This window comes from Benincasa hispida, chromosome 11, assembly GCF_027475165.1.
Source record: "Benincasa hispida cultivar pf3 chromosome 11, pf3_genome.v1.1, whole genome shotgun sequence".
Lineage (NCBI taxonomy): Eukaryota > Viridiplantae > Streptophyta > Magnoliopsida > Cucurbitales > Cucurbitaceae > Benincasa > Benincasa hispida.
In genome coordinates this window covers 79738397-79882575 of record NC_143488.1, presented here as the reverse complement: position 1 = coordinate 79882575, position 144179 = coordinate 79738397, and the positions used below count along the sequence as shown (strand labels likewise).

The window sequence follows — 144179 nt, the reverse complement described above, 5'->3', positions numbered from 1 at the left end:
TCAGTAAAACTGATAAAATACTCATAGTCACCTCGGGCTCGCACATTCATAAGACCATAAAGGTCAGAATATTCTAACTCAAGAGGCTCTTTGGCTCGATAACCTTTTCCAGTAAAAGGTCTTTTAGTCATCTTACCCTCAAGGCAAGATTCGCACATCAGTAAAGATTTTTCTTCTAACTCACCTAGAAGTCCATTCTTCACCAATCTCTCAATCCTATTGAGGTTGATGTGCCTTAAATCAAAGTTGCCAAAGTTGGGCATTTTCTTTTGGAGAAATTCGTTGACTTTTAGATTGAGTTACGACAGTTTTAAATAACTTTGTGTTATGGAGGGAACTTATGGCTAACGGTCTTAGCACATGCAAGTTACTTTCCATATACGCTGTACAAATATTAACACCATCTTTATGAATAAACACTTTATCCACATTAAAAGAAATAGTGTATTTACATTACAATAAGCACTTTAAGAAAATAAGGTTCATCTTAAGTTCATGAACAATATATACATTATTTAAAACAAGAAACCTATTCTGTAAAGATAATTGGATTCTTCCCACTGCCACAGCTGAGATGACGTGCCTGGTGCCTACTCGCATCGTCATCTCACCAGCCTCCAACTGTCGCCAGGATCTAATCCTCTGAAAATAAGAACAAATGTGATTAGTGGCGCCCGAATCAATTATCCAGGCAGAATCATCATTCTCCACTAAACAAGTTTCAAGTACAAGTAAATCATATTTACCTTTATCTAGCTTAGCCTTAGCCTTGGTGGCCTTCCTTTCCTTCAGCCAGCGAGGACAGTTCCTCTTCTAGTGACCATCCTAGTTGCAATGAAAATATTTTCACTTGTCAACCGGCGGCGGACGCCTTCTTAGGACAACAGGTGGCGGGTTAGCAGGTGCCTTCCCTTTCCCTTTATCTCCCTTCTTCTTCTTCCCCTTTGCAGAGTTAGAAGTAGGAGCAGACTTCGTTCCTGAAGTCGAATCTCTATGGAACGTCCTGGAAGATGAATTAACATTTGCCTCAACCTTCTTCCTCTCTTTACTTTTCAGTAAAGATTGGTAGGTCTACAACTCGTTGAGGAAAGTTGTAAGGGTGTATTTCACTTTGTTAAGAATCATATTACTAACAAAGTGCAGGAAGCTCTCCGGCAAAGAATGCAGGATTATGCAAACCTGGTTGCCCTCATCGATAGTAGACCTATTCAACTCCGCCACATTGACATCATGTTAAGCACATGTTCACGAACAGAGGTTCCTTCTTCCGTTTTGGAGTTGAATATATACTTAAGAACCTCATGTTTGAGTTCTTCAAATAGTTGTCCAAACATCCCCCGTAGGGACTCCATGATCTCACATGCTAAGACCATGGGCTCATGCTTTTTGGACAAGACGTCATTAAGACTTACCAAGATTTAGGCTTAGGCCTTCTCATTTGCCCGTGTCCATCGCTCGTATGCCTCCCGAACATTTCGAGCGGAATTTGGAGCTAGAATAGGAGGGAGGGCCTCCATAAGAGCAAACATGAGATCCTCAAGGATTAGTATCGTCGTGATCATGTGTTTCCATGTTGAAAAATTATTGCCAGTTAATTTCTCGGTGCTAAGCAAAGAAAAAGTGGTTGTGGCCATTTTCAAAATATATTGCTGAAAAACGAACAAATTTTTTATTAGATTTTGCTAAACCACATGTTAACCAATTAATTTTGCAAAACAGTTTCAAGTACCCTAACTGAACGACTTTTATTTTGCAATTATGCCCCAATGAGGCAAGACAAACGTCACCGATGGGGTGATTAGATGCCCTTTCACTGGGATGAGACCTTCTCAACCATTAGGAAAAATCAACTCTTGGAACTGAACCTGACAACCACAATTTATTTTGTCAAGAACTGTTAACCTTAAACAATTCTGCGTATGTGTGACCCCTCGCTTTCGGTGCCAGAGTCTTGCCCTAATGAGCCCACCGTAAGGAAGAAACAAATTAGGACAAGAGACTAAGAAATCTTATCCTCTTATAGGAGATCAAATAAAGAAACGCGCAAAACTGTCATATTATAGGGGGGACACTCCTAAGGTGCCTCGAGGTGATGCACAGTAACTTTATTCGATCCAACGAGGGAGACCGTGGGATATGTTGTTGCACTTCCCCCTCTCACTTACTATGAACTCTCTCTCCATCCACCTTGATATTGACCTACCCAAACACTATCCTTTAGGGGGCACTCCTAGGGTGCCACGAGGCTGAGGGTAGATCTCACGATCTGGACTATATAGGAGAAACATGATAAGTTTAAATGAAACATCATATGCCCTAAGTACCTCCTATTGAATGTTCTACCTAGGGGTTCATTAAGCTAGACAATCTGACTACTGATTTTAGTCTAAGTCATCTTTTAAGTTCGCTCATAACAAATTTTGTCTATGAAATATGAACAAGTTCAAGTAGTCACATTTAAACATTTTAATGGACTGTTTTTAACTTGCATGCATACATCAAATCTATCTAATTCACCTTTCCACGTAGGTTCCCAATAGGGGTGTTACGTTTCTGTCAACTTAAATACCCCAGCCTAGACAGAACCTGCCTTGGACAAAAGATCCCTTATAGATAGAATTGCTACACTTTAACCTTTTATTAGTCAATTTAATTCTATTAAACTGATTAAAAGATTAAAGCCTAAGGATTGCTAATCATATTAGAATCATGATCTTAGGTTTATGTCATCCAAGTTTTAAACATTTTAAAACCATGAATTAAACCTAAGTGAGCATGCATGTATTTCTTATTGCATTTAGTTCTAATTTCTCTTTAATCTTTAAAAAGAAACAACTAAAACACATTGTGTATAACTAGGTGTTTATAACGCTTATAAAGAAACCTATGTGTCATGCTTCGTGCAATGTCCAGTCATTACTATACATAACTTTTATATACATGTAATAACCAAGAAAACATAATATAAAGATGATGCATACATAAATATAACTCTTATATTATATGATGCTTGAGCATGCTCTTACATACATAAATCATGCTTCTCTAAATTATAACATTTACAATAAAGAGATGATGCATGACCAATGCATAACCTAAGGTGGGATTTACTATATGTGTATACCATATGACACATAAATAACCATACATCTCATGTATAAACCGAAGATTAATAGACGGGGATGAACCTTTACAAAATCGGAATGAAATAATTCTCTCTCTTACATTTTCCATCGAGTAAACCGATTCACAGGCCAATCGGGTATTGAACCGTCCGATGAAGCTCCATTGTTTAGTAAACGGCGTAGGTAAATGATCGCTTAGCGTACACTAGACGATAGCGTGAAAAAGCTAAACAATCGCTTAGACGACAACGAGGCTACGAAGCTTGATCGTCTAGGCGATCGCTTAACGCTGCAAAAGGTAAACGATTTACCGTGCGATTTGCTTCACAATCATTTAGTTAGTTACTAAGCAATGAAGCTTGCTGAGCTAAACGATTGTCTAGTGAGCGTGCACGTTCAACGACACCTGAGCATCTGAAACTCAGCGATCGCTTACCCCATCGTCTACATGACCCGATCAACTCTTGATCGTCATATTCCTCGAAGAACAATATTCTTTGCTCCAAACTTCTTCACAAACGATTCAAGACTCAAACTAACATTGAATTACAGACTTGATAATAATTAATTATGCCAAAAAACGCAGGGGCCTTACAATTAACCGAAAATGCAATAGAATTAATCAAACCGAGGTTTCATCCCAGAAAACACCATTAATCCACACATCCACAAACAATTTAACAATTAAACAGAGAGTAGATATGCTGCACCTACCACGAATGTATATGTAATTCTTTGCATCAATGAAATTGGAATATCAGCAACCTGGCTCTGATACCAATTAAAGAAACTCTTAAACAAGAGTATCCATGAGCGGATACGGATCTTTCCGATTTCATTGTGACAGAATTACCACGCATACATTTTAACAAACAGATATGTATTGTAACACTTATTATAGACATGCTTTAACAATTAAAATACCAAAGACTGAGTAGACGTACCAGTTAAAGAAAATCTTCACTCGAACTCAGTCCAGCAGAAGTGAACTCCTCTACGCTTCTTATCGCCCAGCAAACAGTCGCCTAACAGTACCATGGTCGTCTACACGAACGACAATAAACGAACTATTGGGATTGGTGTCCTAATTCTCCCGGAGTCTCGTTGTTTTGTAAAGATAACATTGTTCAATGAATAAAATAAGTGTTATTTAATTATGGCATTTACTCATATCCAATAAACAAAGCTCCCATGTTATCTTGTGTGAACTTAAGCATATATATGTGATATACAAGTGGATCATGTCTTAAGTGATAACCTGAATTGGTCTGTAGTATAAGGATTAAGGTGAGATACCTGATCTTGGTGACACTATGGATACGACCCGCTTTGTAGAGGTTTGCAAGTGTTGTAAACTACTACAGATGGTAGATCCTGACCATTCGTGTGGAGATGTGGAGTGGGGATGTTCTATACAAAGAGTTTGTATAAGACTTAGACCATGAGATGATTAGACTCTGTATATAACACCATTGATTCTAGAGAATTACATCTCACCTATAGGACCATAGGTGACATGACCTCAATCCTGAATGTTTTGGGAACTCCTGCCTTTGAGGGCGGTCCTTTGATTAGTATGGGTGAGAGTGACCAGATTGCCAACTCAATATGCCTACCTTTTTGAGGACTTGTCTGATCTGGGAGCTGGGAATTCAATCCACAAGATGGAATTTACTTTTTTCCCGAAGCAGGGATAAGTAGAGAGATTTCTCCTGTAAAGGCTGATTTCGAGGCTTGAACATAGTGGTCACAACTTCTCTTTGGAAGAAAAGACTCAGTCATAGTAGGACTATGACTTATGTTCATTAGAGGGATCAGTGGTACTTAAGGAGACAGATATAACTACAGGGGCATAACGGTTATTGGCCCAACTGTACTTACGAGCGATCTGTAAAGGGTTGTCGCCCTGCTGATTGGTTAAGATGGACACATAATATATTTGTAGTAAGGAGAGTTCAGTTGTTGATTTTTAGTGGAGTGTCTGGTAGTTAACGGATGGTGGATCTCGTGGCTAAAAAGTTTAGTCAGTTATTCACGTACCGTTGGAGCTTCAAGGCTACAGGTCCATGAGGTCCCCTTAGTAGTTTGGATTCTATTGAGAATCAGTTCTTGGTGTTGATTTGAAATGTTCAAATTGACAAGAGGTATTTGATTATATATGATATAATCGGTATGATGTATGAGATACATCTAGTGGAGGATTGATGTAAATGAGATTTACATGAAGTACCATGGAATAGAAAAAGAACTATGGTTTATATGTTTTTTGAGATGAAATATTAAAACTATAGGTTATAAATATAGTTTTAATAAGTTGGTTATCATTTATGTTTATAATAATATTAATTATTAGATAATTAATTCTTTTTCTTTTAAATAACCAAAGTAGTGGGTGGTTATTGGATCATGTAACCATGAGTTTAAAAGGAAAGTGGTTTCCTATTTTGAAAAGAAGTTTTTTACAAACATTTAAAAAAAAAATTTGAGTTTTCTCTCGCGAAAAAGTAACTCACGAAGTCGTCAAGTAAATTCAGATTTACTAAATGACGGCTGGGCGAGTTAAATGATCGTGCAGGTGCGAGTGAAACGATCGATCAGTATTTACTAAACGATAGTATAGCTTTGCTAGACGATCGCATAGCTTTATCTAAATAATTGGGCATCGACCTATACGATAGGTCACTGCCATCTCCCACTTGCCCAGTCGTGTACGCGACCATTGTTTCCTCCGTTCGTATGCCTCATACCAAGTCCAAATAGAGCCCACCCTCTGGATTCTCACACCAAGAATACCAAGGTAGCCTTGTTGGTGGTGTTAGACTCAACTCGACACCGTCGAGGTATTTTGGAGGCCGTCCGTGGTGCTATGGAGGTCGTTCATGTTGCAGAGGAGTTCGTGGCCGAGGAGATCGTTGAGGACGAGTGCAAAGTATTCTTGCTGTGTTCTAGCGGTGTTGCAGTCGTGTAGATCGGGCGTTCGAGGTTGCTGTTGTTCGAGCAGCCGTGCGCATCGGAGCGTGGAGACGCTTCTACTGTTGTGCGTAGAGTTTGATCTCTTTATGCATTTGTATTGTTCATGCTGTAATTTCTGCATTTGAATTGTATAACCACTTGTTTGAAGTTAACTGTAAATGTATTGTTGATTCATGATTGTAATTTGGAATAATCTTGTTTCCGCTGCTCATGGGAATCACGAATCTGATTTCCTTCATGAACCAACAGCAACCGAGGATGACACCATCACTCAAAGCCCTTGACATTCTCGGATTGAGAATCCAAAGGGTGGACTTTGATGGAATTGGTAGAGGGAGGAAGAAAAGACGATCGTGTAGTACGAACAAGCAAGTGGGAGATAGTAGATGACTATCGTATAGTCGGGTGCTTGTCGTTTAGAGAAAGGTACACGATAATGTAGGTTTTACTAAGCGATTATCCAGCAAATAGTAAGTGATTGTTTAGGCTGCTCGGTGCGCTAAGCGATCGTTTAGAAAAGGTAAGTGATCATTTAGAAATCGTGTGCGATCGTTTAGTGTACGGGTGTACGATCGTTTAGAAAAGGTAAGCGATCATTTAGAAATCGCGTGCGATCATTTAGTGTGTGGGTGTACGATCGTTTAGGACGATGGCTATCGCATAGGCTCTCAACGCTAAGCGATCGTAAAGTTTTCACATCGTGAGCGAATTTTCGAATCTCTTACAAAAATGAAAACAATTTTCATTTCATTCTTCAGTTACAAGAACCGAATTCGATCTTCCCATTTTCGCATGATTCCAGAGAAATTCTCGGCCAATTATCTCATAGCCGCCTAACTAATTAAATAATGAATATAATCATATTATATTCTTAACCTATAGTTTGATATCATATATCTACTATAGTAATTTCTCCTCTACTTGATATAAATCATATTTATATCCAATTTCCTCCAAAATAATGTATCTTATACATTTAGTCAATTACATCATATATAATTAACCAGTTCAAATATGTCATATATAATCGAACTCCCTCTTGTCAATTTGAACATTTCAAACTGACCCAAAAACTGATTCTCAACTTTATCCAAGCTACCAAGTGGACCTTATAGACCTGTGGCTTGAAGCTCCAATAGTACATGAATAGCTGACTAAACTCTCTAGCCACGAGATCCACCATCCGTTAACTGCCAGGCATTCCACTAAAGACCAACAGCTGAATTCTTCTTACCACAGATAAATTTATGTGTCCATCGTATATAAGCAATCATGAGTATGATGACCCTTCACAGATGCTCGTAAGTATAACTAGGCCAATTTACCGTTTTCCCCCTGTAGCTCAATCTCACTTCTTAAGTACCACTGATCTCTCTAATGAACAATTCAACATAGTCTAACTATGTATGAACACCTCTCGGGCCGAGAGAAGGTGTGGGGCGCCACATCATTCAAGTCCTGAAATCAGTCTTTAAGCGAGCTATCTATCTACTTGCCCCTGCTTTAGGGAAGGAGTGAATTCCATCTTGTATAGTTGAGTTCCTAGCTCCCAAATCAGACGAATCCCAAAGTGGTAGGTTTAGGTCGGCGACCTGGCCACTGCACCCATGCAAATCAAAGGACCGCCCTCAATGGCAGGAGTTCCCAACTCACTCAGAATTTAGGTCATGTTACCTATGGTCATTTAGTAAAGTGAAGTATCTGTCATGAACGGTGTTATATAACGAGACGTTAACACTTCATGGTCAGGTCTTATACAAACTATTTGTATAGGATGCCCCCCCTCGTATGTCCTCTACATGAATGATCAAGATCAAACCATCTGTGACAAGCCACAACACTTATGACCATTCCACAAAGCGGGCCGCATCCGTAGTGTTACCAGGATAAGGTTTCCCTCCTATATCTATATACTACAGACCATTTTGGTTATAACTTAAGACATGATCCACTTGTATGTCACCACATACATGCTTAAGTTATATCTAGATAACCAGGGATTTTAGGTTTATTGGTTTGTGGTAAAGCAATAAAACAATCAAAAATCAATAAGTGAAGTAAAATATCATATATTATACATCACAAGCAATCGTACAAACTGTTTATAAACTATAGGACATGAGAATTTAGGGCATCAACCCCAACAAAAGAAGAATCGATCGGTTTCGCTTTACTCATGTTGAAACGCTTAAGCACCTTCTCCAAGTATTGCTCCTGTGACATATACAATTTCTTGGAAGCTCTGTCTCGAACTATTTGAATTCTAAGAATTTTCTTTGTTGTCCCTAAATCCTTCATGGTAAAGGATATACTCGATTGTTTCTTCAACCTATCAATTTTTGAAACATTCCTGCTAACAATCAAAATGTCATTAACATAAAGTAATAATACAATAAAATCATTATCAGAAAATTTCTGGACAAAAACAATATGATCAAAAGTACTTTTTTTTGTAGCCTTGCTCCCCCATAACTGATTCAAATTTCTTATCCTACTACCTCGATGTTTGTTTCAACCCATAAGGCTTTTTTTCAATTTACACATCAGATGCTCTTTGCCTTTCTACTCAAAACCCTATGGTTTTTCTATGTAGATTTCTTTATCTAAATCCCCATGAAGAAATGCAGTCTTAACATCCATCTGCCCAACCTCTAGGTCAAGACTGGCTGCCAAACCCAGCACTACACGTATAGAAGACATCTTGACAACTGGTGCAAAAATTTCATCAAAGTTGACACCTTTCTTCTAACTAAACCATTTAACAACCAATCTCACTTTGTAACATGGATTTGAGGTATGTTCTTCCTGTTTCACTCTATAAACCACGTATTTTTCAGTGCAGTTTTTTCTTTAGGCAATTTCACAAGCTCAAAAGTGTGGTTTTCGTGTAAAGACTTCATCTCATCTTTCATGGCATCAATTCACTCTCTTTTATGCTCATCTTCTATGACCTCTTCATAACTCTCAAGCCCTCCCCCATCAGTCAATAATAAATATTCATTAGTTGAATATCTTGTTGATGGACGTCAATCTCTGACAAATCTCTGAGTGAAACATTTGTAGGAACTTCTGTTTCTGACAACTGTTCCTAAACGCTGTCATCTGCTTCAACCTGTTCATAACCCCCATCTGTATCAACAAACTAATCATTTGAACCTCATTTTCTATCTGTATAAAAGGCGGTGTCAAAGAAACTGAACTCAAATCAATCAGATCATCACTATGCTTATAATTTATTTTATCTATCTTCTCAATGTCTAGTATCGTTTGGTCTTCAAAAAACACAACATCTCAACTTCTTATGAGATTCTTCTGTACTAGATCATACAATCTATAATCAAACTCATCTTGTCCATAGCCAAGAAATACACATGGTCTAGTATTTGCATCAAGCTTTGATCCTCATCTTTAGGAATATGAACAAAAGCTTTACAACTAAAGACACGTATGTGATCATAAGATATATCCTTATTTGACTATATTCTATTCGGAATTTTTGATCCCAAAGGAACATGGTGTGAGATTCAAAATATATACAACTGTATTCAATGCTTCACCCGAGAATGATTGTGATAACTGTGACTCTAATAGCAAGCATCTCATTCTCTCAACTAATGTTTTGTTCATTCTCTCAGCCACCCCATTTAGTTTAGGAGTTTTTTGATGTCGAATACCATGATTTGTGTAGTACTCATTAAAAGGTCTACAATACTCACCTTCATTATCAGTCCTAATACTCTTCTACTTTTTACCAGTTTCTCTCTGAACAAGGGCATGAAACCGTTTAAACATCTATAACACCTGATCTTTAGTCTTTAAGGTATAGACCCACGTTTTCCTTGAATGATCATCAATAAACGTCACAAAATATGATGCACCTCCAAGTGTTTTTATTTTCATAGGACCACATACATCAGAATATACCAAGTCTAGTACATTTGGTTTCCTTGAATGCTGAGATGACTTAAAAGTAACTCTAGTCTGCTTTCCTGCCAAACAATGAAGTCACCTTTTTAGGGGTGCACTCTTTATATGAGGAAGATAATTTTTCTTGACTAAAATCTTCAAACCCTTCTCACTCATGCGACTGAGTCTTTTATGCCAAAGCTCAATACTCGCTTCATCATTCATTGAATTTATATCACAATTAGTGATCTTAGCCTCCATATAATACTGTGAGGAATATTTCTCTCATTTAGCTACTACCATAGAGGCTTTAGTGAGCTTCCATTTACCATCATAGAAGGTATTGCAGTAACCTTCATCATCAAGCTTACCTATAGAAATCAAGTTCATGTGAATATTAGGAATGTGCTTCATATTCTTTAAAATCAGCTTAGAACCATTCTTGTTCTCCAAGTGTACATCTCTGATGCCAACTACTTTTGTTGATCCATCATTACCCATCCTAACGATAGCGAAATCACCAAGTGTATAGGATCCAAAGAAATCCTTCTTTGATGTAGCATGAATTGAGGCACCACTGTCAATCACCCAACTGCTCTGTTGTATAGCAAGATTTATAACATCACCATCAAATAAGATGTAAAAATCTCCAGTGGCTACAGTAATCGTGTCTACATCACTGTCATCGTCATCCTTCTTTTCCTTGCATTCATCATTTTTATTGTTCCTTTTAAATTTTCGACAATGTTTATTTATATGCCCTTTCACATGATAATAATAATACTCAACATTTGCAAACCGGCCACTCTTACTTTTGCTTTTGTCTTTTTCCATTGGACCTTTACTCTTACTCCTCCCCCTTCTTTCAGTAACAAGAACATCTGATTGTGAAAAAGAGTCTTGTGACTTTCTTCTCATCTCCTCGTTCAATATGCTACTTTTTACTAAGTCCATACTTAGTACACCATTTGGGGCTGAGTTCGATAAGGAAATTCTAAATGTCTCCCAGAGTTTGGCAATGTACCAAGGACCCATAACCCATGTATCTCATTATCAAACTTGATATTCATCCTAGATAACTTATTAGTGATACCTTGGAATGTATTCAAGTGATCTATCATGGGTGTCCATCTTGATACTTCAACGACATCATTTTTTTTATTGGAAACATTTTATTATTACCAGTTTTAGGGGCATATAGCGACTCAAGCTTGTTCTGCATAGTCCGTGCACGAGTTTCTTCAATAATTTGGTTTAGAAAATTATCTTCTACCCATAGTCTCATAATCCCACACACTTTCCTATGACATAATTCACATTCTTTATCAGTTTTATCATCAAACTTCTCTTTAAAAAAACTGGAAGATGCAAATCATTCACATATAAAATATCTTCCATCTTTCTTTCAAAACATGATAATTTGACCCACTAAGGGTAACCATCTTAGCTAAACTAGTATTCATATTCAACACAAGGTAAACCCAATTAACTTAACTTGACTCTGATACCACTTTATTGGGATAAACACTATATTTTTTGGATCAATTATCCCACTCTTGTTTGAATTTAATAGAATACTGATTAACTAGCAACAATAATAATAATACAAGCAATTTTAATGTGGAAAAATCCCCTCAATGTGAGGAGTAAAAAATCACGGACCAAAGTTAAAATCTCCACTATAATCAATAATGGGTTACAACGAGTTCTCCTTAGTCACAACTAGAGGCATACACAACAAGTATCTCAAGATTAACAATCTTGGCAACAAAAGGCAATAAATTGAGAAGAATAATATTAGAAACGTCTCACTTGAAGTGGCAATCAATTACCCACAGTATCTTACTATACGTAGCTCCATACGAAATATCCACCGTCCAGATTGAAGGCCCTCGTGCCAAGAACATGCTATCAAAGTTTCAGCTCAATCGGACCACAGATCGATCCCCAAATGGCTGAAAAACACTGCTGGTCAGAATGCCAAAAACTCTAATTTTCTTCAACCATTTTAATCTCTTGGTTTGTGTAATACAATCACAAAACCGGTGCTGCAAGGTTATTTAAAAAAACTGATTTAGCCTTAATGGGCCTTGGGCCTTCATAAAGTAAATAACCTACCACATACAACTTGTTTTATTCTTAATTTTTTTAAAGACATCTTGTTATTCATTAGCATTTTCACTATGGATTTTGAAAACATATTGACATATTTTATATCCTTACATAAAAATTATAATAATTATTATTTAGTTAATTTTACTAAAAATTAAGTTTGGGATATTAAATTGGAGATTTATTCTTAATACCTATACTTCCGAGTTTGTTTAATTTTGGTCTTTAATGAACTCCATCCCCATCTCAATTTCAAATCTTAAATGAGGAGGAATTTCCTTGTCGTTTCATATCTAAAATCGGAAGGAGTTTTCAATTTTTTGTAAGAAAAGAAAACATGAACAAAGAAAGAAGAAAGAAAGAAATGAAGAAAAGGGGAAGAGACGAAAAAAGAGAGAACACAAGAAAAGAAAAAGGGGACAACAACTAATTGGGAAAATTTCACAAAATGACCCAAAAACCAAAAACTTTTCTACCAATGACCTTTTCCTAAAAACTTTTCTACCACTGATCTTTTGTCCATGCATTATTCCAAAATTACTCCCAGTTTTAAAAATTCCAAAACTACCCTTCACTCAACCATATATTTACATCTTGCTTGTCCCAAGATGCTTTGATGAAGCCAGAGAGTATTGCTTCTAAGATCCAATCATGAGTTATTTATCTTGTTATATATATATATATATATATATATATATTATGTTTATGTTCTTTTATGTTTATCTTTTTTTTTTAATGTTTATCTTCTTTTATATTTATCTCTTTTCTTCTTTTTTTTGTTATCTTCTTTCATTTTTAATGTTTATCTTTTTCTTTCTTTCTTTCTTTCTTTACTTTTTTTCATGTTTATCTTTTTTATATATATATATATTTTTTAATGTTTATCTACTTTTATATTTCTTTCTTTTTTCTTTTCTTTTCTTTTCTTTTCTTTTCTTTTCTTTTCTTCTTTTCTTTTTTTTTTTTTTAATGTTTATCTTGTTTTATATTCAAAATGTATCATTATTATCTTAAACCTTCTACATATTATTTATTTATTTATTATTATTATTATTGTTATTATTATTTACTTACTATTATTTACTTTAACCGACATACATGTATACATTGGTATATATATTTTTATTTCCTTTAATTTATTTCTTTACTTAACCGACATAGTCATATAATAATTTATTTTGCTTTAAAAACTTACTAGATTTTTCTTCTGAATAATCTTTCTATATCATCTTTATTTATTTCTTAGATATTTACTTGTTTAGATATTTGTTTAATTAAGATTTTATTTGTCAATTATTCAAGGATATCTATGAACCAACTTTTAACCTTATGTATTAAATCTAAAATTGGTCTTCTCTAACAAGTCTTACAAGATAAAAAAAAAAAAAAAAAAAAAATAGCTTGTAATTTATGCACATACTTGGGTTGTTACATTCTTCCCCCTTAAGAACTTTCGTCCTCAAAAGTTTCTTGGTTCCTAAATAGATAAGGGTATTTGGCTCTCATTTCTTCTCCTCGTTCCCATGTAGCTTCTTCTACTTGCTGATTTCTCCAAAGAACTTTCACCAAACTTATTTCCCAATTACGAAGTGACTTCTTATCTCTTACTAGGATGCAGATTGGAGTCTCTTCATATTCCAAGTTTTCACTTATTTGTAGGAGTTCATAATTTACTACATGTGATGGGTCAAACACATATTTTTGAAGTATCAATACATGAAAGATATTATGTATTGTAGAAAGGGTTGATGGTAGCGTCAATCGATAAGCTACTTGGCCAACATGTTCTAATATTTCGGAAGGTCCAATAAAGCGGGGCTAAGTTTGCATTTTCGTCTTAAATGCATAATGCCTTTCATTGGTGCTACCTTTAGAAATACGTGATCTTCTACTTTGAATTCCAACTCTTTTCGATGGTTATCAGCATAACTCTTTTTTCTGCTTTGAGCTGTTCGCATTATTTCCCTAATTAACTTAATTGCCTCTGTTGTTTGTTGCACCAACTCAGGTCCTAGTAGTGTTCGCTCCCCTACTTCATCCCAGTGTACCAGGGATCTACACTTCTTTCCATATAGGGCTTTAAAGGGAGTCATACCAATCATCACCTAATGACTATTATTATTGGAAAACTCTATAAGGTGCAGTTGCGAATCCCACGCTCCAATAAAATCCAAAGCACATGCCCTCAACATGTCTTCTAGGATCTGATTAACTCGTTCTGTTTGGCCATCAGTTTGTGGATGGAAGGTTGTGCTAAAATTTAATTGTGTGTCCATTGCTTTCTGCAAACTTTTCCAGAACTTGGATACAAAACGAGGGTCTCGATCTAAAACAATTGATACTGGGACTCCATGTAACCAAACTATAACGACCAGATCCTTACATAATAAGGTCCGACCGCTACGACATGCATACTTAGATTTTCTATCATGGGACGCGTTTTGGTAAAAATTCAAAAAAACATCTAAAATTTTATTAATTAAGTAGTAAAAATATACAAAAGTTTATTTTACAAAACACCAGGATCCTTAAACATTAGCGTAGTGGAACAAAATGCCTATATGACAAAAATAGTGAGTTTGATGGTTGGCCCCTTGAGCGACGTTCAATCATGCCACCTATGTTGTGTTCTTACCTACAAAATCTGTAAAATAGGATGAGTATATAATATACCCAATAAGTAGTTCTCACTTAAGGTAGTGACCAAATGCATAGTCACATGCAACATGCCATGAAAACAAATGATTGGGACCCAAAACATAAACTTATAATAACATGACGTGGTCAGTTATGCTTCCAATGTAAGTTCCTCGGCCCTGGTAGGAAGATGAGGACTTAAACGAAAACTAACCCATCTGATGATTAGTCGGTCATGCAGTCAGTAGGGCCAGAGTCGCATCCAACATCAACCATTAGAAGGTTGGACTAAAGGGGTGCAACCATACATACCCTACTAGTCTCTAGCATAAACATAACATAAGATTGGGCCTAGAGGGATGCAATCATATATGCCCTGTCAGCTTTGGAAGCATAACCTATACCTAATTAAAACGTGATCTTAACATAATCGTGAACAAACATAATGCATGAGGTCCCTTGTAAAAAAACGTGTTTTAAACATGTAATGCAACATCACAATAAGAACATAATAAAGCAACATAACAAAGGTACACTACCATAAAACATTTCAAGAGAGGGTGAAATAAACTACTTACCTTTACTGCAATCCTAATTGTTCCTTATGGTTTGGTCTTGAAATACTCTTGATTTTTTTTTTCTTTTGTTTTTTTTGTTAACAAAGTGCGCCACTTTCTTATTTATAAGGAAGTTTTTCCAATCTCCTATATATATATATATATATATATATATATCTTGTTTTATATTTATCTTTTTTTTTTTATGTTTATCTTCTTTTATGTTTATCTTTTTTTTTTTATCTTATTTTATATTTATTTATTTGTTTATTTATGTTTATCTTCTTTTATATTTATCTCTTTTCTTCTTTTTTTTTTTTTTGGTTTATCTTCTTTTTTTTTTAATGTTTATCTCTTTCTTTCTTTCTTTCTTTCTTTCTTTCTTTCTTTCTTTTCTTTTCTTTTCTTTTCTTTTCTTTTCTTCCTTAATATTTATCTTGTTTTATATTTATCTTTTTTTTTTAAATGTATCATTATTATCTTAAACCTTCTACATATTATTTATTTATTATTATTATTGTTGTTGTTATTATTATTTATTTACTATTATTTACTTTAACTGACATACATGTAAACATTGGTATATATATTTTTATTTCCTTTAATTTATTCTTTACTTAACGACATAGTCATATAATAATTTATTTTGTTTTAAAAACTTACTAGATTTTTCTTCTGAAAAATCTTTCTATGTCATCTTTATTTATTTCTTAGATATTTAATTGTTTAGATAATTGTTTAATTAAGATTTTATTTGTCAATTATTCAAGGATGTCTATGGACCAACTTTTAACCTTATGTATTAAATCTAAAATTGGTCTTCTCTAATAAGTCTTACAAAATAAAAAAAAAAAATTAGCTTGTAATTTAATACCAAAATTAACTAAATTTTGATTTAGTTAAGTCATAATTAATTAGATCAAAAACATCAAAATTCAATTTCTTAAATTGAATTAAAATTGAAAATTAATTTTATTTTTAATTAATTAAACATATTTAATTAATTAATAATTTAATATCAAATATTAAATTAATCACACAACCAATTTTAATCATGAATCTTATTCATGTAATTAATATTTAAATCATTATTTAAATATTATAAACTCTCCAACTCCATTTAATTTCAATAAATTAAATGTTAATTATATCAAATATAATTATACAAACCCTAATTCGAATTTGAACTTATTCAAATTCAAGCCCTAATTTCAATTTGAACATTTTCAAACTAATATTCAATTTGAACAATTTAAATTGATATCATTCCAAGTTCATTCAATTTATTAATTCATGGTATTCATGTTTTACGAGCTAGTAGAGAGACCTTTTGGACCTACAGATCATGAGCTCCAATGATTTAAGATTAATTGGCTAAAACTCTTTAGACCAAATTAATCAGTATTCGTTAACTATCAAGTCACACCACTATAGCTTAATAGTTTCACTCTCCTCACTGTAGATATATTTATGGCCACTTGATTTAACTATAATCAGTAAGTCAAACCTTCACAGGTTGTTCGTAATAATGACTGGGTCAATATGTTGTTTTACCCTCGACATTACATCTTGCTCCTTAAGTTTCATTGATTCTTTAATAAACAATTGATTTGTGATCTAATCACTAAACTAGATCCCTCTCTGGCCAATGAGAGGGTGAGGCCCCTTGTTCAAGACCCAGATACAGTACTTAACTTAAGAGAACAACCTTTCTTCTATGCCTAAATCGAGTAGGCATGAATTCCTTATTGCACCCTATGTCCCCAACTATCTATCTGGTCTTACCCCTGAAATGGGAGGCTTATTGAGCCAGCGGGTTGAGCCAACCCTCACCTATGAAAATCTAAGGATAATCCTAAATAAATAAGAGTTCATAATTAGTTCAAGATTAAGATCGAGTTACTTAGGTCATCTAAGCGAAATAATTAGTCTTAAACAGTAAACGGTGTTAGAAAGTAAGAGTGACTTATTTCTTGGTCTGATCTTACGCAAACTCATTGCATAGGACGTCCCCACTCCTCATGTCAATACATGAATAAATTGGGATCACTTCGTTTATAGTACCTTTACAACAACTTGTAACAACTACAGAGTGGGTCGCATCCAATAATGTTACTAGAATAAGGCACCCAACCTTATTCGTATACTATAGATCATTTTGACTATCTACTCGAACTTGGTCCACTTTTATGTCTCCATATAAAGTTCAAGTATTCATTTAATAGCCATGGATCTCAATTTATTGGATTTAGACTATATAAGTGCAATTTATAGATTTCAGTAATAATTTTATTGAAGTAATGTCGAATAACATCTTTATTAATAATAGAATATGTTTAACTTTACAAATTGCGAGTTTTAGGACATATAACCCAACAATACTCCCATTTGGACTAAAACTCTAGTGGATAAAATATATACAAATAATATTGAGTACGATGAGAGAATAAAAGGTATAATACAATAAATTAGGACATCAGATACCTATAAATTCTCCCACGTGCCTTAGTGATAAGTATCTCGTAGACCTAGTCCTACTGGGTGACCCTCGAACACTTTAGCCGAGAGGACCTTTATAAATGGATCAGCTAAGTTGTCTTGTGAGGCTATCTATGTGACAATCACGTTTCCTCTGTGTACAATCTCCCTGATAAGATGGTACTTCCACTCAATGTGCTTTCCACGTTTGTGGCTTCGAGGTTCCTTTGAGTTTGCAACTGCTCCACTGTTATCACAATACAGGGTGATTGGTATGTGCATATTTAGAACCACTTCCAAATCAATTATGAACTTTCTGAGTCATACTACTTCTTTTGTTGCTTCACTTACAACTACATACTCAATTTCCATAATGGAGTCAACAATACAACTTTGCTTGATACTCCTCCACACTACTGCTCCTTCATTCAAAGTGAATACTGACCCGAATTTTGATTTTCTTGAATCAATATCGGTTTGAAAGTAGGAATCAATGTATCCAGTAAGGATCAGATCCTTAGTACCATATAAGAGCATATAATTCCTCGTTCTTCAAAAATACTTGAGGAAGTTCTTAACGGTAATCCAATGATAATATCCTGGATTGGACTGAAATCTGCTGACTATTCCAATTTTACATTAAACTCCCTAATACTGATGCATATGGAGTTCGTTTCATAAGTGATAACTTGTAGAAATACAAATTATTTATGTCACCTTATCTAGATAATGTGGCCAAAAGTTAGTAAATATGCGCCGATTGTATGAAAATTAGTTTATAATTACAATAATTATAAATGATCGCAATTACACCCACTAACACCATAAAGATGGAAGACAAGCCGAATTTTACTCTGTTTTGTAGGAAACCAAGTCACTGCTTGCGCTCAAGGCTCACGAGAAGCTGATCAACGCATCTCTTGTTGGCTTTTTGGCCCTTAATCTCAAATTAATTAATTTTAATTAATTAATTAATTAATCAATATTTTGATGATAACAAAATCAATTTTTAATTACTGAAAATCTTAGTGTTTTAATATGTCCATAGCGTAGAGCTCGAAACAACAATTCCAACACCTCTTGAATCACTCAAATCGGAGCTAAAACGAAGACGATATGACCGAAACAAGTCTATAGAGAAAATACCGTGGTGGTTGACGTGGCATAACCAGACCATTTGCATGTAGACATGTGGCATCATATTGGTTTAATGGTGGATCATTAAGAAATTAACATATGATGGACTTTTGATTTTTCGATTGATTTAAAATAAAATAAAAAATTGAATTTAAAAAGAAATTTAAAAGGAAAATAAGTTTAATATTATTTTATGTATGTGTCTAACGGCTAGTTTTTTTACACGTGGTATGTTTTTTATTTTTGGATTGACTTTAAAGAGAATGAATTTTAAAAAAATGAATTTAATATTATTTTATGTTTGTGTCTAACGGCTAGTTTTTGACACATGGTATGTTTTTTTATTTTTTGGATTAATTTTAAAAAGAAAATGAATTTCAAAAGAAAAGGAATTTAATATTATATTTTGTTTGTATCTAACGACTCGTTTAGTTTAAAATCTTCACCATTGATTTTTCTTTTCCAAAATCCAATGGTCCAAATTAATTGTGGTTTCTAAGAATTTTTCCATCTCTATATAAACCATCTTCCTCTCCAAATTTTAAACTAACAAATTTTACATTTCATAATCCTCTAAAACTCAAAAGTTCCATTGTTGCTCTCTCTAAATTCCCAATTTTTTTTCTTCATCTTATTCTTGAAAGAGTGTTATTGTATTGTGAGGATAAATATGTTGGGTGCTTAAACTTGTAAATCCACTCTAGTGAGAGTTGTATTGTGTTCTTAAAAAATTCCAATATTTGTAACGGTTTGATCCTAAACCGTGAAAAGGATCGGGTTTGCTCTTGAACCCGTAAAAGGAGCAGTGGTGTAATGGTTGGGTTCTAATCCGTGGAAAGAGTCGGAAATATTTTATTCAAATTCCCAAGAGGCGTTTGGGGAGTGGAATAGATCGAGTTTGACCGAACCACTATAAAAATTACGGTGTCTTCTTCTCTAACTCTTTCTTTTTTATTTTTGCAATTAATTTAAGCAATTTATTGTAGGTTTTAGTTTGTTCTTATTTATTTGCTAAAATTTGATAGAATTAAATTATCATATTTTTTGTCATCTTATTTGTTACATAAATTGAATTTTTCTTATTATTTATAAAAAGTATATTAATTAGTTTAATTGGGTTAATTTAGAAAAAAAAAAGTTTAATTAAACCCTATTCACCCCCCTCTAAGGTTGCCATATCGATCCAACAATTGGTATCAGAGCGGGTTGCTCTTCTTGAAATATTTATTTCTTAATAAACTTAATTGTTTTTTAGCTATGGCAACTTTAGGTTTTATCCCTTTTACCGATAGTCAAACTATTACAAAGCCTCCTTTCTTTAATGGTACTAATTATAGTTATTGGAAAAATAGAATGAGATTTTTCTTGCTTTCTATTGATTATGATTTATGGGATATTGTTGAGGAGGGTTTTAAAATTCCAACAAAATATGTTGATGGTGTTAGCACTATAAAACCTAAGGAAGAATGGTCAATAAATGAAAAGAAAGCATGCTCTTTAAATGTCAAAGCTATTAATTGCTTATTTTGTGCTTTGAATGAAGTTGAGTATAATAGTGTCTAATTGCAAAACTGCAAAAGAGATATGGGATAAATTAGAAATTACTCATAAAGAAACTAGTCAAGTAAAAGAAACAAAGATTGACATGTTAGTTCATCAATATGAAATGTTTAAAATTGATGAAAATGAAGCTATTTCCGATATGTTTATTAGATTTACTAACATTGTCAATGCTCTAGAAAGACTTGGAAAAATTACTCAAATCTTGAGAAGATAAAGAAGCTATTGTGGTATTTGCCTAAACAATGGGAGCATAAAGTCACTGCCATTCAAAAGGCAAAAGATCTAAAATCTCTCTCCATTGATGAACTCATGGGCTTGTTGTTGATGCATGAGATAAAGATCAAGAAAAACATGGAGGATAAGAAGAAAAAGAAAGAAAAGAGTATAGCTTTAAAGACCATCTCTTTAGAAGTTGACTCCCAAGATGAAGATGACCTTGATGAAGATGATGTTGCCTATCTTTCACGTAAGTATAAGAACTTCATCAAGAGAAAGAAGAAATTCAAGAAGCATCTCTCCAACCAAAAAGAGTCAAAAGGTGAAAAGAGCAAAAAGGATGAAGTAATATGCTATGAATGCAAGAAGCCGGGTCATATTAGAATCAATTGTCCTTTTCTCAAATCATCCAAGAAATCCAAGAAGAAAGCAATGAAAGCTACTTGGGATGATAGCGATGAAAGCGAAAGTGAGAGTGATAATGAAGAAGTGACCAATTTTTGCTTCATGGCTCATAGTGACAAAGAGGATGAACAAAATGATGAGGTAACTCTAGAACTTCGTTCTTATAATGAATTGTTCGAAGTTTTTGAAAATATGCAAAATGATTTAGAAAAACTTAGTTCTAAGTATGTTGTGCTTAAAAAGAAATACAATGTTTTATCTAGTAAAAATAAGTCTTTACTTGAAGAAATTGCTTGCTTAAAAGAAAATGAGTACGATGCTATGGCTATTGATGAAATGAATATCTCTTGTGACAAGCATACTTTTGATTGTGATGAGAAAAATGCCTTGTTTGACAAAGTTAAATTTCTTGAGCATGATAGTTGTGAAAAAGATAATTTGATTAAATTACTCAAAGAAAAAAAATTTAGTGCTTTGCAAGAACTTGATAAGGCTAAAGAATCTATTAAAAAGTTGACAATAGGTGCTCAAAGATTAGACAAGATAATTGAAGTAGGCAAGACTTTTGGTGATAAAAGAGGTTTAGGCTATATTGATGAATGTTCTACTCCTTCAAGTTCTAAAACTATCTTTGTTAAAGCATCTCATAATATGTCTAAGGTTGTGTCTGAGCATGTTAAATCTAACTTTGTGCCTATATGTCATTATTGTGGTGTTGAAGGCCATATTAGACCTAAGTGTTTTAAATTGAAATATGCTCATACTACTTCTCCAAGAAGAATTTTTTTCTCAAAGGGCAAAGTTTCAGAATGCTCCAAGGAATAATTTCTCTAAGAAAAGTAGAGTGCATAAATTTTTTGTAAGAGATAAATCTTTGCATAATGTTGTTTTTTTCTCATGAGGCAAGTTTGGACATACAACTTATTCTTCTTATTTGTCTAAATCCAATGCCTTAAAGGAAAATGCAAAAATGAAATGGGTTCCCACGTTCGTCAATGCTAACCATCTAGGACCCAAACAAGTGTGGGTACCAAAGAATCAAACTTGAACATTTGTATTTGTAGGTTTGTTTGAAAGCCTCTAAGAAAAACAAGTGGTACTTGGATAGTGGTTGCTCGAGGCACATGACGGGAGACCCATCCAAGTTTGTCTCTCTCTCCAAAAAGGATGGAGGTCTTGTAACCTTTGGTGACAACAAGAAAGGTAAAATAATTGTTAAAGGTAGTATAGGTAATGAATCTTCTATTTTAATTGAAAATGTACTTTTGGTTGATGGTTTGAAGCATGATTTACTAAGCTTGACAAGGATGAAAAAAGTAAGTGTGTGGATATAAAAACTTATAGAAGTATGATTGGATCTTTACTTTATTTAACCGCTAGTAGACCCGATATTATGTTTAGTGTATGTCTTTGTGCTAGATTTCAATCTTGTCCTAAGGAATCACATTTACATGCCGTTAAAAGAATTTTTAAATATTTGCTTGGTACTATTGATTTAGGCTTATGGTATCCTAGAAATGTTAAATTTAATTTGGTAGGATATTCCGATGTGGATTTTACGGGTAGTTTACTTGACCGTAAGAGTATTAGTGGGACTTGTCAATTTCTTGGTAGTTTCTTGGTTTCTTGGTTTAGTAAAAAACAAAATTTGGTGGCCTTATCCACTACCGAAGCGGAATATATTGCAGTTGCTAGTTGTTGTGCTCAAATTCTTTGGATGAAACAAACTCTTTGTGATTTTGGATTAAAGTTTGATAATGTGCCTATATTTTGTGATAATACTAGTGCTATTAATTTGACTAAAAATCGTATACATCATTCTAGGACTAAGCATATTGATATTAGGCATCACTTTATTAGAGAGCATGTGCAAAATGATAATATTACTCTTGAATTTGTAGGCTCTAATAATCAATTAACGGATATTTTTACCAAGTCTTTGAATGAAGGAAACTTTTACAAAAATAATCTTGAGCTCGGTATTATTCGTTGTGATGCCTCTTGATTTTATAATTTTACTTTTTAAGTCTTTTAGAAGGCATTTTTATAGGGGGAGATATGGAAAGCATATGTTAATATTCTTAAGGGGAGTTGTGCTAAATTTATGTTCATGTTTTTAAGGGAAACATTTATGTAGTTCTAATTTTTTTTTTAATTATTCTTTTTGATGATTCCAGATAGGCAAAAGTTTAAGAAAAATATGCTATAAATTTGTTATGATTTTGATTGTATTAATTAAGGGGAGAATTTTTTTTTTGAGTCTTCAATGTTTTTTTTTTTTTTAATTTCCTCTCAATTTCATTTCGCATGTATTTCTATCATATATTTCCATACCTTAAATTTAGTAGCGTAGGTCATATAATTTGTGTGAATGATTGGATGAATCACCGCAAAGTATTTTTTACTTGCGTTTTTTATGAGGTAAGAAGAAAGGAAAGTAAACTAGTATGTAATGAGAAGATGGGTGTAGCAAGTGGTACCAAGAAACAATGCGCGTCCAATACACCCAAATGCATTGCGGTGAGGGGTGTGTTGCACGCGTATATGTCCTTTGCCCGTCCTTAGTTAAATGCACTATGTCGAGGTACCCTCGAGAAATGTGTTTAGTTAAGGGGTGTGTTGCGGGGATGTATGTGTGTTGCCTGTCCTTGGCAAAAATGTATCTACGTTTATTGGAAACAGGGTGTGAATCGTAATCATGCATCCTTTTGAATCAACTTTGTAAGTTAATCAAATTCTTTGACTCTTGTACAAGCAACAAAAAATTTTGTATTCCGTTCAATTATACTTATTTGTACACTTTGTTAATATTCAATACAATTTGAGTACATGATTCACCCAACTTTTTGCCTGTGCCTCTTTTTTTTTTTTTCTTCTTTATCTTCCTTTGTTAATTTTTGTGATGTTCTTAACCTTTTATTTTTACGGTCTTCATTGCGTTGCTATGATGTATTATATGTTTATACTTAGAAACATTTCCCATACTTAGTAAATTCTAACTCACACTTAGTTAATTCTTCGTCTAGCAGTACTTTACCTTTTATCTTTCAAAGTTTTGCTCAAACCTTCTTTTTGTCTAATCTATCTAAACAACGCAATGAGAACCTTGCTCATCTTTAAATTTGGGGGTGGGGAAGGTCTGAGTAGATGGGATCAAGAATATGCAGTATTTAAGAAAAGAAAATGCGTCCATTTTAATTTAAAAAAAAAATGAAAAACTCCAATGTCAGTGTAAGGAAAAACCTCAAAACTGTCCCAACCTGATAAGAGTTTAGTTGTGAAAGAAGCCTGCTCGTAGTTAGATGTTCATATGACACTCGTAGGAGCAAGCCAAAATGAAGGTGGGTGTCCAAGAACAACGCAGTATGGAAAGAAATAAATAATAGAATGCGAGAGACAAATCCTCTGAATGTCATGAGTTAAAGTTGAAATTGGCACACAACCATAGTTGGATGTCCGCATGACACCCGTAGGGATACGCCAAAACGAAGAGTGTAACCATGACCAACAATCTCTAAATAAATAAATGATGCAAAGTTTTTCTCACCGCATATAGATACATCAAATTGTTTTGACAAAGAAGAGATAAACATTCTATTTTGAAAACTAGAAAAGCATTTTTTAGAAGAATTTTGTCATGTAGAAGAATAAAGTAGGGCTTGCTAAGAATTAGTAAGGATAGAAGGAAATTGCGATGTCAAGTAATGTGCCTAAATGTAACATTCGGAGCAACCAATCGTCACAAAAATATAGGATAGGAATTGAGCATGATTGCCTTAGTAGAAGATATGCTTGAAAACAAGCGTATATCTAAATTTGGGGGTGTGACAACTTGTAGAAATACAAGTTATTTATGTCACCTTATCTAGATATTGCGGCCAAAAGTTAGTGAATATGCGCCGATTGTATGAAAATTAGCTTAGAATTACAATAATTATAAATGATCGCAATTACACCCACTAACACCATAAAGATGGAAGACAAGCCGAATTTTACTCTGTTTTGTAGGAAACCAAGTCACCGCTTGTGCCCAAGGCTCACGAGAAGCTGATCAACGCATTTTTGTCACATTGCGCCCGTCAATCAACAACGAAGAGACGATTACCGCAATGACGGCGCAATGCGATAGTCGATTCAGAGCTGACTTTCAACCGCAGTCGATTCAGAGCTGACTTTCAACCGCATTCGGTAATAAAAATAACATTGTATGTGAACTCATGATCGAAAGATGCAGCTGAGCAACGCAAAAGTGGAGGAATAAGACATGTGTACAATTAACGGTTGTGCAGAATTGACGATCTGATTGCATAACAAAAGGAATAATATCCCTCCATCTTCGAAATTACCATAACAATCAGTAGGGACCACAAGGCCAGAAGACCTGCACCTATAAATATCCCATAGATTTCAAAGAAAACTTATGCTACTTGATACGAGGCGAATTGCTGCTAAAGTGTTGAGAGAAAAGGCTGAGCTGAATGTTTAATTGAAGAAATCCGAGAAGAAGACGAGACAAAGCCGAGAGGCAAGTCTCAGATCTATTCTGCCAAATACTCGATTTGAAGCTCTATGTAAAGACCCTTGCTACCGGTTAAGCAAGCCTGAGAGGGAAGCTCTTCCAATCATCAGTTCCATCCAATCCAGTAAGCAGATCTCCATCGAATCGGTGCCAAGACGTTGTTGGCGCTTGTTTGTATCTGTTCTATTTCTTTCATCGTTGTATTTCATTTTCTCTTTATCTCTTCATTCACACACCATGTATCAAATGCTTAATAGACATATTAAATGTTTCGATAGCTTTCATATACCATTCCCTATCTATTTCCGTTCCTCCATTAATCACTTTCTCCATGATGTCTTTTTAATCCTCTGATAGTTAATATGAATCAAACAAGTACTTAATCTATGTTAAAGGTATAAAATGCGTTTAGCTAAGGCATGCTAGATAGCATCCTCACCTGCGAGAGCATAAGTGAAGATGTCATTCTGATCTATCGAGAGAAGATTAGAAGAATGCGTTAACTAAAGAGAGTAGTACTTCCAGACATGGAAGCAACCTTGCGTTCATTACGCTAGTCTCTGTCTCACCACAGACATGTGGAAGCGCGGCCAATCACTGAAAGGTGTACGCCAAGGGAAGAGCGGAACCGTATTTATAGCTTCAGCGTAATTGAGGACTTGCGTTGTTTATATTATTTATCTTTCTCTTTCTATTCTGTTCATAAGACTTGCTGCCGCATCCTATGTTCTTTGCATAACCTTCATAGCCAGCCTTGACCCCAGCATCTTGTATCATGAGCCTGTATCTTGTATCATCTAGCTTACGTTTATTGTATTTCATTTTCTTATCGCATTTTTACTGCTTACTTTTTTTTACCGCAATTTATTTACTTGTACAAACTACACTTTTAAAGATTGAAAAATTGGTCGCATATATCACGAACATACCACAATAACCTAAAACAGTCCCTATGTTCGACCTCGGATCACATCGAGAAACTTGCAGTGGAATTACACTTGGTTCCATCGTAAGGAAACTTGTGACAACGCATGGCATACTACGTGAACATCCATAATTAACGCATATCTAGTAGTAGTATTGTATCATTTCGAGCATAAAACATCATCAATCATACACATCAGCGTTTTCCAACCAACAATAAGCTCAACATCTTGAGGTGTTTTAGGACTTTTTTCCTTAGACAGAAGAATTCCATGTCTGGAAGGCCATATTCCTTTCTTGGAATTTTGCATTTGATATCTAGACAACACCTTGTCTATATAAGATGCCTGAGATAATGCTAAAGTTCTTTCTTTCAGTTCTGAACTATTTGGATGCTAAGAACATATTGTGCTTCACCTAAATCTTTCATTTGGGACTGTGTAGCAAGCTATCTTTTGATGTCAGCCAGAAATTCTACTTCATTTCCTATGAGTAGAATATCATCAACATACAACACCAGAAAAGTGACAGTTTTGTTAACGATTTTCTTGTAAACACAAGGTTCATCAACATTTTGTTCAAAGCCATAATATTTGATCGCAGTATCAAATCTCATATTCTAGGATCTAGATACTTGTTTCAACTCATAAATGGATTGATTAAGCTCGCATACTTTTTGCTCTTGACCCTGTTCTATGAACCCTTCTAGTTGAGACATGTCGATACTCTCTTCAAGATAGTCATTTAGGAAGGTTGTCTTAACAACTATTTTCCAGATTTCATAGTCATGAAATGCGGCTATAGACAAGAGTATTCTAATAGACTTTATCGTGGCAACTGGGAAGAAGTTTTCTTCATAGTCTACCCTCTCTCTTTGGGTAAACCCTTTTGCCACAAGCCTTGCTTTGTAGGTCTTTACCTTACCAGCTTGGTCTCATTTTCTCTTGTAGATCCATTTGCAACCGATGGGTTTTACTCCTTCATGTTGATCTACAAGATTCCAAACAGAATTGAAGTACATAGACTCCATTTCAAAGTCCATGGCTTTAATCCATTGGTCTTTATCCCCATCATCCATTGCTTGTGTTAAAAGTCAATGGATCCTCTAAGCCATCATCTGGTATGATGACATGAGTTTCAGTTAAACCCATATACCAGTCAGGTTATTGCACAACCCTCCAACTACATCAAGGCACTCTTAGCTCTTGAGAAGGATATGAAATACTAGTCTCATCAATAACTCTTGTTGATGGACCTGTTCCATCAATAACCCTTTGTTGATGCATTTGTCGTTTCTCTGAAAATTTTTATTACTTACCTACTGCAAGGTTGATGTTTCTTCATATGGTCCTCCTCCAGGAAAGTTGCATTTGTCGACACAAATACTTTATCTTTCCTAGGATCGTAAAAGTAACCACCATTCGTTTCTTTAGGGTAGCCTACAAATAGGCATACTTTTGAACACATTTCAATTTTTTAGGATTTTGCACCAACACGTGTGCTAAGCAACCCCAGATTCTGAAGTGATGTAAACTTCCTTTACGTCCTCTCCAGAGTCGTAAAGTGTTTCAGAAATACTTTTCGAGGGAACCATGTTCAAAATATATACTGTAATTTCAACAGTGTGTCCCCAAAAAGAATTCGATAATTGGGCATAACTCATCCTGGAATGATCCATGTTCAACAAGGTTCTGTTTCTCCTTTCTGCCACACCATTTTGTTGAGTTGTGCTAAGGGTTGTGAGTTGAGACTATATTCCATGTTCTATCAAATATTTCTGGAATTCCAGGTTCATATATTCACCACCTCGATCCAATCAAAATATTTTAAGCTTTTTACCTAATTGGTTCTCAATCGCTGCCTTATATTCTTGAACTTTTCAAAAGTTTCGGACTTTTGATGCATTAGGTAAATATGCTCATACCTTGAATAGTCATCAACGAACCTGATGAAATATTCATGTCCTTCTCTAGCTCTAATATTCATAGGACCGCAAAGGTCTGAATGTACCAGATTCACATAGTGGTAATGAACTATCTTCTAACTGATTTAGATGACCGTTCTTAACCAATCTCTCAATCCGATTGAAATTTATGTGACTAAGTCTCAAGTGCCAAAGATTGACATTCTTTGAAGTAATGAACACTTCATCATTAGTGAAAGAAATTTTATAAGTTTGTTCCAGCAAACAAGAGATAAATACTAGATTCCTTTTTATAGAAGGAATGTAATAAATATTTTTCAGTAAAATGTATTTATCTCCTATAAATAACTTCATATCTCCCACTGCTTTAGTTGAAACAACCTCCACAGTCCCTACCTTAAAGATTGCTTCGCCTTCTGTAAACTGTCTCCGGGAACTTGTTTCCTGAGAGAAAGTACATATATGATTAGCGACGCCTAAATCTATTATCCAGGTTTTATCGTTTACCACTAAGCATGTTTCGTTGACAAGTAAATCATATTTATTTTGTCATTCGATTCCAGCATTCACATCTATATAGTTCAAAACTTTAGATGAGTTAGGAGATAGAGGACAATCCTCTATTAAAACTTGGTTTGAATCATCGTTTGCTAGTAATTTGTATTTTAAATTTATTTTACCGTTAACTAATTTGGAAGTGAGTATTTTAGAAGAATTCGACATGCTGAAAGTTTTAAACAAATTCTAATAGAAAAATGCAACTAAATCCAAAATTAAGTTTTAGCAAAAAATAATAATCTACCCATACCATTATCTATTTGCAACAATACTATAATGAGTCAGAATAAGTGCTACCGAGGGGTAGTCAAATATTCCTTCACTAAAGCAAAACAATTTTGACCAAACACTATCTCCATAATAAACCTTATTCCTATAGTCGTTTAGTCACCGCTTTCGGCCAAAAATTACTAACACTTTAGTAATAAGTGTAACCCTCCATTTTCAAACCTCAGAGGTCGGCCCCAACGATGATACCGAAATAGAGAGTCAAGGATGGGAATGAACCTAAGAAATCCTATCCATTTCTGGAGTTTGAGTTATTCCGAATACTATGTTACAACCCTCCGAGGGGATAGCCGTCATTAAACGACTAGCAAGGGCTACCTAAAGCAAACCAGTAGGTGCAACATAGGAATTGTTGGGAATGATGCCCTAAACTCTCGTTGGGTCCTGTAGTTTGTAAACATTGTATTGAACAAACACTTGTGATGTAATAAATATGATATTTTCTTCACTATTGTCTATGAAACTTTGGATGTTTTAATTTTTTTACCACAAACTAATAAACTAAGATCCTTGGTTGTTGTTGTAACTTAAGCATGTATATGGAGACATACAAGCGGATCATGCCTTAAGTGATAACCAAAATGGTCTGTAGTATATGGAAATAAGTAGGAAACCTTATCCTAGTAACGCTACGGATGCGGCCCACTTTGTAGAATAGTTACAAGTGTTGTGACTTGCTACAAATGGTCTGATCCTGATCATTCATGTGGAGACATGCGAGCGGGGGAGTCCTATACAAAGGAGTTTGTATAAGACTGAACCACGAAGTGTTATAGTCTCATTATATAACATCGTTCATGACAGAGACTTCACTTCACTAGGATGACCATAGGTAACATGACCTCAATCCTGAGTGAGTTGGAAACTCCTACCTTTGAGGGCGGTCCTTTGATTTGCATGATTACGAGTGGACAGATTGCTAACTCAAACCTACCATTTTGGGGATTCGTCTGATTTGGGAGCTGAGAACTCATCTAAACAAGATGGAATTCACTTCTTCCCTGAAGCAGGGATAAGTAGATAGATTACTCCCTTAAAGGCTGATTCCGGGGCTTGAACAATGTGGCGCCACACACCTTCTCATGGCCCGAGAGGTGTCCACACATGGTAGGACTATGTTGTATTGTTCATTAGAGGGATCAGTGGTACTTAAGGAGTTAGATGTCTATAGGGACAAAATGGTAAATTGGCCCAGCTGTACTTACAAGCATCTGTGAAGGGTTATCGTACTGTTGATTGGTTATATCCAATAGACACAGAAATATATCTATGGTGAGAAAAGTGCAACTGTCGGTCTTTAGTGGAGTACCCGAAAGTTAACGGATGGTAGATCCCGTGACTAAAGAGTTTAGTCAGTTATTCACGTATCTTTGGAACTTCAAGCTACAGGTCCATAAGGTCCCCTTGGTAGCTCAATGGATTCAAGTTGAGAATCAGTTCTTGGAGTTAGTTTGAAGTGTTCAAATTAACATGAAAAAATTCAATTATATATGATATAATTAGTGTGATGTATGAGATACATCAAGTGGAGGATTAATGTAAATATGATTTACATTAAATACCATAAAATAGAAAAAGAACAATGGTTTATATGTTTCATGAGATGAAATATTAAAACTATAGGTTATAAATATAATATGGTAAGTTGGTTATCATATTTATTTATAATAATATTAATTATTTGATAATTAAATTTTTTTTCTCTAATAACCGATTGAGTGGGAGGTTATTGGGGGTTTTATGGTAACCATGAGATAAAAGGAAAAATATTTTACTAAATTTAAAAGAGTTGCTACTTTCAGAAATCTACTCACGGTGAAAGTTATCAAGTGAAAATGTTTCACTAAGCGACAGCTATAGAGAGACTAGACGATCGTGGAGTTTGACTATGCGATAGTTCATCAGTTGATCGTAGCTAAACGATTGTGTGGCTTTTTCTATACGATAGACTGCCATTTACTACACGATCGAGCATACCGTCTATACGATAGACAGCTTCCTATCTCCCACTTGCTCGATCGTCTACACGATTTGTTGTCCTTCAGTCTCTTCCTCTAACCAAGATCATACAGAGCCCACAACTCCTGGATTCTCACATCGAGAATACCAAGGTAACCATTGTGGTGGTGTCCTCACTCAACTTGATTGGTTTCAAGGAGTTATTGGCTGTTCGTTGGGTTTGTGCTATTGATCGTGTTGTGTACCTGTTGTTACGTTCGTGTTGCTGTGTTGTGGACGCTTGGAGATTGATCGAGGGAGTTTAAAGAATGGTTCTTCAAAGGTATGCATACTCTATCCCTTGATACTCTTAGTAAGCATACTGTAATTTCTTGTTGTGCATGACCAGTTTTTTTCCATTTTAGACTGTATTTGATTGTGTTCAATTTTGAATGGAATTTGGAACAATTCTTCCGCTACTCATGGAAATCCTCATATCTGATTTCCTTCATGATGGAGATCGTAGGACATGTTGACACATATCCTTCACCCACTTACTATAAACACTCTCTCCGTCCACCTTGATATCGACTCATGAAAACACCATCCGAAGGGGGATGCTCCCAGGGCACCATGAGGCCAAGCATGAATCTCATGGTGTAAACATTCAGGGAGAAATATGAGTGGAATCATTGACATATCATATATATCTCTTCCTCCCACTAAGTATTTTATAACCTAGGGTTTAGTTTATTTAGAAAAAACACGGCCAAGAATTTTAACTAAGTGACTTTTTAGGTTTGTCCAAAAGTAACTTTTACTTTAGAAAGTTGAAACAACTTTTGATCATCATTCATTAAACTCTTCAACGAAGTCTTTGATCAACGGTTGCATGCTTGCAGAAAATCTATCTAAATCACCTTTCCATGTAGGTTCCCATGTAAGTTCCCAGGTAGGGATGTTCCGTTTCGTCAGCTTAAATACCCCAGCCTAGACAAAACCCGCCTTAGACAAAGGTCCCTTATAGATAGATTTAATACAAATTTAATCTTTTATGCCAATCAATTTAATCCCATTAAACCGATTCAAAAGATTAAACTTAGGTTGCTAATCGCATTAGAACCTTGAACTTAGGTTTATCTCAATCCAAATTTAAAACCCTTTTAAAAGATGAGTCCGCCTAAGTTTGTATGCAACTCTTTCTTATTGATTTTAGTTCTAATTTCCATTATAACGCTTATAACAAAAAACAACCAAAACAGCCACAATGCGAAGCTACACATACAACGCATCCATAACTCTTATAAAAAGCCTAAGTGTCATGCTCCATACATTGTTCATTCATTGCTATTTTTATATAACACTTATATAACAAAACAACGAACCAAGCATACATGCTTCCATACACCCTTATACTATAACTCTTATAATATAAAGATGATGCATGAATATGCTTAATGCATGCATAAATATAACTCTTATATTTCATGATATATGCGCATGCTTTCTTGTAATTTCATCATGCCAAAAGCTATATTATAACACTTATAATATATGATGCATGAATAAAATGCATAATCTAAGGTGGGTTTCAAATCTATATGTCATACACTATGGCATATAAACCAACATACATCTCATGTATATTAAATAAAAGTTGATGAACCGGGATAATTAGCCATAAATCCTAGGGAAAAAAAAAAACAAAGCTAACTATTACAAAGCACAATGAGTCTCCAGTTCAAACAGGCGAACCGGGTCTTGAACCGTCTGGGCAAAGAAATGTATCTCCTTGATCGTGTACCAAATCCTTGTGATCGCCTACTCGATAGAGTAAACTCTTTACTCAATCATTTACCAACGTTGTATGAGTATAAACGATCGTTTAGCAACGATCGTGTACCTTTGACTACGCGATGAAACATGAAGTCATGCAATCGTGCAGCGTGCATCATGCAACGCAAGCCTTAAATGATTGACTAAACAACAACGATGCGGTGAAGCAAAATCGTCTAAACGATCGCGGAGCAAGCGTCAAGGTATCGTATACCGGGTAGTCAGTGACAATGCAATGCATGCTAACTACACAATCGTTTAGTGCGCGCGCCTTTTATTAAACGATGAGTGTCAAACACTCTACGCGATCGTGTTTACATCCAATGTCCACACGATCGATCAACCAACGCTACGCGATAGAGTAAACACTTTACCCCAATGCTTAGGCTAAATGATCGTTTAGTAAATACTACACGATCAGGCAGAACATTTCTACAAGATCATTTAGCCAAAACTCAATGATCGTTTACCTTAGGCTACACGATAAGACCAACTTTTGGTCTTCTTCCTCAATGAGAACTGCATCTCCATGCTTCGAAACTTCATCACGAACGACTCAACAAACTTTAAACACTTTGAATACAAACTCGATTGCTTGTTAATTATGCCCAAAAACGTTAGGGCCCTTACATCACACCAATTATATCATATATAATTAAATTTTCTCTTGTTAATTTGAACACTTCAAATCAACCCCAAAATCTTATTCTCAACATGAACCCATTGAGCTACCAAGGGGACCTTATAGACCTATAGCTTGAAGCTCCAATGGTACATGAATAGTTGACTAAACTCTTTAGTCACGAGATTCACCATTTGTTAACTGTTGGGCACTCCACTAAAGATCGACAGCTGCACTCTTCTCACTACAGATATATCTGTATCCATATTAACCAATCAATAGTGTGATAACCCTTCAGGGATCGCTCGTAAGTACAACTGAGTCAATTTACCATTTTGCCCATATAGTTACATCTAACTCCTTAAATGCCACTAATTTCTCTAATGAACAATAATCATAATCCTACTATGATTGGGTCCTCCCTTCCAAAGAGAGGGTGTGGCCACTATGTTTAAGACCCGGAATCAGCCCTTAAGGGAGCAATCTATCTACTTACCCCTGCTTTGGGGAAGGAGTGAATTTCATCTTGTGTAACTGAGTTCCCAACTCCCCAATTAAACAAATCCCCAAAAAGGTAGGCTTGTTGAGTTGGAAATCTGGCCACTCTCACCCATACTAATCAAAGGACTGCCCTCATAGGCAGGAGTTCCTAAAACACTTAGGATTAAGGTCATGTCACCTATGGTCGTTTTAGTGAGATGTAAGTCTCAATTATCAACGGCATTATATAAAGAGACTAATCATCTCGTAGTCCGGTCTTATACAAACTCTTTGCATAGGACACCTCCGCTCGCATGTCTTCATATGAATGATCAAGATCAAACCATCTATAGTAGTTTACACTTGTAAACCTCTACAAAGCGGGTTGTATCCGAAGTGTCACCAGGATAAGGTATCCCTCCTTCATTCTTATACTACCATTTAGGTTATTACTTAAGGCATGATCCACTTATATATCTCATATACATACTTAAGTGTACATAAAATAACCACGGATCTTTGTTTATTGGATATGAGTAAATGCAAATAAAATAACTCTTATTTTATTAATAACAATTTGTGTACAATGTTTACAAACTATGAGATTCTGGGAGAATTAGGATATCAATCCCAACACTTTCTTATTGCAAACATCGATAATTTAACTGGCAAATCATACTTCGAAAAAAAATTTGGCCGACCTTTATATCCTCGTCATTCAAACAGTCATGAGGTATTGTGATGAGGTCATAATACGATGGGCCTTCGTATGGTCTGGGTATATCTACAAATGGTTGAGTTGGAATGGTGGAATGCATTTGAACCGAAGGCATCACAAGTGGTGGGACGGGAGCATGTGGGGTTGGTAAATGGATGTAAGGTGTTGGAGAAGTTTGTGGTCATGAAGATTGTCTATATCCATGTTCAGTATCGAACTGTGAAGTACATCTGGATTCAATGTTGTGACCAAACCAAGCTTTACTTCGGTCATCCCCCAGTTTTGACTAGTTGAAATAGGTTGATCGGTTGGATTGCAATGCTGGTACATATTGTCTGTGTGTACTCCATGACTTTCGCAAGGTGTAACTGATACAAATAACGGCATCTGGGATGCATCATTACCTTTTAAAAAAAAGCTAAGGTCTTCATCATCGCTTATGTCGATTGGGGGAGATGTGACTAATAAATTGTAACAACATTTGATGTGTATATCAAACATATCCAAATCGATATTCAGTCGTTGGTGCATCATATTCACTAGTTACTGACTGTGATATCATTTCTGACTTTTAGGCCTTTCATATGACCTCCAATATAATTCCTTCCGGGCTCATCCCAATCCCCACCAAATCGTACAAAGATGCGAAGTAGTGTTATTGTTCTACAATGGGATAAGCAAATCTTAAGCAAATATTGTAATTTATGATCGACCATTTATATATATACACACAATTGAATACAAAGTTACAAATGATCATATACTAAGTTATAAATGATCATGTAGTAATTTATAAACGATCGTGTAGTATTTATAAATTACTATACGATCGTTTACAAACTACTACACGATCGTTTATAAATTAATACACGATCGTTTATAACTTAGTATACAATCGTCTAGTAATGTTAAACAACACTTATATTGTAATGAACGGTTGTGTATATATTATTATAGATCGTTTATTTAATGCTAAATGACACTTATTATGAAAGCGATCTGGGACAATAAATATTGTAGAATATCACTTACATTGTCTTTGTTTTTTAATCTGACGATGAAAGCAATCAACGAAGATGTTGGACTGAAACTCTGATAAAACACTCCGAGAGAACAATGGGAGAATTTTGTGGGAAATTCAACAGAGAGTGAATATTGAGAATGATCTTCCATTCTGTTAATACCAATGTTATTGAATGTTATTGGAATATTAGTTGGGAATAAATGCTTCGGTGGAATGTTGGTGTTGTATTGAATAAACATTGAATGGTTAAAGGAAGAAGATGGAAGGCTTTGGTCTGAAAGATTTTTAGAACTTGGGGTAATTTTGGAATTTTGCATGGGTAAAATGTCAGTGGTAGAAAAGTTTTTGGTTTTTGGGTCATTTTATGAAATTTTCCAACTAATTGCAAGGCGGTGGTTGCAACCACAGAGGAAGGGAGAAAAAAGAAGGATAAAGATGAAAAAAATCGAACCTAAACTATACCTAATCTCGTGCGTCTATTTTACTTAAATAGTGAAAAAAATCACCACATGAAATATTTTTATTGTGTGTAATCGAACTGAAAACATCAATGATTAACCTGGGGTCCACCTATCTCATGCATCTCCCTTTTTCCATAATTTAATTTTTTTAAAAAAAAAAATGTCGTATGACAATTTTGTATTGAACAACTATCCGATACAAAAACAGATACTGTAACCAAGGTTTAATGTGTTGATTTTTATGAAAATATCAAAATCTTAAGTTTATGAAAACTTCAATGAAAATATCGATAAAATATTGATTTAGATGGATCTTTTGAAAAAATTATAAAAACAAAAAAATCAAATAAATAAATTGAAATTAGTAAATAAATATTTTATAATTTTTAAACAAATTAACATGTCTATTATATATATTATATTTACATTAATGACATTTTGTTGTTTAGTTTGTATGTTTCTTGGATATTTTTACGATACAATAGGAATATCTGTTGATGTCGAATCCATAGAAACGTGAAAATATCGATGAAAATACCGACATGTCTATGAAAATTTAATATTGTGGCTGTAGCAACCAATTTTTTTTCAAAAAGAATTCTAAATATAAAATTATTTATTTTATTTTAAAAATTTTTAAAATGTATATATATTAATAAAAATGGAATACCACAACTTTATTAACTACAACATAGACCAAAATGCTACAAAAAGGAGAACTAAAATATCGAGTTTGAAAATTCTAACATTTATAAAAAAATATACATTTTTTTATTACAAAACAAAACAGCTTAGTCTAAAGATACTCGGCACAAAATATTTTTCAATCTATTCTTTTTTTCTTTTTTTTTAACATCAAAGTATTTCTGTAAAGTTAGATGGTGAGAGAAGTTCACAAGATTGATATTGATAAAGCTATATGATCCATGCATAGATAGATATACATCTCTTGAAAATTTCCAGATAATCAAACATAGGAATAAAGTATAAAAGAATATACACATAAAAATTATAAAATAGAAAAACAAATGAACTAATGTAAAATATTAAGAAGCAAGTGGATACACTAGTACATTAATAATGACATTGCTATGCCAGATTACAGAAGACATCTTCAAAAACCCTGTGGCATAATTTCAATGAAAAACACAAATGCATAAACAGAAAATAATAATTTGAAGTTCATACATAAAACTAATGGATAATAATTGTTCATCTAAAAGCTTCTATACTAAGGGAAAGGGAAATGCTACATCTATGAAATAACCATTCTACTTAAGCAAAAGGATTTCCTCCGATCGTAGCGACAGATTCCGGTGGAGCAATGTTCCTAAAATGGACAAAAATAAGTAATTGATAGTTAAAACGAAGTTTGTTATCAAACAAATGAATATTGAGCATCAATTCTCTTGAGACAATCCCAAATATTGTGTGTCCCAGGCATGTATAGAGAATTTCACAAAAATAAGTAATGAATTTTTTTTAAAAAAAAAACTTTCTTGATGATAGATATGATTAATTAATTAAACAAAAGAAGCAATGTGACAGCAGAATTTTTCAATACAATCATTGCCTTGAATGATTTTTAATTTAATACACAGATGAATTGTAATTAATGACAACATAAAACGAGTTCAGCTCTTCACAGAAAACCATCTAAAACATAATTTTAACTTCATTAACAACTCAGAAATTCAAATAACATATTCAGAACAATGACCAGAAGAGTTACTGGAAATTAAGTGCTTAAAGAGAAACCACTCTTACGGTAAGTTTGGCATCGCTTTTTACCATAGTAGTTTTAAATGAACCACTTCTTGTTAACCTATAGAACAGATCTTGTTCAAGTAAGGTTGTATGGAGTATGAACCACTTTGTCAACCAATGTTAAACATTAATTTCTTCACAAGATTCGGATGATTAAGTTCTTTCGGCATATAAACATTTTTCTTGAGAAACCATAAAATGCAGTGAATAAAAATAGTTCATTTTCATATCAATAACTGGATAGCACTTAGCAGAACTTACGATATTTGAGAGCCTGGTGCTTGCCCAGCCATGAATGATAAGCCACCTGTAATTGAAAACAAGAATAAAAAGGTAGAACACAACGTAATAATTCTGAAATTTAACAAGTTTTTTGGAGAAGTACAAGCAAAACAAATAATAGAAAACAAGCTTTATTTATTTCGTTGTTTATTTTTAGGTTTTAATCCTATTTTGGTCTCTGAACTTTGAATCTTATTCTATTATGGTCCCTAAACTTTCACAAACGACATTTTAGTCCCTAAACTTTTAAAAAGTTGTTTATTTTGGTTCCTACTATTAAGATTTTGTTAACTCTTCAATAAAATCGCATTTAGCATGCGTTCAGCAAAATGAAGGTGAAGTAAAATGGCAACTAACACGATAAAGTACTGAACAACCAAAATCTTGAACGCAAAATGACTTTTAAGTTCTATAGAAAAACATTTTACCACCCAACTCAAAATTGGAACCCTAACTTTTTTAGCATAACTAACTTATTTGGCAATCTGGTCATCTAAAATACAAGTCATCTCATCATTTTGTTAAAGAGTTTACAAAATTTTAATAATAGGGACCAAAATAAGCACGTTTTAAAAGTTTAGGGACTAGAATAGACATTTTAAAATTTTAGAGACCAAAATAGAATAAACTTCAAAGTTCATGGACCAAAATAGGATTTAAACCTTATTTTCTATAAGAAAACAAGCTTAATTTTTAAAAAACAAGAATTTTCACTAAATCGTTATCGACATTCGACTGGACTTGAAAGCCAAGGAACTGATTACCTTGTCCTGCAGTTGAAATGAATGGTACTGGATTTTGAGAAAACCATGGTTGAGAACCACCAACTAAGGTGGATGGCAATTGTGCATTAGGGAGAGCAGACTGCAAAGAGCTCATGTCCAGAAACTGCAAAATGCAAAGAAGATGTAGAGAATTACTATGATTAAATCATCCATGTCTTAAATCAAAGACATTTATCGACTATGAATAGATAATATAACAAGGAAAAAGGAAAAGCATCCAGAATTATTAATCAAACGGTTAAATAACTCCTACGTTACCCAAATAAGAAAAAGAGAAAATCCACCATGTTGTCATTTTAGACTAAAGCAAAGAGATCACCATATTTGTCTTTAAAGTTTCTCATGTTTCTTTCTAGAGACAACCAAGAGAAAAGGGGCACAAATTCAGAAGGTAGAGAAAGTTCGCAAAAAAGATGATATTTATACAGTAATACCCATACATTTGCATATTATATACTCCATGAAGATGGGAACATAAGGTCGCTAGTGGATGCAATCTGGTTTGTTGAAGGTGTTCGAAGACATTTTTGTGAAAGGCTCAATAGGTGCAAATGAGTGTGACATCTATTTCTCCAAAGAAGGGCAATGCAACCAAAATAAGTGACTAGACCAATCAGCTTGACCACCTCTACATAATTGGATTTTTTTTTTTTTAGTGTTAAAAAGAATAAGGAAACAAGACTTTATTGATAATATGAAAATGGATTAACACTCAAAATACAATAAAACAAAATGTAGCAATTACAACCATTACAGCCAAATACAACCAATAAGACAAGACAGTTCTAATTGATCTCAAACTAAAAACCAAAAAAACAACTAATCAAGGCTCAAAGAATTCTTCCATAGAGAAACCCCTCAATGTAAACATAGACCGCAAGTGGACAAAATAGAGAAAAAAAAACTTCTAAAATGGCCAACCAAACTGGAAACTGTCGGCCTTAAAAACAAGATATCAAAAACCATTGGAAGTGAAGAACGGTGAAACAACAGCCAAAACTACAACACCCACTAAAAGGCTTCAAAGCAAACTTTTTCTGATGACAAAAAGCTGAAGATTAACAAATCAACTTAAATTCATACCCCAAAACCTCAGTGATATCTTAATTTGTGGTGACTGATGCCAAATTTCTTTCATCTCTAAACCACACACCTCAATTAAGGAATGTAATTGGGAGATAATGTCTTAAAAGGAAAGATTGAAGAAAGTGCTTCCTCACACAATTGATGATAGACAATAAGCATATGTCCAAAGAGTACAACAGATCTAGGTCGCGAAAAAGAAGGCAGAACGTGGTTGCTGACTTGCCGCAATGGTTCAAATGAATCTACAGAATGAATGTTTTGGGAGAAAAACATTTCATTGATAAAAAGAAATCAAGGGAACACCCCAACATCTATAGGTGATTACAAAAGAGATCGCCAATTGGTAACTAAAGAAAGATAAGCTATAATGTTTAAAAGGGTGCTTTGTTTTGCACCAAATGAAAACAATAGATAGAATCAAATCCATAAAAAGTTAAAACAACCAAAGTGGAAGAAGAGTCTCGAAAACGACGTCCATTACTTGCACCCTACAAAGTCCAAAAGAAAATGCCCAGCAGGGCCAACCAAATCGTCTTTACTAAAAGGATGTCCCACTAATAAAGAAATAAGAAGATCGAAGCTGCCCCTGCTTAGGGAGGTTGGATAAAGGTTCGCAACTTACCTATGGATAGATGGAACATGGAAACCTTCTCAACTTCATAGGCGAGGCATGTGGAGGCATAATGGAAGTCGCAAAGAAGACCCTCAACGGGATGGACCTCATAGAAACCAGCCCTAGGGTCGAAACAATTCAACCAATTTTCTCCCAGCCAAAATCAACCTCCCCTCATCTTCTATTGAAAATATCATTTGAATCGATCCTTTTTTTACGAGGATTACCATACCAGAATTATTGCCAGAATCAATGGCAAACCAGCCAAGTCTTCGATAAGGAACAACACTCTCCCCAGGTTACACGCAAAGAGCAAACTGATTTAATAAATGAACAGAAACCATACCATGTAAAAACTCATTTGTCTGAAAAGCAAGTCCACCTACCCTATCTGTCAGACATACTTCCTGTTGGCACATCCAAAAAGTCTGCATTAAGTTGTTCCTCACTGATCAATCAGTGTACCTCAACATCGAAAGTCACATCCACAGTGGGCCCGCCATAGTCAACCCAGCCTCTTCCTCATCCACGCAACTTTACACCATTTCAGCCGCATCTGAGCTCTCCACCTCAATTCCTGAGATTTCTTTTACATCCTTTCCATCTAATATCACAGCCCTATTCTCCATGCCCAAAACCTCTACCCAAATAAAGTAAAATAAAATAAGGCAGCATTAACCAAAAACCGTACACTTTTATCCCTGGGTATCAAACACTCTACTTCCATCATCCCTATAGCTTTATATGCCAAAACTGAACATTACTTATCCAATCCCTTACCTAGGCCCCCTACTCTCCATCAGAGTCCTCTATGCTTGAACCTATTGATGTGCCCTAATACGATTTTATTCCTCCACCTCCTTCAGACATTGCTCCATTTATTTTCTTTGAATACTTGAGAAGAAAGAGAATCATCTAGTATCACTTATGCGGTTTTGTCTTAGCTTTGGCAGGAAAGGAATGCTAGAATCTTACTTTTTTCTTTGCTCTCTTTTGTTTTGATCATCGAAAAACCCCTTTTAGATCACTGTTAAACTTTTCTTGTTGCAATTTGCAGACACCTTTTTGCACTCCCTATAAAAGGGCCCTCATTTTGTATCTCTTTGAACTATTTCATTCATCAATGCAATTGTTTCTAAACAAAATGAGGGTCTTACTTGGAGAACATGTATGAAGATAGCGCTGAAGAATGATCTGGAATACGAGAAGGCTTTTGTATTTTGAATATATTTTAAAGTAACTTTGGGCCTATGAAAAAATATATGGATTTAGAGAGTGAATGAGTTACTATCTAGGATTTAAAATCCTATGACTTTCTTTGTCAATCAAATATAGTATGCCAAGTGGCCATCCAATGAGATTACTCAAAATGTGGACAAGCTGGCCAAAACACTATAAATATGTGTGTGTGAGCCTAAAAGGCTAAGTATAAACCTTGTGAAGTCTGCACTTGCTAGCACAAGTATTTTAGAGAGTGAAACAAGAATCACTGACGCTTTTGGGTGCAAAGTTGAGAAATAACCTTCTATCACCTTGCCTTTCTTTTTCCTCGATAAACCAACCAATTTCATTATGAGGAAAAAAAAAAAAGAATGAAGAAATAAAGAATACAAGGATATACAAAAAACCAAGCCCTAAAAAGGAAACCCCACTATAGAAAAAGGGTCCAATCAAGTAAAACAGTGCCTATAGAATAATTACAAAAAACCATCAAAGTTGAACGCAAAATAGAAACATGGAACCTAATAAGAGCCTAAACAGCTTTTCCAACCCTCTAAACACTTACTTTCTCCCCAAAAATTCCACATGATAGCCCGCACCCCCACCAACTACAAGAAGCGGCCTTTCTCACGAAAAGGCAGATAGGGTGGAACTCCCCAATTGTAATACTAATGTCCAACTTTAACATCTTATGTGAAATTTCTTTAGGAAAACCCATTGTATATAATCTCAGTCTTCGAGGGAGGTTGACCTCTAGTGCACTCACTACAGGTACAAGGTTATTTACCCTTGTTCAAAATTCCAGCTAATCAAATTAAGCAGAAGGCCTGAGAAGGGAGTGTTGAAGGGCGTAAGAGAAGAGCAGAATGAACAAATTCATCTTTGCTTTGATTCGGGAATTGGCATATACGCTGTACAGTTCAAACCTTCACACAATAATCGACAATGACATCTTAGCAGATCTAAATCTGAAATAAATTTAACGTACATCCATAACCTGGGTCACAATAATCTTTCTGTCGGACAACAAAGTTCCAATTCTGTAATATTCATAACCTGGGTCATAATAATCTTTCTGTCGGACAACAAAGTTCCAATTCTGTAATATATGACACAGGTCCGTTTTGGATAAGAAAGTTACAGGACTTGTGCGTTTAATCTACATACCAAAAAAGATATCGATTTCTTTAAAACTCAGAAAAAGAAAAGGTGCAAATTCTTGCAAGGGAAAGCAGGCTATTGTCCATTATATATCATTTCTAAGATCATAACAGTTACATTTGGTATAGAAGGTGTATCAAAAATGGCAACTTCTTATTATTTTCTTCAAGAAATAATATTTTATGTTCTAGAATATACGCAGGCTTTACCTATATTAAAGAGGATGTTAACATAGTTAAAACTTCATACAACCCAATGATGCAGAAAGTATTTTCTTGTAAGAATTCGTCTTCTTAATCCTTTCGGTTCATATTCATGTAAAACTCTTAGATTTGAGGGAGAATCAGAATACTCTATTCATTTACCAAAGATATGAATATTTACAAATGTACATGAGTGACCAAAGAAGGAAAGCATAGAAAAAGAAAATATAACAAGATATTTACAATAATGGAAAACCCTAACAATATAACTACAACGGATCCAAAATATCAGTAGGAAAATTATACCATATTTGTTCGCTCCATATCTGGATCATATGGAAGATCAAATGGGTTTGTTGATTTACAACTGGTCATCTGTGTACCTCTCTCTCCCTGCAAAGAGCATTTAAGTTACAAAATCGAATCATAAACTCATGAAAGAGATCATAAGCAGACATATTTAGCATGGTACAGTTTTATCTACCTCTGTAACTCCAAATAACAAATGTCCATCGGAAGAAGGCAGGAACTCTTGACATGGAACTTGAAGCTCAGTATTTTGATTACCACCCTGTAGAGAGAGATCTGTGATAGCATCTTCAAATGCATTCCAAGATGCCTTATCAACAAGAGATGCAAGACAATTAAGTTTCTTTCCATTTACAGCATAATATTAAATAGAAATTGCATCATGAACCTAGTACATCAGGAGCTTTCTTGTCAAGATTCAAGGAGATTCTGCTTACATCAGTGTTCGTCACACCAGCTGGACCTTGAGCATTAGGCAAATCATTATGCCATTGACTACTTGCTAATAAAGATGGATCATGAGCAATGTAATTTAGAGTGGACGGCCACTGGACAACAGCACTAGAAGATAAGAAAGGATCGAACTTTCCCAAAGCACCTTCATTAGAAGGAGGATCAAGCTTTCCAGAAGCACGTTCATTGGAAGGATTCTTCACAGCATTAACATTAACAGAACTAGGAACAGATGATGTTGTCTGAGGTGAATCGAATGTTGCCCATCCTTCATTTTTGGGGACTGCCGACTCTAATGGCATTTTATCCGATATTGTTGGATGCTGTGGATTAGTCAAAGGAAAAATTTGCAGGGATTGAGGCGGTGGTGACCTTTGTTGAGGTTGATCTTCAAAAAAGGATGGTGATGCAGATGACAACTGAAACAAATCCACTGGTGGAGCAGGCAATGATGCCTGTGACTGAAACAGGTCAACAGTTGAAGTTACAGCAGAGACAGGTTTTGGTGCAAATGGTTCTTCAAAAAAACTTAAATTAATGGAAACTCCAGGAACAGATGATTGCTGAGAACTCGGCATCTTATCCAGATGGTTGTGTGCAATTGGCTCAGGTTCCAACACACTATCCGTTAAGCCAGCTGAATTATATGACTTTAGAGATGTGGAGTTGCTGTCTATTGAACCAAAGCTACCTGAAGACATTGTTCTCTTGGAAAAGTAAAAATAAAATTGAGAAGACGTCAGAATCATTTGACAGTCAACAACATGGACATAAAATTAAAATAGAAATAATAATAATAGAAGTAGTAATAATAATAATAATCAAAGAGAAATATTAAATCCCTTTTAAGATATTGAAGGAAATCACAACTCAACCGAAATACCAGTCTGAATCTTCAATCATTTTCTTAAGAAGTTTAATTGCTTAAGAAATGTGAAATTTCAGGGACGTATTCAATATCCCTTTGTTCACTCCTAACCACCTCTAGTTAATGTCACTCTTTAATACTTTATTTTCTTAAAGTTAAAAGAATGATCTTTTACTTGGTCTGTGGCACGCAGGGAAATTAATGCCATTAGGAACATTTGAGGCACCTCTTCTTGCCTTAAAGCTCAATGATGCATCTACTATAAACATCGTGCAAGCAAAGGCACACATCAGCATCTCTTTTATTGTTCATTCACCCCAATTCTGATGCATATTCACTACATTCGTAGCTTTTGGGGCTTCAAATGCTATGCCCAGATTTAAGCCGCAATGATAGTATCCCTTTTATTTTTGGATAAGAAATTTAAAAAAAAAAAATGATATTGAAGGGGCTTCTATGTAACTGTCTAAGATGGATAAAAAATTTCACTTACGTATCTTTTTAACCTTGATAAAATAAGTTACATAAACCAAGTATTTTTACATCACATTGTGGATTCCTCACCTGATATGCCAAGTGTCTACTTTGATGCCCAAAAAAATGTTGCAAAGAGAATATATCATTATTATGAAAACCATCATATTCGAAACCTATTTAAATATTGCTCAAAAAGGTCAATTTTAAAAATACCTGTGGCCGTGAGATTCCATATGCATCTCTATGGCCATTCGCCTCGGTAGACATGCTACCAATCTGATGTCTTGTATCTTCATTAAGCATATCTCTAGCACAGTGAAAAGGTGGACTGCTAAATCCTGAGTCCTTCTGAAAACTTGGTGAATGAGCACCAGATCTGAAAGGGTCACTGCCACTAGAGACGGAAAAATCTGAAACCCTCGAGGCATATCCCTCATTAGCAAACCTATCCTCGTAGGTTTGATCGTTTAAGCGACCAGGACTAAAGACTGAACAAGCCACTTTCCCCTCATATCGACCTCGGTCTGAACCAGGTTTCCTCGTAAGTGAAGCAGCTTGTTTTCCATATTTCCTATCTTCATATTGATAATCATAAGGTGGACTTTGGGAGTAAGAATGATAAGAACTGGCTCGTCTCGTCTCGTCTTCATGGATTCTGTGACTCTGCAAGAGAAAACTGAAAATTAAAATGAGCTAAGAAGAAAATGAATGATTCAGGCCACGTGTACATGCAAAAAGAAATTCTTAATTCTTAATACCATGAAAAATATAAAAGGAAAGAGTTCCCCACAAGTAATTCAAGTGCATTACAAAAAAAATGTGTCAATTTTAATTGTTTTAGATTCCCTCTTGCACCAACTTCTTTTATAAGAAACCAAACTTCCATTAAGAAAATAATAATAATAATAATAATAACAACAGCCCACGTGAAAGGAACCCAACCTATCAAAAGCATTTCAGTCCTAAAGACTAACATATAACTGACAATTTCAAAAGGCCTTAGAGGCCACCGCCCATAAGGAAGTATTAAACCTTCCATTACCCCAAAGAACACCCCAAGACCGATCAACCTCTCTTGCACCATAAAATAAAACAACACTTATCCATAATAATCAGTAGAGTACACAAAATATCTGAAAGCATGGGTTCGTGAAAATACCTGCATATCTCTAGGAGGTTTCTCGGATGTTCTTCCACCAGCATATTTTCTATCAACATATACATTCTTTATAAATTCCCGAATTTTGTCAATGTTGCTGCAAGATTGAATAAATATCATGTAAGCTCTTTAGTCTAGTATCAAAAGCTCATCATCTTAGGAACAAATGAAAAATTATTGTACCTGTTAACTGGCAATCGCTGCCTTTGGAAGTCCCAGTCCTTTAAATATGTTTCCCTTGCTCGCTAGAAAGATATTTTTAAAAAGATGAAGGGAAAGAACATCCATGCAAAAGAAGGAAGACGCAACATTTTTTAATTACCTGGTTGCCACCATTTTGAAGTGCTTCAACTTCTTGGAAAGTAAACTTGGCCATTGATACTGACTTAACTCGATGAGTAAACTCACGACTTTCACACAATAAAGGTAGAAAACAAAAGTTTTAAGAAAATGAAATATAGGAACAATAAAAATAATCATCTTACTCTACAAGATTCAAACACATTGTTCAAAGAACTTTTGCTAACACTTAATCTTACTCAATAAGATAGCTCAATACATTAAGAAAATAGAAAGATTTTAATTATCATAACATTTTTAATCGGATACAAGAATTTCACTCAATTCTTTCGGGCAAAACAATAGAGCAATACTTAATGAAACGTTTACATGTCATGCCAAATGTATCATTTTCATTGTGGAGACAACTTTCAACCTTGCCAACATCATAAGTTGAGAAAACATCACACTCTTGATTCTACAGAGTTCGGAAAAAAATTGAATAGATGAACTAAAACTATTATATCATTAACAGCCTCAAGTACAGCAATTAACAAAAAGCATTTGAAAGGCGATAGACTCTCATAGAATACAAGAACGAGTTAGCTGATATATGCATGTGAAAATAAATGTTAACTTAATGCACGAATGAATATATGCGTGCATCCAAAGTTTAAAATAAAAGAACAGAATAGGAAGAACTTAAATTTCCCAACTAACTATAATGATCGATGACCAAAGAAAATGTCAAAACGTCAATGGATATAACTTCAATCATTAGAACGTGTACTCATACTCAAGTCCAGTCGACTAAAGCTCCAAAATTGCAAGCATGCTGAAAAAAAAAATAAAATAAAATCCAACCATCACGTACTTAACCATTGTTAAAGAAAAGGAGATACTCACTGTATTCCACTGCAAGTCATACAAACAAAAGTCCAAAAGTTTGTACAAACATACTGAGGGCCCTGTAAATTAAAATGGCCGAAAAGGTCAGAAACAAGATGAAATGAACTAAGAAAAAAGAGAGAACTGAAATGATAAAATGCAACTGTAAAGAACATCTAGCTTTAGAACACTAAATTCCTGTACTCAAAGCATCCAATACGGTTCCAAACTCAAAATTTACAAGTTTGTTCATATAATCATTGTCACTTTCCGCGAGAACAAGACACCACCAGAAGAATTTCCAGCTGAAACGTACTCAAGAAAGCGAAAGATAAACTAGAGTAGACAGAAACGAACAAATTGGATGAAAAAACATTTTCAACAACATCAAGAAAGAGAAAGGAGACGAAATTTCCATTTACCAGGCCATTACAGTTAATACACCTCCTATTTGGGGGAAGCTTCATAAGGCCTCTAATAATCCTCTCGTTCCGCTCCTCTTCCTTCCTACTCCCCATTGCTAGAAAGGCGAAGAAAGATCTAGGGTTTTCAAAACAAACAGTAGAACAAACGAACCGAACAAATTTCCCAACAGGAAACAGTTGCGCAGAAGAATTCAAGAAAAACTTCGGAAGTTCTTCAAATTAACACGAGAACGAAGAATCAAGCAACTTCAGTCAGCTGGAAGTGGATTGATGATTGCATCATTGATTGATTATCAGAATGAACAGTGGTGTTCGAATTTTAAAATTGATTTCTTCAAAAGTTGTGAGAAAAATAATTGAAAGTAATTAGACGTTTGAAGTTTACGATTGGGTATATGTGTCCGCCGAATCACACGCTCACAATTAAGTTATCAATCAAATTTCTTAATACTACAGTTTATTGTTGAAATAATAATGAATTTATTTATTTTCTTGTTCTGTTTTCTTCAGAGAAAAAAAATATTGAGTCAATTGAATTGGGAATTATTGAGTCAATGAAATTGGGAAATTATTGAGTCAATGCACAATGAAATTGATAAAAAAAAAAAAAAAAAAATTGAGATAATGGGTCAATTTCAAACTTTGAAGAGAATTTATTAAATCTTAAAATAATTGAACTTAGTTTATCAGAATTTTGTTTATCCAATATTTCACTTATGATTTTTATCTTTATTAAATAAACACATAAATTCTTAATTAAATTCTAAAAAAAATTGAAAATTATGCACTTATGTGTAACCGTTTGATTTTTTAAAATCAAGTTAATAAATTTTACTTCAGTTTCATTATCCATCTTGCGACCAATATTTTTAAGTGAATCAAAATTTTAAATATATGTATAGATAGATATATAGTTTCAATAATTTTTTTTTTTAATTTTAGAATTTGACTAAAATTTTATTTTTTTTTAAAAAAAAGTGACATATATTATAGAATTGAGGGGAAAGCGGGTAAATTTCAAATTAAAAAGTAAAAATAAAATCGTTATCAAATAATATCATATTTTTTAAGTTTGGTTTTGTTTTTTAAAATATTAGTAGAGAGTGAAAAAAAAAATTTATGGATAGAACTAGTGTCATAATTTTCAAAATAAAAAATCACCCACGTTTGATAACCATTTGGTTTTTTTGTTTTTGTTTTTAAAAATTAAGATTATTTCATCTACATTTCTTGTAATAATTTGCATCTTTCTTAACTACAATGCTTGAACTCTTAGTCAAATTCCAAAAACAAAAACAACTTTTTGAAAACGATTGTTTTAGTTCTCAAATTTTGGCTTTATTTTTTAAACCACCGATGAAAAGTAGTTAACAAATGAAGAAATATGGAGGAAAAATAATGTCCATAGATTTAATTTTCAAAAATAAAAACAAAAAACAGAATGATTATCAAATCAAACCTAAATTATTATCAAACAGAAATATACAAATTTGAAATTGCTAAACATTTTCAAAACATTTTTTTTTCAACAAGGTCAACATAATTGAGTTGAGCACATTTATAGTGTCCAAAGAGTCTAAATCAGAGGGAAGGATAAGGGTCTTTACGAAAGCTTTGAAATTTGTTACAATTCCATCCATGATTTTTTTTTCAAGAGTCTGTTTGGATACATTTTCAAATATTTAATTTAAAAAATAAATCATTTTGGAAAAAATTTGAATGTTTCATAACCACTCAAAATAGTTTTTCATGTATATCTTAATCTGTTTTTATCAAGAGTGTTTAATAAAAAAAAAAATTTGAAAAATATTTTTTTCTTAAGTCAAACCAAACATACCCTAATTTTATGAATCGCCCTATATAGTTTGTTAAGTATTTTATAATTAATCTCTTCAATTAGCATTAATGTCAGTACACCCTTAAAAATAAAAGTGCAGGTTAAATTTAGCATGATATTAAAAGCAAAATTATTATTAAATGGGACCAAAATGATAATCAATAGTAGCCTAAATACCTAATCTAACTTAAAAAAATGCAGAATCAAACAGATAAAAAGCCAAAATTCAATGGAAGTTAGTTCAAAGTTAACTATCAAAACACAATTTAAAGTTTTTTTTCTAAAATAACTTTTTCAACAATATAATCACCATTGAATTTGAATATGTAAGAAAAAAAAGGATGTTCATAGTTTGAATGAGGCTAGTTAAACATTCCACTCATTTCCTTATCTACTGTCTGAAGAGGCTGTCAATCATACACCACAAGTTTAAGTGGTGCTGGTTTTTCAATGGCCCATTATAAAAATTTAGGACATGGTCAGAGTAATTGAAAAGTGGTTAAAATCAATTTTGAATGTGTTTGGCACGTGTTGAATTGAGTTGTTAATAATTGTATATGGATAATAATTATTTGTATTGGTAACAGTTGTCTATATTTCTGATGCAAAATTGAGCTGAATTGATAATAATTACCTATGTTTGAAGTGCAGAGTTGAATTGAATTGGTTTAGAAAGTCCGTATTTGAAAATTTATGGATATCTAGCATAGTTTTTTCTAACCTAAAAGAACATGCTTTTTATGGGTTTTTTTAAATTATTTTTGTTTTTATTTTCTTGTTTAGTTTTGTCTTGCTTTGTTTTTTTTTTCATCTCAACTTTTGTTCCATTATTTAATTACACATATTTTTCCAAATTCTTAACACTCATTTGAGATATAAATTCAATAAATAAAAATATATTTTATAATTTTCTATATGTAACTATTATACTTGATGTATATAAAATACTATTATTTATATAATCATTATTTATATAATCAACAACCCTACGACATATTTTAACGATTGTGAAACGTATGAGTTGAACATGCACAAAAAAATTAGGTTGTCTTCGGGGTTCTCACAAAATATATACAAATATAGCCAACAAGCATACAAAAAAGAAAATATATTCATTAAGATAGTCAAGCTAGTCAGTCCGACCAAGTAGACACAAATAATACATCTTCTTAGACTGTAGTGGGATTTTAAGAAGTAATCGATCTTCCATATGTCCTTGACAAGTAAGTCTATAAGGATGATTCGATCATCCTCAAATAATCCCTCAATGTGAAATTATTATAAAAGACGATATTAGACATTATAAACTAATAATTTCAATTTTGTATCTAAAACCACGGTCACTAGTCAAGGTTTTTTCTTTAGTACATGTTCAGTTAAGTTGGTTTTTGTAGATGAATGACGAAGTTGGTGATCGGAGTTGGTTGTCTGAGGTGATAGTTGGAGTTGGTCGCCACAGGTGGTCATCACCAAAGTTGATCATTAGAGATGATCTTCGTCGGAGTTGATGGCCAAAGGTGGTTGTCACTGGAGTTAATCATTGGAGGTGGTTTTTGTTAGAGCATCATGGTGGTTGCCAGAGCCCTGTGTTGCTTATTGGAGTTGGTAGTACAAAGGTAGTCATCAAAGTTGATCGTCAGAGTGTGGTAATAATAGTCACCTATGATGACCGATGAGTATAGCCATTGAAAACATCAGATAGGGACAGGAGAGTTAGAATGAGTTGGGTGAATTAGTAAAAATAACGGTCAACTCAACTCCACCAACATTTAAAATTAGTAGGCCAAATATTGAGTTGGTAATGATCCAACTCACGTTGGTAAGAGCCAAACACCCTCTTTGTCATTTTTAAAATCATTATGAAACATGTTTTTAATCAGTTAAAACCAATTCTGATGATATATAACTCGTATTTAAATGTGCAACTTGAATATTAAATTGATTTTGAGTAATTAAAAAAGTATTTAGAAGTAATTTTAAATATGTTGATAAAAGTAATTTTAACAATTTTAAAATCATTCGCTCTCAAATATGTACTCAATTTGTCTACATATGCTTTCAATTTATCATTCAAACCTTGTTCCCTTTGATTTCAAGATCAAATTAAAAGTAAACTAAAAAAAATGATGATGAAATTAAAAGCATTTAAGCATGCCCTTAAATAGTATTCAAACTGGAAGAAAATAAAAGCATAAATTAACATTTATATATACTATCAAATGCCCCTCATGAGGTTGATCGTCTGTTACGTAGTTATTTATGGAAGGGTAATGCAGTGAGTCGGGGTGGTGCACGGATGACATGGGATGAAGTGTGCTTGCTGTTGGGGGGGTGTGAAGCATGTGGCCTCTTGAAACTAGGTTGTTATTATGAAGTTGCTCTGGCTTCTCGTAATTAAATCGAGATCATTATGGGTGGCGTGGGTGGAGGCGTAGGTTTTGCATGAGCGATTTTTATGGGCTATTCGGAGTGAGGTTGGGAGGTCTTGGTGCTTGAGGGCTATCTTGCGAAGTAGAGATAGATTCAAGCATTTGGTTCGTTTGATGGTCGGCGATGGATGGTCTTGTTTTGTTTGGTGGGATCCTTGGCTGTCGGGGAGTGCGATTTTGGATTCATATGGGTCTACGGTGGTTTATGATGCAGGGAGTAGTTTGGAAGTGTGGTTGTCGGAGTTTATGGATGGTAAGGGAGGTTGGATATGGTCTACAGTGTCTTGGGAGCTACTTGAGATATGGGGTCTTATTCAGGCAGTAGGGCCTAAGGTGAGGAGGGAAGATTATTGGGTTTGGGTGTCGGATGCTAATGGTCGGTTTTCTACCGCTAGTGTGTGAGAGAGTTTGCATCCTCATCGTCCTAGGGTGTCTTGGGCTGGTATTTTGTGGGCAGGGGTAGTATTTTGCGTCACTCCTTCTATGCGTGGTTAGCTGTGAGGGACAGGTTAGGTACGCGGGATTGGTTGAGGAGGGGGGGTATGTTGTCAAAGGGGGGTGTCTTCTGTGTGGGGGAGGTGTGGAGTCGCGGGATCATTTATTTTTTGAGTGTGGGTTTGAGAAAGAGGTGTGGTCTGGTGTGTGTTGCGTCAGTTGGGTTCGTCGCATCAGGTGGCGGGTTAGGATGTGGAGTTGAGTTGGTTGTGTCAAGTGGGGTCGGGTAAGGGCGTGCGTAGTAAGTTGTTTCGTGTATTCTAGTGTGCTTCCATATACTACATCTGGCAGGAGCGTAATTGGCGGCTGCATGGAAGTCGACCGAGGTCGGTGTCTGCTCTAGTTCACCTTATGGTCTCTACGGTTCGTGCTCGTGCTGCTTCCTGACAGGTTGATCTTCTTGGTCTTATCTAGTGTGTTTACGGATATTTTTTTCTTTTTGAACTTTTGTTGTTCTTTGGTTTGTTGTTGTCCAGTTTGTGGGGTTTTGGTTTCTTTTCCCTGGCTTTCTCCTCAGTTTTGCGTTTTTGTGTTGGTTTTGTTCTGGTCTTATCTTGTAGGCTTTGTTTTGGTTTTGTTGCCTCGTCTTTGCTTGTGCTTTGTTGCTTTGATACCCCCTTGTTGTTGTATAATAATATCATCTATTCTATTAAAAAGAAATGCCCTTCAATTAGTAGTTTCATCTTGTGTATTTTTCTAGACAGAATCTTTTGAAATTTATTGCTTAGTTCATAGACAATTTTTTTTACATATAGAAAAAATGTCAAATTATTTATAAAATTAGTAAAAAAAAAAAAAATACTACACTGATAGACTTCTATCTGCATCTATCAGTTTATATCAATTATAGACTTCTATTCGTCTTTATAAAAAAAAAAAAAAAATTTACTATTTTATATAAATAGCTTTCTTTATTTTTTTTTTAATTTTTGAAAATTCCCCATTTCTTAAAAGAAAAAAAAAAGTTGTGAAGAGATTGATTTTATCATGTACTTAAATTTAAATTTTAGTTTCTTGAAGTTAAAATTTCAAAATCTTCAAGTGGGAACTAAATGCCAGACCAAGTAAATTCTTCTCCTTATATTTATAAAAAAAAATTTCTTTTTTAATTCTAAACCTGTTTTTCATTTCTATTTTTTTTTAGTACAATATAGAATTTTAAACTTTCGATTTCAAATAAATGAGTACTACATACTATTTTCTATTTTGGAACATTATTATGTTTTTTATTTTGATTCTATATATATATATATATATTATCCCTCTTGTAGTTTTATGATTTAGTTAAAAATATAGTTTAAGCTCATCCACTTTTCCACAAATATATTTATATGGTTATAGTTTGTTTTTTTCTTCCTCAAATTATACCATATAACTTCTATGTTTGATTAAATATTATATTTAGAACACGATAATTATTTGTAAGGTATTATATCAATAAAAATAAAACGTAAAAAATAAAAATAAAAAATAAAAAACAAAAACAAAATTTTATATCGACTCGAAAAACCAAAAACAAAAAGTTTATCAAAACACAAACACTTCCAAGATCAAAAAAATTCAAACACACTAAAAAAATCCATCATTTCCCACAATGACCATTCCCTTTTACACACCGAAAATATAACTCCATCAATAACATCAACTCACACTCCAATCTAATGCTCTTTCCATATTAAGCACCAAAGGATCAACAATAAATTGCATTATATATATATCACCAAGCAAGACAGAAGCAAAGCAAGCAAAATAAGGCAAAGCAAAATGGGGCCACGCTCCGATCCCTCGATGGCGGTTGCCATGGCGGCCATAGCCTTCACCGTCGTGCTGCGTCCGAGGTCATTAGTCACGGCTCATCAATTGGCGAATCACGATCGAATCACGTCCTTGCCGAACCAGCCTACGACGACAAATTTCCAGCAGTTCAGCGGCTATGTTACTGTGGATGAGAAGGAAGGGAGAGCTCTTTTTTATTACTTCGTTGAAGCTGAGTCTATGGCTTCTTCTAAGCCCCTTGTTCTTTGGTTCAATGGAGGTGTTTGAAATAACTAAATTTTGCTTACGAGAATCTAATTTCCGTTCCATCCCTGGTTAAGTTTCAAAAATTATATATTTATTCTTAAAATTTGAATTTAATTTTCATTTGATCCCTAGATTTTAAAATGTTATATTCTTAACCCTTAAATTCTAAATTGGTTTTCATTTTATTCTCTAAGTTGAGTTTTAATATTTTATACTTCTATCTCCAAGTTTTCACTACCACTTATTTTGGAATTTGTTTTACTTACTTTTAATAATGATGGAACATTTTGTGAAAATAAATTTAATTATAAATTATTTTAATTAATTAATAAATGATAACACGAAGGATGGTAAAAAATGAGTGTTAATTAAAAATCAAGTATATATAAAAATGTAAATTTCAAAACAGAGACTAAATGAAAACAACATCGTACTAAAAAATAAAATAAAATTTAAAATTCAAGAATAATAATATAATGTTTTAAAATTTAGGGACCAAATAAAAATTAAACTAAAAAACTTTAAAATAAAATATATGAAATTTTGATACTTAGGATAATTAAGTTTTTTTAATTAATTAACAAACGATAACATGAAGGATTGTAAAAAATGAGTGTTAATTAAAAATCAAGGATATATAGAAATGTAAAATTCAAAACAGAGACTAAATGAAAATAAAATCGTACTAAAAAAATAAAACAAAATTCAAGGATAACAATATAAGTTTTTAAAATTTAGAGACCAAATAAAAATTAAACTCAAAATTTTAAAATAAAAATATGAAATTTTGATACTTGAGATGAAGTTGAAAATTAAACTCAAAACTTATAAAATGAAAGAATACTTTTTAATTTATAATCTTGTAATTTTATCGAATAAGTGATGATATAGATTGTTTTCCTTTTTTTATATATAAAATTATTATATATTTTCTAACACTTTTAAAATAAGATACTTCTAATTATTATAATAATTTGAAAAATACGGTATTATTATTTATTCAAAAGTAGGATGTTGTTTGATAGTCATTTGATTTATTTTTTTAATTTAAAAAATAAGTTTTAAAAAATTCTTATAATTTTCAAAAACAAAATTTGATTTTTTAAAACATTGATAAAAAGTAAAAGTAATTGAATGAATGTATATGAGCTTGATTTTTAAAAATTAAAAATAAAAAGTCAGACCTAAACTTATAATTTAATCAAATAGAAAATGCATGGTAAATAAAAATAATAATGATTCTCCTTTACAAAGTATTTTTATTTCTTTTTTTTTTTAGTTTTAATATTGACTTGTAAGGAAACCAAAAATAAGAAGAAAAATAATAATCGATAGACAATTTAAGATTTATGTTATTTTTAATTTAAGGAAAAAACATAAAAAAATAATTATAATACATATTGATTAAAGAAGGGAAAAATGGTTTGTCTATATGTATTTAGTATTTTGTACTGATAATTAATTGATAATTGAAAACTTAATAACCATTGTTAAAATTGGACTACTTAAAAATGTTGTAATATTAACAATTGACAACCTCAAAATTAAAACAAATTTAGCTCAACTGACATATAAATGTGTTAACGCTTAAAATATCTGTGATTCAAATCCCTCACCTCTTATTCTAAAAAAAAAATTGACAATCATGAAAAAACTTCCTTCGAATTTATTTTTCATTTTTTTAATTCTTAATGTATGATAGTTGAGACTTGAATAAAATTTTACATGACATAAACATTAGAACAAAACTATATATTTAATGTAAATTCTATTAAAAATTTATATCTTCTTAATCTATAATTAATTAATTAATCTTTCTAGATTATATGGCTTGTTTCAAGATGTAACTTATTTTTGGGTTTGTATATTGAAATTAGATACATTGGCTGGATGTTCATCACTTGGAGGTGGAGCTTTCTTAGAGCATGGGCCATTTAAACTTAATGGGGAAACTTTAATTAAAAATCATTATAGTTGGAATACAGGTCATCTTTCACTTTCCATCTTATTCTTAATTGAGAAATTCTTGATGCTATTTAGATGCAGCTCAAACAACTAACTTAATTAAGAAGTTGTCACGTGATAAATTTTTTTTTCAAAAAAAAGATAAAATTAGGTATATCTAATTATTGTTCTTCTTAATTCCAACTTTTTAAATATTATGTTTTAATTGTTACATGTTAGTGTACAACTATTTTAGTCATATTCAATTATGGTTTAATTTTTAGATTTTAGTATAAAACTATTTTAATCATATTTTTTTTTATAATTATTTTAGTCATATTCAATTACGTATCGATGAATATATATATATATATATATGTGTTCAAAGTCGGTTACCTTATGTGTACTTTTAATATTATTTTAATGGATATCAAGAGTTGAGAGAAATATTTAATATGATTGTAATTTTGTAATTTTATAATAAGTAGAATATAGACATTATCTAAAAAATAAAGTTTAACATATATCATTCAAAAAAATGTTTTTCCACCTCAAAAGTAGATTTCATTGTAAGATACACTAAACCCAGAAAGTAGAATGTAATTTTCATAAAATAGGCATTGAAATATATATATTTTTAAAAAAATATATCATAAAAATGGTGAAATATAATTTTAAATAACAAAAAAAAAAAAGACAAAAATACATGTATTAAAAATACATTTATTTATTTATTTGTGTAGAAGCAAATATGTTATATGTAGAGTCACCAGCGGGAGTTGGATTTTCGTACTCTAAGAACAAATCTTTCTACTCAAACATAACCGATGTTATTTCAGGTTTGTGACATGTCATTTCTAGAATAATGTTCATTTTTAACTTAAATATTTTACTAAAAAAAAGTTTTATTTTAAAAGCTCAAGATAATTTTATCTTTCTACAACATTGGTTCGAGAAGTTTCCTCAATATAAGAAAAGAGATTTCTATATCGCAGGAGAGGCATATGCAGGTATTTTCCAAACATATTTGACTAATTAAATACAAATTTGTAATTTTTATTATTTTTATTATTATTATTATTATTATTTTTTGGGTTTGTAACAGGAGGACACTATGTGCCATTACTAGCACAGCTAATTGTTAACTCAAATTTGAAGATCAAACTCAAGGGGATAGCTGTAAGTTTTCCTAAAATTAATTAATTAATTAAGAAGACAGTTAGTCCGTGAGGTTTGACTTAGATTCGAGTTAGGTTCTTGAATTTTCAAACTTCACATTTTAGCATTGTAAAGTTGCAATCTTCTTCGAAAATTTTTCGATTTTGGCTTTGTCTTCTTCAGAATTCGACCGAAATTGTCACGAACGACTCAATAAACAGCAAATACAGACTCTATAATATAAATTATGCTCAAAACACGAGTCCTTACAAACCAAATTTGTAAAATCAAATGTTGCAAAAACTAGATCCAATCCCAAAAAAAATCATAATTGTAAACAATCATTCCACACATTCATAATATACAGAATGCTAAAATCCCACCAAGAAACTGTAAAAATCATTCTAAAAAATTGGAAAATTTTTTGGCAAAAAACCTTGTTTTGATACAAATTGAAAAAACCGGTTAAGGTCTTGAGCGGAGGTGGGGTAGAACCCAAATCCCAATTTTATAGAACATAAATTATACAGAAACAAAAACAAAAATATTATGCATTTAATTTAATTTACAACATGCTTTATGAAAAATAAAGAAAAGAGATTGGGAGAGAATACTAGCCTCTGAAGATCTAATCTTCTCGTATGATTCTTCCTCTCCAAAAAGTCACAAATTCGAAACCCTAATTTGGCCATCACCACGAAAGCTTCTAGTGGGCTCTTGGTATTTTAGAAGAGAGGGAAAGAATTTGAGTGGGGAAGAACAGAGAACTAATTTCTAGAGAAAAAAAATTCTGTAAGGTTTTTTTACAATCCAACTTTATGTGGAAGAAGATAAAACCAATCAATGTGCACTTTCCCACTCAAGTACTTTGTAGAGAGAAAAAGGGAGGGAGTTACAACTTCCTCCCAATATAATTTTTCAAAAATAAAAAAAAATTGAATAAAACATTAATATATATTTATATGATAACCACTTTATCATATAATATATATTAAACTATATATTTTATCAAATATAACATATAATGTATAGTTTAATATTGTATCAAATACAATATAACCTATAGTTTAATATTGTATCAAATACAATATAACTTATAGTTTTATTCTATTACTAATGCACGGTATTTAATATAATTCTCATTTATACAAAATTCAATTGTATGAATCCAATTCACATAATAAATATTTGAATCATATTCAAATATTTATTTCCTCTAAAATGAACTTAATATTCTAATGTATCAAATACATTATAGTAATCATATAATAATTAAATTAAATTAATTATATCATATATCATTAATTCCCTCAATTAATTTGAACAATTCAAATTAATCCAAAATTGATTCTCATTTAATCCTTGTTGAGCTACCGAGGGGACCTAATGAACTTGTAGCTTGAAGCTCCAATGATACTTGAATAATTAATTAAACTCTAGTTTAATTAATTATTCAACATTCATTAACTGTCCGGCACTTCACTAAAGACCGACAGTTGCACTCTTCACACTACAAATATATTTTTGTGTTCATTGGATATAACCAGTCAACTGTGTGATGACCCTTTACAAATTGGTTGTAAGTACAGTGGGGCCAAATTTACCGTTTTGCCCATGTAATTACATCTAATTCCTTAAGTACTATTTATCCCTCTATTGAACAATAAGTCATAGTCCAACTATGACCAAAACCCTTTCGAGTTAGGAGGAGGTGTGGTACCACATTGTTCAAGCCCTAGAATTAGCCCTCAAGGGAACCATTTATCTACTTATCTCGACCTCGAGGAAGGAGTGAATTCTGTCTTATGTAACTGTGTTCTCAACTCCCCGATCAGACGAATCCTCAAAATGGTAGGCTTGTTAAGTCAACAATCTAGTCACTCTCACCCATACAAATCAAAGGATTGCCCTCATAGACAGAAATTCACAACTCACTCAATATTCAGGCCATGTCACCTATGGTCATCCTGGTGAAATGTAAGTCCCAATTATGAATGGCATTATATAATGAGACTAATCATTTCATGGTCCAGTCTTAGACAAACTCTTTCAATGAATGATTAGGATCAAATCATTTGTAGCACTTTACAACAACTATAACATCTACAAAGCGGGTCGTACTCGTAGTATCACTAGAATAAAGTATCCAGTCTTATCAATCTACTACAAACCATTTAGGTTATCACTTAAACGTGATTCACTTATATGTCTCTACATACATGTTTAAGGTACAGAATATAACCTTGAATGTTAGTTTATTGGTTTGTGGGTTTAATGCTAGTAAATGTCAAATAAAACATTTTATATTTTATTAAATAAATAAAATGTTTGTGCAATACAATTACAAGCTACGGGACCTTACGAGATTTAGGGCATCAACTCCAACACTTCCTCCTCTCACCTTCTCCCTCATTCCATCCATGGTCGTCATTATTTATCTCTATGGTTGCTTAGATATAATAAAATGTTTTTTTTTTTTTAAAAAAAAACTAAGATTAAAAGTCACCCAACATAGAATTATCTCAGGTTAAGCACACCTAACTATTAAGGTTCGAGCCACCAAAAGGAATATGCACTTTGTTGGTAAGTAGTAGCTATCAATATTTTAAGTTTTTTTTTTTTTTTTTCTTATCATACTTTCATATCCTTATGATCCTCTGTTAATATGTGATCTTAGCTCATTCATACACCATTCCAGAGGGTTACACAATATAGAATCAAAATGAAAATTTAACCATATTACTATATAATTTATTATTTTTATTTTTGGGAACTCAAGAACTATCAACTCATCACTTGAATTGCAAAAATGAGCATAGTTCAAGTGTTATAATGCTATAATTTTACGAGGTCATGTACTCAATCCATAGTCGTTACCTACCTAAATCCTACGAGTTTCCTTAACATCCAAAGTTGTAGGATCAAACTAGTTATTCGATGAGATTAGTTGAGATGTATCTAAGCTGGTTAAAAAATTTATTAGTGCTATAATTTTAACTTTAAAGTCAGGTTCAATTCCCCCGCCAACTTGTCAAAAAAGAAAAATGATAATTTGATTTGTTTTCATTCAACTTGTGTGATAATTGAAGAACTAAAGAAAGAAAAGGCTGATATGAAAAATTTGGCTAAACAATTATTTGATCGCAGATTGGAAATCCTCTTCTCAACATCCAAGTAGATGCCAATGCTCTAGACCAGTACTGGTGGTCTCACGGCCTCATCTCCGACGACAGCTTCAACCTTCTCACTTCCGTCTGCAATGCCTCTCGTCTCGTCATCGAAGGAATCACCAATTCCCTCTCTCCCGCCTGCATCTCCGTCGCCACTAACGTTTCCAAAGAGCTCTCTCCCGCTATTGACTACTTCGATGTCTCCGCCGGCGACGCCTGTCCCTCCGCCAATGCCTCGCAGTTTGGCAATCTCAATCGCACCGATCCTCTCCGTTCCACTTTGCTCCACAACTTCATCTATGGCCAAGTGATTTGGCTTCTTCTTACGATTTCTAGGGTTTTTTTGTGCTTTTTTGCTCTAGCTGTGTGATTTGAAAATTAAAATTGTTGTATGATCCGATGTTCATGTAGGATGGACAGGGAGATCGAGATCCGTGTGCAGGAGATACTGTAGCGAAGTACTTGAATCGACAAGATGTTCAGAAAGCTCTCCATGCGAAGTTAATTGGTTTTTCTATATGGAGAATCTGCAGATTTAGGAAGTAATTATGCGATTATCATTTCTTTATGTTTGAAATTTGTTTATGAGATCTTGAGTTTGATTCTTAATATTGATTTTTGTTTCGTTAGAGAGTGGAAATATGATTTGAGTAACAGATTGGTGCCGATGATTGATGTTGTTGGCGCGCTTGTGAAGTCTAAAATTCGAGTACTCGTCTACAGGTATGCTAAATTCTAACCCCCATTTTTTATATATATAAATACTACCTTGATTCATGAAAGAATATATATAATTTTTTTTTTTGTACAGTCTACTTAAATGTTCAATCTCAATTTGTCACTTTAACAAATTTTTATTTTAAAAAAAGAATATTCTTTTGTTTTTTGTTTGTTTTTTTTTTTTTTTTAATGTATGATTGGAGCATGCTGCATTATGCACGTTTGGATGCACCCAATATTGCTCATTTATGAACTGGTCCTCTATTTTTCAAAATGTTGCTTTTAATTTTTGTTCATATTAATTTTAATCCATATAAGTATCTAGTTGATCTATGTTCTTTAAAAAACAACTATTTTGGTATTTTTTTTTTCATTTTTATGACATGAAAATATTACGTTCACTATTCTTTTTAAAATGTAACTAATTTTTTTACGAAAGAGTTTCTATTGTGTATAAAATTTATGTTAAAATTTTGTAAGCAGAAGTCAAAATTGTGCACTTTGTATTTTGAAAATATAATTACTAAAATAAACAAAAATGGAAAGTTTGAGACCAAATTAAATACATAAGCCAAAGTATTAAAACCTTTTTTTTGAAGCTTTTGTTAGCTAAACCTACTTAAAATCATAAGACAAGCTGATTTAAAGAGCATTTCATAATAATATCAATTGCGATGACTTGATATATAGTAAAGTTTGGTGACATACATACAAAAATTTTACTAAAATTATAAATTAAAATGACATTATTGGAAGGAAACATTTGAATTATTATCAACTTGGATATAGTTCAATTGACATATGAGTGTGTTAGATACTATGAGATTTTCTTTAAAAAAAAATTGAAATGTGGCAGTGGAGATCAAGATTCGGCTTTACCATTTAGTGGGACACGGACATTGGTGGGTTCACTCGCTAAGACATTGGATTTGTGCCTAACTGTGCGTTACAGACCTTGGTTTTCTGATAAAAAGGTCACACTCCTCTTTCACTTTACCCTAATAAATGCTCATCCAAAATTCTAACATTTTATTATTATTATTATTATTTAATTTTTTTGAGAAATTACTTTTGGTTTTTTCATAATCTGTTCTAGTTTATTCTTCACTTGTTTTTTTTTTTTTTAAAAAAAAATCATTCTGAGTTCTTAGTTTTGATTATTATTACTATTTTTTTAAAAAAAGATTTTTTTTTTTAATTCATAAGTTTTGAGTCTAATTTTAATTTGATCCATTAAATTTCAAATGTCATATTTTTAAGTCTTTAATGAGTTAGTTTCAATTTAGTGGAAAGATTTCAAAATGTTACAATTTTACTCATGATATTTGTGTTTTGTTTCAGTTTAGTTCGTGAGAGTTAAAAATTCACACTTTTGACAATGGTTTTCACTAAATACTCAATTTTAATATTTGACATTAATCTCTATTCATTAATTTAAAGTAATTGTGGAAGTTAGACTTGAAACCTTAAAAGGTACTTTAATTTACACAAATTAACAATAAGAACTGAAAATGAGTATTTAGTTAAAAAAATCAAAGTTAAAAATGTGTAGTTTAAAACTTAGGGTGAAACAAAATTCAATCCTCAAGAGTAAAAATGTAATATTTTGAAGCCTAATGACCAAATGCAACTCAAAATTTAAGGGCGAAAGTGTAATATTTTAAAACATAGAAACTAGATAGAAACTACAACTCGTAAATATATATATATATATATATTATATTCCATTTTATTATTAGTCTTTTTCTTACCAAACAAAACATTTTACATATGGGTTAAGTAGTCCTCCTACACACTCTTTGTATTGTTTATGTATAAGTGGATTTTATAATATTTTTTTGGTTAATAGAAATAAACCACCTCGTGCTACAATGATTTTATTCTATTTATGTCTATGGTCCACATTTCGTTTACGTACTTTCAATAAATCTTAAATTTAGCCATTCAAAAATTTTCTTTTATCAAAACTAGTTAAATAACGACAATTAATTTTCATACACAAAATGATTCTATGTGAATATATCTTCAAAATTTATATAAGGAATATTAATCACTAATATATATATTGAGAAGACAGAGATTAAAAATGAAATAAAATCCAAAAATAGAAGACCAAAATTTTGTTTTAACCTACAATATACTAGTGTGTATAAGGCTTTGTTGTTCTTCAAAATAAAAAATTACAATCTTGTGATATTGTTTGTTGAATTAGGTTGGGGGATGGACTCAAGAATATGGTAAATTTTTATCTTATGCCATTGTGAGAGGTGCATCTCAAAAAACAGCACAAACTCAGCCCAAGAGATCTCTACTACTTTTCAAGTCATTTTTGGCTGGAAAACCACTGCCAGAAGCCTGATTAGAAAAGAAAGAAAGGAAAAAAAACAACAACAAATATTTGATGAAATAAAATGAAAATTTCTTTTTCATGCCTTCTTTTAATCAGCTTGAACATTTGAAGCTAATAAATGAACAATTGCTTCAATGGAAATCTCACTTTTTGTTATTTTGTGTCCATGGTAATTTCAAGATATTGTTATCTTGATGAGATCTTATTGAATGTTTCATTAATTTTCACAATTTATTGAAACATTAAGGTGTCTTAGTTTGGGATTGTTTTCTAAAATATTTTAATTAGACACACAAGATCCAATATAATCAAGATTAAATGAAAAAGGTTGATTATAATTATAAAAAGAAAAAAAAAAGCGAATATCAATTTATACCCCTAAAGTTTGGGGATTGTATTAATTTAAACCCTAAACTAAAAATTGTATCAATTTAAATCTTAAGCTTTGGGGGTTGCATCAATTTAAACCTTAAACTTTTGGATTTGTGTCGATTTAAAGCTCAATCTAACAATTATATCAATTTAAACTCTGAACTTTCATAAGTGTATCAATTTAAACTCTGAACTTTCATAAGTGTATCAATTTAAACTCTGAACTTTCATAAATATATCAATTTAAACCCTGTACTTTCATAAGTGTATCAATTTAAACTCTGAACTTTCATAAATATATCAATATAAACCCTAAACATTCATAAGTGCATCCAAATAAAACATAATGGAGGGTTTAAGTTGATACAATTATGAAAGTTCAAGGTTTAATTTGATACAATTATTAGTTTAAGACTTTAATTGATATAGTCTACAAAGTTCAAGGTTAAATCGATACAATTATCAATTTATGGTTTAAATTTATATAACACCCAAAGTTTAGGGGTATAAATTGATATTTACCAAAAAAAAATAATAATAATTATCTATAATGTATGTAAACTATTGTTTAGGGTATATTTGGAATGCATTTTCAAATGTTGAATTTAAAACATAAGTTGATGAAAAATTGGAGTGTTTGACAACTAGTCAAAATAGCTTTTGAAGTATATTTTCGGTAATTTTTGTCAAAAGTGTTTAAATAAAAATAAGTTTTTTGAAAAACATTTTTTTCTTAAGTCAATCCAAGCATGTCTTTAGAAAGCGAGGAAAGAACTGTCATAAATTATTGCAACTACTATATAATATTAAAATAATAATAATAATAATAATAATAAAAATAAAAAAAATATATTTAAAAAAAAATCTACCATAGATAATTACCTTAGATAATTGAAGGTTGACCTTGAAGCTTAAACCTTGAATACGTATTAAAGCAACCAATCCTCCAACATTGCTGTAAATTGTTAGCAATGTTAATGAATTCAAAGAAATATTTTTAAGTGGTTTTGAAATAGTTTAAATAATTTTTTTTACATTCAAAATTATTATCAAACATGTCTTTATTCTTTTAGAATCAATTTAATGTTTAAACTTGTACTAATATATACAATTTTTATACCACATTAAATGATGAAAAGTATATTTCGAAGTAATTTTAATAGTGATCCAAGTAATTTTAACATTTTCAAATTACTTCCACACATGCCTTAAATTTGCTTTAAAATGAAATCAATGCGAGAAGATTAAGGTATGAATCCAAATTTTGTTGAGATCCAATAGCTTCTAAAGGTGCCATATTAAGAGATGATCAAAGTCCCTATAGTAAAAATAGACAAACTTGATGAACTCCGATTAACCAGTATTTTGAAATATGATAAAATGTTATCTCTGTTTAACCAGTATTTTGAAATATGATAAAATGTTATTTTAATTATTTCAAAATCACTTCCAATTCAATGACTTTTAAGAGGTCGAAAGTGCTTTTAACAAATTAAAAATGTATTTCAAAATTTATATAATATATGGATAAAAGTTGTTATTATAAATGTATGCATTTATAGAATAACTGCTTTTACTCAATAAATAACATTTTATTGGACACAAAAACCTAAGTTCCATTTCAAGTTTACATTCAAATTAACCAGGCAAATGAAAATTTCAAATTAACCCATACGAGGAATTATATTCAAGCAGACATTTTTTGGCACCTGTAAAATTCACTTCATCAATATATATATATTTTGATATTCGTGAGTTAGAACCAACTTACGTGCACCTTGACTAATCTCACATCAATATTTATATTTTATTCAACACAAATAAAAGAGGGGAAAAAAATCAAGCATCAGATGAGGCAAGAAGAGTGAGGAACAGTTTATTCTAAATAAAAGTTCTCTACTGAATAAGAAAACAGGGCAACAGATTACAAAACAGTGGCACTGCTGTATTTAACTTGTAATTTTCATGGCCTCACTAAGTTATATTACAGACCAGTATCATCCTGTTATTGCTATCCAAAATAAGTCTATTTGGCCACTCTATCCATGAAGATTTTAAAGGCAACAGGGTCTTGAAAGCTGAATCTAACATGTCAACTAAAAATCTTCTGGGCAGTACTCTAACCAGCTTCCAAACATATGGGAGAAAAGCTTACCTGGCCACAGTAAAATTTTGAGGTAGCCTAGAATTCATCGAGCTTCCAAATTTTTATAGCATTAGATTGGAAAGGCCTAAATGTAGCCACCTAATTTTTCCATCAGCACGGACGAATCCTCAGCTGCAACATGCTCTTTTAAATTGTTGGCAGGAGAAGATATACTAAAACTTCTACATAATAAAAAAAAAATCTACTAATTTACATGATAATACAAATTCTGAAATGAACTCTCAGTTGGCAAGTAGAAATGTGTATGGCAAAGCTGTTAACCCTTTAAGTGAAGATTTGGCCCACGTAAATTCTACCTGGGAACTTACTGCCTAGGGACCGGGGGTGGCGTCGACTGCTGGCCTTGCCCATAAAAACCTATACCGGGTGGCCGATAAAATCCTGCTGAAGTTGGCTGTGACTGCTGAGGCTGCTGCAGCTGTTGCTGAGGTGGCTGAGATGTCGGCCTACTCAAACCCATCGCAATATGTGGAGGCAACGGAGGTGGAGGTGGTAGAGAATATGCTCCAAAATTATACGGTAATACCCCCATTAATCCACCAGGCTGCACATATTGATTCACTGGTGGAGTTGAGGACAGAGATGGTGGCGCTGGCGGAGGTGGTGGAGCAAATGAAGCTTGACTTGGGTTCGCCTGCGAAACAGGTTGCCCGTTTACTGACTGTGCAAGTGGTAAACTTGTCAATTGTGGTTGTTGCATAGGTGTAACAAATGATGCACTAACGCCATCTGAACTGCTGACATCAGAAATAGGCATTGGCTTCTCAAGTTTCTGTCGTTTCTCAGGAGAGAATATGGACAATGAAGAGAACCCAGATGATTTAAGGCTACCATTCATGGAAGCAGCTTCTTCTGCAACAAGGGATGAAAGAACAGAGGTAAGCATCTGTGCCGATGATGTAGAAGCAGCCAACTTTGCAGCAACGGCGGCAGCAGCAGCTCTCTTGTTTTCCTCTTCACTGGTTTTAGGACCAGGAAAAGACGCCATAGCCTGGACAAGAGGGGACTGAGAAGAGATTATGTTTTGTTGAACCGAAGATAACTTAGTATCGGTCACATGTGTCATTTCTGTCAGGAGATCCATGGTAGTAGCTGAAGAACCAGGAACTGGAGTCGAAGTAAATCTCTTCCGAACATTACTTGCAAGCTCAATTTGAGATCGAGCAATCTGCAGATTCATAAGCAATAATTTCCAATCTACATGAGCAAACTGAAATTAGAAAATATCAAACTCTATAACGAATCGTTAATCGTTTTACTTCCCCGCAAACGAGACATTTAATATGAGATCTCAGTCCATGTGAATGGCAGAGAACAATCAAGTCAATACAGATGGATACAGTCAGCATCTGATATAGATTCATACATACTCATAAACATAAGATAAAATGAACAGATAAAGTGAAAACCCAAGTGCTCTTTCTCTCTAATTGATATACTGGGGGGAAATGAACAAATAGAGTACACAACCTAGTGCTCTCTCCCTCCCTCTCTCAAATAAAGAGACTTGAGGCATTAAATTCTTGAGTCTTGACCATGATATTTTTTTTTACGGATGTTACCCTTTCCAATTTATAAGACTACCTTGCAAGAAGCCACCTTATTAAGTCATATTCAGAAGGTTCCAACCGAAGTTTAATCTACTAATCCACTTTCATTAGAAAATGCACAGCTTAGAAATTTTCTTAATAAAAAGTGTCTAAAGTTGCATTAGAAATTTCCTTGATGTAGGTTCACAGAAAATAGAAAATTACAGTACAATTTAATTACTACAGCCTAAAATAGCTTAGCAATGACTGAGCAAATTGATATATCACGTTTCCATGATCGCTGTGAGAAAAGAAACTAAAAGTAGATTTCCCAAATGATTGAGCTACTAATTGTTTGAACTGTAATATTGATATCGAAACTCATTCATACCACATGAATAAGTAGATAAGTTGTGATGCTAGTGGATATGAGGAAAACAATAGAGATTTCTTTCTTCCCAGATGCCGACTCTAGCATTGAAATTTAGCATACAGCCAATCAAGCATTAAGTTCCAAAAACGAATTTACATTAGTGAAAAATATGAATGATTTTTACCGCTTATTAACAATGTTGGTCAACCAATAATATCTAAACGATGATACAAAAGCGGATTCAAAAGATCAACAGTTTTAAGTTTTCATTATTATTTGTAAGTATCTGAGTAATCAAATATCCTACATCAAACTTATGAAGAACCCCAAAATCATATGTGCCCACATAATTATACACTCCAAACAAGTTCATTCAGTCTGGTTTTCCTCCTTTACGTTTCTTGTCACGGTACTATTGTGTTCACTTGCTCAAGGGTGTCTTCACTCTGACTTAAATGTTACTAGGTGCACCAAAGTTCAATGTTTTGACATATCCAAATATCTTATACCATATTTCATTGTTTCAAGGTATAAAGGACATCTTGATCCACCTTCAAAACTACTTCAAGCCAACAGGTGATCCCAAACCTAAACTCTTGCTACTTCAAAAAAGAAAATATACAAAGTGGTCAATCTTACCTGCAACTGACTGCGAACTAGTTCCAGCTTTGATTCCTGTAATATTTCAAAGAGAAATCAACTTTATAATGAAAGTATCTCAATAATATAGAGGAGACTTGCAATCGGGTTAAATTATTGGGGGAAGCCAAAAAAGATGGAAGGAAAGTTACTTGGTCCTGAAGCGCTTCTACAAGCAAGGAAACCAAAGAAGCCCTAGTTGCCTCAACACTTTCGAGCTGCCTAATACATTCTTGAATTACATTTTCCTGCTCTTGAAGGTCATCCAGCAAACCAGACCTTGGTTGAGTTCCTAGTTTGGAAAGAAAGTACAGAGAGAACTGCTCTTATAGTACGTTTCAAGGAATAAGGTCTCACCACACAAACATAAAAAAACAGCAGGGGAATTCTATATACCAAAACAAAATAAGCCAGCGAATAGAATAACCACTGCATTACAATCTATCGAGAGAAGTAATTAGGCATTTTATAAGATATGTATGAACTAAAATTAGGGTTTGGATGCAATAATAATATGGGAAATGACCCATTGACTTGACCAATGTTCCAACACTCAAGTTGGATTGAAGATTTCTATTAATCATTCTTAGCTTGCTTACTAAGGTTACAAAGGTAGAATCTTTGTAATCCTTCCATGAATTTAGCCACCTGTTTATTCAGAATAGCTGGTAATGACTCCACTATAAAGCATTTCTTTCATAAAGTGCCTATCAATTTCTATTTTTATATTCATGTCATAATGGAAGACTACATATCGATTTCTCTTCATACTTTACTACTCTCAAATCTTATTTTAGCTATAGAGATATCACATGCATGATCCAACCACCCAGACTTCGAGTTCAGTCCTTATAAGAACATTTGCAACTGGATCACTGAGATACAAGTTTGTGCCAACACGATGAGAAAAGAAACAGAACTAGCCACTCATCTACAAAACCCTTAGCTAGAACTTTAATTGAGCTTTAAAAACAAAAATATTATTGTACACAATGTTGATTTTGAACTCTTGTTATAATAGTAATAATAATAATAATTCACAGTTCTAAAACAAGTTGTTGTTATTATTATTATTATTATTATTATTATTATCATCATCATCATCATCATCATTCAATCTTTAAAGGGAAAATATCTTTTCGGTGGCCCGGTTTCAAAAGGTTTTAAGTAATAAGATAAATAGAGACAATACAAAGCTTAAACGGAGAAAATAAAAACGTTCAAATACAAACAAATGTCTTGAATAGAATAATTAGCATAAGGCTTCGAGAAGAATGCCAAGAAGAGTCTAGAAGACCAGTAGAACCCAAAAGATCCATCCATCGAAATCGAATGCCTCAAAAAATCTTCTGAATGCACTATGGGCCAAACTCAAGGGGAAAATAGAGGGAGAAAAGTTAGGTTTCAAAATGTTACATTACCCAAGTTCGAGTGGAGCTCCTTTTGCAAAATCAATTTCTTTGTTAGTAGTAGTTTTATTTCCCCCTTTTTTTTAATTCATAAGTATCTAGGCCAGCTTATGCGCATGGTGCACCTCGACTCACAAGACAACTCGCCTGGCCCTACAACATGTGAGTGTGAAGGAAACTCATGGGATATTAAATCTTAGGTAGGTGGCCACCATGGATTAAACCCATGATCTCTTAGCCCTTTATCAAAGGAATGTTCCCTTATTTACCACTAGACCAACCCATGATGGTTATTTCTTTGTTAGTTGTTCTTCATTGTTCTATCTTGTATTTTTGGGCTTCTTTCTTTTGTATCATATTGTCTTTTTTCATTCCATTGGAAGCTAGTAACATTAAACATCTTTATTCCTTTTTCATAATGAAAAGTTTTTGGTTTTTTTTTAAAAAAACAAAATAATAATAAAAATAATAAAGCAGCATCGTGATCTAGCTTTCTAGAGTTTAGTTGTGTCTTCTATGAGGTAATTAGATTGTCTTACATGAGGCAAAGTTTTATTTCTTTGCTGGTGATGGTACTTCCAAAGCTTCTTTTCATGGGAGTTCACGCAGAGTTCTTTGTGTAATGTGCAGAAATGGTTTGAAGATTGGGAGTTTAATGGAATCTATCTATTTGATCTTGAGAAGCTTTCTTTATGGGCCTAAACATCACTAGATTCCTTTTCCAATCTTCTAAGCAATCTATTGTTCCTTCCTCCCAAAGATTCTACATGATAACACACACCTCCGCCAACTACAAGAAACGACCTTTCTCACGAAAAGACGGATGGAGGAGGAACTCTCCAAACCCAACAATAATGTCCCCTTAATGGGCAAGCACAAAACCAAACATCTTGGACAAATTCCAGACAGATTGCACAAATTTGCATTTTAGGATGTAATCTAGGTCCTCCTCTGCCTTCCCACAAGGAAAACAACAAAATGAGCCCAATAACAACGATATCCTCCTTGGAAGCCAATCCAAGGTATTCACGTGTCCATAGAGAAGCTTTCTGATAATATTGCAACAGGTTGCCTTAGGGTGGATTGTGAAAGATTTTTTTGGTTGGTTGGGGGTCGATTCATAGTTTTCTTTGAAAGGCTTCAAGTAGCGTCCAGTTTTTAGTATTTGGTGGATACCTAAATCATCATATCAAAGATCTGACTTCTTTTTCGAAAAAACCTAATCTTGTTGCCGGTACCCTAGTCGTCGTCACTAGAATAACCAATGTTGCCAAACTAGCCTTCTTCCTTAGGCAAAGTCGAGCATCACCGAAAAACCTAGCAATTTGATAGTCATAGATCTCAAGCATCACCATCACTACAATTCAAAAATCGTAAAATTGCAGACCTCCAGATCTTGAGCCCTTCCTCATCATGGTATCTTAGCGCCACATCGCTACTTGCTCGATGTCACTGTTGTTGCCTCCCTCGAAGCTACCTCCATCGCCTCGAACAAAGTTGTCGCCGCCGTGATCTCGGCAAGTCTGCACGAAGTCTTCACTGTAGTAACCTCCACACAATTTTCTTGTTTTTTTTTTGGTTTCCTTCGTTGTTGATAGTTACCACCGTCACCATCTTCCCCAGTCATCGTCGCCACCATTGTTTATAAACTAATTGAAGTTTTTTTTTTCCCTCTCTTTTACCAATGTCAGGTTTAGAATCTCGAGTTACCAGTTTTCCCTTCACCGAGGGCAACAATACTCAAATAACATGTGACAAAATCAAAGGCCCCAACTATCTTCAGTGGTCCTAATCTGTGATGATGTTCATATAGTCACAAATGAGAAGACTATATCATAGGTAAAGCAACTTCACCCCAACTCAAAGATCCAAAATTCTCCAAATGGAGGGCTAAGAACAATCAAGTTATGAGTCGGTTGATCAACTCCATGTCTAATGAGATCAGGGAGAATTTTCGCTTAAGAATAAACTGCCAAAGAAATTTGGGATATTGCTTGATATACTTTCTCATATAAGGAATACACTGTTGAACTTTTCCAGATCAAGACTACTCTCCAAGATCTCAAACAAGGTGATGTATTTGTTACAACTTACTACACCACTTTATAACTATTGGCAACAATAGAATTTAGTTGAAACACATGAATAAAAATGTTCTACTAATGGTAATCTCTTTTGAGAAATTGTGGAGACAGGATTTTCAAGTTTCTTGTGGGTCTCAATAAATCTTTGGATTAAGTTTGTGGTCGAATCCTCAATATTAAGCCATTATCTAGTTTTCGAGAAGCTTTTGCTAAAATTTGTAAAGAAAATAGTCCAAATAGGATTCAAGAACATTATCATTCAAAGATAATGTTCTTCAAGTCTTATCTGGACCATCTTTGAAGCCCATGACTCAAAAATTATGGACCAATGCTGTCAAAGTTCTACTTGCTGAAATTTGGTTCGAAAGAAATCAGAGGGTGTCCCATTATAAATCTCTTTAATGGTCAGATCGCTTTGAAGTGACAAGAATCAATGCCTCATCTTGGTGTTCTCTTTCTAAGCTTTTTTATGAACTTTTCTATCTAAGATATTTGTTTGAATTGGGGAGCGTTCATCTTTTCTGTTTAATCATGACTTTTAGGATGGTTACCTTATGGCTTTTAGCAGTTTTATGTCTTCTTTTGAATATTTTGTATCCTTGTATTTTGAGCAAGTATTAGTCTCTTTTCATTATAGCAATGAAAAGTTTTGTTTCCTTTCAAAAAATGAAGAAAGTCAAAAGCAAGTAATGTTGGAATCAATGGCACATCCTGTTACTTCAAGTGGATCTACTTTCATTTCCCAACTAGATCATCCACATGATTCAATCACTCTTGCTGCTTGAGGTAAATCTCAATCATTTGGTAAGAGTTGATGATGCAAATGACGACCATGGTGTTGACTATTGTTATAGACTGGGACATGTCAAAGACATCTGTTGGAAATTACATGGAAAACCAACAAATAGGAAGCCAAATGCCACAAAATCAGATCACGAAACCGATGGCAATGTTGCTGTCTCTAAAACTTCAAGCCAACAACCAGTTACCAAAGATCTATAGGACATGTAAGCAACTACTAAACAAAACAAATCAACATTCAGTATGTGGCTCTGGAAATGAGCAACAAGGTATCTAAAAGCCCTTACTTTCCATATTGAAACCCTTTCATCATAACGAATAGTGGAATCTAGAGTGTCATATCATGACAAGTGATATACCTTTATTCTCATCTTTTTCCCTTCATACACCCTTTCTTATGATATGTTTTTCAAGTACGGCAAGGACAGACTAGTGAATGACAAGAAGAATTCGTAGTCATGCCATAGGACCAGTCAGATGCTTTCACTCATTATTTTCATGTTTTAAACGTCAGCCTTGTTTGAACTCAGAGTTCTGATGTTCGTTTAACAAACATTTTAAGAATTTTTCTGGTGTTCATTTATGTTTTTTTTTCCGGGGGCCCCGAACTAAGGTTTTGATTTAATTGAATTTTCATTCTCTTAAGGTTATTTACTTAATAAAACCAGTTGATTTTAGCTCCGTTTGTAAAGAGTTTATTTTAAAGTTTATGCATGCATGTGATAATGGCCCTATTAATAATCTTAGAAAGTCGGGTCGTTACAGTGGTCAACCTTTCCATTCAAATTGTTGATGGTACACCTACTAGTAATAGGGATCAGAAGTATTCAAATTTCAAGCTCCATAACTCTTGAATTAGTTTTATTTGTGCCAAAATTTGAGTATAATTTGTTGTCCATGAGTAAGTTGAATAAGGACTTGAACTATGAAACTTAAATTCTTTGCATATTCATGTATTTTTCAGGACTTGGGATCAGTGAAGGCGATTGACAATGTTGAATTATGTGTCGGTTGTATCTTCTCAACACAATGAGTCCTCCACCAACATAATGCAATAAACTTGCAGTTCAATCTAATCATAGGTTTGTGTATGTTTTCGAGTCTTTAAATAAAGATAGTCTTGTCATGATGTTGTACTATCTCTTGGTCATCCCAACTTTGCCTACCTTAGCATTAGTTCCCTAATTTATTTCTCAATAAAAAGACTCAGTTTTTTCATTATGAAATTTGTCTACTCTCCAAACACACGTGTCATTTTTTCACCTCATATTTACTCTCCATCTCAACTGTTCTCTCTTATCCATAGAGGCATTAAGGACCTTCAAGAGTAAAAAAATATCAATTGACGTGGTTTCTTCTTTTCATTGATGATCCCACATGTTTAATTTGGGTATTCCTTATGAGAGATAAATATAAAACCAGCCAACTATTTACGGTCTTTCATAAAATGATCCAAACCCAGTTTCAAACCAATATCAAAGTACTTAAAACGGACTATGCTTGTGATTTTTTCAACTCTACTCTTAGTCCCTATCTTCAAACTCATGGTATAGTTCACCAAAGTTCTTGTGTTGATACAACACAACAAAATGTAGTTAAACGCAAAAAACGTCATGTCCTCAATATATAGCTCGATCCCTAATGCTCACTTCACAAGTTCAAAAACTTTTAGGGGTGAAGCTTTCCTAAGTACTACCTATCTCATAAATTGATTGCCCTCCTGCGTTCTAAACTTCAACATATTGTTATACAAGTTACTTACACTGTATCCTACCTCTCATCTCATGTCTCCTCTAGCATCTTTCTCGAGTACTCTCCAAACAAGAAAGGGTACAAACGTTATCATCCACTAAATCACCAATTCTTTCACATTCTTTGAAAAAGAGTCATATTTTTCCAGTTCTGCAACCTAGAGGGGCATTATAATCTCGAACCACATAATTGGGACTATATTCTTGACTTCCCTTTAATCTCATCCTCCAAAAATTCTCCTCTACCTTATTTTGAGCCAACTCCCATATCTACCTCTGAGCTTGAACAGCAAGTTTACTAGTGAAGAGCAAGACAACCTAAGAGGAATGAAATACGATCTTCAAGTTGGCAAAGCTAAGATCTAAACCAAAATCCCAATGTCTCTAGAACAATACATGCGAAGTCTGAAGATGATATAGACAAACCTATTGTTGTAAGAAAAGGTGTTCGCTCATGTACTCAACATCCATTTAGTAACACTTACCTTATACTAATCAATCACCACTTTTAGAGCATTTTTTTATATCACTAGATCAGATACAAGCTCCAAACACTTTCCAGAAGGCATTACAAAAACTTGAGTGGAAAGCGGCAACTTAGAGTAGTTGCAGGCTCAAAAGAAAAATGGGACATGGGTACTTACAAATTGATCCTCTTGTAAGCACACAATTGGATGTAAATGGATTTTTTCAACCAAACACTAACCATATGGAAATATAGAGAGATTCAAAGCGCATCTTATGACCAAAGGATTGACCCAAGAGGCCAAGCTTACGGAATTGACTATCAAGAAACCTTTGCTTCAATTGCCAAGCTAAATATAATTCAGGTACTTCTCTCTATTTCTACACATCTAGATCGGCCATTATTTAAATTTGATGTATTTTCTTTTCCCTTTTGAAACGAAAATGAAACTTTTCATTTAAGAAATGAAAAAGAGACTAATGCTCAAAGTACATAGAAACAATGAGTACAAATGCAAATTCAAAAGAAATACTAAGACATCAACCTTCTAAATGAAAAGACTAAGCTAGAAAGACAAAAGCATTCTATTTCAACTTGATGTACATAACTCATTTTTAAATCATGATCTAGTGGAGGAAGTGCACATGGATATGCTCCCAAGATTTTTTTTTTAAAATGGAAACAAGCCTCTTCATAAAGATAATGAAATGAGACTAATGCTCAATGTATAATAATAGATAGATACAAAAATACATAGAGCTAAGGATGAGCAAGTGCACCCAGGCATCTCAACTAGGTTGACACCCCCTTAGCACCCTCATCATATCGTAAATAATTCTAACACGCAAATAGAATCCGAGGACAAAAGAAACAAGAACAAACGAGAACAATACAACACAAAAAAACTTAAACTGGAAAAATAAAACCATGCCAATTGAAAAATAAGTCTTGAATGGAAAATTTTCAAATGGCTTGGAAGAAGTACACCAAGATGAGGCAATTAGTTGAGCTCCTTCAAAGCGATATACTCCTGAGATTTAAGGACAAATATACTAGAGGAAAGATATGTGAACTCAAAAAGTCCCTTTATGGACTAAAACAATCACCTCAAGACTATTTGAAAAGTTTATAAATATATTGAAACAAGATAGCTATACTCAGTGTTAATCTGCTCACACCCTATTCATCAAACATTCTCCCCAAGTAAGATCACTATGATTATGTTGATCCTTAGGTTATTAGTTATTGACTACTATTGTTATTTCATTTCAAACTCTACGATTTTATGTCTCGTTGGATCTTGAAAAATAGTCTCTTTACATTATATCAATGAGAAGTTTTGTTTCCATTTCAGAAAAAAAAAAGAAGAAGAAGAAGAAGAAGAAGAAAGAAAGAGAGAGAGAGTAAGATCCCTATATTTCCTATCGATATTTTGAATGAAATGATAGTCGAAGCCAATTGGTATTTGGTCTAAAATGCACAAGCCACCTACTTTTCCTTGATTTTCATATATTTGAGTGACACTCGTTGCATTCCTCATACTTCATTTAGGGAATCCTTAATCCATGAAGTGCATGTTGGGGGTCTATCTTGTCATTGAGACAAAACTTTCATGTCTCTAAAGGATCTAGCCAACATTTGGGCCTTTATACATACCTATTCCCATATCTATTTGGGAAAATCTTTTGATAAATTTTTTTCATTCCGGACAACTCAATTAACCCTACAACATTTTTAGGTGTCAAAGAAACTCGTAGGATATTAAATACTGGTAGGTGGCCACCATTGATTGAACCCATTATCTCTTAGTCCTTGATCAAACTCATGTTCTTTGTTTACCATTAGGCTAACCTATGATGGTTCTTTCAATAGATTTTAATTTAGCCTTCTGAAACTCAAAAGGGTTTTGATTATGAAAAGTTTATGTTCATAGTTGTTCTTTATATGGGTGTATTTGTTGTTCTGTACTTTTCTTTTTTACTCCCTTTAGGAGTTTATATCCCTTGAACTTTTGGTCTTTTTATTATATCAAATGAGAAGTTGTTTCTTGTAAAGGGCATACAAAATTTTTTCCAAAAAAAGGTCCAACAAAAGCAGCAGCTACACATTTGGATTAACAAGATACTTGATGACTTGAGATTAGGGCTCTCTCCTCTCTCCTCTCTCCCCTCTCCCCATTCCATTTATCCCCGTTCTTTCTTTCTTATCCAACATGTTCTCCAGTAACGCTTGCTCCGACCTCACTGCCTTACATCTGAAGATCCTTAATTATGGAAGTGGAAAGTTGCAAGATTAATGATTCCTTCTACTGTATTTGGAATGACTCCGCTTTGTTTTATGTGGAGGATATGGAAGCCAATTAAATTCTCAGGGTATCACCCTCTTAGATGAGTTGGTTCGTCGACACCATTTCCAAACTACTTCAAGGTCCCAACCGTTTCTTCCTCAAAAATGGGTGTGACGATTATGGTGTAATGAGATTATCAAAATTCAAATCAACTTCAGTTTGGATCCTAAGGTGCATCATTTGGCCTACTTCTGGTGGTCGTAACTATATTCATGTTCACTCGGGAGTATCACAGAAAGGATGGAAATCCTTTTATGTAATGCTAAGAGGATTCTTGAAGAAACAGAAATCTGAAGCAATTGCATATTTCCCAGCATATTAAGCCGAATTCTTCTTCATTGATCAAGGGTAGTTCAGGGTCTTCTTACTCAAGTGCTCAAGGTTCAAGTTTTGCGGAGATTGTAAAGAATCAAGCTTCTTCCAAGTCATCTGTTTTGGTATCATTAAAACAGAAGCATCTCTTCAGAGCATAAAAGTAGGCAGTCGATCCCCTTTGTTTTAAGGAGAAACAGAGTACGGATGCATTCTGGGTTATCAAAAATTCAAAAGTTTTTAAGAAAGATTTTGACGATTTATGGGTTGTTTCAAGATTATTTCTGTTTAATGACAGGAAAGACATTGCAAAGATATTGGAACATCTCTTTCAATCAAAGGTTATCATTAATCCTTCATTTGCTGAGAATGCCTTGATTAAAATTGATCATCAAAAGATGGAGGAGTTAATTGTGTTTCAGGCATATGGCAGGAGTTTGGAGAGTTTCATTCATTATTTGAAAAATGGAACAGATCCAACAGCCACCCATCAGTAGTCAAAGGTTATGGGGGCTGGATTTCGATCAAAAATCTTCCTTTGGATTATTGGAGTAGAAAAACTTTTGAGGCAATTGGAACATACTTTGGAGGACTTGAAAATATTTTAACAGATACTTTAAACCTCCTTAATTGTCTAAATTCAAAATTCAAGTGAAGAAGAATTTATGTGGGTTTATGCCGTCCGCCATTGAGATTACCGATGCTCAGCATGGAAATATTTTTATGAACTTCGGTGATATTGAAGCGATTGGAACTCCGGTCATCACTTATGGTAATTTATTACTTGAGGATTTTACTAATCCTATTGATTTAATTCGATTACAGCAGGTTTTACTGGATGAAGTTTTTAACTCCAGCTTTAATAATCTAGAAGTGGATTTTCTTGCTTTAATTCAATCAAGCCCATTATTCTCTCGAAATTCTTTCGACGTCCTGTCAAAGGAAGATGAGAAGATGACAAAACAATCGTTAGAAACAGAGGAGTTGGTTTCCTCCAGCAAAGCAGACATTCTAGTGTGAAAGCAAGTTGTCAGGGTAAAGAACTCGATTTAATGAGGAAAGAGAAGCAAGCCATTCATTCACATTGTGAACCCATCAAAGTTATTCAGATTGAAAATATTAATGATTACCTTGATGCACAAGGCAATAGATTGTCTCTTGATATTCCCCCAAAAGTAATTCAAAAGGTTGTTTTCCCGAGCTCCATTTCTGCAAAAGGCATTTCAGATTCCAAGAACAATAAATCCTATACAGTTAAGGATGGGCCTTCTATATTCCCTCGCATTAAGGATACTTCCTCTAGTTCCGATTTGGACTTATTAGCCCCTCGTCTGTACCCATTTGCAGTGCTCTTTGTCCGAAAACAAGGGTGATAATCAGAGTTTTGGCTTTCAAAATCCATCCTCAAATATTCACATTTTAAGTGTTCCAGTGCATCAAACTCTCTCAAGGCTAATCAATTAATTGAAAAGGGACCTAGGAAGAGCAAGCTGATCACTACAGCTTCACCACTTTATAGAAGACATCTCCACTTGCTAAAGCCATTCCCCAAACATTTCATCAGGAAGAAGACTTCTTTTATCAACTCATAGTCAACAATAGTAAACTATGATTTATTAGAGGTGTGCTTTGTAAGGGTGCAAGTTCCTAGTCTCTCCATTAAAAGGTCAATTCAGCCACATTCCTTGTCTAATAAATTTCGTCTTTCAGAGTTCAAAATCTCAAGGATCAAATGCAACCTTTATGTGAGGTTTTCCAAGAGAAATCTCAAAAGGCACTCACTCCAATCAGCAAGACTCTGATGCTGATGCAATAGTGAGTGCTAGTAGCGAAGATCTAGATTGCTCAAACACAGAGGAAGTTCAAGAAGTAGCTGAGATTGAGGCCGAATTTGGAGACGGTTCATAAGTTGTTTCAGCCAGAAGAGCAGCAGGTATTTGATCAAGAAACACCAACCCAACTAGTTAATTTGGGAGGTGATTTGAATACTCTGTTTTACGAGGAAGAGAATTTGAATTTAAAAGTGGTGGGTACTTCATGTCTCTCTCCTTTGCATCATTCTGAAATTCCATCACATTTGAAATCCATTGTTGAAAAATGTGGATCAATTTTCGGATGACCGTACTCGTTGACAAACACTTCTGAATCTGTTTGTTTGAAGAAAGATTATTTTTGGAATGAAGCTGACCAAGAATTCGCAGTGCAAGTTGGTACTTTGAGGATGCAAAAAAGCTGGAGCAAATTTATTCTGATCCTTCACAGAGGCTAGTTGCTGATTGTACTCTTTTGGATGTTGACACTGATGTTATTTCAGATCGCAAGGGAAGCATTGCTATCCTATCTTGTTCTGATCGTTTAGAAGATAATGCAAGTCCAGAATGCAACTTAATGCTGAATTGTACTCACTACATGTGTGAAACTGCCATGACCTTGAGGAAAGTATATTTTTCATACTAATTTCTAGTTGATGATTTGTTGAGAGGTTGAGCTGTTCCCAGCTCTGATTTTGACTCATCACACACAACTATTATGGCCAGCACATGATTAGAGAGCGTTGTAATTTTCACTCCTCTTTCGAGTTTGGGACTGTTTTGGAACTGCATATCGAAATACTTCCTCTTGGTGCACATTAAGCAAGGATTTCGAAGACTTCTCCATTCTGGACCTATGCTTAAATTGGTGGGATTTTATTTTCCCAGATTGCTAGTGGACCGCTTCTCAGATCATATCTCCTCTAGTTAATTTAATTTTGGGTCTCTTCGGTATTTGTTTGTTCTGTTTTGTCTAGTTTTGGCTTAGGTTAAAACCGCATGATCTTGTTACTCTTTTGTATGGGCTGAGTTTTAGCCTTGGTTTTATTTCTCTTGAGGATAGTTTGTATGGAAATGATGAGAGCGCTAAGAGGGTGTCAACCTAGTTGAGATGCCCTAGTGTGCCTCCTAATCCATAGGCCTTTTTGCTCTTTGTATACTTCTCTTGTACTTTGAGCATTAGTCTCATTTCATTATTAGTAATGAAGAGGCTCGTTTATATTTTCAAAAAAAAAAAGAAAAAAAAAAGAATTGTTTCTTGTAAAGAGAACAAAAACAAAAACTTCTGCATGACTAGGTTACAGAATAGGTAAAAAAACAACTTACATCAACGAGCATCACCTTAACCATGACAAAGGCACCTTAATGCATTACATCATGATTCGGTATCCTCGTGCCTGTATACTGTTTTGTAAAATAAGATGCCTACATTTCATAGTTTCTTTGTACAGTAGTGTGTTTTTAATAATGTGTTCTAAACTGCGAGATATACCAAAGATGCAATAGACGTCTGGAAATTAAATGCTAAGCAAAAAAGTAAGTTCTTTGATTTTTTTTTCAAGAGCAAAACAAAAAAATATTAATAAGAGACTTGTATGTATTAGATATAGTCTTTTACATAATAAGCAAAAAACTCAAACAAATGAGAGTTTTTAAAGATATTAGTAAAATATATAGTCTTTCAGGAAACTTTTTTTTCTTTAAAAAAAAAAAACAATATATATTATATAATAAAGTTTTTTTAAAATATAAACTTGTAGGAACACCTTTGTTTAAAATATAAACTTATAGGAACACCTTTGTTTGCTTGGGCTTTTATTTTATATCAGAAGGCTTAAAGTTGCAGATTTGTGTATCTTCAGCAGCTACTTCATGTTTAATCAAGTTCAAAGTTGAGATTCTTTTTAGTTTTAAGTTGTTGGTAGCTGGAGTCGTCTGGGAGTTGTCCTCTTTCTAAGATTTTTGTGTTTTCCCTATTCAAGTTATGGTTTTGATTTGGGGGGCATTTTTCTTTTATGTTTGATTGTGGTCTTTGAGATAAGTTTGCTCACATTTTGTTGTATTCCATCTTTTCTTGAATTTTCTGTTTCCATGTATTTTGAGCTCCTCAGTGAAATAACCTCTTTTCATTATTTCAATGAAAAATTTTGTTTCCTTACAAAAAAAAAAAAAATAATAAATAAAATAGGAACACCTTTGCTTAAAATATAAACTCATAGGAACACCTGAGAGAGTATACTTACCTAGGCATGGCTCTTAAATCAACAATTCATTACAAAAGCCAGGCACCCTCAAGTTATAGAGCCTAGGATGCATATTAAAACACTGATATTAAGTGCATAGATCTAATTCTATTTCCCTTCAAAAAAAAAAAAAAAAGTACATCTATGTGTTGGTACAAATTCTCAATTCCATTTGACCCAAGATTCTATGTAGCAAAGTCCAACACTGCTGATCACATTACAAGGAAAAGAACAAAAATAAATAAATAACAAAGAAAGGCCCATCACCAAAATTTTCTCATAGCCAATGAACTAGGAGAAACTTTGAAGTCCCTTGAATAAGATCATCATTTTTAAGAAGAAAAAAAATGGAAACTTCTCATTGATTAATGAAAAAAAATAAATTGAATGTATCATAAGTATTCTTTAATAGCACATCGTTTACAAACGTAAATACTTGATTATCTAAAGTATATGAGGTCCCTTTCATAATAACATCCTCGATGAGAATCCACATGATTTGCAAAAGCTAATAGATTAAATTCTCCATGGATGTTGAAACTTCTATCAAAAGTCTATATTGCATGACTAGCACTTCTTATAAATGACCAACCACATAATGCAGAGCTTGGCTTACTTGACAACATCATCTTAAATTAAAATTGCACAAGATGACTATAGTAAATGAGGTTATACCTTGAGCTAAGGAGGCATTTAAGTCTTCCTCGATTTGATTCAGATTATGAGTAGCAGAACTACAGTTGTTCAGAGCAGCATCTTCATTCAGATGTTCATCAAGTACAGACTGAAATGCAGTAAGAATCTTTTCTGGAACACCTCCAACAGCCAGTTTCTAGAGTTAAGCAATAAAGATATAGGAGTCATAACACAAGAAATAAAATGGAAACTGCAATAATCCGCTGCTACCACAGCTAAGCTCTTACAATTCTCACAGAATGGGCATCCCTCTTCACTATCTTTATAGGATTTGAACTCTTCCCATTGCTGCTGGGTAATTGAGTTGGAGGTGGAGTTTTACCAAGCATTTCATCCTTAAGACTCTGACCCCGAGAACCAAAAACCTTTCTTTCTTCCCAAATATTGACCTTAACAAACCAATTCCCATGAAGGGAAACAAGGGAGAGAAAATTGAGTGAGACAAATGAAATCCCAACTTAAAAAATAAACACTCGAGATACTTTCATAAGAAAAGAGGGGAAGGGGGGAACTGGTCAATCTTACTATTACAACTTAAAATATAACATTGCAGGGCTAGTGGATTTCAAGCAAAAAATAAAAATAAAAATAAATAAAAACAAAAATGCACGAGAGGAGGATGATTAGAAGGAAATGTCAATTGACTTTGATCTGCAACCCAAAAAGAAAATGTATAAACTTTCATAAGTTCAATGTCTATCAAAGTATACCACGCTTTTTCATGGAAAAGAAATCGAAATTTGTACGTCAAAGTCACAGTTACGTGCAACCAGTATTTAACTAAGCAAATTGAAATAATACATGTCATGTCTATGAGGACACAACTGTACTCAGGGTAACACAGTTAGCAAAGCAAATTGAAATAATGCATGTGGACTGAGCAACCAACACATGGTATTGACATTTGCAGAGAGACATTGTGTTTCTGGAACAAGAAACTACTTTTCATTTAAAGATGAAAAGAACATAAAAGTTAAATGAAACAATCTCCTAAATGACTATAGAAGATTTTAAAAAAAATACTACCGGCCAAACAGGTGTATACCAAATGGGAGTTTTATTCAAATGATTAAAATCTAATCCATACAAGAGAGTGGGGTTCTCAATTTATAGAGAATTAAGTGTGGGATAGGGTAACTAATCTAAATTTACTAAATTACCAAAATCCTAATACATCATATTCTATCCGTCCCCAAAAAAAGAACTCGTCATCGAGTTTTAAAACGAAAATTAAGGTAAAAATATAAAAGAGTAAACCACTCGAACCAATATATCTCAAAACATCCGACATCAATAATATCCAAATTTCATGATTCAAGCCAATGAACCCAATAACTAATTTTTTCAAAAAATCCCCTGTTGTCAAAAAAAAGTGCAGAATTTCTCAGACACCAAGGGAAAACCCATTTTGTAAGTGTGAAGAAAATCCAATTGGGGATGGGTTTTGTGCACTTCATTAAATTTGTGTATGAGATGGCCAGTAAACTTCAATAAAGGGGAATGAGGTCCAAATTGGAAGGTATGGGGTTGTTTTTGGGCTAGAATGTATGGCTTATTGGTTGAAAGGCCCAAATTTTCAAAAGAAGGGGTCCTCTGCCTTTTTGGTTGGGTCTGAAAGAAGATTCCACGAGAAAAGATAGGGCAAACATCTTCCTCTTAGAGTTATTTCTTCTTCATCTTCTTGGATTTCACGTGAAATTGCAGATGGATTGTTCCTCTTGCCGACGGCTGCAAGTGGGTTGCAAACAGGCTTCCTTTCTTTCTCTTCATCAGCCATGAGGTCTCCTTCCTCCTCCACCAATGGTGCGTCTTTCTCCTTCTTCGTCCGCTCTCTCAATTCAACTCCTGTGTTGCCGCCGATCCCAACTGGAAACCCAACTTTTTCCGATTCGTAGCAATGTACTGGAGCTTGATCTTTAAACTCTTTCGAATCGGATTGCCCATGGGTTTTGTTTTCTTTTACTTCTGCTGCACCTTCGTTTTCAATATCTCCACCATCGATTTCATTAATCGATTGTTCCTCCTCGTCCAGTTCATGTTGTGCAATCTCCGAGTTAATCACATTGATTTTTCCCTCTTTCAACGCAAGCTCTTCCTTGCACGTTTTATCTTCTTTATTCGACTTATCGTGAACTGATTTTCCTTCCTCATCTTCTTTGCCCGACTTGTCCTCCTCGCTGGAATCGTCACTATATTGATGATGTCATTGCTGGTGATTATGAAATTTTGGTCGTTCGCGAATTAATAAAGGTGGATCTAGGATGTTTCTTGGTGGAATTTGCTTTTGCATATTCAAATTATGTCTTTCTTGAGAATAATTGGTGATTCTTGGTTGATTTTCTCCAACTCGTGGCAGCGAACCAAGATTGTTTTCTATTTGATCAAGTGTCAAGAACAAGTATTCAAGTAAACAATAGATACCATGTACTGACTGCAAGCGCCGGGTAGATGTCTTCGGTGATGGGGCAGTGGTTTGTTCCATCTTTTTGAGGGTTGTGACGAGGTCACTGCCAATAGGCCTTCTTCCCGCCATTAGGTCCAAGTTTCTTGGAGCTCTAATACCACTTGGTATATACCAAATGAGAGTTTTATTCCGATGATTAAAATCTAATCCATACAAGATCCTAATGAATTAAGTGTTGGATAGGGTAACCAATTCTAAATTTACTAAATTACTCAAATCCGAATGAATCACAGACAGGGAAATAAAGGCTTCCCAAACGTGAGGCATAAACCATGGATTTCTAAAAAGAAAAAACGGCCTGAAAAGTAGCAAAAATCAAACTAAAACAAGATCCAAATGAAAAAGTCTACCTCAAAACACCACCAACGCAAAAGAAGAGCAACATAATAATCCATGAAGAAAGTTCCTCGATAACTAACACAAACTCTTGGGCTTTATTTCATAGAGAGTGGCGCTGCATTCTTCAAGATAATGCAAAAACATCTTAATCCGATGCAATAGAGGGAAGACAGAGAAATTTGCTAAGGGGGATGACCCTTAGATAACCCAAGCTCGATCTTCCAAACCAGATTGCTCAAGCTTGGATCAAATGTCAAAAGTAGAACTACTAACACTGACACCATCCATTCATCCATCCTCTTTGAAAATCTCATTGGCATCCTTCTCAAAAACTTTTTATGGGGTGATTTTTTTAATGAAAAAGCGAACTTTCATTGAGAAAAAATGGAAAAATATAAAAGCAAACAAAAATGAAGATCACAAAGAAAATAAGTCAAACTGAACAATAGGCTTTGATCGAGTAAAATAAGACCTAAAAAATACAAAATAACTTCTTCGTTGGAATCCTACGGAAACATAGAATCTCAAAAAGAACCAAACTCGCTCGAAGACTTCTCAAGCCCTCTAAAGATTATGTTTTTCCTCCAACCCCAAAAGCCCCACAAAATCGTACAAACCTGAGCTTGCCACAAAAAAGGGCAGGTGAAGGAGCTCATTGATTGCTCTTCACAACTCTAAGGTCTACGAATGCCGAAGTCAAACGCCTCAAAGAAACAACCCCAAAAACTTGATCAAAGTCCTCAACTGCCCTCCTACAAATAATGCAACAAAACGACCAAACAACCAAGCTGGACATGATATAGTAAGGATTAAGGCAATCATATTTAATTCCCTAGGATAATTCCTTTTACCAACGTTTGTGTACTAATCCCTAAAAATAGGGAGTACCTTCTCATATATTAAATACTTTTGATTGATAACAAAGGTCTTGATTTGATTTTTGGAGAATTCTCTCCTTTAACCTCTTAGGCTACATAGGGACAACTTCTCCAAAATCCAATCCAAGGTTTTACTCTTCCATGCATGACTTGCCCCACGAAAAAAAATAAACGTTCTTAAGAATTTTCACTTTCCATAGCATGAAAAGACATAATTGCTATAAAGGTATGGACATACCATACGATGAAATAAGGAACTATAAGAAAAGTCTTTAAGACGAACATCTCTTCTCTCATGGATAAAGCAAAACTTTCTAATCAAAGAAAAAAAAAGAGCCATAAATAATTGTTGTTTCCCTATCGGATGACAGACGACTAACCCTCAACATTTGCAAAATATAGATCCGAAAGTGATAAAGGACAATAGCCTCCAAATGATTCCTCGTAGAAGATAACTAATATAAATGGGACCACCCCTAAGAAATGACCAAAAAACACACCCATTGAACAAAAGTTTCCAAACAAAACCACTGGCTACTAATGACAAAGAAAGGAAATTGAAGCTTGAGCGACATGGAGCTTTGAGAGCGGAAGAGGCTTGATAAAGAGATCATAAAAGGATTGGTATGCAATATGCCAAACAAGAAACCTTCTCAAAAATCAAGCCAGCCAGCCTTAGACAAACAAGCAAAACCAGCTGAAACAAAGGAGTATCACTAAAAGGAGAACTCTAGAGCTCTTTAAAGTTGACAAAAACAATGAAGCACCCTGATGTGGTCCACAGAATTCAAGATTTTCAACCTTTGTCACCACAGGATTATGAGACCATTGCTCAACCGAATGAAATATCACATGCTTCAATTATTCAAATCAGATGCTAAGGGATTTCCTTCTTGTCAATAGGAGTGAATAATGAGTCTTTAGACTTGTCAATCAGTTGATCGTCCTCTGTCTAAAAAAGGTGATGAAAATCTTGGCCAAGGTCATCAAATTTCTCGTCCTCTTCTTGATTCTCCTCTACTTTTGATCTTTCTAATTCTTGGCACTTGCAATTGAATCTCCATCGGAGTCATACTTGTTGGAATCAGAGATACTAGACGACACGCTCGGACACCTCTCACAAAAAGTACATCTGAACCTAGAATCTAAAAATCTAAGTAGCTAAAAGGAACAAGATTTGGGTGGAGATTTAGTTGTGGATGAGAGACCATGAGCTTGTATTTTAACACAACACTCTTCAAGCAGAACAAAGTTCACTAGGGCAGACCATGCGTTGATGGAGGAGGACCTTTTCCTGATGTAACAGATGTGGGTGACTCCTATATAGAGATGGAATTGCAATGGCCAGTTTGATCTTCTTTTTCTAGACGAAGTGATAGTGCGAGGCGAGGTGGAAGGCTCCTTTGAAGGCAGCGGGAAAATTTTATTAGAGAAAGAAGTGGCATTTTTTGCAAGGCTAAAACTGAGGCGGCATGCCTTTTGGATTACCTTCAGGGGAATGACAAGAGAGCCTTGATCGGAAGCAGTCTCATTGAAATCATTAATGTTCCCGATTTGAATAACATTATAAAGGTCACCCATTGGCTGAGATGGCTTCTTCTCTTTCTTCAATACTACAACATTCGAATTCAAGAAATTTGCGTTCCCACTGCCTCTGACATCTGAATCGTTTTCAACCTCAAGTGGAGTCTTCAACTCTAAATCTATTGGTAATTGTGACATCTCTGAGTCCTTTGGAAAGAAAACAAAAGGATTCCAAGAGAAATGTGGGATGGACTGAATAGAGTCAAGAAAATTCACTTCTGGAATATCAAAACAGAAATTCAAACCTTCATCGTGTATAACCTGACGCAATCGAACTAAATCCAGAGGATTAGTGAAATTCTTAATCAACAATTCACTATGCGTAATTTCCGAGACTTCAAAAGCTTCTATAACCCCAAAATTTAAATAAATATTGTTGCGCTTACTATCAATAATCTCTATGGTAGAAAGCATAAAACTACACAAATTCTTCATCATTTGAATCTTAGCTACTGAACAATTGAGAAGGTTCAAAGTTTCTGTTGCAATGTCCTCCAAGGCCATTAAAATATGCTCCAATAGCCTCGAAGTTTGTCTACTCCAATAATCCAAAGGAACATTTCTGATCAAGATCCAACCTCCATACCTTTCAACCAATAAAGGCCGTCCGTGACGAAAACTATTCCATTTTTCAAAAAGCAAATGAAATTTTCCTATCTCCTGCCATTTTCTAGGGGAAACAAAAAATTCCTCCATCTTTGGATGATCAATCTGAATTAAGGCATTCTCAGCAAAAAGTGCATTAATGATGACCTTCAATTGGAATAAATCTTCCAACGTCTTCGCAATTTCTTTCCAATCATTAAACTAAAACAGCCTTGAAAGAACCCATAGATTGTTGAAATCATGCTTGAAAACCTTTGAATTTTTTATAGTCCAGTATTCACGCATGCTATGTTTCCCAAACTAATAATGGAGGCTGACAAATTCCAATTTTCATGCCTCGGGGTGATGCTCCAACCACTTATCCCCTCAAAAGTAGATATCCTTCTCATCACCAAATTGACAAAGGTAAGGGAGCTCGGTAGAAATATATTTCCAAGAGTTTAAGTACCTTCAAACCGGCCCAAGGTCCACTTTTTTTTTATGAATAGAACGACTTTCATCGAGAAAAAATGGAAGAATACACGGCATACAAAGAAAAAAAACCCACAAAAAAGGGGACTCCCTTACAAAAAGGGCCTCCAACGATAAAAAATAACATCAATAGAATAATTACAAAAAGTCTTCGAAATTGAGGCTCATAGGGGAACATGAAAGTGAACAAGGCACCACAACTCCATAGGATCCCTCTCCACTCCCCAAACAACCTACTGTTTCGCTCACCCCACATAACCCATAAAACCACACACACCCCAACAAGCCAGAGAAACCAGTCTCTCTCTCCAAACAACGGATTGAGGAGGAACTCCTCAACCATAACACTAATATCTCTGTGATGAACACTCATCATACCAAACGTCTGGAAAAAAGAATCCCAAACACCACTCACAAAATCACGGTACCAAAGATTATGGTTTAGGTCTTCCTCTGCCTTTCGACAAAGAATACAACAATAAGGCCCCACAAGCAAAGGCGACTTCTTGACAAGCCGTCCAACGTGTTAACACGTCCATGAAGAACCTGCCAAGTAAAGAACACCTTTTTAGGGACTAATCCTCCAGAGCACCGAAAAGATCGACTCACCTATATAGGAAGGTTCAACCAAACAATGAAAGAAAGACTTGCACGAGAACCCTTCCAAAGGACTGGGACTCCAAAATCTGACCTCCCTTCTCCCCAAACAAAAGGAGGGACTCTCGAGTAAAGAAAGAAGTGTGGCAACCTCTGTAGTTTCCCTATCGGAAAGAGAACAAAGAAACCCAAAAGAAAATGAATAAGAGCTCCCAAACCACACTAAAAATCCGACAACGAAATGATTCTTGAGAGACGATAAGTGATACAAATCAGGAAACATAGCACATAGGGACCTCTCCCCCACCCAGTGATCTTTCCAAAAGTATCTTTCCCCTCCCCCACCACACAATGAACTAAATAAACAAAAGAATGGAGCTCTTTCGAAATATCTTTCCATAAATTCCTGTGAGTACCCTTAATCCCTTTAGACAACCATTCAAAAGGATGGGGCCATGTATACTAACAATGATCCTATGCCACAGAGAGTTGGGCTCAAAGGAAAAGCACCACAACCATTTGGCTAAAAGGGTTTTTTTATACATCCTAAGATTCCCAATTTCTAAACCCCCAAAGAAACCGGTCTCTCAAGAATCTCCCATCTGATCAGATGTGAGCCCTTGCCTTTCCTTTCATCAATCTTTCCACAGAAAGTCATGCGTCATTCTCTCTGAACACTTACCTTACACGAGGCCCTGAAAAGGGAGAACTAATAAAAAGGAATGCCACTCAAAACAAATTTGATCAGGGTAAGCCTATGCAAGTAAGTTGATGTATCACCAAGTAGGAATTTTATTCAATGATCAAAGTTGTGAAAATACAAGAGAAGGATCCCTAATTATAGGTAAGATAGGATAACTGAAAGGGAATTAAAATGTAACTAATCTAGGATTAATCAAGATTAATTATGAATTTACTATTTTACCCAAATCCAATTACATCATATTCTACCCCTCCAAAAAAAAAAAAAAAAAAAAAAAAAAAAAAAAAAAGAAGTTTTTAAAAAATAAAAATTCTTGGCTCATCGAGTGTGATAGACTCCAACTGAAAATTCTCCGTGTGAGATTTCCCAAATCCAAGTGGGAATTAAGATTCTCTATGAAAATTTTCATACACTAGGGCCCACTAGGTTCATTAGGGTTTAGGTGGAAAATAAAAAATGCCCTTGATTTTATGATCCTTTCTTCCTCATCGTGAAATTGATTGAAAAGCCGCCTTCCACTTCTTCTTCCTCATCGTGGGGTTTTCTTCTCTGTCTGGTAACATTGTGATGGCCAACTTTTGGTGCTCCTGTCCGATGGCATGAACGTTCTCCTCCGAAAAGTTGTTTCACCTTCTTCTTTCCCGTGAACGACTAAGAATAAAGTGTTAACAAGCTTCTGGTGATTTCCTTCTTCAGTCACGTGATCTTCTTCTTCCTTTTTCGTCGGGTGTTTATGTTCGGCTACCTTTGCCTTGTCGGCGATTTCGCCAAAGTACCCAAATGAAAATTTGTGTCGGTTTCCCAACTTTTCCTCAAATTTTGACATTGATTTCTCCTCTGAATTAGGTTGCGCGCTCTCCAATTTGAAAATAGTTTCGTTTTCTTTTTCTTTAATTTTTTCTTCTTCCAAAATGAGCTCCTCGCACATTTAACCATTTTTACTCGGCTTATCTTCTTTATTTTTTGTCCCTAAAGAGCTACCAAATTGGAATTGCTTTCTACCCTGTATTTCTTCATGGATAATTGTTGAAAGGTTTTCCCGGGTGGTTTCCCTCTAGTTTTGCAGCCTTTTCTCCATTTTATATTCAGTCTTTGTTTTCGTAGTTCCGTTCAACCTATGAAATTTCTCGGTAAAGTCAGCCACTATTTGATTCTTTCGTTTATTTTTCTAATATTGTTGATAAAGAGTTTGTTCATAATTTGGTGGCAAGAATTTGGTTTTCATCATTTTCAACATTTGTGTCCAACTTCTAATTGGACTTTTGCCAATCAGTTTTCTATTCAATTGAATTTGATTTCACCAAGTTGATGTGCCTCCCTTTACCTTCAAGGCTATGAGCTTGACTTTCTTTTCTTAGGGAGTGTTCATGTAATCGAAGAAGCTTTCAACGTCTTAATCCAATCAAGGAAGGTTTCCATGTCCAATTTGCGCTGAATGTAGGTAAGTCAATCTTCTTCCTATAATCTTCCTACACTCTTCTCTTTCGTGTTCATAAAATCTTGGAAAATGATGTCTTCTTGCTGGAGTGGTGCTTCTGTTCTTCACTTTCAAATAAAGAAGATTCATAATCTTGAAGTTCTTGAATGGGTTTTTGGAATCTTGGAACTTGAAAGAGTATATGATCTCCCCTTGGTAAATTTGAATTGCCCATGCTTTCTTCTCTGAAACTTCTTCCCACAGTTACTAGGGTAGGTCTTCTTCTCCATTCATCCCCTCTGTTTTCCTCTACTCGTTGAGGAAGGTTAGCCAAGACTAAATCCATTTGTCTTGACATTTTGGTCATTACTACATTCATTGCATCGATGCTTGATTTCATTTTTCTCATTGACTCTTCTACAACCAACAATCAGACAGTAGTTGATCTTGGAGAAAAGATTTCGATATGCTCGATGAGGGTTTCTGCATCCTTCCCTTTTTTTTGGTTTTGGTAGTGTTCTTACCAACTGTGGAGTCCCCAAAATCGTGGAGCTCAGATACCAATACATCAAATCACCAAGTAGGAATTTTATTCAATGATCAAAGTGATAAGGTTGGAATGTCTTTCCTTATTTTATTAACAGAAGGGAAGATTTAGAGAGCTTCCCTTCTCTCCCATCAGTCTCAAAATATGAGAATTACGAAATTGCCAATGCCCCTCATGGCCTCACGCACCCTTACAAATAACTCTTCCTTCCCGTGGGACCCTCCTCACTCTCTCTCTTTTCTGTTTTTCTTCCTCTAACTAACAATATTCCCTAGCCCTTATATTCTCTCAATATTTACTTATTTTCCTTCACTTTCTTTCTTCTTTCATAGACTTTGGTTATTAAGGGTCTATCAATACTCGCCCCCCAAAGAGCCACCTTGTCCTCAAGTGGAAATCAGGAAATTGGTCATTGATTACATCTGGAAGCTCCCATGTTGCCTCGGTTTTGTCTCCATTCTCCCAACGTATCAGTACCTCTGTTTGTTGATCTCCGGAAGGTGAAGTTCTGATGCCTAACAATTTAGCAGGTTGTGTTATGAAACTCATATTGAGGAGAATCAGTATGTATGGCAGATTACAGCCGACTGCCTTTCGAAGGACTGATATATGAAACATAGGGTGGATACCTGTTTTGGCTGGCAGTGCAAGCTTGTATGCTGTCTTCCCGATGCGATCAGTCACCTGAAATGGTCCCACAAACCGTGGTGCCAGTTTTGTATGCTTGTGCTTGGCTATAGATGACTGCCTATATGGTTTAAGCTTAAGGTAGACCCAGTCTCCTATGCCAAATTCCACATCTCTCCTCTTGGCATTAGCCGTCTTAATCATTCTTTGTTGTGCCTTGTGTAGCGAGTTCTTAAGCTTGGCTATCATCATATCTCTATCTCGCAGCTAAATGTCAACCTCGTTGTTGTGTGTGGGGGGGGTACGCATACAGAACTTCGAAGGGAGTGGCTTGGGCAGAGGTGTGAAATGAGGTACTATAACAGAACTCGGCCCAAGGCACCCACTTAGCCCATTGTTTAGGATTGCTCATAGTAAAACATCTCAAATAAGTTTCAATACCTCTATTAACTACCTCCGTTTGGGGATGGTAAGCTGTACTTCTGCATAACTGAGTTCCCATCACACGGAAGAGCTCTTCCCAGAATAAACTAGTAAAGATTTTGTCACGATCGAATACGATGCTTCGAGGGTAACCATGTAAGCGCACGACTTCTTTAACAAATACCTCAGCTACAGATTTAGCAAAAAACGGATGTTTGAGGGTAATGAAATGGGCGTACTTGGACAGTCGGTCTACCACCACCATGATGGTATCAAATCCTTCAGATTTTGGAAGCCCTTCAATGAAGTCCATGGAGATATCCACCCAAACTCTGTCAGGAATAGGTAGGGCTTGTAGGAGGCCCGCTGGCGCAAGGGAGAGGTACTTGGCCTGCTGGAAGATTCCACAATTTGCCACAAACTGCTAGACAGTTTTCTTCATCCCCTTCCAATAAACTTCCTTGGACAGCCTCTGGTAAGTCTTTAAGCTTCCTTGATGTTCTCCTATGGGGCTATTATGGAACTCATGTAATAATAGGGGTATTGTGGGTGAAGTGGTCGGTAGTACAATCCTTCCTTTATAGTAAAGCAGTTCACCTTTAATGTTGTATTCGGTAGGAGCAGGCTGATCAGTTAACAATGCTTGTCGGATCCCACTCAGTTCCTCATCCGCACCCACCTATTCAACAAAAACAGAGGTATTCAACCCCTTCATTACACTGAGCACTCCAAGTTCCAGTGAGGTTGGTAGTCGAGAGAGAGCATCCGCGGCTGAATTTTCAGTTCCCCTCTTGTATTCAATGCTAAAGTCATATCCCATGAGTTTGGCAATCCAATGTTGGTTTTCTCCGACGATTACCCTCTGTTCTAGAAGAAATTTTAGGCTTTTCTGGTCTGTCCTGACTATGAAGTGTCTTCCTGGAAGGTAAGGTCTCCATTTTTGAATTCCAAACACCATGGCCATTAATTCCCGCTCGTATACTGCCTTGAAATGATGAGTAGGGAGTAGTGCTTGGCTGAAATACGCCAATGGTCTTCTGTTTTGCATCAACACAGCCCCCACCCCTACACCTGATGCATCCATCTCTACAACAAAAGGCTCGTTGAAGTTGGGTAATCCCAACACTGGTACAGACATCATGGAGAATTTAAGACGTTGAAATGCGTCCTATGCTTCCTCCAGTGGAAGCTTCCCTTCCTTAGTAATTGAGTCAGTGGCAAGGCTATGGCACCATAGTTGGCCACAAATTTTCTATAATAGCCTGTAAGGCCGAGGAAGCCCCTTAATTCCTTCACATTACGTGGTGTAGGCCAGCTGCTCATTGCTTCTAACTTGGATGGATCGGCCGATAGCCCCTGTGCAGAAATAATATGCCCCAAGTATTCAATGCTCGTTGCCCCAAATTGACACTTCTTCCAGTTTGCTACCAGCTGGTTGTCAATCAATACTTCTAAGATTGTTGATAAATGGCTCATGTGTTCCTCCAATGTCTTACTATAAATCAAAATGTCATCAAAGAAGACCAACGCGAACTGACGAAGATATGGTTTGAGGATTTCATTCATGATGGCTTGGAAAGTAGATGGAGCATTCCTCAACACGAAGGGCATTACCAAGAACTCATAGTGGCCCTCATGTGTTCTAAAAGCAGTTTTGTGGATGTCCCTTGGGTGAACTCGGATTTGATGATAACCTGATTTTAAGTCAATTTTTGAAAAGATTGTGGCACCATATAGCTCATCTAATAACTCAACAACAATGGGAATAGGGTACTTATCTGGGATGGTTGCATTATTCAGGGCACGGTAGTCAACGACAAAGAAACGCCAGCTCCCATCTTTCTTTTTGACCAGCAAGACCGGACTAGAAAAAGCACTTCGACTTGGCTGAATGACCCCTGCCATTAACATCTCCTTGACCATTCTTTCAATTTCATCTTTCTGGAATTGGGGTATCTATAAGGCCTCACATTGACCGGTCCCGCCCCTGGAAGTAGCTCAATGGTATGATCTTGTCTTCGTTGTGGAGGTAGTTCAGATGGTGTTTGAAAAACCGCTTCGGATTTCTTTAGTACTTGCTGAATTTCCTGAGGTACATCAGTTTTATCCCCCATGGTCTCAGTTGTACCGTCTTCTTCTTCTACTACCTTGTCTCTGTTCAGGTCTAAGCTGTTTAATTCTATCAAGACCCCATGGTCCCCTCCTCTAATTGCCTTGGCCATGGATTTCAAGGACATTTGTGATTTCACCAAGCCTCGGTCTCCTTGCAATTGGACTATCCACTCCCCAACTTTGAACTCCATGGTTGACCGTCTATAATCGAAAATGATCTGCCCAAGAGTTTCCAGCCACACTACTCCCAGAATAACGTCCGCACTACCCAACGGTAGAGGGAGAAAATCTTGTATAATTGATAAATCGGAAATGGTGATATACACACCTTTGCATACTCCAGCGGTTTGAACAGCTCCCCCCGAGCCCAACACTACGTCATATCCTTCGGAGGGTGATATTGGCAGCTGCAGTTCCGTGACTAACTCCGAGGTGATGAAGTTATGCGTTGCTCCCCCGTCAATCAATACAACCACCTCCCTATCACCAATGACTCCCCGTACCTTGATCGTTTTTGGTGAGCTCCGCCTAGCCAAAGAGTTTAAGGAAAGATACGCAATCTCCTTTGCGTCCTCCGATGATGTTCTATCCAGTTCCTCCCCTTCCTCTGCTAAATCTTCCCCCTCCTGAACAAACATGAATTGCAACTCCCTCTTCTTACAACGATGGCCAAAACTAAACTTCTCGTCACATCTAAAGCACAAGCCCTTATCCCGTTTCTCCTTCATCTCAGCATCAGATAGTCTTCGAAACGAGCCGCCAGCAACCCCCTTTGTTCCTGTTTCTCCTCGCGCTACAATCGTGGTGGACAGGCCCTTATCCCGTTTCTCCTTCATCTCAGCATCAGATAGTCTTCGAAACGAGCCGCCGGCAACCCCCTTCGTTCCTGTTTCTCCTCGCGCTATAATCGTGGTGGACGACCTGGTCGAGCTTCCCCAGTTCGGGTTGATTGTGATGGTTCGGCTAATCGAGTTGCTTGACCCACGGCTACTCGATCCACTTGTGTTTCCCTTGCAATTAATCGTGCTTCCATCTTTCCCACCATGTCCGGGTGAGTGCTCTAATACTAGTTAATAAGGTTGGAATGTCTTTCCTTATTTTATTAACAGAAGGGAAGATTTAGAGAGCTTCCCTTCTCTCCCATCAATCTCAAAATATGAGAATTGATACAAAATTGCCAATGCCCCTCATGGCCTCACTCACCCTTACAAATAACTCTCCCTTCCCGTGGGCCCCTCCTCACTCTCTCTCTTTTCTGTTTTTCCTCCTCTAACTAACAATATTCCCTAGCCCTTATATTCTCTCAATATTTACTTATTTTCCTTCACGTTCTTTCTTCTTTCATAAACTTTGGTTATTGAGGGTCTATCACAAAGTTGTGAAAATACAAGGAAAGGATCCCTACTTATAGGTAAGATAAGATAACTAAAAGGGAATTAAAATGTAACTAATCTAGGACTAAGCAAGACTAATTTTGAATTTACTATTTTACCCAATTCCTATTACATCATAAGCCTAATAAAGGAAAGGTTTCTTTTCTAAGGTCTACTTATATAGGTAAGGACCATACTGCATTGCTTCTTCCCATCTATCTTGACCGGGAAGAGGGGGGAGACCCTTGCGGAAGCCCTGCCCACCTTTCTCTATTTTGAGGGATCCGGATCCCTCATATTTAGGATTCCTGGCTTCCCGAACTCGTAACAGACAGCTAGGAACAAGAAGAGGGTCAATAGTCTCTGCCATTGCAGGTCCAGACTTTGTGCCATAAGGTATTATATTCATGATGGAAACATAACCATCATTTAGCCTATAAGACCTTAAATTACCTATCCTATGCTTAATCCCCCAAGGTCGAAATTTCTATAAATATTAAAATTTAAAGACTCTCAATAATATATAATTCCTTCTTCGGCGAAAGACTCCACCGAAGATACAAAAATGATCAGTATCGGTGTGATACCATCGTTGGCGTCGAAATCTGCTCGTCCTGTCTGTTCTATGACGGTATTCTCTAGTCCTTATGTCAAATCATTCTTTTCCTCATTCGTTAATCATTTCAACTATTCGATTAGAAATGGGAGAAGATTGTTTAGCAAGGTTACAGTTAGATTAGATTCCAGAACTTCGTCTCAACTACTACTGTTTCGGCAATGATAACGTCATTGTCGGAGGAAGAGACTGATGAAGCGGCCACTAGAATTGGAGCTAGGGTTAAGGTTAAGGCGCCTTTAAAGGTGTATCATGTAGTGAAGTTACCAGATGCAAATCTTGAGGGGATGGAAGGAGTGTTGAAGGATTGTGTACATGTTTGGAAGGGGGAGCGTATCTCTGGTAATCTTCAGTATAAGGTGGAGTTTGTTATTCCAATTGAAGATCGTCCACCAGTCAAATTATTCACTCATCTTAGGGAGGAAGAATTTGAATACGTTTAATCAGGCTTGTTATTCCTCGTCTTCAATCTCAATATTAATACCAAGCTCCCTTATGCAACCTTTTAAGGTTTGATCTTTTTCTATAGGTCTATCTACATCATTTACTCTTTGCCTTTGTAATGTAGAAAAATTGCTCGCATGTTTTTTCTTTTTAGTTAATTAACTTTCTCGGTTCTTCGTAAAATAATTGAACCAAGATAAGAGGTAAATTTAGTCATCTAATACATGTTGATTCAAATGGTTTAAAAAAAATCCCCCAAGGTCCATAAACTTCTTGACCACCTCTGTTTCAATTAAAAAATTTGAGAGAGAGAGAGAGAGAGAGAGACTTTTTTTTTATAGAATCAACAACTTTCATTGAGAATAAATGAAAGAATACACGGCATCCAAAGAGAGAGAAACTTTTTCATCTTCTTCCACCATACAAGATCGAAATAAGAATCAAAACTTTTTGCCTCATAAACTGATGCAATACCAAAAGACTAATTCTTGAATGAAATGATTATCTCTCAAAATGGGAGAGAATGATCTTACTTATGGAGGAAATTAGTTACAAGATGTTTAACTAACTCCTATCCTTTTTAACTAGTTATGTACAAAAGGGCCCTTTCGGCCTTACACCAATCCACCCCTCTCAAAATCAAACTCGCCCTCAAGTGAGCTAAAAAGCTAAATGAAAGTCATCCGAGGCATGATATGTCTTCAAATCCGAAATATTGCAGACTGGATTAATATGTAGGTCACAAGGCAAATCAATGCAGTAACTTGTTTTGGCCATCGGTCTGTGAATGAGAAGTAGGGTTTAAATGCAGTCTTCCACTCATCCCTCGACCTTATTCGAATCTAGTGGTATTCACTCTTCAAGTCCACTTTCGAAAAAATCAAGGCTCCTCCAAATTGATTGAGTAAATCACCTATTCTAGGGATTGGGAAGCAATACTTCACTACAATCCGGTTGATAACTCTATTATCAACGTACATCCTCCAACTACCAACTTTTTTAGGCGTGAGTAGGGCTACACTGCACATGGGCTAAGGTTTGGTTGAATATGCCCATTTTTTAACAATTCTTCAATATGTCGGTGGAGGATCTCATACTCCTTAGGACTCATCCTATAGTGAGGAAGATGAGGGATTGTAGCATCTGGAACCAAGTCAATATGGTGTGGAATGTCTTCACTGTTTTTTTTATTTTTTATCTTTTCAGCAACTACAAGCCCCAATATATCAGTCTCACTCTCTTTAACAAACATTTTGCAATGTATTTGAGGATTCAAATCTCTTTTGGGAGCAATCCACACCGTTTAGAGAACGCAAGACACCCTATCACCTTCATCCATCTCAATTTAATTGGCTTCTTCCTCATCATCTTCATTGCATTCAGCCAACGAATCCTCTTCCTCCTCCAAATATACTATTGTTTTTTGTTGGGAACACTCATTAGACAAGTGACCCACTTGGCCACACCTAAAACATTTGCCTAATGTAGGCCAGTTACAAGGATTTTGAACTGTCTTCTTGTAACAGCCTTTGTTTCCTTCTCACCAACCTCTTCTTACTTTTCTTTTTCCTTTTCCTTGGTTGCCGTTGGTGAGGAAGAGTGATTAGCAGAAGCGTAATTCAAAGTGCTAGCTTTTCTACTAAGGGAAGCATCCCAAGGAGCCTTTCTTGAAATTTTATTGGAGCGAATTTCATTTAACTCTTCCACTGTTTCATCATAAGAAATTGCATCAGCTAACCAATGAAATTGTTGAAGCTTTACCTTCTATTTGATGTCTATTCTTAGCCTGCCAATGAACCGTGCAATTAGGTGTTGCTCGTTTTTGGCCAAATCAGTTCTTGCTTCCAAATGGTGGAATTCTTCCACAAAATCAACTACTGTTCAAGGGTCTTACCTGCAGTTTTGATATTATACAATGTTTGCTCATAATTGGGAGGAAGAAACCTTTCTTTCATCAACCTCTTCATTTTTTCCCACGTTCAGATAGACCTTTTGCCTTGTCTTTGCCAATTGACCTCCAATTGGTCCCACCAAGCGAAAGCTCCCCCTTTCAACTTAAATGCTACCGAACGTACCTTATTGTGATCAACTGTGCCTATGTAATCAAAATAATTCTTGATGTTTTTGATCCAATCAAGAAATGGTTCAATATCATGCTTACCATGGTAGAATGGCAAGTCAATCTTCATTTTGTAGTCCTGTGGATCACCTCTAGCTTCATATCTTCTGTCTCGTCATCTTCTTAGAGCATAAAACTCTTCTTCTTGATCATACTCACTCGAAGAATCCCATTCTTGAAATTCTTGTTGCCATTCTTGCCTATTCAAACATCTTCTTGGATCTTCTTGGAACTGCATATGCAATCTTAGAGCCCATTCTTGATGAATTTCTTGCTGATATTGGAAATTTCTTGGTTGTCGAACACCACGTCTACCTCTTCTTCCGCAAACTTGACTGAATGTCAGGGCATTTTCATCATGTTGGGGCAGTATTGTCAATACATCCAATCTTCTTACAAGCGTTGCCACTGTTTTTTTAAGGTTGTTCAATGATTCATGAATTCCCTCCAAAGAACCTTCAGGACAGCAAGCGTATCGTTGTAGTTCTTGGAGCGAGGGTGGGGTTTTCTTCCACCTCTTGGTCTTGTGCTTGAACGTCTTCTCCTCTCGGGTGGGCAGCCCTTCTTCCTGCCATTAAGCCGGATTCTTGGAGTGTTCTGATACAAATTTGGTGCAATACCAAAAGACTAATTTTTGAATGAAATGATTCTCTCTCGAAATAGGAGAAAAGAATCTTATTTATAGAGGAAATTAGTTACAAGATGTTTAACTAACTATCATAACAACTAACAATTAGCTGACAATTAGCAATTAACTAACCCTATCCTTTTTAACTAGTTATTTAGAAAAGGGCTCTTTTGGTCTTACACCATAAACCCCTTCTAGTAAAAAGTAAAAAGTTCCTTGTAAGTAGTCAGACAAGTTGGAGGAGAAAGTTTTCAAAGTGAATAACATCTAAACCAGTGTTGTTGAGGAGAGCCCAGGCACTCGCCTGTGGCGAGAGGCGAGGCAAAGTGAGGCCTCACCTCAACACCTTGAAGGTATACAAGGCGAGTGCCTTCAACAGGGCGCTTGACTTATTGCACCATCTTTCGCCTTTTTGTGCCATCACCTCAAACAAAGGCGAGCGCCTATTGATCTAAACGATTATTCTTGATAAAGTGTCTTTTATTTAAAAAGAAAAAAAAGGCAAAGAACCCTTCTGAGTTGTAACATCATAAATAGAAGAATTTGGAGAAAATAATAATACAAAGATGAAGAATAGGTTAAGAAGAAGAGAAGAACAAAAAGGACGAGAAGAACAGATAAGAATAATACTATGAAGTAGAAGAAGTGTCTGACAAGAAGTAGAAGAAAAATAGTTTGAAAGAATAAGTGGAAGAGACGGAAGAATAAAAAGAGAAGTTATATTCATTAAAGTTGTATGCTGCATGCAATCATGAGTCGTGACAGATGGCAATATTTTTCTTCTGGTAAATTTAATTGCTAGCTGAATATTTTTCTTCTTGTAAATATAATTGCTAGCTGTATCTTCTTCTATGACTAACAGCTGGCATGTTTGAAGCTTACTTAATTTAATTTTTAGTTAGACTGCAATACCGTCTCTTTACCATATTACAAAATAAACGTTATTTTCTTTTCTGGTATATCATTACTTTTCCTCTCATTTTATTTAAATATAAGATAGATTATTAAAATTTTTATGTTTTTAAAATTAAGTTTTTATTGCTTTTTAACTAAGTTATATATAATATTTATTTAGTATTTTATTAAGTGCACCTCGCTTTACTCAGACGATGCTTTTTTATCGCCTCCCACCTCAAAGTAATTAGGTGACTTATCGCCTTGCACTTACTAATCTAAACTTTCATTGAAGTTACTACACAGTAACTTTTACAAATAAAAAATAACTAATGGAAAAAAGAAGTTACTACACGATAACTTTTGCAAATAAAATACAACAGCCCAACCAAGACTAACTGAACAAGGCAAACCTCCCACCTCCTAAGAAAAACCGTATCTTCTACAAGGCTTAAAATTGGAAACCCCTAACATTACATCAAAATTATTAAATAAAATTTAAATAATAATTTGATGCCTTAGATGGTTCATATCAATACATCTGACTAATAGCAACATCAATCACCAACCTTTTGTAAAATTCAGAAACCTTTCAAATATCCTCCATAACACACTCCCAACTCTCCAGAAAGATGGCCGTTTTGAACCCATCCAAACTAGTCCAATCAAACTAAAACACCACAGTTTTATTCTCTTCCAAAGTGCGCGAGGCTTCCAATTTTTCCTTCTCTCTTAGAGAGGAGAAATCCACAAGTTATCAATCCCGGAAGGAACTGGATCTCTACAAATACTTCAATTATCAAGAATACAAACACATCAATTGGATAAAGTTCGACTTGAAGCTTCTTTTCTGAAATAGGAAATAGAATCCTCCAATTGCCAAGTGGATAGAAATATACAAAACCTACACCAAATAACATTCTCCCCGACACTGAGATTAGACAAGCTAAGTCCAATAAAGTGCAATCACATATATCTGAACTAAAATTGGCTTATGAATCCTAAATAAGGTCTCTTAAGAATCTTGTAGATAAAAAATCTTCCCAGAGACTTAATAAGAAGCATTTACGATATCACTACTCAATTTCCCAACTAGTGCCTAGTATCCTCCCTAAGAGTAAGGCTTATTAGGATAATCCAGACCTACTAAGTTTTTCCACTATCAACCAGTGTCACATGATCAACAATTACTGAGAACATCCACCAGTATAAGAAAGAGAATGCAAAATCAAATCTTATGCAATCAACATCAAGTAACACAAATTTTTCTTTGGTCTTACATTGACAAGAATATAAGACAATGTCTTTGTGTTTCACTAGTCTATAATCATTGTCCTGCAATGTGTGGTTTGTCTTGGTATTTCAGAGGTTTTGGGTGTTGTTATTTCCGTGGTGTCTTGAATAAGGTTGTTAACTCGTGAAACAGAAAACAAATTGAAATCATCGTGTATCATAAATTTCAATTTGATAAATAACATTTACGTATAAATAGCAAAGTCTAAAATAGAGAAATAAATAGTCAAACATTAAGGGGGTGTTTGGAGCTCCAACTTGAAGAGGTTTGAGTGGGCTATAATAGTCCACTCAGCAATTGGGACATGTTAATACAAGGGAGAGTAAGGGTTATTTTAAATCCCCTTTTGTTACAGTAAAACTATTTACACTCCAGGGTTAAAATAACTAACTCTCCTTCCCTCTAACGTTTCCAATGACTCCACCCACCAGTCACCATCTCCGATGATCACTCCAACAGCCAACTCCATAGAAGACCACCTATGCTGCCCAATTTCGACGACAACCACCTCAGACAAGTGCCTCTGGCGGCCAACTCTACGATCACCTCTGTCAACCACTTATGTGACCTACTCCGTTGGCTAACTCGATATCATTCTGATGGCTAACTCCCGCGTAGACCACCTCCGACCCCCAATTTCAACAACCACCATCTCCAATGACTCCCTTCGGCGGCCAACTCCGATGATTACCTCCAACGGCCAGTTCAGTTCATAGTGTTTAATAGTCTTCTTTTATAGTAGTTTGTCATTAATAGAAACACTTTTAGAATAACAAATCAAACAGCAAAGGGGGAAAGCAACCACATATTACGCTTCAAACGGAAGTTTTAAACCCACATATCTAGAATTTACTAGATCGTTCCTAACTAATATACAAGCTTTAGGAATTATCGCCAATTGAGCACCCACAGTACTCATGAAACACCATAATCAAATGACTTGCTTAAGTAGAAACGAGAGTTTTATTACCAATGCCAATCTTTGGAAATCCTAAATAGAAATACTTATGATACAAACTTGTCAAGCTGGATGAATGGAATGCATCCTCCCTTTTCCGTTTTTCTTCTTCACCTTTTTTTTTTTTTTTTTTTTTTTTTTTTTTTGAATGAAAGGAGGAGGAGAATTCTTAAGTCAGATACCCATAAATGCAAAATGTTTTACTTTTGAGCAACATGTTGGAGTTAACTGACATGCTTAAAGAAATAAAAACATAAGGAGATTTATTGGCATCATTTTTTTCTACACAAGTAAAAAGAAGACGTACAAGTCTCGCAACTGCTTTCTTTCCACCTTCATCACCATGATCGTAGACATACTTGAGAGCACCAGGAAGAACTTTCCAAAATTCATTCACAAATTCACTCCCCTTGCGCCTGCTGTTCTGCAAAATGTCATTTGCCAAATACAGAAATGAAACACGCTGCTCTTTCTGAGATGAGTTGAATGATTTGTCCCATGTTTCAACAATCTGCTTGGCCTTTTTCCGGTGGGAAATGCACCATCTTGATAAAGCTAATTTGGTATCAAAGATAAACAGATACATAACAATTGCACCCACCAACAGAAATTAATTAAGAAAGAGTACAGATTTGAGTATAAAACATTCTCCAAAGAATATAAAGTATAAGAACCGCTCCCCATTCAGTATGTACCCAACCAAAAAAGAATCACAAAGAGAATGCAAAAAACTGCTCCATCTAAGCACAAGAACTATCACATCCAAAACATCTTCTAATCCAATAAATTTATAGCTAAAGAAGAAAGAGAATACAAGACAAAAACTACTCTCAATCCAAAGTTACCAAACAAGACAACGAAAATGTTCAACCATAAGAAGCAATTGATCATCAAGCTTAATGCCAGCATCAAAAAAAATCTCGATCACAAAATCATCAGCCTCCATGCTTAATAATGAAGTCCCTCTCCCTTCTCCTTCCCCTCCAAACATGAACAACTTTATCTCCAATGAGAATAAATACTATAATTTGTCTTTCTTCATGGGGCACTTTGATCACGTGAGATTGTTTTATAAAAACCTCCCTTGATATCCGGTGTAGCCTAAGAATGGAGAGTTTTTTTCTTAGAATCAAACCAAGTATCTTCACTATGATTATCAAGTTGATGTACAAGAGAGGAGATTCTCTATTTATAGAGAACTAACACAAAAAGATAGTAAAAAGGATTGACCAAAAAATTGCCCAAGATTAACCTAATCCTACTGCATCAGGTTTTATGTTTTATGATTAAAATATTTTTTTTTTTTAATTTTTAATGAGGCTTACGCTTCATATTGTCTCAAGGCTTATGCCTCACCCCTCCATGAGAAAACACCTTGAGGTCATTTAAGCCTTTTAAAACATTGGAACAAACAAAAACGAAAACAAAACAAAAGTGAAGTAAAGAAAAGAAACAAAGTTCACCTTGTTGCGTTGCTGTCACAGAATTAGCCACCTTGCAGTTTTTTCATTGGCCAAATGCAGCCACTCAGAGTTAGCCCTATTCTAAAATAACCACCACTTGAACTTTTTTCTTTTTAGTACATTGATTAAACTTCATAGGTGTTAAGGATCCTACATTTGGAAAAATGAGAAGAACTCACCATCTTTATAAGATAGACGAGTTATTCCCCCATTGCTAATTCGTTTTGAGATGGAACCTCATTTTTATCTAAATATTGTATCATAGCCCACGAAGCTCAAAATGGATATTCAATCAAAAAAAAAAATATTCAACCCAAGAATGATGAACCCAAAGACGCACCATCTTGATGGAATATGTTGAGGATCTCATATTGGAAAAACTATAAGAAAGCCTTCCAATCAAAGGATATCTTTTTCAATAAGATACAAAGTTCTCATTGAAATAGTGAAAAGATACGAAGTTCACATTGAAATAATGAAAGGATACAAAAATGTTATGATGCAATACTTTTGTTCCAAGATTTCTCCGAGAACAGTTTCATCATATTCAAAGGAAACAAACTCCAAGGAAGTGAAAGAAACTAATAAAATCCAAATATATCATGAGAAGGCTACAATTGTTTCTGAAACAAGAAACTTGATATAATGAAAAGAGAATAAAGAGAATGAGAGAATGAGAGAATACGGCTCCAAAGATAAATTAGATACAAAATTTGAAACAGGGTGAAAAATGTAAAAGAAAAAATGCAATAAAGAGCTGCTAATACATAATTAATCATGAGAGGTAAAAACATTCTAATTAAGGCAAATATCTTGGATAGAAAATGCCCCTAATAATTTAGGAAGACAGCAACAAGTAGACACTTTTAAACGAGCAAATTCAAAACGCTTAAAACCATGAGTCCTTTCCAACCATAATTCTGAATGAATTGCTTTGACAGCATTTATCCAAATCAAACTGACTTTGGAATGTAGCAGGGACCACTAAACAAGCAATACTGGAACATCAGTTCTAAATATATTCAAGAATACATTTTGGTTGCCTGTTTATGAGGTTTAATGTGTGTTTATAATTGGGTTCAAGATCAGGATTATCAAGGAAGTTTTATTTGTTTGCATAATTGGATTCTTCAGGTTCATTTTCAGTTTCAAGCTTTTGGTGGCATTTCCTCCCATGGATTTCTTGCTGTTCAAGGAGAGTTAACATTATTTTTGGGTTTTGATCTTGGGGAGCTTAATTGCTCAGTTTCTCCTAAAAGGAAGCTTCCAAGTTAATCACTCTCAGCCTCAATTTATCTTTGTTCGGCAGATATTGAAGACCCTCCACATACTTTCTTTGAGTGTTGGATTGTCGGTTCTCAATAAAATTTTGGAGGAAGCTTTTATACTTTCTAATCTTCTATGGGCTTTAATTGTTGTTTTCAAGTCCAACGTTATCCAGATTTTAGTGGGTTTAGTCTTATATTTCTTGTTTTATATTGGCAAGTTTGAGTTTTATGCTTTGTTTCCTCTCATGTAACTCGAGTATTTCATTAATTCAATGAAAATCTTGTTTCCGTTTCAGAAAACATATATATTAGAGAATACCAAATGAGAATTGAAGATTGCAAACAAATGAGCCCAAATTTATCTAGCATAGAGGCAATCAAAGAAGAAAGGAAGAAGAGTTTCCTCAGCCAAATAACAAAAGCGGGAAAATGATGGCGTGAGATACTTCTTGGGATTCTTCCTTTGCAAGACCTCTGAGGTATTAAGATTACCATTCAACATAATCCAGATCAAAATGTTCAATCCTTTTGGGACATTTAGACTTCCAGAGAACCAAGAATCCCACCTTATTTGTCAGTAACGAAGACACCAAATGCTTGGACAAAGATTTTACTGAAAAAAATTCTAAAGGTTGGACTAAACACAATGATCATCATTGGGACCAAGAGAGGCAGTGGAAATAGTGGATAACAAAGACTCGAAGTCAAATACTTCTTCTCCTTCAAAGATCTTCGAAAAGAAAATTGCCAAGCACCAATTTGGCTGTCCCAATAATAATTAATTATATAAAATTTTAAAAAGAATTAGAAAAAAAGGGTCCCACTAGGAGAGGAACGTACAGCAAACAACCTGGGAAAGGAAGATTTCAAATAAGAGTTGCCCATCCGAATATCAATCCAAAATAGGACTCTTCTACCATTTCCGAGCAAGTGAATCAAAATCCCTTCCAAAGCTTTGCAATATTCAACCAAGAGCTCCCAAGACTGAAAATATTCATGGAACCAGAAATCCAACAAAGATTTGAAGAACCATGAATACTACTAATAATAACTTTCCACCAAAAAGAATGGGGTTCATTCATTAATCTTCATTCCCATTTTGCTAACAAGACCATAATTCTGAGTTTTAAATCTCAAAACCCAAGTCCACCAACCAGCTGTGAATTTGACACAAGATTCCAGCGGAGCAAGTAATTTGTTTTAATACCATTAGTTCCTTCCCAAAAGAAAGAATGCAATGAACGATCCATGTGAAGGCTAACCGATGGAGGCATAAAAAATAGAGACAAATAGTACAACGAAATGCTTGATAATACATAGGAGCAGAGAGTTAGAATACAACCATGAGATAAAGTAGAAAGCTTCCGTTTATAAAGTTTTTTCTTAATTTTATCTGACCGAGTGATGAAGCTTATGATTCAGCCGTTAGTGAGAAGCAAGTCAACTCTATTGCTCTAAACTAAAGGAGCAGGACAAGTTCGTTCTATTCAGCTTGAAGGATAAATTATGTGGCTGAACTGCCAATCCAGCAAAGATCGTAGTTTTCTCCATAAAGCAAGAGGTTCAAATTGAGATGTTGAAGCACGCACCCTTTATCTTATGTTATGGGTAAAGAATCAAAGACAACGAGCCAAACCTAGTTCTTTTTAGGAAGTGTTGCGACTATCACCAGTAAGTTGCATCAAATCAACATCGGGATTAGAATCCACTGCAAAAGCAACTAAGTCAACGTATATTTGCTCTGGATCTACTGGCCCAAACGCCGCAACTAGCACAGTTGGTGGAACTGTAGCTTTCGTTCGGTGAATAAGAATAAATCTTCAAATTGCTATTTGGATAAACGACTGGATTTTGATCTTCTACTTCATTCCTTGTCTTTCCATGTTTTCATTAATAAAGTGGATTCTTCTTAGTCTTAGAAAGAAAGGTACGATTCTATTGTGAAGAGGTCGTCCTCTGTCCCTGAAGAGTCTGATCCCGCTAGAGGAAAGAGCATTTCTTGGACAATGAGATCTCTCGCTTTCCCAAAACAGCAAGCTGTCTAGCGGTCTTTCAACTAGATCCCCCTAAAAATCATACGTGCGGGTCTCCCCACATGCGGCTCACACCATTCGAGGTGGCCCAACCCAGCATTCATTCCCAAATCAATCCTGTAGTGAAATTGAAACTGCTTGACCTCGGAAGCTATTTCGCGTGCAGGCAGCGCTGTCTGTCGTACCATTGACTTGAGGTCTATACATTGAATTGACTTTCTTAATTTTTTCTATAGGCTCGCTCCCTCTTTTTCTAAGAATTGATGCACTTCCCTTTACTTCATAGGGCCTTTTCTAATAGGGGAAAAGCCTATTAGAAAATTAGCAACTGACAAAAGTCATTACTTTGCTTTTTCTTTTCTTTCTTTTTTTTTTTTTTTCTCGTTTGACATCCATGACTGTAAACACCAAAAACATAGGGTTCAAAAATATATGGAAAAAAAATCTCCGAACAAAAACTGTAAAGGGCAGGTGTGTTATAGAATGGGCAATGCAATATTTTCCAAAAAAAAGAAATGGATAAAAAAAATAATGATTAGGGAAAGGATACACTCAATGCTCTGCTGAGAATTGTTGAGTTTGGATAACTTCTCAGTCAATACCTGTACTTCAAAAACCTCGTTGTTCATCCCGTAACGAGAATTTTGTTACATTACCCTGCACGAAAGTCTTTTTTAAAAAAAAAATTGTAGTTCATTGTAGCTACGTAAGCTCTGAAAATACTAAGCACGCAAATTGTAAACAAATCCCACCTCCCAATATTAGCAGGCATAACTATCATTGTCAACACGAAAAACAATTTCACTCGATACCCATTTCAAGAATTTATGGAATAAGAACATTAGGGTTCCACATCCCAATCAGTTATTCATCGTCGCTATGTAAAGGGTTGATCTAGATTTCAAGAAAACCCCATTTGAAATTTCGAATACCTGGCATATATTGATTTAGGAACTCCACTCTTAACGATTGTCTTTCCCTAACAAAACCTCGGGGAGGACAAATTTCAGCAGTGGAGAGGAAGATGCTGATTGTCGCAGATTCTCTCTGGTATTGGTGTTCCTTCGCAACAAGGGGAGGATGAACAGAGAAGAACAGAATTAAATAAAGAGAAGAAGGAAATTGAAACCGAGAAAGAGTGGGAAAAGTTGGAGGCTTTTCGAAGTCGACAGGAGATTCCCTAATTCACCAGCAAAAACATGGTTCAGAAGAAGGGTGATAAGTGGAGGAAGCTCAAAAAAACTGGTTTGTAGAGTTCGTCAAATTATCGAGAAAAAATGTTGACCAAAAATGGAAAATAAAAATCTCGATTTAAATGTAATTAAAAAAGAAAAAAAAAACCTTTTTTGCATTAAATAAATAAATGAATAACCCTCTAAATTGGTTATTTTAATTTTCGAGTTGAATTTTTGGGATGCATTGTTTTTTTATTTTGTTTTGCTAAAATATAGGGTTTAGATATGTTTATCAATATCTATACCATATAGTAAAGAAATATTTGATTTTTCATTTTGTCTATTTAATTGATGATTATTGAAATATTTTATGTAATTTCACATCTAAATCATTGAAAAATCTCATTTTATCAATAATATCTAAGGCACATTAAATAAAAATAATAAATTTAATAAATCATATTTTATCTTCTAATATTTTATTCACAAATTTTTTAAAAAACATTTTATCTCTAATATTTAAAATTAAATAAAAATAAAAACAAATCATATTTTATTCTCTAATCTCTTATTCGTGTTTTTTTTTAAAAGATCACATTTCATCATTAATAATCTCTACTTCACATTAAATTAATTAATTTTTAAAAAATCAAATCAAATTATGATCGGAGATCTAAACTTTGTCTATAAATAGTTAATTTCAAGATCTTACTTTATATCTTCTCTCTCTTTTTTTTTCTTTTTTTTTTTAATTTTTTTAATCGGCTTTCTCTAACTTCTTTTCTTTCATTTTTCTTTTTTATAGAAATTTTGTTGTAGGTTTTTTAACGTTTTTTTACCTTCTTTAAGAAGTTTAATTTATCTGTTAAAATATCACCTCTCTCTTTTTTTTTATTAACGTATGTCCTCTTTTCAATTTTTTTTTTTCACTTTTCATATTTGTAAAAATATACAGTGCTCTTTTTCAAGTTTTATTCACTTTTCAAATTTATAAAAACATGTGGAGTAATTTCATGATTTAATGTAACTTTTTGTATACGTTCTATCGTTTTTTTCTATACACACAACAGATTCTCCTCTTATTCTCGCATATTGAAGATGGTCGAGAAGAGAGTGATTGTTTTAATATTTTTTTGCAGTTTTCCGCGTTTTGATTTTTTTGTAGATGCACATCAATGATTTTAGAGATTTATAATAATTTTTACTATTTTTTATCATTTTTTTCTTCAAATTTGTTGCAAGTATACACCAATTTATAAAAATTTAAAATAAAGTTTAAAATCAAGAAGAAGATCGTTGCAAATAAAAATAGATTAAGTTTGTAGGGTTTCTATTCACATAGAAAATAATTATATATTTGTTGGAATTAACATTTGAAAAAAATATTAAAATTAGAAGGATAATCAAATACGTCTTTTCAACTAAGAAATCATCATTATGAAATTAAACAACCATATCATCCAAATAAATTTAAAAAACAGATAAAATTATAACAAAATAATAATAATACTTTACTTTAAATTAAAGTTTAAAATTAAGAGAATAAAAAAATTTATGAGGATATTTTATTAAAAAAAATCTCGGTTTAAGTCAAAGTATGAAATTAACAAAATTAAATCATCAAGAGAAAAAAAAAAACAAAGAAACTATTATCACCAAATTAAAAAATAAAAATAATTATTTTGATTTAATTTAATGTTTAAAAATATAAGAGAAACCAAATCATCCAATAAACAAAGTTTTTTAACAAAATAAGAAAAAATTGTCGTGAAATTCTAAAAAAAAAAAAAAAAAAAAAAAACTCTGATTTAAATCAAAATCTCAAATTAGGAAAATAATTAAATCATCATAATGAAAATATTAAAAGAAAACATGCATTTAACCCCTAACTAATATCTACTTCGTGTTAATTTTTTTCCTCCGAAAATCAAATTTTATTTTTAACTAACATTTTAAATAAAGTGAAAAGTATTTTTTTAACATTCACATTTATCTTTAACTAATATCTACTTTTTTTCAAAGGAAAATTTATTTTTTTTAAACAAAAATCATAATTTATCTCTAACTAATATATGTGACTAAGTTCAAGAACATAGTGAATTTTTAAATTAATGACAAAAATTGGTAGATGGGAAAGAATTTTTAAAAATAGGTGGAAATGGAAAGTGTTAAAAAATATGATAGTTTTGGTGGCGAAGGGAAATCGTGTACCCATACACGATTAGACTTTAATCTAGTCAACACGAGGACTGGTTAAGCACATACTCATAGATCGAGTCCAGGATTTCCATAATTGTGTACATAGTCCACGATTACTTTTTTTAAAAAAAATCAATTTAACTGTTTATTTTCTAATTTTTAATTAAAAAATTCTTTCATTATTAAACTTAATTATATATTTAATGTGTAATGAAAACTTAATTATTTTACACTCATATTTTTTAAAAAAAAAATTGACTTCACGAAGTAGACTTCACTAAGTAGTACATTTCTCTACAAATAAATAAAATTAAAAAAAAAACTCATGATATTAAAGAAGATTTATAATTAGTTCTTTAATTTGAAAATAGAAGTTTACATGAAATTTGAAGACGACCACATGGGGGTTGTCTTCGCGTGCCTCTAAATTAACTTCACCTTGTTGCCGTTGTCGTCTACGACGAATATGTCTTCGATCAGTGTCAACAATACTGAGTCGCATTATTTGTCGAATAATAGTTTCTATGTTGACCAATGTTTGATCACACATTGAACCCAATTATGGTAAATCGTGTTGTACTTATTCGATAAAATTATTTTGTACGATAAAAAAAATAATACTAAACAATATTCATATCATATATTTGTAAAATGTTTGATTTTAAATCTCTTACCATGCAGTAATAGTACGCGCTCACTACAATAATATTGGGCTTTAATGTCGGTTAGAAAAAGTGAAATCGGATATATAATATCGGTTGTAAACAAAAAACAAAACGGATCTTTAATGTTGGTTTTAAACCGACATTGAAGATGGGCTTTAATGTCAGTTTTAAACCGACATTAAAGGTCTAATTTATTTTTTTTCTTACTTTATTTAAAAATCCCTTTCATTCTACAGGTCTCGCGCCGATCTCTCCTACTCAGACCCTTTCATTTCTCTCTAACCCAAACCCTACCTCTCCTTGGCCGTGCGAATCAGGGTGTCTGTCATCCGTCCGCCAATCTCCATCATGTTTGGGTCTCTCCTTGGTCGTGGGTCTCTGTCAATGTTTAGATCTGTAGTCGTTTGTCGTTGTCGTTGCTATTCCTTGTGGTCGTGGGTCTCTTTGCCAGTGTTCAGACATGTAGCTGTTTACCGTTGTTGTTGCTATTCATTGTGGTTGTGGGTCTCTGTCGTTGTCGTTGTCGTTGCTATTCCTTGTGGTCGTGGGTCTCTGCCATGAAGGTCGCTTCTCCTTCACCCAAGTTAGATTCTAAACCTCCCATGGAATCAGAGATGGGTGACTTCTTGTCGTTCAAAAGAGAGATATTATTGGAGTATATAGAAGTTTTGATGATTGTCAGGAGCAAATTAGATCTTTGGTATTCGTTTCTCTAGATTTCAGTAGTGATTTTTGCCAATATTATTGTCGTTAATGTGTTTGTTGTTTAACTACTGGCTTATATTGATCTTTGGTATTCATTTCTCTGTCGTTAATGTGTTAACAGTGTTTTCTATCTTGTTTATATAAGAAAATGCCAATATTTTTTGTATTGTTTATATACGAAAATGGTAGGAGACAAATAATAACTTTGTTCTTTAGAATTATTCAAGCATCCCATTGATTAATATTTTCACATATAGGTCATCCCAGTTGGTCATTATTGAATATTCAATCGGCATTTTTTCATTTCATATTTAATTGAGCTAAATTCAATTTCTTCATTTTCTCAAAATATTTTGGTTGTACAACTGTTATAATAGTTTGACATATTTCTATTGGATCTCCAAACTAACAATTGCACATATAGTCTCTTCAATTCCGTATTTGTGAATCATTAACAAATACCATCATGATATAGAAATATGTGAAAAAATAAGGTATTTTTCTTCTTTAGAAAGGTTCTGGATTCTTATATGTAGGTTCATGACAGCAAATTATTCTTAAGCCCTCTATTATTGGGCAAACATTACATGATAGTATAAAAACAAAGAGAAGATCAGGTTATTTTTGTTCTTTCTTTAAACCAACATATAGTTGTGGCAAGCATGATTTTTATAGGTTGTTTTGGAGAACGGTTTTAGGAGTTACATATACTTATAATTTTTTTTAATTACTTCTCTTGGTGAGCTATAATACTGCATGCCTACATTATAACTGCAATTTCTATTTCATATTTATACAAGTATATTCATTCCTTTTTTTTTAGTGAGGAAAAAAACTCGATTTAGGAGTTGTCAACTAAAATTTCAAATTAATTATAGTTTGAATTAAGTTCTTTAACTTTAATAAGTGAATCACTCTAAATTCGTAGACTTTCTTTTTAGGATTGTTGATTCATTGTTTGCATATGTTAAATTGAGATAAGAATTAAACTATTTCCGAGTAAGGTTCTTTTGGAAAGTAGTTGAATTAGAATCTTTAAGCCAACTCATTTGAGCAATAATGAAATGATTTTGAGTGAAGTTTTTCATTTGTTAGGTTCAAGTTTGACGTGTAAGACTAATTTTTTATTTTTGGGGATTGGGAAGGAAGATAGGAAGATTGCATTGGACATGTTTTGAGAAAGTTGACAAGTGGAGAAGGTACACCCAATACAAAAAGGACTTCATAACAACATTAATAACAAGTACAGGGTAATAATTATAAGATGCTTATCTTAAAAGTCTATTTGTTCTAAATTTATTGATGTTGCGTATTTTACAATTATAATTTTATGCTTTTAAATTTTCCTTGATATTGTTTTTCTTTTTTGTAGATTAAGTTGCATATTTTACAATCATGGATAAGTCATAGATGAAAATGAATAATGTCAGCTGAGTATAGTTTAGGGGTCGAAAAGTTTATTAAAAATGGTCTACAACATTCAAATATACCGAATGTCATTAGTTGTCCATGTTTGAAGTGTGTGAATGCAAAGACTCTAAATGTGAACAAAATAAGAGATCACTTATTTTTTAATGGTATAGATCAAAGTTATCAGACATGAATTTTTCACGGTGAGTCATTACTGATTAAGAGAAACAATGAAAATGTGTCTACTAGTGAAAAAGACGAAGTTAATGAGGATGATGTTGATGACAATTGGAATGTTTGGGGCTGCATACAATAACTATTTTAGTGGAAAATCCGATAATTTTAAAGAATTATTAGATGATGCGAAGAAACCATTGTACCAAATTGTAAAACTTTTTCCAACATATCTACATTGGTAAAGTTATATAATTTGAAAGCTAAATTTGGATGGAGCGATAAGAGCTTCATTGAGTTGTTAGAATTAATTCATGACATATTACCTAGTCCTAATGAAATTCCAACTTCTTCTTATGAAGAAAAAAAGATGTTAGGTACTCCTGAAATGAAGTACGAAAAGATTCATGCATGTAGAAATGATTGTTACTTGTTTAGAAAAGAACTCTCTAATGCAAATGTATGCCCCATTTGTAGTACGTCAAGATGGAAGCTTAAAAAAAATTAAAGGAAAGGGCTAAAAATATCCCAGCAAAAGTCATGTGGTATTTCCCCCCAATTCTAAGATTTGAAAGAATGTTTCGAAGTAAAGAAACAACAAGTTTATTGACGTGGCATGCTAAAAAAAAAAAAGAAAAGAAACAGATGGTTTATTAAAACATCCTAAAGATGACCTATTGTGGAAAAAAATAGACAATTTGTGGTTAGAGTTTGGGTCAGAACCCATAAATCTTCATCTTGCTCTTTCGACAGATGGGGTAAATCTACATGGAGATCTTAGAAGTAGATATAGTTATTGGCTGGTAATGTTAGTGACGTACAATCTACCTCCATAGTTGTGCATGAAGTGGATTTTTTTTATGTTGACTGCACTAATATCTGGTCCTAAACAACTAGGAAATGACATAGATGTTTATTTAGCTCTGTTAGTATATGACTTGAAAAAACGTTGGAAAGATGGGGTAAAATGTTACGATGCATATGAAGAACAACGTTTCATGCTTAAAGCCATTTTATTATGGATCATTAATGATTTTCCTGCGTATGGTAACTTGTGTGGTTGTACGGTTAAAGGATATCATGCATGTCCAATTTGTGGAGAGAATACTTCATCCACTTATTTACCAAAAGGGAAGAAGATGGCATATCTCGGGCATAGCAAGTTTCTACCCCACCATCATCCATATAGGAAACAGAAGAAAGCTTTTAATGGCACACAATAATTAGAATTTGGTCCAGAACCATTGAGTGGGGAAGAAATTCTTGCATAAACAAGTAGGTATCAATATTCATTTGGTAAGAAAACTATCAAGGAAAAGAACAGTGGAGATAGCCCTTCAACTTATTGGAAGAAAAAATCTATTCTTTTTTAGTTAGAATACTGTAAGTATCTTGATGTGCGACATTTTTTAGACGTGATGCACATTGAAAAGAATGTATGTGCAAATTTTATTGGCACATTGCTTGATATTCCTGGTAAAACAAAGGATGAAATAAAAACTTGATTAGATTTGGTGGAAGTGAGCATTAGATCAGAGTTAGCCCCTCAAGTAGGAGAGAAAAAAATATTTTTATCTCTCGCATGTTATACATTAACACGAGCTGAGAAATTAAGCTTTTGTAAGGTACTATAAAAAAACTAAAGTACCTGAAGGCTATTCATCGAACATTCAAAGTTTAGTGTCGCTCATAAATTTGAAACTTTACGGACTTAAGTTGCATGACCATCACGTTCTTATGCAACAATTATTACTGGTAGCCATTCGCGATATTTTACCCAAACATGTAAGACTTGCAATTACTCACCTATGCTTCTTCTTTAATGATATATGTTGCAAGGCGGTCGATTCATCTCAGTTAAAGGGTATGCAAGAGGATATCATTGTCACTCTATGCCTCTTAGAGAAGTATTTTCCACCATCATTATTCACAATAACGGTACACCTTGTAGTGCATCTCGTAAGAAAAGTTAAGTTTTGTGGACTTGTTTATTTGAGGTGGATGTATTATTTTGAACGATACATGAAAGTGTTGAAAACTTATGTACGAAATATAAATCGACCAGAAAGATGTGTTGGAGAAAATTATATTGTCGAAGAGACTATAGAGTCTTGTTCTAAATTCGTATCTAGTGTTAATTCTATTGGGCTAAACTCATCAACAAAGAAAGCGAACTCAAACATTGATAGAGCATCAACAAAGAAAGAGAACTCAAACATTGATAGAGCATCAACAAAGAAAGCGAACTCAAACATTGATAGAGCATTGCCAGCTGCTTCTTTCATTAGACCGAGTAAGGATGAGTTGGATCAAGCTCATTTTTATGTCATTCAAAATGTAAATGATGTGCTTCCTTACGTCGAGTATGTAGATCTCCATCTTATTCTCGTTTTAGGTTATTTGATTATTCAATAATCTACTAACTTTGTCATTTATAATAAGCAACATATGGATATTTTGTCTAAGCTCAATTCTGGTAAAAATAAAGGTGCATTGGGGACGTGTTAGAGGAATGGCTGATTTTGTTTTCCATTCTCAATATTTCAAATTAGTAAAACCAAAGACATCAATGAGCCAAGAAATTGAAGGAGGCTCTAGTGAAAAAAATGTTCGACATTGTAAAGTGTCAAGAGAAAAAACTCACAACAGACAATCTCACCAGTCCAAATCATCTGTTGGAAGTGTTGCACTAAGTGCATTTGAAGAAGAAGATACTGCGAAGATGTCTAAAGAAGATTTGGATGTAATTTATTTGTTGTGACTTTTAAATTTTAATTATATTGTACGTGCTTAACCATGCATGACATAAGTTCTTTTAAATTTGTTAAGAGGACACCATGCCACTTGGCTATAGGAACTGTAGATAATATTGTTGTAGTAGCCACGACATTTGATGATGATGTGTCATGCTTAACGGTTAAAATTCCGATTGACATTGTCATTGGAAAAGATTTGCCTATACCAATTCCTATGAAGGGTAGAGTCCTTAAATCAAACAATGGGCAACTTCGTAAAATGGCCTCGTGAACTTGTAGTTATGGTTGACGAGAAAATGTATATCTCTTTTTCAGTATATGAGTTTGGTTATTTATTATTTTTCCTACTTTGAATTTTTGTAACTTTGATTATGGTAGGACCATTCAACAATTAAGAGCTTCAGCCAGTCCTCCAAATATACTGACGCCAATGGTACCATCAAACTATTGAACGGACATGTCATGCATAACGTGAACGATGTAGACATGATCCGTATCACTTTGGACGAGCATATATTTGGAAGAGACAAATTTATTTATTTAGGCCGTGATGATTTGATCCAATATTGCAATATGGTTGAACTAGGCTACATGTGTATTTTGACATACATTATGTAAGTATTACTCGTCTAGATTCACTCATGTATGCTTTGTTTCATGTTTAAATAATAACTTTTACTTTGTTTAGGTATCTTTGGGATGAATGTGGTCATGATATTACAGAGAAGTTTTTTATAATTGATCAAGAAAGAATATCACCACACGTGAAGTCTCAAGATATTCGATCTAGAAATTTAGCCAATTAACTAGAATTGGCTAATTTAGACCAATTATTCCTTATTCCATATAACACAGGGTAACTAGATACAAGTTCTTAAGTTATTTTTAATTTTCATTATACACGTACTAATATTTCAAAATTGTTGCTTATTATAGTTATAATTGGATATTGATTGTAATCAATCAACAAGAAAATTGTGTTTATGTTTTGGACTCTTTTCGAAGTAAGGTTCAAGAGGATTTTCACGGAGTTATAAATATGTAAGTGTAATTGAACTTTCTTAGCTCTTAATTGAAGTATTTATGTTTAACTAATATTTTCAAACTATTTATTAGATTGAAAACATGGCGAATCAAGCACGATCTCCAACACCATCTGTCACACCCCCTCCCAGATTACCCTTTTATTCTAGAAGAGGATATGACCATGGTAGCTACTAGCCTTACTTCCAGCACTCACCACCCAAGCCTTCTAATCTAGATACCAACCTATTCATCTTATTAGAAATATACGTAAACAGCTAACCTCCCTTAAATTCTTACGAAGATTACATAATTACAAGCATACAACCAAGACATTACTTTTATAGAAAAAATATTTACATATGGCCCAAACATTCCTACAGAAACCCTAGTACCTCATAAAACATGTATACATAAACAGATTATCAACCTAAGTCTTTTAATAAGTCGAGTCTTTCGGTGGCAAGCAGCAGCAGGATCACACTTGAGGAAACTGACCACTACCTAAAAAGGGAAAACACATAAATTCTGTGAGCTAAAAGCTCAGTGAGAGACTACAAAATCGTAAAGCAACAAGCGTAGCATCACTATAAACATGTAAATATACCAATGAGTAAACTCAAGCAATTGTCTCTATATGTAGCTGTAAACCATTCTCAAACATCATTAAACATTATTATTCCCTAGTTGAGAACGAGCCTAAACGCTCTAGCTCCTAAACGTTTATTACCGACTAAGAAACCCCTACTTCGGTCTCTCATTCATAACTGCCTACGTGCACGTGGCCACACTAAGTAGCATCATATTTTAGGTACTTCCGCTCAGATACCTTCTCAAATTTGTCCTTCGGTATTGAGCTACTATGATACCTTCTCATATGTCCTTCGGTATCAAATTGGCCAGATACCTTCTAAAATGTCCTTCGGTATCAAATTGGCCAGGTACCTTCTCAAATGTCTTTCGGTACCTAATTGGTTAAATACCTTCTCAACGTCCTTTGGTATCAAATGTGTATTTTGTAACATCAAATTAAGTTCCATTGCCTAGTATTTACACAAGAATTGTTCCATTGCCACTCACTTACACAATAACTCATTCTCTCATAGCCTTCCTCTAGGAAGCATATATCAAAATTAGAAACATAGCTTTTGTAATGGTTACATAACATACCTTGGCCTGTGTTACACACATACAATTCGGGAAACATGCATTAAGTTATTCTCCAACCATTTGTTGCTTGAGGAAGTATAAATACTTCATTAATGTCACTGTGCTTTACTTGATCATATATGCATGAGTATTGGAAACCTTAAGTTTACTGAGTCACTCACCATTCGTCAGGCTCTTATTGGTTTATACGTTTCCCCTAGCACTTCTAGGCCTGGAAATATATAATTCTCGATTAAACTACTTAGAATTCCTAGTAAAATATCTCAAATAATTCATTTATTAAAGGAACTTCCATAAATACAGACAACTTTACTGGCGAGATCCCCATGAGCGAGGTCAGCGAGATCCCCCTGAGGGATGCTAGCGAGATCCTCTAGAGTGAGATCAAGCTTTTCCTATGAAATTCTTAGCGATACTCACCTCAATTCCTAGCGAGATTTCCCCCTAGAGTGAGATTCTCCTTACAAAATCAGCGAGATTTTCTTTATAAATGAGATCCTTATGCCCAAATCTCGCTATAATTCTCCACGATGAACTGCTTGCTTGTTCCTCACAAGCAGCTGTTTGCTTATGCACTAATTCTCTGTTATAACTTCAAAAATTCATAACTCAAAATCCAGAGCTCTTTTCAATAAACTTCCTTTTACAAACTTGTTTAGATTTGATTAGCTTCCTTACCTTAAAATTTTAGCCCACAATTCCTTATAGTTTGGCTTGGAACTTCCAAAATTCACCTCGGGCTCTGATTAATCCGTGGTTCTACCTATTCTACTAATTCTCCACTTTTGTTCTTCTCCTCTTGCAATCTTTCTCCAGCAGGACAACCTTGAAAACTAGATTCTCATAGCTTTCAAATGGCACTGAATTTGCTAAATTTTCTCTTGTCAATTGCCAAAACCATGCTTTTGAAGTTCCAATTCCCTTTTTAATCCTTCTACTGCATCCTGAGTTCAAAGAATAAATTGTCACGTCACTCCACACTTAGTGCCTCCAGCCAGATTAATGATTGAGTTTTTTGTTTTCATTTGATATATTTTCCTTCCCTTCCTTCATAATCCCTATAAACAACATGAATTTCTATTTAATAAATATGTAATATAACATTCCTTTGGCGAAACATGCTTATCTAGGGAACCCAAGTTCAGGGTTTACACCATTGGTCTTCTCTAAAATGGAAACGTGTAAAGATAAATTTGCATTCATTTTTAACAATTTATGTTCATTCGAACATAAGAATAATTGTTTTCAACTTCTTTATATGCAATGTCCTCATCAATTAGTTTCTGTAGGATGCGGGTACTATGTGCAAAAGTATATACACGAAATAGTGCATAATTCTACTACTCTCACTACTAGCCTCGTACGTATATTATTTATTTTTTATATAGTACTAGCTTTAATTTAATAAATGGACGTAAACTTATGTTGAATTTATCTTTTTTTTCCCCTCTTTTTAGTTCAATACAAAAAATGCATATACCCAATGAGAGAATTACGTAATTCGAACCCAATGGGCAAGTTTTGTTAGTCGATTTGTGTAAGATGCAATTCTTGTTTTTTTGTCTCAATAGAATGTAAATGCTAGCTTAGAATGAATGCAAATTTATCTAACCATGATCTGTTTATTATTGGAAGATTTATGTATAATATTTTTTGTGTTCATGAGGTATTTGATGTTAAGTTTTCATGGAATTAGTACTAATTGATATTTGTGAATGAGAGAAATGATGGCTTGGTGTAAGTATTCTATGAAAGTCAGGTATTGTTATGCAAATGTTGGTGATTAGTGTGTTTATTTCATATTTTGATGAATATATGTAATGGATTGGAAATATTGGTTCTTATTTATGGATAAATTCATAGGTGGAAGACAAATATTGATGGGCTTGCCATGCAAATTTTTTTATATATACTTTTTAATATAAAACAATGACAGACATTTCCTAACCCAACATGAGACATATATTGTCATTTTTAACTTATTGACCAAAAAAATGGATTTGGCAACGAAATTGAAAGAAAACTGACAGTTTCTGGGCTTCAATATCGAGTAAGAGGGTTTCATTTGAAAAAAGTCTTTAGTTGCAACCGACATCAAAGGGCTTCAATGTCGGTTGGAAATTTCATTGAAGACCTTTAATGTCGGTTGCAACCGACATTGAAGCCTGTGTTATTAAAGCCCTTTAATGTCAGTTTAAAACCGACATTAAAGGGCTTGAATAACATTATCTTTAATGTTGGTTGTCAACCGACATTAAATCCCTTTAATGTCGGTACAAAACCAACATCAAAGCCCGCAATTCTTCTAGTGGTTGTCAGGTGTGATAAATCACCTCGTGATTGAATCGTACCAGGAAAAGTAGTTGTCTGATACAGCTGGTCTATTTGTTATTTCTCCCTATGCACAACGATCATGTCGTGCATCTAGTAGGATATATATTTCGTATGAATTCGACACCAATCTTGGTCATGCTTACCTCTCAAACCAATCTAGTGTAGTGTTTGGAATGTATAGCACAATGAAGGTACCGTTTGTCGTATACGATTTGTCTCAACACACAAACTGGATGATGTCACTCTACTATATGGGGGTCAAATAGATGTCTTGACCATCACGACAGTAATCAAGTAGTGATGACCAAATATCTTGCGTGTATGGCGTCCAATTAATTTTACAAAAATTTAAGATAATTATACACCCAATTATTCTTACCAGATGTTTTAAATATTCACATTTGTTACCTGATTATGTATTAGTCAGTCAAATATTTTTCAGTATATTAGCAACATATTTGATGACTATTTAGAGGCAGCTAATACACCACTCAATCTAAAATTATAAAAAAAAATACAATTAATTTATATTCTTATATAAAATGATAACATAATAAATATATAAATGAAATGATACCTGACACTAAGTGGACGATGACTTAGGGCCTATAACTGAACTTGTGATACTATAATTTGAAATCTATCATAAGCCCATATCTATAGTAGTATCAGCAACGCTTGTGCATTTATAGCTCGACAAAGTTCTCTATAAAGCCATGCAAGACGGCACCACCCCACGAGTGTGTACCAGCATGCTCGAAATCAGGCAGTAGAGGGAGAAACATAAGATGTACTCGAGTGTTCAACTTATCAGCGAACAAAAATCCTTCAATAAGCTGCATAATGTATGCTCGTGCGTACTTAAGTACGCTAATGTCGTCGTCATCGGGAGGTAATTCTGGAATATGGGATGTTAACCATAGGATACTCAATATTGGGCCTTTTAAATTATCTGGTAGAACGCTCAAAAGCTCGTCACAAACAATTTTCCAATTATTTTGTAATGAACCTATCAAACGTTCTTCATCCACTCGTAACCCAAATTGAATGGCAACATCCTGCAACGTAATCATACATTCCCACAAGGCAGGTGAAATGTGTAGGTTCCTAGTCTCCAAACTCAACTAAAGCAGTAATGAGGTGTCAATAAAGTTGGATAAATCCGATTTGTGCAACCCCAAGAAAACCAGTCTGTTCAATATAAGGAATAATACGCAGATCAAATGGGATAGTATGTTGTGCAGATGTCTCCCTTCTTCAATAACCCAAAACTACGGTAGAAGAATTATCCTATATCGATTGTGAATGATGGGTATTTTGTTGATATAGTTGTACAGGATAAAAAAGACTTGGCTATATTACCTAAGAAGTTCAAATTATATTATATAACAAAGATTCATTACATAAAAAAATACAACTACATTAGAAACACAAGTACATAAAAAACACAAGTATATAAAAAATACAATTACATAAAAAATACAAGTACATAAAAAACACAATTACATAAAAAAATTCAATGGCCCGAAGAGGAAGCACCTAATGTACATTGTGGACAAGTACACTTGTTATGTCATTCTCCCTCGCAAATTGTACATCAAACCTTTTGGCTTGCCTCTCTCCAATCCATTTCATTATGAATGCATGTACTTTTTGGCCGACCATGTTCTCTTATTAAGTCCACATTCAGATGAACTTTTGTAAATGATAATTTTGGCCAATAATCTGGGTGTTGTATTAGACGAAAGCGACCTTCATAACATAGCTTGAAATGGAAAAATTCATAGCATTCATCAATAAGAGGTATGTATGTCAAATGCATGTAATTACAAACTATAATTACATGATAACATGGAATCTTGAATGACTGCCACTTATTACAAGAACAAGTTCCTTCTTTCAAGCTTAAAACTTGTGTGTGTTGTTCTTTATAGGGAGAAATCATACTTATGTCAGTTTGTACTTTAAAAGTTTGAGTTTTCCCGTCAATAGATGTCATTATGGGTGCAGATGCTCATTTTTCCCAAGCTTTCTCATGGCATATTATGTGTACATGTCCCTACGGTCGAGTGCTTCACTAATCTCTTGTCTTCATAATTGTTAACATTCTAACACCTTTGAAAACACCATTCATACATTCAACTATAGAATGTTAGCCTAACCAAAGAAACAATTGGTAACATTCTAGCACCTTTGAAAACACCATTCATACATTCAACTGCATTGCTTGTCATCCACCCATAGTGATACCCATGGTCATGTGATTGGGTCATTTTTCCAGGTCAATATCAGAAAAATATTCAAGGCATTCAGGGTTCAATTATTTCAACTCTTTCATGCACCAAATGAACTTGCGTCTTTGGTGTTGATTTCCTGCCTTAAATACCAAATCTTTTAGTTGCTTTGATTTATATTTCATATTGAAATTACTAGTAATATGGCAAAGACAATATCAATGGTACACTCTAGGTTCACTCCAACCAATTTCCTCATTATTAGTTGCAACAAGAATGCCCTTATGTCTATCAGAAATCAAGTAAATATCATCTCGTTGGGTAACATATTCATGCAATGCCCACAAAAACCATGACCAACTTGACGAATTTTCACCTTCAACAATAACAAAAGCAAGGGAAAATATATGCTCGTTTGCATCAATAGATAAGACGGTCAATAGTTTTCCCTTATACTTTCCGTAGAGATGAGTTCCATCGATCTGGATTAATGGTCTATAATATATGAACTCTTCTTTTGTAGGACCGAGGGACCAGAAAACTCAACAAAAAATAGTCGTACCTACACATCAGACGAAAGAAAATACGAATCTAATTGTGTTCTTGGATTGTAATGAACAAGAGCACTCAACCAATACGGAAGCTCTGAATATGACTTCTCCCAAACACCAAACACGACAATCAATGCTTTTCTCTTGGCTTGCCACACTCGTCTATAATTAATATTATAGCCATATTGTTTTTTAATTACTTATTGGAGTTGGGCCATAGGTACCCCAGGATTAGTTCTAAACAAAGTTTGGATTTTGATACTCATAAAATTTGAATCAAGCTGTGAATGATCCCGTGTCAATTCTGAATACAAACATGAGTGTTTCCCAAGTTTGGTGATTTCGTACATCCCATGAGTTTTACGTCGACATGCCCATAACCTTTAATGACAACCATCCTTCCACTGTTTGCATCTCACATACCAGATATCTTGATTTGATTCCACTATAATAATCTCATAGTGTTCTATCACGCAAGATTTTTTAATAGCAAGTTGTAAATCTTTTATAGTATTAAATAACATTCCTTTCTATATTAAACTATAACTATCTACACATGTACTCCATTCCTCTAAATTTGACTCTCGTTCACATGTTGAATTAGTAATTCCCTAATCTATTTGAGTGAAAAATACCAACTCAAGATCATGTTCCTCACTTCTATCATTTCCAAATAATTCATTAAGTTCAACATCAATATCACTATCTCCATCATTTTCAGGTTCAAGAATGACTAAATCTTCAAGACGTATCGACATATTTATTCAAAAATTTTCAACTACTATAGTTGACAAAAAAATATGTTAATACGACAAACAAAAAAATTGTTTCTTCTTTTTTAAGAAAGCCAAATATTTTCTTAAATCAACCCAACAAACAGCCTAACAAAATCACCCAAAAATAGCCCAACAAAATCTATAAAGTATAAAAGACAAAAATTCAACCATCAAATTACAAAAAAAAAAAGAAAAAACAATCAACCCAAATCTAAGATCTGAAAGTATACATTTAAATCAGTCCAAATAAAAATAATAAAAAAAAAGAAATAAATCTATAAAGTATATATTTAAATCAACCCAAATAAAAACAAAAAAATAAAGAAAAAATCATATAAACAAATTTATAAAGTATACATAAATCAACCCAAATCAGCCTAAGTATACAAATATATAAAAAAATCTTATAAAATCATATAAACAAATCTATAAATCAGCCCCAAGTATACAAATTCATATATTAGAAAAAAGTAAAGAACAAGTTTTACCTAAGGCGGACGACGACAAAGATTGGAGACGGTAGATGGTAGATTGGCTCATGGCAACAGTAGCAACATGATCGGAGACGAAAAACGGCGGTGGAGTTGGAAGGGCCACGGGTGGTTTAAGGGACCACTAAGTCGTGTACCCGGGTAATCGTGGACCTCGTCCATGATTACCTTGTCAACGCTGCATGATTGTCCATATGGCAATCTGTGCGTGCCAAGTCACAGGTAGTCGTGTACCGGGTACACGATTTTAAGGTAATCGTGTACTAGTACATGATTCAAACACCTATTTTTGTAAATAATTTCTACCCAACCCTATTTTTGTTATAATTATTAAAATGACATTATGTAAAAATTTTAAAAAAAAGCCCTAATATATTGTTCACAGTTAATAAAAAAATCACATTTTATCTCTAACTAATATTTACTTTACGTTAAACAAATAAAACATTTTTAAAAAATCACATTTTTTTTGCTCCAACCATAAACGGTTGGGATTGATACTTGTGGTTTGTAATTGTAATATACAAACAATTTATTTATTTAATAAAATATGAGGTGTTTTATTTGACATCTAGTAGTATTAACCCACAAAACTAAGATCCAAGGTTGTCTTCTGTAACTTAAAAATGTATTGTCTTCTATAACTTAAAAATGTATGTGGGGACATACAGGATCATGTTTAAGAGACAACTTAAATGATATGTAGTAGATGGATAAGATTAGGTACCTTATTATGGTGAAACTACGAATATATTATATTTTTTTCACTTTGTAGATGTTGCAGTTGTTGTAAAGTGCTACAAATGATCTGATCCTAATCATTCATGTAAATGTGGAGATGTTTTATATAGATAGTCTGTATGAGACCAGACCACGAAATGACTAGTTTCATTATATATACCATTGATAAAATATACTTACATTTCACCAGGATAACCATAGGTGACTTGACCTGAATCCTAAGTGAGTTGTGAACTTCTGCCCATGAAAATGGCCATTTGATCTACAGGGGTGAGAGTGTTCAATGTCGTCAACTCTATATGTTTACCATTTTAGGGATTCGTCTAATTGGGGAGCTGGGAACGCAGTTACACGATAAATAATTCGCTAATTCTCCATAACTAGAATAAGTAGGGAAATTGCTAAGGACTAATTTTGGGGCTTGAACAATGTAGTGTCCTCTCCTGGTCCAAGAGGGGTTTGGTCATAGTTGAATTATGACTTATTGTTCATTAGAATGATCAGTAGTACTTAAAGAGTTTAATTAATTAATCAAACACTATTGGAGCTTCAGTCTATAGGTCCACAAGGTCCCCTCGGTAGCTCAACTGCGATGATTGAGAATTGTATTAGTTTTAGATTATTTTGAATCGTTCAAATTAATTGAGGGAATTGATTATAATATAATTAATATAATGTATTTGATACATTATATTACAAAGTTTTATTTGAGATAAAATAAATATTTAAATATGATTCAAATATTAATTATATGAATATGATTCATATAAATACTATTGATTTTGACTCGTATTAAATACTATATGTTAATTGAGAAAATATTAAACTATAGGTTATATTATATATGATATAATCTAAAAAGTAATTTATATGTTACATTAGATATAACATATAGTTTGATATATGTTGTATATGGTAAATTAATCATTACATATAATAACTAATTAAAAATTAGTTTTAAATTTTAAATTTAAATTAATTAGTTATGGAGGGAGTTATTAACTCCCTCCCCCTTATTCTCTCAAAATGGGGCTTGGAAGCTTTTTTTGGTTTTTTTTACAAAAATCATCTTCTTCCTCGTTAACGTAGTGGAGTCAAAACCCAAAAATATCAAGGTTGCTTTGTGGTGGTGTTCGGAGTTGGCTTTTTGGGTTTCTGTTTTTTGGCGTGTTTGATTTCCAAGGAAAGTTTGTCGAGATTGTGATCGAAGAGGAATTATGGTGAAGAATTGTGACTTCAAGGGTAAGTAATTCCACACCCTAATTTTTCCCTTTTATCTATGTTGAAACATGTTGTAATCTTAGAATGTATATGGGTTTTTTTCAGTATTTTGAATTTTGTTGTTTTTGTAAAATAAAATAATTTGGATCTGATCCACTCCCGCGCAGTTTTTACAAACCTTCAATTGATATCAGAGCGGACATTTTGTGAGTCCCGATTTTATTTATTTTCGAAATAGAATTTAGATTACGGGATTTAATTATGTACTGCAACTTATGTTGATGAATGCAGATGAGTTTGGTTTTTGTAATTTTGGATGTTTCAAGATTGATCTGTAGTTTTATTGCTTAATTTTACAAATTGGGTATGTAAGGGCCCAATATTTTTCTGGCATATTTGCTACCAAACTCTGTAATTTTAATAGTCTGGGTCGTTCTCGATGTTTTTCAGCGTTGATTTAGAGGTTTCGAGGCAAAACATGAAGATCGGTGCAAAATCACGTTGTACAAAAGTTGTTCTGCACAATAGCGTCGTGGCGCTCTGGCATGACATGATGCAACGCAAAAAGTTTCTATAGCGACGGTGGTGCTTCGAACATGTTGACCCGAAGCAAACCGGTTTTTTGGTGGACAGCTCACAGTGCAGTGATTTAAACTGACGGTTCGGTTCTCCAGTGGTCCAGCAGTGGTTTTCTTTGTATTTTCTATTTATTATTTGTAATAGTTGGTTTTTTAATTAATTAAATGAATATAATTGTTATATTAATTTGATTAATTATTATGAGTCTAATCCTAATCCAAATTATTACTTTATGAATAATGCATTGGATGTATGATTTAATTTTATAATATAAATCATAATGTATGTCATATAGAGAAAACTCCACCATAGGTTATATATTATTCATGCATCATAATTATTATAAACGTTATTATAGTTGCATGGTCTAATCCTAATCCAAATTATTACTTTATGAATAATGCATTGGATGTATGATTTAATTTTATAATATAAATCATAATGTATGTCATATAGAGAAAACTCCACCATAGGTTATATATTATTCATGCATCATAATTATTATAAACGTTATTATAGTTGCATGATTTAATTAATAGCATGCTCATGCATCATATATTATAATGTTATAATATATAGTTAGTATGTATAGATGAATGCTGTATTTTTTTTTCCGTTACTTTAGTATATAAATGTTATGTATGTTAAGTAATTAAAACGAGATTGCATAAAGCATGACACTACTTTAGATAATTTATAAATGTTATATTTTTTATAAAGTATGTCATTTAGATGCAATCTTATGTTTTAATTTATTTCATTTATTTTTTTGTGATAGTTATAAATAAATGAAATTATAACTAAAATCAATAATAAAGAATTGCAAGCTCGCATAGGTTAAAAACCATTTTTTAAATATTTTAAAATATGATTTACTATAGATCTATGATCACTTTCTTTCTAATAAAATTAGAAATATGTTTATTCTTTTAATCAGTTTAATATGATTAAATTGGTTAATATTAAAAGATTAAATATGTAACATATATATCTATAAGGGACCTTTGTCTAAGGTCGGTTCTGTCTAGGCTGGCTATTTAAGTTGACGGAAACGGAACACCCCTACCTGGAAATTGATCTGGAAGGTGAATTAGATAGATTTGTTACAAGTATGCAATGATTAATTAAGGTTTATTAAAGCATTTAATGAACAATAATCAATATTGTTTAACTATCCAAAGTAAATATTACATTAGGCAAAGTAAACAATCACTTGGTAGAAATAACTAGTCATATTTTTTTAAGTTAATTGATCATAGGTAAAACACTCAATGTGAGGAAAATTGGGTATATGATACATCTTTTTTCCTATCATGTTTCTCCCTAAGAGTTTACGCCCTGAGACCTATACTCGACCTCGAGGCACCTTTGCTTGTGTCCCCCTGGGTGGTGTTTGTATGAGTCAATATCAAGGTAAATGGAGAGAGTGTTTATAGTAAGTGGGAGCAGGACGTGTGTTATCACATCCCACTGTCCCTCTCATTAGTTTGGAGTAAACTTTCATACTTGGCCTCGAGGCACCTTTGCTTGTGTCCCCCTATAGATAGCATTTGCATGAGATTTTACTCAAAATTTCATAAATTGATAGGATTGCTTTAGTTTTTATCCTAGTTGGTTTTTTCCTACGGTTGGCTCATTGGGGCAGAACTCTAAAATCTAAAATGAGAGGTTACACTTACAAAAAAAATGTTAAGCTAGCTAAAAAAATTCTAGACCAAGCAATGGTGACTATAATTATAGGAACGAAAGTTGTTCTAGTGTAATTAATGGTTGAGATAGTCTTAGTTCGGTAAAGGGATAGTGGTTCACCCTACGATGGCTTTTACCCTGCCCTATTGAAGAATCGTTGCAAAATAGATGTCATATAGGTGTATTAAATTATTTTGCTAAACTAATTGGTTTTTCAAATTGGGTCATGCTTGTTTTGAAGGTACTCTTATCAAGAGTACTTGTGAGGGGAAGCGGATCTTTCCAATTTATTGTGACAGAATTACCGCATATACATTCAAACATACTTTCATAATGTTAAAGAGATCAAGAAATCATACCAGATGAAGATTTCTTCTTCACAGCGAGTCTGAAGCCCAACCGTCTACCTCGAACAATCACCACTCGGACAAAAGGAAACGGAGAAGACAACACCACTTAGAGCCCTTGGTATTCTTGGAGTGAGAATCCAAAGTATGGGCTTTGTTCGGATTTGGTAGAGGAAGGAGGAAGAGAGACCATACACAATGATCAAGCAAGTGGGAGATGCAGTCGTTTATCACATAGACAAGATGCTTGATCGTTTAGGTGAAGTATATGAACGTGTAGGAAAAGTAAGCGATCTCTAAACGATCGTGTAAGAAAAGGTAAACGATCGTGTAGGAAAAGGGTGAGCGATCGTCCAAATGATCGCATAGGAAAACCATCTATACGATCGTTTAGTAAATACCGGGAGCTAAACGATCGCTTAGGAAAAAGGTAAACGATCATTTAGATAATAGCGTGCGATAGTGTAATCGGTATGCGATCGCTTAACAATTTCGTGTATGTAAGCGATCGTGCAGTCACTATCGTATAGGCACTGATTTTCTAAACGATGACACTATCTTTTCACAATGTCCGCGCACACCGAGATTAGCACACCGTCTGCTATTTATAATGCACTCATCCGTTATTTAGAATAGAAGAGGCGCCTTTCCATTTCCTTTATAACCATCCAATGAATGTGATCTTATATTAATTATAATATTTTCCTCTACTAGATATAAATCATATTTATATCAAATTTTCTCCAAATTAATGTATCCCATACATAAAGTTAATTATATCATATTCAATTAACTCATTTAATTATATGAACATTTCAAATTGACCCAAAAACTGACTCTTAACTTGTATCAAAGCCACCAAGGGGACCTTATGGACCTATGGCTCGAAGCTCCAACAGTATGTGAATAGCTGACTAAACTCTTTAGTCATAATATCCACCATCCATTAACTGCCAAACACTCCACTAAAGACTGACAGTTGAACTCTTCTTACCATAGATATATTTCTATGTCCATTGGATATAACCAATCATCAGTACGATGATCCTTCACAAATGCTTGTAAAATTTATCGTTTTGCCCCTATAATTACATCTTCCTCCTTAAATTCCACTGATCCCTCTAATGAACAATATAACATAGTCCTACAATGTGTGAACACCTTTCGGGCCATGAGACGGTGCGTGGCGTCACATCGTTCAAACCCTGGAATCAGCCCTTAAGGGAGCTATTTATCTACTTACCTTTGCCTCGGGAAAGGAGTGAATTCCATCTTGTGTAGCTGAGTTCCCAACTCTCAAATTAGATGAATCCCCAAAAGGTTAGGTTTAAGTCGGCGTTCTGGGCACTCATACCCATGCAAATCAAAGGACCGCTCTCAATGGTAGGAGTTTCCAACTCATTCAGGATTGATGTCATGTTACCTATGGTCATTCTAGTGAAGTGAAGTCTCAGTTATGAACGGTGTTATATAACGAGACGTTAACACTTCGTGGTTAGGTTTTATACAAACTCTTTGTATAGAACGCCCTCACTCGCATGTCCCCTACACGAATGATTAGGATTAGACCATCTGTAACAAGTCACAACACTTGTGACCATTCCACAAAGGGGGCCGCATCCGTAGCGTTACCAGGATAATGTTTCCCTTCTATATCTATGTACTACAGATCATTTTGGTTATCACTCAAGACATGACCCACTTTTATGTCACCACATACATGCTTAAGTTACATACAGATAATCAAGGGTATTAAATTTATTGGTTTGTGGTAAAATAAAAAACATCTAAATGTGCAAAGTCAAGTAGTGAAGTAAATATCATTTATATTATACATCACAAGTGTTCGTACAACATTGTTTACAAACTACAGGACACGAGACTTTAGGGCACAAATCCCAACATGTTTAACTAATATAAATAAATTGTGTGTTTGGGCAATATTTAAAATGACTTTCGCTACACTTAATATGAACAAAAAGAAAAACTCTACAAACATTTGAAGATACATCTCCACACTCCGTTGCGCGATTGCTCGAACAATCAGCAACCTCGAACGCTTAATCGACACGATCACTCGAACAATCAACAACCTTAAATGCTTGATCTACACGACCGCAACATTGCAACATGAACATCGCGCTCGTCCTCAACGAACGCCTCTGCAACAACACGAACTCCTCCGCAGCACCACAAACGACTACTACAGAACCTCGACGGTGTCGAGTTGAGTCTGACACCACCAACAAGGCTGACTTGGTATTCTCGATGTGAGAATCTAGAGGATGGGCTCTGTTCGAACTTGGAATGAGGCAGACGAAAGAGGAAACACCGATCGTGTACACGACTAGGCAAGTGGGAGATGGCGGAGACCTATTCTATAGGTCGATGCCCAATCGTTTAGATAAAGCTAAGGGATCATATAGCAAAAACTATGCAATTGTTTAGCTCATCGTTTAGCTCAATCTGTCGTCTACAGACGCTACACGATTGTTTACTTTGGGCAAGCGATCGTCTAGCAAAACTATGGGATCGTTTAGTAAATACTACATGATCGTTTAGCTCACCCAGCCGTCGTTTAGTAAATTCGTATTTACATGACGACTCTGTTAGTTTCTTTTGCGCGAGAGAGAAAACTCAAAAAACTTTTTGCCAGTTTGTAAAAAAATCTTTTTGAAAATAGGAAACCCATTTTCCTTTTAAACTCACGGTTACCATGAATTCAATAACCACCCACTCGCTTAGTTATTAAAAAAAAAAGAATTAATTATCTAATAATTAATATTATTATAAATATAAATGACAACCAACTTATCATACTATATCTACAACCTATAGTTTTAATATTTTATCTCATGAAACATATAAACCATAGTTCTTTTTCTATTTCATGGTACTTAATGTAAATCTCATTTACATCAATCCTTCACTAGATGTATCTTATACATCATATCGATTATATCATATATAATCAAAATACCTCTTGTCAATGTGAACATTTCAAATTAACACCAAGAACTGATCCTCAACTGAATCCACTGAGCTACCAAGGGAATCTCATGGACCTGTAGCTTGAAGCTCCAACAGTACGTGAATAACTGACTAAACTCTTTAGTCACGGGATTCACCACCCGTTAACTGCCAGGCACTCCACTAAAGATCGACAACTAAACTCTCCTTACCACAGATATATTATGTGTCCATCTTAACCAATCAGCAGTGCGACAACCCTTCACATATCACTCGTAAGTACAGCTGGGCCAATAACCATTATAACCCCATAGTTACATCTGTCTCCTTAAGTACCACTGATTCATCTAATGAACATAAGTCATAGTCCTACTATGACTGAGTCTTTCTTCCAAAGAGAAGCTATGACCACTATGTTCAAGCCCTGGAATCAGCCCTTAAGGGAGCAATCTCTTCACTTATCCTTGCTTTGGGAAAGGAGTAAATTCCATCTTGTGGATTGAGTTCCTAGCTCTCAGATCAGACAAGTCCCCAAAAAGGTAAGCATGTTGAGTTGGCAATCTGGCCACTCTCACCCATATTAATCAAAGAATCACCCTCAAAGGCATGAGTTACCAAAACACTCAGGATTGAGGTCGTGTCACCTACGGTCATTTAAGTGAGATGCAAGTCTCTAGTATCAACGGCGTTATATACAGAGTCTAGTCATCTCGTGGTTCAAGTCTTATACAAACTCTTTGTATAGGACACCCTCGCTCGCACGTCTCCACATGAATGGTCAGGATCTACCATATGTAGTAGTTTACAACACTTGCAAACATCTACAAAGTAGACCGTATCCGTAGTGTCACCAGAATCAGGTATCCCACCTTAATCCTTATACTACAAACCTATTTAGGTTATCACTTAAGGCATGATCCACTTCTATATCATATATACATGCTTAAGTTCACATAAGATAACGAATGAGCTTTGTTTATGGATATGAGTAAATGCCATAATTAAATAACACTTATTTTATTCATTAATCAATGTGTATCTTTACAAAACAATGCGACTCTGGGAGAATTAGGACACCAATCCCAAAAGGCACGATGTGCTCAAGCACATCTTCAATGCTCATATGCTAGAGGGAGCCTTTATTCGAGAACATGTTCTGAATATGATGGTCCACTTTAATATGACAGAGATAAATGTGTTTGTCAATGATGAAGCCATTCATGTTAGCTTCATCTTAGAAACTTTACTTGAAAATTTCCCATGGTTCCATAGAAATGTTGTTTATAAACAGGATTGACTAGAATCTGACCACCTTGCTAAACGAGCTACAGACATACCAATCTTTGCTAAACGAGCTAAGATTTACGAGCTAGTATAGAGACCTTATGGACCTACAGATCATGAGCTCCAACGATTTGAGATTAATTGGTTAAACTCTTTAAACCGAATTAATCAATATTCGTTGACTACCGAGACACATCATTATAGCTCAATAGTCGCACTCTCCCCACTATAGATATATTTATGTCCACTTAATTTAACCATCTTTAGTAAGTTGACCCTTCACAAGTTTTTCGTATTAACGGCTGGGTCAAATGTTATTTTACCCCCAAAATTACAGTTTTCTTCTTAAGTTCCAATGATCCTCTAATGAACCATTGGTTTATGATCCAATCACTAAATTGAGTCCCTCTCGAGCCAATGAGAGGGTGGGGCCCCTTGTTCAAGACCTGGATTCAACACTTAAAAGAACAACCTTTCAGCTATCCCTAAATCGGGTAGGTGCAAATTCCATCCTGTACCCTATGTCCCCAGCTATCTACCCAGTCTTATCTCTGAAATGAGGGGTATTGAGTTGTTGCATTTGAGCCAACCCTTACCTATGTAAATCTAAGGATTCTCGAATAAACAGGAGTTTATAGTTAGATCAGGACTCAGGTCGAGTTACCTAGGTCATTTATTCGAAATAGTCAGTCTTAAACAGTAAACAACATTATAAATTAAGAGTGACTAATTTCTTGGTCTGATCTTATACAAACTCATTGCACACGATACCCCCACTTCTCATGTTTCCACATGAATGATTTAGGATCACATTGTTTATATTATCTACAAAGCGGGGCGCATCCAGTAGTGTTACCAGAATCAGATACCCAACCTTATTCATATACTATAGACCGTTTTGGCTATTTACTTGAACTTAATCCATCTTTATGTCTCCACATAAAGTTTAAGTACTCATGTAATAGCCATGGATCTTAGTTTATTGGATTTAGTCTTTACAAGTGCAATTTACATATTCAACAACAACTTTATTGACTAAATGTCAATAATATTTATTGATAATAGAATATGTTTAATTTTAAAAACTGCGAGTTTTAGGACATACAACCCAACAAATTCCCACTTGGACTAAAACTTTAGTGGATAAATATATATAAATATATACAGTGTTGAGTAATGAAAGAATAAATACAATAAACTAGGGCATTAGATACCCAGTATTTCTCCTACTTACCCTAGTTCTAACCATCTCGTAGTCATAGTCCCATTAGGTGACCCTCGAACACTTTAACTAGGAGGGCCTTTGTAAACGGATCAACCAAGTTGTCTTTTGAGGCTATCTGCGTGACAATCACGTCTCCTCTGTGTACAATCTCTCTGATGAGATGGTACTTGCGCTCGATGTGTATTTCGCACCTATGGCTTCTAGGTTCCTTTAAGTTTGCAACTGCTCCATTGTTACCATAATGCAAGGTGATTAATAGATGCATATTTGAAACTACTTCCAAATTAATCAGAAACTTTCTGAGTCATACTACTTATTTGGTGTTTCACATGCAGCTACATACTTAGTTCCATGGTACAATATAACTTTGCTTTATACTCCTCCACAATATAGCTTCTCCATTTAGAGTGAATACTGACCCCGAAGTAGATTTCCTATAATCTATATCAATTTGAAAGTCAGAATCATTGTATCCAGTAAGGATAAGATCCTTAGCACCATACACAAGCATATAGTCCCTCGTTCTTCGAAGATACTTGAGGACTGATATCTGCTGACGATTCCAACTACATAGCATACTTCGAACGAGTACATAACATGACATACATTAAATTCCCTACTACTGATGCATATGGAATTCGTTTCATTACCTTGACCTCTTGAGGGTGTCTTAGAACATTATTCCTTAAACAGATGAATTCCATGCTTTTACATTCTAAGACAAGGCTAATGTTCTGTTATTGTGTTTCTTAGAATATTACATTTTAACATGCCTTTCTTAGAATATTTCATTTTAAGGCAAGGCTAAAGTTCTGTTCTTGTGGTTTCGAACTATTTGGATCCCAAAAAACATATCGTGCTTCTCTCAAATCTTTCATTGGAAATTGCTTAACTAGCCATCTCTTAACGTCAGCAAGAAAATCCACTTCATTTCCTATGAATAGAATACAATAAACATATAGAACCAGAAAAGATATAGTTTTGTTGACAATCTTCTTGTAAACACAAGGTTCGTCAATGTTCTGTTCAAAGCCATAAGATTTTATCACAGTATCAAATCTCATGTTCAAGGATCGAAATGTTTGTTTTAGCCCATAAATGGGTCTATTAAGCTTGCATACCTTTTGCTCTTGACCCTGTTCAATAAATCCCTCTGGTTAAGTGATAGCTTAAAAAAAGAGCTATTATTCCTAGTTTAATTTGGGTTCGTTATTGGATTTTATGTTTATTTTCCTTATTTTGTAGGTACCGAGCAATCAAAAGGTAGAATTAATCATTTGGTGAAGAACAGTGTTAATTTCAAGAAATTTGGAGTTGATTTTAGCATTTGGGCTTCAAAGGAGTTGAAATTACCAAATTGTCATGGAGTATTCTATATTTTTATTAATGGCATCGTGTATAATCAATCATCGAGTAATCGAGTAAATTGCCATCGAGTAAAAGGCCATCGAGTGTCATGGAGTAAAAGGTTGTCGAGCAATCGAGTAAAATGCTATCGAGTAATCGAGCGTCGAGTATCGAGTAAAGGATCATCGTGCATTGAGTATCGAGTTTTTTATAGAATGCTCAGCGTTGCAATGTTTTACCTGATGCTCGTAGCCCTTTTTTGTTGAGTGTTGCAACGCTGCGAAGATTTCTATAAATACCTCCATTCGTATTTAGGTCACACAATGTTGAATTTTGGAGGCCGAAGTAGAACTTCATTATTCTTCATTTCCCTTTAGAATTTAGTATCTTTAGGTAAGTTTCTCTTTTTTATTTTGGGTTGTAATTGACAGATTGGATGTATATCTCGGATTTTTCTATGAATTAAGAGATAAGTCCTATCTAATTTCTTTTGAGCAAAAGCCCTATGTTTATTTTCTTGAAGGTCTTCTAATTAATTTACTGAATTGTTTGATCTCTTTGGGATGATTCGATTGAATCTTAATGGAATTTTTATAAATTGATCTGACAAATTAGTTTATCCAAATTCTTGTTTGCAAAATTGTCAAGCCTATGCATATATTGATTGATTTAGTTCCACAAATTAGGATCGCATGAGTGAAGTCTAGACTTTTTTTTGACCAAACTCATATATGCCCTGATTTAATCTTTCTAAATAAATCATGCTATAAGATATGACTTTTCCGACTTGTAGTATATCTTAACAATTAAACCTTTTGTAATGCAATTTAATTTTAACTTGTTCGTTGCTAAGAAGGAATAGTCTTAAATTGAATTAGGGCTAATTTGGTTTAATATCGAATTTGGCTAATTGGGCTATTAGGTTTTCTAAAAGGTTGAGGGGTTGACAGATTCAGTGTAATTAATTGATGTCTAATGAAAGAAATTGTATAAGAAATTCTCTCTTACTCTAGAAATTAGATAGACTTCTATTCTATATTACATTTACCTTTTTATTTTCAATTTCATGCATATATCTCTCCCACACAAAACCCTCCATTTACGCTATAGTTAGAAAATTAACTTAACGAAAAAATCCGCGCTTCCCTGCAGATCGAATCGGACTTAACACTATTGCTACGTCTTGATAGGAGTAGTTCAGTATTTAACAAATAGGGAAACTAAACACATAAAATCCAATAACGAGTCCGAATTAAGCTAGGAATAATAACTCTTTTTTAGAGCTATCATTGAGACATATAGATACTCTTTTCAAGATAGCCATTGAAAAAAGCTGTCTTGACAACCATTTGCCAGATTTCATAATCATAAAAAGCATCAATGGATAAGAGTATCCTAATAGATTGATCATGGAAACTGGAGAGAAGGTTTATTCATAGTCTACCCCCTCTCTTTGGGTAAACCCTTTTGCCATGAGTCTAGCTTTGTAAGTCTGTATCTTACCAGCTTGGTATCGCTTTCTCTCGTAGATCCACTTGCAACCAATGAGTTTTACCCCTTCTGGTTGATCTACAAGATCTCAAATTGAATTGAAGTACATTGACTCCATTTCGAGATCCATGGCTTTTATCCACTAATGCTTATCCACATCACTCATTGCTTGTTTAAAAGTCAATGAATCATCTAATCCATCATCAAGTGTGATGATCTGAGTTTTAGTTAAATCCATATACCGGTCAGGCTGTTGCACAACCTTCCCACTACGTCGAGGAATTCTCAACTGTTGAGAAGGATGTGAAGTACTAGTTTCATCAACAACTCCTGTTGAAGGACCTGCTCGATCAACAACTCTTGTTGATCCATCTGTAGTTTCTCTGGACATCTTATTTAATACTAGCTTACTGTGAGTAGGGATGACAAGATTCCCCGTGGGTCCCCGACTCAATTGGGATAGGAAATCCCTGGTTTGACCGAGGATTTAAATCTCCCCTCCCCGTCCCCGACCCCGAACCCAATCCCCGCCCTCGCCTCGATTTTTTTAATTATTAATATAATAATAATTATGATTATTATTAGTAAAAGTACTATAATTAACAATTGTATATATAAACTACTGAAATAGTACTACTGTTTCAGTTTTTTTTTTAAAAAAAAAAATCTAATAAAAACATTATAATAATTTTTTAATTGATAATTTAAACAAATATATGTAACAATAATGTTTATTTATTACATAAAATTTATAATTTCAATATAAATACCAATTTTAGTTAATTTTAAATAATAAAATAAAACGCGGGGATTTTTCTCCTCGAGGACCCGAATCCTCGATTGGGGATTCCCCGACCTTGACCCCGATCCCCCAAAACGGGGAATGGGATGGGGACGGGGATTAATAATCCCCACGAGGACAGGGATGAGGAGTGCATCCCCGGCCCGACCTGACCCTGTTGCCATCCCTAACTGTGAGATTGATGATTTTTTTTATGGTCTTCCACTAGGAATGTTGCATTTGTTGATACAAACACTTTATCTTCCTGAGGATCATAAAAGTAGCCACCTTTTGTCTCTTTAAGATGGCCTACAAATAGGCATACTTTTGAACGGCGTTATAACTACTTTGGATTTTGCACCAAGACATGTGTTGGGCAACTCCAAATCTTGAAGTGACGTAAACTACCTTTACGTCCTTTTCATAACTCGTAAGGTGTTTCTGTAACACTTTTTAAGGGAACCGTATTCAATAGATACACTATAGTCTCTACTGCATGACCCCCAAAAAAATTTGGCAACTGTGCATAACTCATCATAGAATGAACTATGTCTAACACGGTTCTATTTCTCCTTTATGCTATACCATTCTGTTGAGGTGTGCCATGTGCTATGAGTTGTAAGTGAATTCCATGTTCTATCAAATAGTCGTAGAATTTTAAGTCCATATACTCACCACCTCGATCTAATCGAACTGTTGTAATCGTTTTACCTAATTAGTTATCGACCTCTGCTTTATATTCCATGAACTTTTCAAGTTTTTCAGACTTATAATGCATTAGGTAAATATAGTCACACCTTGAATAATCCTCGACGAAGCTGATGAAATATTCATACCCTCTTCTCACTTTAACATTCATCGAACCATAGAGGTCTAAATGTACTAGCTATAAGGGTTCTTTGGCTCTAAGATATTTTTCAGTAAAAGATCTTTTAGTCATCTTATCTCAAGAAAAGATTCACATGGAGGTAAGAAGCTATCTTTTAATTGGCTTAGAAGTCCACTCTTAACCAATCTCTCAATCTTATTGAGATTAGTGTGACCTAGTCTTAAGTGCTAAAGATAGGCATTTGGAGAAATTTTCCTATTCTTATTATAAGTTTCAGCTGTTTTAAACATTTCTATATTCAAAATAGCTTTTACCTCAGTTGGTTTTAATATGTATACGTTATTTTCCAGATTTGCATAACATATCTTAAGACCTTTTGAAATAATGAACACTTCATTATTTTCAAAAGAAACTTTATAATTACGTTCTAGCAAACATGAGAAAAAAATTAAATTCCTTTTCATAGAAGGAATGTAATAAACGTTTTCAAGTAAAATGTGTCTATCTTCTATAAATAACTTCATATCTCCTTGCTTTAGCTGAAACAACCTCCCCAGTCCCTACCTCAAAGGTTGCTTCGTTTTCTATAAGCTATCTACAGGAATTAATTTCCTGAGTGAAAGTACAAATATGATTAGCGACACCTGAATCTAATATCTAGGCCTTTTTATCATTTTCCACTAAGCATGTTTCAATGATAAATAAATCATATTTTCTTTTTCGTTCTACTTTCACATTTTCATCTATATTGTTCAAAATTTTTTGATTTGTAGATGAGTTGTGAGATAGAGGACACTCCTCTATTAAAACAAATTTTGAATAATCATATGCTTGTATGTTCGATTTGCATGTTGAATGATTAAAACCGTCGGCTAAACTAGAAGCGTGTAATTTTGAAGCTTTCGACATGCTAAAATTCTAAAAAAATTCTAATTAGTGAATTGTAATTAAACCGAATTCAAGTTTTAGCAAAAGTAATAATGTACCCGAGTTTCATTATTTATTTGCAACGATACTATAGTGAGTCAGAATAAGTGCTACCGAGGGGCTGTCAAATACTCATTCACTAAAGCAAGACATTCTTGACTAAATACTATCTCTAGAACAACTCTTATTCCTATAGTCATTTAGTTACCGTTTTCGGTCAGGAATTACTAACATTTAGTAATTCTGTATGTGTAACCCTCCATTTTAAGATTTCAGAGGTCGGCCTCAACGATCCTAATGAATTCGAGAGTCAAGGTTGGGAATGGACCTAAGAAATCTTAGCCATTTATGGAGTTTGTGAAGGAACTTTGAAGAGAGATCCAGTGAATGGAAGCGGATCGTTCCAAGTTCAATTGAAAAAGAACTTAAACTATTACAGTCCAACGAGAATATATTATGGATAAACAATAAATTACAACATGCTTCTTTAAATGAACAGACAAGGGATAGAGTATGCAAATCTTTGAAGAACCTTTCTTCAAGTATCCCTAGATCATTCAGAAACTCGGTTAACAACATGAACTCGAACGCAATGGTCAGAACTAGATCTCAACGAACGTCTGAATGAACCTCAATCACAATCTTGTTCAGCTTGATCCTCGAACCTCGAACAGAACTAGAACACCACCACAAGAGTCACATTGGTATTCTCGATGTGAGAATCCAGGAGTTGTGGGCTCTGTGTGACTTTGGATAGAGGAATGAATGAGGTAGACGATTGAGTAAGTGGGAGATGGAATAAGTCTATCATCTAGACTAGATACTCGATCGTTTAGTAGGAAGAATCCTATTGTATAGACTTTCTACTGATCGTGTAGTAACGAGTAAACGAGTAACTATCTTATAGTAAACTCATAACTCGATCGTGTATGCTCTCTATGCTATCGTTTAGTAAAACATTTTTACTCGATAGCCTTTTCGTGAGATCAATTTGAATGACATACATCAACTCTGGATTTTGGAAAACTATTTTTCGTTTATCTTACAGTTACCATAACCATACAAAACCTCCCACTCAAGTCGGTTATTAAAGAAAAAGAATAATTAATTATCATATAATTAATATGTTATAAATAAATATAATAACCAACTTATCATATTAAATTTATAATCTAAAGTTTTAATATTTCATCATATGAAACATATAAACCATAGTTCTTTTTCTATTTTATGATATTTAATATAAATCATATTTATATTAATTCCCCCAATGATAATGTATCAAATACATCATATCAATTATATCACATATAATTAAATTTCCTCTTGTTAATTTGAACACTTCAAACTATCCCAAAATCCGATTCTCAACTTGAACCCATTGAGCTACCAAGGAGAGCTTATAGACTTGTAGCTTTAAGCTCCAACGGTACGTGAATAACTAATTAAACTCTTTAATCGCGAGAACCACCATCCGTTAACTGTTGGTCATTTCACTAAAGACCAACAGCTGCGCTCTTCGCACTACAGATATATTTTTTTGTCCATATAACCAATCAACAGTGCGATGACCCTTCACAAGTCGCTCATAAGTATAGCCGAGCCAGTTCATCGTGTTACCTGTGTAGATACATCTAACTCCTTAAGTACCACTGATTCCTCTAATGAACAATAAGTTATAGTCCTACTACGACAAAGTCCTCTCGGGCCAGGAGAGAGTGTGGC

The 144179-nt window shown here is 34.3% G+C and overlaps 3 protein-coding genes, 2 long non-coding RNA genes and 1 pseudogene across 14 annotated transcripts; 2 read left to right on the top strand and 4 right to left on the bottom strand.

The window, feature by feature from the left end:
- Positions 1 to 14555: 14555 nt before the first annotated feature.
- On the bottom strand, positions 14556 to 15423 carry LOC150032936 (uncharacterized). Its single transcript, XR_016524735.1, has 2 exons — positions 15332 to 15423; positions 14556 to 14760 (listed from the first exon to the last, which is right to left on the bottom strand). It is a non-coding gene; the product is annotated as an uncharacterized LOC150032936 (long non-coding RNA).
- Positions 15424 to 37411: 21988 nt separating this feature from the next.
- ZIGA4 (ARF GAP-like zinc finger-containing protein ZIGA4) lies at positions 37412 to 48910 on the bottom strand. 9 transcript variants are annotated; one of them, XM_039048077.2, is made up of 12 exons: positions 48375 to 48910; positions 47971 to 48032; positions 47108 to 47195; positions 46969 to 47030; positions 46786 to 46882; positions 45840 to 46289; positions 44266 to 44988; positions 44004 to 44138; positions 43826 to 43912; positions 39215 to 39338; positions 38430 to 38475; positions 37412 to 37731 (listed from the first exon to the last, which is right to left on the bottom strand). In XM_039048077.2, exons 1-12 carry the CDS (start codon positions 48468 to 48470, stop codon positions 37677 to 37679), a joined length of 2025 nt encoding a protein of 674 aa, XP_038904005.1. In that variant the 5' UTR covers positions 48471 to 48910; the 3' UTR covers positions 37412 to 37676. The 9 variants fall into 9 exon arrangements, with proteins under 9 accessions (XP_038904005.1, XP_038904006.1, XP_090163403.1 ...); XM_039048078.2 differs by having other exon boundaries at positions 44004 to 44090; positions 48375 to 48853; XM_090307277.1 differs by having other exon boundaries at positions 45840 to 46302; positions 48375 to 48796.
- Positions 48911 to 54613: 5703 nt separating this feature from the next.
- On the bottom strand, positions 54614 to 59104 carry LOC150032935 (uncharacterized). The gene is made up of 2 exons (XR_016524623.1): positions 58881 to 59104; positions 54614 to 55077 (listed from the first exon to the last, which is right to left on the bottom strand). It is a non-coding gene; the product is annotated as an uncharacterized LOC150032935 (long non-coding RNA).
- Positions 54903 to 64742, top strand: LOC120090110 (serine carboxypeptidase-like 45). Its single transcript, XM_090307272.1, has 8 exons — positions 54903 to 55173; positions 58022 to 58114; positions 58210 to 58283; positions 61410 to 61739; positions 61844 to 61974; positions 62063 to 62155; positions 63009 to 63126; positions 64365 to 64742. The coding sequence occupies exons 1-8, from the start codon at positions 54903 to 54905 to the stop codon at positions 64509 to 64511; spliced, it is 1257 nt and encodes a 418-aa protein (XP_090163398.1). The 3' UTR covers positions 64512 to 64742.
- A 2007-nt stretch (positions 64743 to 66749) lies between these two features.
- LOC120090923 (uncharacterized) lies at positions 66750 to 110659 on the bottom strand. Its single transcript, XM_039048615.2, has 8 exons — positions 110293 to 110659; positions 109911 to 110017; positions 104904 to 105151; positions 83730 to 83891; positions 83482 to 83638; positions 69735 to 69874; positions 69583 to 69618; positions 66750 to 68209 (listed from the first exon to the last, which is right to left on the bottom strand). Exons 2-8 carry the CDS (start codon positions 109987 to 109989, stop codon positions 67346 to 67348), a joined length of 1686 nt encoding a protein of 561 aa, XP_038904543.1. The 5' UTR covers positions 109990 to 110017; positions 110293 to 110659; the 3' UTR covers positions 66750 to 67345.
- LOC150032934 (uncharacterized) lies at positions 97852 to 98702 on the top strand (annotated as a pseudogene). Its single transcript, XR_016524622.1, has one exon. The product of XR_016524622.1 is annotated as an uncharacterized LOC150032934 (transcript).
- Positions 110660 to 144179: the final 33520 nt, after the last annotated feature.

Bases quoted from the DNA above. Each gene is read 5' to 3' on its own strand.
- LOC120090923 (XM_039048615.2), bottom strand. From the start codon at position 109,989: ATGAACAACGAGGTTTTTGAAGTACAGGTATTGACTGAGAAGTTATCC. The intron at 105,152-109,910 runs GTATCCTTTCCC...ATACCAAATTAG, and splicing joins TTCTCAGCAGAGCATTGAGT to CTTTATCAAGATGGTGCATT. The intron at 68,210-69,582 runs GTAAGATTGACC...ATGAATCTGCAG, and splicing joins TAGTTCGCAGTCAGTTGCAG to ATTGCTCGATCTCAAATTGA.
- ZIGA4 (XM_039048077.2), bottom strand. From the start codon at position 48,470: ATGGGGAGTAGGAAGGAAGAGGAGCGGAACGAGAGGATTATTAGAGGC. The intron at 43,913-44,003 runs GTAGATAAAACT...TGCTCTTTGCAG, and splicing joins TGTTATTTGGAGTTACAGAG to GGAGAGAGAGGTACACAGAT. The intron at 38,476-39,214 runs GTAATCAGTTCC...TTTCAATTACAG, and splicing joins CATTTCAACTGCAGGACAAG to GTGGCTTATCATTCATGGCT.
- LOC120090110 (XM_090307272.1), top strand. From the start codon at position 54,903: ATGGGGCCACGCTCCGATCCCTCGATGGCGGTTGCCATGGCGGCCATA. The intron at 58,284-61,409 runs GTAAGTTTTCCT...ATTTGATCGCAG, and splicing joins TCAAACTCAAGGGGATAGCT to ATTGGAAATCCTCTTCTCAA. The intron at 61,740-61,843 runs GTGATTTGGCTT...ATGTTCATGTAG, and splicing joins ACAACTTCATCTATGGCCAA to GATGGACAGGGAGATCGAGA.